At 38.7% G+C, this 137,014-nt stretch overlaps 23 protein-coding genes and 1 pseudogene across 37 annotated transcripts in view; 16 read left to right on the forward strand and 8 right to left on the reverse strand.

The window, feature by feature from the left end:
• Positions 1-310: 310 nt before the first annotated feature.
• On the reverse strand, positions 311-2,064 carry LOC131300479 (protein CANDIDATE G-PROTEIN COUPLED RECEPTOR 7-like). Its single transcript, XM_058326348.1, has one exon. The coding sequence runs from the start codon at positions 1,893-1,895 to the stop codon at positions 579-581; it is 1,317 nt and encodes a 438-aa protein (XP_058182331.1). The 5' UTR covers positions 1,896-2,064; the 3' UTR covers positions 311-578.
• A 2,741-nt stretch (positions 2,065-4,805) lies between these two features.
• On the forward strand, positions 4,806-6,393 carry LOC131300481 (small heat shock protein, chloroplastic-like). Of its 2 annotated transcripts, XM_058326355.1 has the most exons (3): positions 4,806-5,371; positions 5,678-5,811; positions 5,863-6,390. In XM_058326355.1, exons 1-3 carry the CDS (start codon positions 4,951-4,953, stop codon positions 6,088-6,090), a joined length of 783 nt encoding a protein of 260 aa, XP_058182338.1. In that variant the 5' UTR covers positions 4,806-4,950; the 3' UTR covers positions 6,091-6,390. The 2 variants fall into 2 exon arrangements, with proteins under 2 accessions (XP_058182338.1, XP_058182337.1); XM_058326354.1 differs by having other exon boundaries at positions 5,678-6,393.
• A 436-nt stretch (positions 6,394-6,829) lies between these two features.
• LOC131300480 (polyadenylate-binding protein-interacting protein 11-like) lies at positions 6,830-12,056 on the reverse strand. Of its 4 annotated transcripts, none has more exons than XM_058326351.1 (11): positions 11,768-12,056; positions 11,194-11,694; positions 10,654-10,761; positions 10,483-10,527; positions 10,322-10,394; positions 10,097-10,209; positions 9,894-9,953; positions 9,739-9,786; positions 9,581-9,649; positions 7,296-7,357; positions 6,830-7,189 (listed from the first exon to the last, which is right to left on the reverse strand). In XM_058326351.1, exons 2-11 carry the CDS (start codon positions 11,644-11,646, stop codon positions 7,132-7,134), a joined length of 1,089 nt encoding a protein of 362 aa, XP_058182334.1. In that variant the 5' UTR covers positions 11,647-11,694; positions 11,768-12,056; the 3' UTR covers positions 6,830-7,131. The 4 variants fall into 4 exon arrangements, with proteins under 4 accessions (XP_058182334.1, XP_058182333.1, XP_058182335.1 ...); XM_058326350.1 differs by having other exon boundaries at positions 10,654-10,764; positions 11,768-12,052; XM_058326352.1 differs by having other exon boundaries at positions 10,654-10,764; positions 11,194-11,636; positions 11,768-12,005.
• A 3,866-nt stretch (positions 12,057-15,922) lies between these two features.
• On the forward strand, positions 15,923-21,667 carry LOC131300482 (serine/arginine-rich splicing factor SR34A). 2 transcript variants are annotated; one of them, XM_058326357.1, is made up of 15 exons: positions 15,923-16,075; positions 16,157-16,260; positions 17,550-17,832; positions 17,965-18,089; positions 18,673-18,738; positions 18,824-18,898; positions 18,970-19,105; positions 19,232-19,278; positions 19,390-19,447; positions 19,888-19,937; positions 20,089-20,145; positions 20,449-20,516; positions 20,596-20,667; positions 20,761-20,797; positions 21,303-21,667. In XM_058326357.1, the coding sequence occupies exons 4-15, from the start codon at positions 18,003-18,005 to the stop codon at positions 21,321-21,323; spliced, it is 774 nt and encodes a 257-aa protein (XP_058182340.1). In that variant the 5' UTR covers positions 15,923-16,075; positions 16,157-16,260; positions 17,550-17,832; positions 17,965-18,002; the 3' UTR covers positions 21,324-21,667. The 2 variants fall into 2 exon arrangements, with proteins under 2 accessions (XP_058182340.1, XP_058182339.1); XM_058326356.1 differs by lacking the exon at positions 17,550-17,832.
• A 2,197-nt stretch (positions 21,668-23,864) lies between these two features.
• LOC131300483 (large ribosomal subunit protein P1-like) lies at positions 23,865-25,374 on the forward strand. Its single transcript, XM_058326358.1, has 4 exons — positions 23,865-24,023; positions 24,110-24,217; positions 24,730-24,948; positions 25,073-25,374. The coding sequence occupies exons 2-4, from the start codon at positions 24,149-24,151 to the stop codon at positions 25,124-25,126; spliced, it is 342 nt and encodes a 113-aa protein (XP_058182341.1). The 5' UTR covers positions 23,865-24,023; positions 24,110-24,148; the 3' UTR covers positions 25,127-25,374.
• A 1,672-nt stretch (positions 25,375-27,046) lies between these two features.
• LOC131300485 (transcription termination factor MTERF8, chloroplastic) lies at positions 27,047-29,894 on the forward strand. Its single transcript, XM_058326359.1, has 2 exons — positions 27,047-27,430; positions 28,110-29,894. Exons 1-2 carry the CDS (start codon positions 27,139-27,141, stop codon positions 29,378-29,380), a joined length of 1,563 nt encoding a protein of 520 aa, XP_058182342.1. The 5' UTR covers positions 27,047-27,138; the 3' UTR covers positions 29,381-29,894.
• A 5,377-nt stretch (positions 29,895-35,271) lies between these two features.
• Positions 35,272-40,462, forward strand: LOC131300486 (two-component response regulator-like APRR9). 2 transcript variants are annotated; one of them, XM_058326361.1, is made up of 8 exons: positions 35,297-35,867; positions 36,880-37,041; positions 37,137-37,267; positions 37,373-37,537; positions 38,128-38,299; positions 38,408-38,747; positions 39,116-39,842; positions 39,950-40,462. In XM_058326361.1, exons 1-8 carry the CDS (start codon positions 35,657-35,659, stop codon positions 40,022-40,024), a joined length of 1,983 nt encoding a protein of 660 aa, XP_058182344.1. In that variant the 5' UTR covers positions 35,297-35,656; the 3' UTR covers positions 40,025-40,462. The 2 variants fall into 2 exon arrangements, with proteins under 2 accessions (XP_058182343.1, XP_058182344.1); XM_058326360.1 differs by having other exon boundaries at positions 35,272-35,867; positions 39,116-40,462.
• Positions 40,463-41,987: 1,525 nt separating this feature from the next.
• LOC131300487 (NDR1/HIN1-like protein 26) lies at positions 41,988-43,065 on the forward strand. Its single transcript, XM_058326362.1, has one exon. It carries the CDS (start codon positions 42,091-42,093, stop codon positions 42,727-42,729), a length of 639 nt encoding a protein of 212 aa, XP_058182345.1. The 5' UTR covers positions 41,988-42,090; the 3' UTR covers positions 42,730-43,065.
• An 873-nt stretch (positions 43,066-43,938) lies between these two features.
• On the reverse strand, positions 43,939-45,036 carry LOC131300488 (RING-H2 finger protein ATL16-like). Its single transcript, XM_058326363.1, has one exon. The coding sequence runs from the start codon at positions 44,860-44,862 to the stop codon at positions 44,326-44,328; it is 537 nt and encodes a 178-aa protein (XP_058182346.1). The 5' UTR covers positions 44,863-45,036; the 3' UTR covers positions 43,939-44,325.
• Positions 45,037-48,071: 3,035 nt separating this feature from the next.
• Positions 48,072-51,010, reverse strand: LOC131300489 (protein TRANSPARENT TESTA GLABRA 1). The gene is made up of 2 exons (XM_058326364.1): positions 50,087-51,010; positions 48,072-48,718 (listed from the first exon to the last, which is right to left on the reverse strand). The coding sequence occupies exons 1-2, from the start codon at positions 50,652-50,654 to the stop codon at positions 48,252-48,254; spliced, it is 1,035 nt and encodes a 344-aa protein (XP_058182347.1). The 5' UTR covers positions 50,655-51,010; the 3' UTR covers positions 48,072-48,251.
• A 2,276-nt stretch (positions 51,011-53,286) lies between these two features.
• LOC131300490 (DExH-box ATP-dependent RNA helicase DExH6) lies at positions 53,287-63,389 on the forward strand. Its single transcript, XM_058326365.1, has 14 exons — positions 53,287-53,630; positions 55,189-55,279; positions 55,427-55,739; positions 55,864-55,938; positions 56,379-56,423; positions 57,236-57,326; positions 57,437-57,495; positions 57,583-57,744; positions 58,617-58,669; positions 58,979-59,012; positions 59,114-59,203; positions 59,285-60,289; positions 60,892-61,983; positions 62,572-63,389. Exons 1-14 carry the CDS (start codon positions 53,480-53,482, stop codon positions 62,929-62,931), a joined length of 3,621 nt encoding a protein of 1,206 aa, XP_058182348.1. The 5' UTR covers positions 53,287-53,479; the 3' UTR covers positions 62,932-63,389.
• A 164-nt stretch (positions 63,390-63,553) lies between these two features.
• LOC131300492 (caffeic acid 3-O-methyltransferase 1) lies at positions 63,554-68,135 on the reverse strand. Its single transcript, XM_058326366.1, has 4 exons — positions 67,552-68,135; positions 64,534-64,844; positions 64,343-64,407; positions 63,554-64,018 (listed from the first exon to the last, which is right to left on the reverse strand). The coding sequence occupies exons 1-4, from the start codon at positions 67,968-67,970 to the stop codon at positions 63,716-63,718; spliced, it is 1,098 nt and encodes a 365-aa protein (XP_058182349.1). The 5' UTR covers positions 67,971-68,135; the 3' UTR covers positions 63,554-63,715.
• A 2,966-nt stretch (positions 68,136-71,101) lies between these two features.
• On the forward strand, positions 71,102-76,361 carry LOC131300493 (nascent polypeptide-associated complex subunit alpha-like protein 2; annotated as a pseudogene).
• Positions 71,350-73,104, forward strand: LOC131299910 (RPM1 interacting protein 13-like). Its single transcript, XM_058325483.1, has 4 exons — positions 71,350-71,625; positions 72,671-72,745; positions 72,793-72,879; positions 72,976-73,104. Exons 1-4 carry the CDS (start codon positions 71,350-71,352, stop codon positions 73,102-73,104), a joined length of 567 nt encoding a protein of 188 aa, XP_058181466.1.
• A 1,821-nt stretch (positions 76,362-78,182) lies between the features above and the next one.
• LOC131300494 (uncharacterized) lies at positions 78,183-83,276 on the reverse strand. Of its 4 annotated transcripts, none has more exons than XM_058326370.1 (6): positions 83,111-83,276; positions 82,176-82,876; positions 80,101-81,569; positions 79,548-79,736; positions 79,220-79,397; positions 78,183-78,945 (listed from the first exon to the last, which is right to left on the reverse strand). In XM_058326370.1, exons 2-6 carry the CDS (start codon positions 82,846-82,848, stop codon positions 78,395-78,397), a joined length of 3,060 nt encoding a protein of 1,019 aa, XP_058182353.1. In that variant the 5' UTR covers positions 82,849-82,876; positions 83,111-83,276; the 3' UTR covers positions 78,183-78,394. The 4 variants fall into 4 exon arrangements, with proteins under 4 accessions (XP_058182353.1, XP_058182350.1, XP_058182352.1 ...); XM_058326367.1 differs by having other exon boundaries at positions 80,101-81,572; XM_058326369.1 differs by having other exon boundaries at positions 80,101-81,572; positions 83,088-83,261.
• A 3,234-nt stretch (positions 83,277-86,510) lies between these two features.
• LOC131300495 (NAC domain-containing protein 14-like) lies at positions 86,511-91,869 on the reverse strand. The gene is made up of 6 exons (XM_058326372.1): positions 91,459-91,869; positions 90,653-90,936; positions 89,214-89,534; positions 87,881-88,279; positions 87,132-87,551; positions 86,511-87,044 (listed from the first exon to the last, which is right to left on the reverse strand). Exons 1-6 carry the CDS (start codon positions 91,622-91,624, stop codon positions 86,763-86,765), a joined length of 1,872 nt encoding a protein of 623 aa, XP_058182355.1. The 5' UTR covers positions 91,625-91,869; the 3' UTR covers positions 86,511-86,762.
• Positions 91,870-96,887: 5,018 nt separating this feature from the next.
• LOC131300901 (large ribosomal subunit protein uL6) lies at positions 96,888-99,704 on the forward strand. Its single transcript, XM_058326920.1, has 3 exons — positions 96,888-97,435; positions 99,071-99,193; positions 99,283-99,704. Exons 1-3 carry the CDS (start codon positions 97,061-97,063, stop codon positions 99,367-99,369), a joined length of 585 nt encoding a protein of 194 aa, XP_058182903.1. The 5' UTR covers positions 96,888-97,060; the 3' UTR covers positions 99,370-99,704.
• Positions 99,705-101,486: 1,782 nt separating this feature from the next.
• Positions 101,487-110,912, forward strand: LOC131301646 (uncharacterized). Its single transcript, XM_058328022.1, has 9 exons — positions 101,487-101,830; positions 101,987-102,230; positions 102,312-102,461; positions 103,288-103,345; positions 103,437-103,529; positions 104,505-104,603; positions 109,046-109,137; positions 110,087-110,146; positions 110,260-110,912. The coding sequence occupies exons 1-9, from the start codon at positions 101,619-101,621 to the stop codon at positions 110,509-110,511; spliced, it is 1,260 nt and encodes a 419-aa protein (XP_058184005.1). The 5' UTR covers positions 101,487-101,618; the 3' UTR covers positions 110,512-110,912.
• A 2,469-nt stretch (positions 110,913-113,381) lies between these two features.
• LOC131300986 (flocculation protein FLO11-like) lies at positions 113,382-114,312 on the forward strand. Its single transcript, XM_058327070.1, has 2 exons — positions 113,382-113,602; positions 113,929-114,312. Exons 1-2 carry the CDS (start codon positions 113,492-113,494, stop codon positions 114,139-114,141), a joined length of 324 nt encoding a protein of 107 aa, XP_058183053.1. The 5' UTR covers positions 113,382-113,491; the 3' UTR covers positions 114,142-114,312.
• A 1,799-nt stretch (positions 114,313-116,111) lies between these two features.
• Positions 116,112-117,092, reverse strand: LOC131301502 (uncharacterized). The gene is made up of 2 exons (XM_058327847.1): positions 116,912-117,092; positions 116,112-116,713 (listed from the first exon to the last, which is right to left on the reverse strand). The coding sequence occupies exons 1-2, from the start codon at positions 117,071-117,073 to the stop codon at positions 116,159-116,161; spliced, it is 717 nt and encodes a 238-aa protein (XP_058183830.1). The 5' UTR covers positions 117,074-117,092; the 3' UTR covers positions 116,112-116,158.
• A 5,418-nt stretch (positions 117,093-122,510) lies between these two features.
• Positions 122,511-126,327, forward strand: LOC131300009 (uncharacterized). Its single transcript, XM_058325632.1, has 2 exons — positions 122,511-122,805; positions 123,769-126,327. Exon 2 carries the CDS (start codon positions 123,833-123,835, stop codon positions 124,268-124,270), a length of 438 nt encoding a protein of 145 aa, XP_058181615.1. The 5' UTR covers positions 122,511-122,805; positions 123,769-123,832; the 3' UTR covers positions 124,271-126,327.
• A 426-nt stretch (positions 126,328-126,753) lies between these two features.
• On the forward strand, positions 126,754-129,988 carry LOC131300008 (pathogenesis-related thaumatin-like protein 3.5). Its single transcript, XM_058325631.1, has 3 exons — positions 126,754-127,526; positions 128,220-128,514; positions 129,435-129,988. Exons 1-3 carry the CDS (start codon positions 127,040-127,042, stop codon positions 129,598-129,600), a joined length of 948 nt encoding a protein of 315 aa, XP_058181614.1. The 5' UTR covers positions 126,754-127,039; the 3' UTR covers positions 129,601-129,988.
• Positions 129,989-131,118: 1,130 nt separating this feature from the next.
• Positions 131,119-132,548, forward strand: LOC131299911 (UDP-glucosyltransferase 29-like). The gene has a single exon (XM_058325484.1). It carries the CDS (start codon positions 131,136-131,138, stop codon positions 132,546-132,548), a length of 1,413 nt encoding a protein of 470 aa, XP_058181467.1. The 5' UTR covers positions 131,119-131,135.
• Positions 132,549-133,952: 1,404 nt separating this feature from the next.
• The window catches only part of LOC131300601 (uncharacterized), a 6,364-nt gene continuing 3,302 nt past the window's right edge, over positions 133,953-137,014 (forward strand). For 2 of the 6 annotated variants that reach the window (XM_058326519.1, XM_058326523.1), the window contains exons 1-4: positions 133,961-134,182; positions 134,325-134,421; positions 135,490-136,355; positions 136,541-136,649. In XM_058326519.1, the coding sequence (XP_058182502.1) occupies positions 134,124-134,182; positions 134,325-134,421; positions 135,490-136,355; positions 136,541-136,649 (1,131 nt within the window). In that variant the 5' untranslated portion in view covers positions 133,961-134,123. Of the gene's footprint in view, positions 134,183-134,324; positions 134,422-135,489; positions 136,356-136,540; positions 136,650-137,014 lie in introns of all 6 variants that reach the window. The other 4 variants (XM_058326522.1, XM_058326520.1, XM_058326524.1 and 1 more) reach the window with 4 other exon arrangements.

Here is a 137,014-nt window from a genome sequence, read left to right on the forward strand (position 1 = left end):
TACGTTCCTATCAGTTATTTTACCAACCACTCCAACTCCTGAAACATTGTTACAGCAAGAACCAAGGCAGGACAATGCAATATAAATTTGGCTCAAAGGTCAAGGAACACATACAAGTATACAACCCATGAGGTTGAATCAACAAATCGTTTCAAGTGTTACGAGTCACGAAGACTTGTACATAATCGCAAGATAGGTTACTTGCAAACAGGTTCTTGCATGTGTGCTCGGAAATAGTAGACACTAGTTTGCAATTTGCATCTCAAGAACTTTATGAACGAATAATCATTCAACATAATTAACACACAAGTTTGTTTCGAACATATTATATCTGATAAACAACCACCTATTACTTTTATTACATTAAGGCTTCATGATCAAAATTCCCAAACATAGAACGAAAATAAAAAATAGCAACTGCATGGAGTTACACGATATACCAAGTAAAGGGTTCACGTATCAACATCAAAACATAAAACTTGCTATGTAGCAAATTCCTGCCATGGCCTTACTAGTTACTAATTCTATAATTCCATCAACCATCATCGCAAACATGATACAGTTACCCGTAGGGTCAATCACAATTCGAACTCATCTTCAAGCTTCTTGAGTTCCTCAGCAGCAGCTTCCTCCTCTTCATCGTCAATCGCAAAATAGGGGTTATGCACCTTCGGCCTAAAATTGTAACCAGTGAACACGTAAAACGCAAGGGTAGCCAATTCAGCCGCCACCACACTCGTCCACTGATACTGGTACGACGTAATGGTCTCCAAAGCATAAACCGCAACGCGCGTGAAGTAAATATAACAGATAACCACAATGTAGTACTGCCTGAACAAGGTCAACTTCATCAAGTTCACCGCGGCCTTCCCATCAGTGGTAGCCGCCTCACGCAAGTTCTTAATAGACCACACGATGGGGAACAACACGGCACAACAGCAAACAACATCCACCAGCAAGAAAACTTGCTTCCAAGTGTTGTGTTCTTGACCAAAGGGACTCGTCTCATCGATTACCACCTGAGCAACATTGGCTATTACTTGCAGGGGTATCACAATCATCAAAACCTTCTTCTCCTTGTCTTGCAAATAGGGTTTCAAAAACGACCAGCCGGTCCCGATCAACACAATCAAAGTGAAGAGAGTAATTCCCTTGAGGAAACTAAAAATGTAAAACAACACATCCCAACCGTGTGCGGTTCCGGTTTTCTTAATATAGGATTTATCCTCGGTTTCACACAAGAGATTCAATGCCTTCATGATTAGAACAGCGAGCATAAAGTAATGAATTCGGAAAGCAGACAAGCGCTTATTGTAAAGGACGTAGATCCAAATACCAGCTAAGGAGGAGTAAACGAGGAAGAAGGTGAAGAAGATGGAAGGGAGATTGGTTCTACCGGCTGATAAGTAATCGCGGAGGTTGGTCTTGGGATCGAGGTTGTACATGGAGGAATGGACGGCCATGGAGACTTTGAGATCGGGGACGCAGTTGCCGAAGACGAGAGTGAACTGATTGGCGTCGGGTTCGTCGAAGGAGGTGTCGTAGCGGTCTAGGGCTTGGAGTTTGTCGAAGGTGAGGACGCGTTTGATGAGGTTGGACTGGAAGGGGCAGGTGATGTCGCCGTTGGCGACTTGTTCGAGGACGTGGATCCAGGAGTCGCGGGTGCAGAGGAAGAATCCGACTTTGGAGAGGTCTGGTTTGGGGTCGGAGACTTTGGAGATGGAGAGTTTGGAGAGGTTGAGTAGGAGGTGGCCGGTGTGGGTGAAGCCGAACTGGTCGAAGGGGATGATGGATCGGCCGTCGGATCGGATCTCCATGAATCCGATCTTGGCGAGGGCGGTTGCGGAGAGGAGAGCGAGGACAGTGAAGAGAGAGAAGAGTCCAACGGTGGCCATTTTCGGCTCTCTCTCTCTCTCGAACTGGGGTGTTATCTACGAAATCAACTACTGGTGGTTTGGAGAATTGTATCTGTGGAATTAAATTGTAGAATAGAGAGAGAGAGAGAGAGAGGGAAATTGCACCGGAAGCTACCGACAGGGGAGACTTGAGACTTGGAATAGGTCCGAGTCAAGCACTAGCAGGATTAGATTAGATTTGATTGAGGACTGCAGGGCCGGCTAGGGGTAAGCCCCGCAGGCCGGCGGCTCGAACAACCCCTGGCAGGGAAAAAAAAAAAAGATTATATATATACAAAAAAAAAAAAAAGAAATTCAGCAAAAAATATATTTATGGGCATCATCTAAAAAATTTTATACAAATTTTTTAAAAAAAGTAAAAATGTATGGTTTCCTCATACTTTAAAAAATTGTGATACTTGAGAAAATTAGGAGGGTAAAAGAGAGATTTTTACATACTTGGGGTAAATAACAGATAAAAAAAATTAGGAGGACAAATTATTAAGAAAGAAAATTAGGAGAGCTATCAGATAAGAAGAAAAAAAGAAAAGGGACGCTATAGCCAAAACGAGAAGGAACGGATGATATAATTCAAGCTAAATGGACAATATAATCTTGTTTTTGTCCTTTTTTTTGTTGCTTGTATGTCTTTTTTTATACTTAACACTAATAAGCAACGAGTCCTGTTATTCGCAATAAAAATTTGCAGACAACCACATAAGAAAAAACTCGTTTGGGCCCATTCTAGGTCCCACAAAAATCTAAAAAAATATCCATAAATTTTTTAATATTATTTTATGGGGCCTTGTAAAAAATCAGCTCCAATGGACATCAGTAAGTGTTACTTTTGAATTCATATGGGCGAATTGAGCAATTTCGCCCCAATGAATCCAAAAGTAATACTTACCGATCGATATCCTTTGGAGCCGATTTTTTACAGGGCCTCATAAAAATAATATTCAAAAATTTTTGGATATTTTTCTAGATTTTTGTGAGACCCGGAATGAGCCCAAACGCATTTTTCCTTGCGTGGTTCCCTGCAAATCTTCCTTGCGATTAGAATTTTCGAGTGGGCAACCAAGCGGAAGATCGGGTTTGGGCAACTCAAATGTCGGGGCCGGCACTGTTGAGGAGTGCTAGGGACAAAGAAAATTGGCAAAAAAAATACCCTTAAAGTGTACATGAACGACTCAGATGCACTGCACAATGAATCTGAGCATATACACTTTAAGGATATTTTCTTTGCCCATTTTCTTTGTACCTAGCATTTCTCGATTTGATTTGCTTGTGGGCTAAGGTAGAAATGGAGTAAGAGGGGATTGGGTTGTCCAACGTGTGGTTTTGGGTTGGACCGGTTGGGGACGGCCTGCTGCTCCTTCTGTTGGAGTAGTACTATGTGAAACAACTGGGCTATGGGCACAGACAAATTAAGTACAGATCATACACGTGCTTTTTACGCAGTAATGCTATCCACACAGATTTTGTGCACAGATTTTTTGTAGGGCCCACTACGGGTCCCACACAAATAATCCGAGCCGTTCATTAAATGTAAAACATTTTTTCAAGGGCCTCCACAAAAAATCAACTCAATCCGATACTCATAGATGCTTGATTCAATCATTTAACTTTTCATTCGAATCTCAGGATAATGAAAAGTTAAATGATTGAATCAAAGACTTATAGATATCGGATTGAGCTGATTTTTTGCGGGGGCCCTTGAAAAAACGTTTTACATTTAATGAACAGCTCGGATTATTTGTGTGGGACCCGTAGTGGGCCCCACAAAAAATCTGTGCACAAAATCTGTGTGGGTAGCATTACTGCTTTTTACGAGGCTCATTTCAGGTTCCGTAAGGACGATACGATTCGAATCGCTAATTGGTTCGTCCTGTAAATTTTAAAAAAATCTTTATTGATATTCGATTGAGTTAATTTTTCTCAAGAATGTATAAAAACTTATTTCAAAAAAAATAAGCGGTTCATATCAGCCGGCAGTTTCCCAGTCATTAAGCGAACAGGACCCCAGATGGGCCTTGCAAAAAAATTGTGTATTATCTGTGCTTTGTTTATCTGTTAAAGTAGACTTTTCGCGTGTGAAAAGGATGATCTCGCAATCAGAGAGTATTCGCTCCACTTTGATAATTGTTTGAGTTGAATTTGTTCACTCTTAGTTTTAGGAAAGTGAATAACACCATTATTTCAAAAGAGAGATTTATACCCTTCTATAAGAAATGTTATTTTGAGTTGGACTTGCATTCTCTTCAACAACAATGACTATGATAGTGAAATAATTCTCTACCCTCTTGTTTCCCGTATATATCCTCTAGAGAGTATAAATAAATCTCAGGGCAATTGATAGTTTATTTAACGATTTACGACAAAATTTGAAAATTAAGAAAGGTTCGTCTTAGTTGATTAGGACACCCATTAAGAAAAATTCTTAATTATTATTAGAGCTCAAATATATTGCGATAAAGAAGGCTCTAGAGCACCGCGCGGTGCTCCAAGCGCGATTAATAATTGTCCTGGAACTGGAAGATAAAAGATGATTAATCCGTTGTGTTTGGTTGAGAGTTTAGTTTAGTTTAGTTTTGGTAGTGGGTAGAGAGAGAAATAGAGTAATGATTGAAGATAGGGGTAATGATTGGAGAGAGATAGAGAGAGATGGGAAAGTAATAATTGAAAAAATAGGATAATGATTGAAAAAAAAATAGGGTAATGATTGAAAACAAAACTAAAACTAAAACTAAACCGCACATTATTTTTTTCATTTCCGGAATGAAGAAGAAATTATAAAAACTTGAAACGGTAAAATCCCATTGAGGGGGGACAGGTGTCGATAAGATGCATGCACACCTCCCCTGACATTTGACGTTTCTCTGTACACATATGTATATGGGTAATGGGCCTATATGTATATGGCTGTATCCGTCAAACTCAATACGACTACTACATACCTTTGTGCCTTTCCCCTAACGTCGGCAACCGCTCCAGAGCGCCGCCTGAAACTACAACCAAGTTGCTAACTCATTTAGATTGATTTTCTAAGAAAAAAATGTCTTCAAAAACTTTGGCAATCCGTTCTTCGCTTCTGGTGTCAAACAGAGCCGGGCCTTCCGCCAAGGCAGTTGGGCCAAACTCGGTCTCCTTTACGTATGGCTGCAACCCGAGAAGGGCCGTTAGGTTGCCCGTGGTGAGGGCTCAGGTGACTGGAGATGGCAAAGACGCGGCCAGGACTCAATCAACCGGAGAGAGAAAAGACACACAAAGAGCTCAGTCGAGTGGAGATAAAAAGGACGCGGCCAAGGGTCAGGCTACTCATGGAGAGAAAAAGGACACGGCGAGGGCAGCTCCGGCGACCGAAGAAAAGAGAGACACGGCAATCGACGTCCACGTCAGCAATCGAGGCAACCAACAACAAGGGCAGGCAGTGGAGGTGCGGCCACGGCGGCAGGCCCTTCATCTCTCTCCTTTTGGTGAGTCTACTTTTTCCCATTGAGGGGTGTTATATGAAAGGGGAGTTACACATGCCACCTCCGTTCTTGTATAATTTTTTTTTAAAAAAAATAGTGATTTAAAAAATAAACAATTTGGATAATAAAAGTAATCGTTTCTCAATTACTTTCATTTAAAAGACCCCAAGATACTTGAACCGGGCTTAATTTTATTTGGGTTCATCGCAATAAGGCAATGGATATAAACATAAGCACAAGATGGATGTCGTGGTTGTACTACTTCTTTCTCCCATTGTTACACACATGGAAGTTTCATTTTGATGGAAGGTTTACTGGACTCCCTCTCTCCAATGAGGACAATCCGCCAAATGTTCGCGTCAATAGATCAACTCTTTGACGATGCATTGACATTCCCTGCAGCAGAGTCACGTGCCCCGTGGGATGCCAAAGAAGATGAAAACGTAATCAAGATGCGTTTTGATGTTCCCGGACTCACCAAAGAAGATGTCAAGGTCTATGTAGAGGATGACGAGCTTGTTATTAAAGGAGAACACAAGGAAGAGAGAGCCCAAGACGAATCGTGGTCTGAAAGGAGCTATGGTGCCTTTTACACTCGGCTTCGCCTCCCGGATTACTGCGACAAGGATAAAATCAAAGGGGAATTGAAGAACGGGGTTCTCGTCATTTCTATTCCTAAGACCAAGGTAGAGCGCAAGGTGATAGACGTGGACATCCAGTGAAAATTGTATCATTCCGTTGTATTCATGTTGTTGCTTTTGGCTTTCTTTAGTAGGTGTTGTGGTATCTTATGCTTGGATTGCTGCTTCCTTTGTCGCAATGTGGAAAATGATGTACTATATAGTTGTATATATGCACAATAAACGTAATTCCTTGTTGTAAACGGAAGCATTTTGTACCAAACCCGTTCGTCAAGGATTTTATTCCTGCTTCAAATCGGACCCAGTTGGCGTCCGATGGAATTAATCACAGGGATTAGTCGAGTAAACATGCAATTTTCAATGTGAGAGGATTATAATATGCAAGGGAAACTGGCATGGAGCTAATATGGAAGTTTCAGATTTCATCCAAATTTAGTTACGAATTAGTGGAGGCAACAAAACATACTATATGCTGGCTAGGGTCAAAACACACCTAATGGCCTTTCAGTAGACAACACAATTAGTAATGACTTCTTTCGAACAGACTCGCGTCACCACCGTGTTTCCAGCAAAAATCATTGGCCAAAATTTGGGAACCTGGGGTAGATTCGACTGACAGGACTTTTCTTAAACCCACAACATATATTTATCCCATGTCCAGGTGCAAAGCAAATTCATCACCCATATCTTCTAGTATTGCATATTGGTAATGCAAACGAAGAGAGCTATTACCAAGCATTTTGCTGCCAAGGAAATCTAGGTCTAATAAAGCAAGAATCATAATAAATAAAACATCACGAGTTAAATGAGGCATGGAAACTTGAAAAATGAGGTTCTTCAAAGAACTTCACGAGTTAAAAACATCGGACAGATTACAGAAATTCACATAATTTGCAACATAAGTTAAGTCAACTTACCCTCAGAATTCCGTCGAACTTTAACACGCCAATAGACAAGGCACGATAGAACCCTCTATAGGTGAGAGATACCGTCGAACAAGGCACGCCAAAGACCCAATGAACATAACTCAAACGACACAAGATTGGACCTTGCGTCTCTGCGTATCTATATATATGTATAAGTAGATGTACTAATCAGCAGATCAGATTAGAAGAAATAAACTCAGTGCATCGGTGAGCGAGGAGCACGGGGCCGAACAGGTGTCTTTGATGGGCTTACCCTACAGTCATGCAAAACAAAGAGTAGTTAATACTCCTAGAAGTTAAGACACCAAGCAGTGAAGTGAAGGGGGAAAAGGGACAACAAGATAGTTAAAGCAAACAGACCTTATTGGCAGTGATCCCAAAACCACACCACTACAGTTCAGAGCAGCAATTGCACTCTCAGCCTGCAAGAAAATAGGTTTCGCATAAGAAAGCATCTATAAGCTGAGGCTGGACATGATGAACAAAATATTACTGGCGTAATACATGTGACCTAACAACCTATTTCATTCAGTCAGTGACATGTTCACAAATTTAGTCAATCTTTTTAATTACGGTGCATCAACTTATTTTAAGGCCTTAAGGGACAAAGAATGCCCAACCAAAAGTAAAATCTAAGACTTTCTGGTTCTGTCATGCGCATGGAGTCCACCAACTACACAGTCTACACCACACCTAAGGGCAATGGAAGCTTTGGATGCCATTGTTGCATCCTCAAATGGCCTATTTTGTATACCCGCAGGTTCCTTACAGTCAACAGAACAACAAACAGCACTTGGGGACTCAAATTGTACCTCACCCCTGCCCTACAAAGCAGCAATTACAGTCCAAACATCTCTAAAAACCACTTATCGCTGAAAGAAACATAGGACCTGTCCTATGTCTATGATTCGAGAGAAAATATAAGCTCCCAACAAAGCTCAATATTCATCCACATTGGTTGTCCTTTTTCCCTATACCAACTAGAAAAATTGACACAGCAAAGAGGAGGAATATGAAATCAACCAGCAAAGAAATAGTAGCAGAAAGACAGAAAACCTTCAACGTCATCTCTCTCTATGACGAGAATGCGCTTCCAGTGGTGAAAATTTTTATTTAAACCAGAGAAATCTGCTTGCCCATAGCTCCATGGCATCAGCAGCACACTGGAAGTTCAGGGGACTTTAAGGACCATGAAAGACTCCAAAATCTTGTCTAGTGAGAGTCACAAAAGCACAATATCACCGTTGCCCACTCCTGAGTCCGGACTAAACCTATCTACACTAAGGAGAAAAAAGCTCTCCACTTTTCCCGTGCCTAATTTTAAAACATGTCGATACACTTAACTTAGCTATCTTCGATAAAAAAGTGACTCCGACTATTTTAATCCGACTTTCAAACTTGATGCAACCAACTTCCAGCGACTATCTTTCCCTCAGCCTTTACCTTCATCCTTTAATGTCTGGCCCACAATGCTTTCATATAAAGGGAATATCTGAATTCCACACCTCAAAGTTGTTTACCTGTTCATGAGACCTCCTCCTTAGATCCCCACACATCCCAAAAGCTTGAGATGCTAGAAATGACCCCAAAGCGTATATCAAGCTATCCAACACCCTCCCTCACATGCGACCCATTTTGTTAGACACCCACAGAGATTTAGAATGCAAATGCATATAAAAATACAAAAAAACAACAGAAAGTTGTCAGGGACTAAGCAAAGAAACACAATTTAGAAGAGAGTAACAGACAACAACCAGCACCACCAGCGCCCAAACATATCACCCCTTCCATCTACCCACAATCAACGAAAAATGTAGAAGGATGTTCCAGAGTTATTATGGGCTATACCAACCTACATTCCTCCATATATTCTCGAGAAGATTTTCCAAACTAGGATTTGACAAGAATCAGTAATCATAAGGGAGACTCGATGGTCTAACTACAATTTTGACCAGAAGTAACCAGAGAGCAAAACATGACTTCTGTTTCAGAACCCCAAATGGGTGAGTTTAGGCCTCCAAAGTCAAGGTTGATATGTCTAAAAAGGAACCTGATTCCATAACCACCCCACGTTTTGCCAGAAAAAACAAAACAGAAACTGAATTGCAAAGACAATTAAACTGGCCGCATCGGTGTAAGCATAACTCCTCAATTTCATTGGAGAGAGATGAAGATGTGTAGCCTATGCAAACAGCCCTTTTCCTTTCTCCATGTGTTTCACACGTTTTGCCTCCGTCAGGTAGTACCATTTGATTATATCCACCACCAAGTACAACAGAAAAGATAACCTTACATTGTTTCCAGTGAATGTTATATAACTGTTCTAATAAACTGACTCTCTACATAAATAAATAAATTCTCCAGTCATGTGACTTGAATTCTACTCAACCTTCACAATTTATCTCCAAATGGAATTAGAAACATATAAAACATGCAGGGTACACATTGTAAACCTTGTGATTATATGTGAATCAACAAAATTCATAGTGTAAAAAGAGTAGCAAGAAGCTAATATAATTAATAGGAATGAATGTATGTCATTCATTCCAAAACAGACAAAAGGGATAAAGACTAATTCATTTAGCTCATAAATACATCAAGCAGCAAACAGGTGAAAAAAACTTGTGAATTGTGATGATACTTACCATTACAAACTCAACAAAAGCAATACGAGTTGAATGATGATAGTCTCCAAGCAACCTCAAGCGCTGAACCTATGGCACAAATAGATGTTTGACAACAAAGGGTTAGGAATTCAGGAAGGAGGAGCAATTTCAGACTTGTCACAGAAGCAGAAACAAACCTCTCCACAGATGGATTCAAAAAAGAGTTTGACATCTGCTTGAGTAACCTGTATCCGGTACAATTAGGGATCAATAATAGCTTCTTTGCTCAATGCTCATTAAACGCAAACTGCATACCAAAATTACCAAAGGAGTATCTAAATACCAAAACTACCTTCTTATCAATGTTTGTGCAATAGATTGTCCTTGCACACATCTCTCGTTCATCTTCAGACTAGAGAACACCATGCCAATCAGTACAAGTAAAAGGCAAAAAAAATTGTCTTAACATCGCTTTCAATTACAAAATTTCTAAGTCCAACTTCCAGCATGAACTTGCACTCTAGAAGTAAGTGAACTGGTGGAAGAACAACTCACCCGTGGCAAAAACGTTGGATTGACTGGTGCAATTGCAGTCTTTGAAGGCAGCACCCGGACTGGGTAATATCCAAGCATAGTCCCCGCCAGACTCAAAGCATTCCTTGCACCTTCTGCATTAATTTAAAGCGCAACACCACCCAAATGCATTAAACATATGTCAAGTAGAGAAATAATGGCATAAATGCAAGTATGTAAACGACAAAATAAAAGTCATCAACGTACCCTCATCAGTAAACTCAATAAAAGCAAAACGGAGAACAGAATTAGGATCACCACATACGCGACAGTCAACCACCTTCAACATTGAGTGACAATACTTAGAAATGCAATCTTCCATTTGCACCGAAGGGGTATCAATGTGATCAACTAAAAAAGGCAGTTACCTGCCCACAATGGACAAAGAGTGCTGCAAGTTGTTCTTCGGTAACCTAAATCAAATGTGAGGAAGGAAAACAAGGACTTACACATCATTTGATGTTTTCAACATAAAAATGCTAAATGTCCAAAAGCAAGAAAATCAAAATTACGATCCAAGAACCAGCGCAACTCCATACCTGATGATCGATGTCAGATACATACACAGTCCTTCTAATTACCTCCTCCTGCTGTGCCAGACTGGTACGGCTATTCATCCTCTTCTTCCCATTACTATAATTACCCTTCTTCTAGGCATAAAATTTCAGGATAACAAACCATCAGCAAATTATGAAAACATGGGACTAATATGAATCAAAAACACCAAAATTAAGCAATTCATTCCCCATTCATTTAGTTGGAAAGGAAAAATGATTTTGCGGCCGTTATATGGTCCCCTTGTAAGTTCCCCAAATCAAACACATTCCATCTTTGCCAAACAACAGTCAGCTAAGAGAAATGTAGATGGTATTTTAGGGTGTTGCTACATATCACCACATTTAATTATGTTTTCTTTGACTATACTTGATTCTCTACCCACCTAAACTCTTCCAAGCATATATGATAGAACTAACCACAATCATGTGACATAAGACGATGCTAACAATTCAGTGACACGACTTCTCTTTTATTTTCAAGTTCAAAAATTGAAACAAAAAAGCAGGATTAGTTATGCATACCCGTCTAGCAATATTTCCGTTGGCAATGCCAGGATTATTTTGTATCACAAAACTGTCAAAACCGTTAGTATAACCAAAGTGGCCGGGAGACAGCGGCACTAGTCTGTGGCTCGCAAGTGACGGCGGAACAAATTCTTCAGCCATAGGGTTCAACTTGGACAACATTTCCTCCAAATCCCTCATCTCGCGCTCCTCATCAACTCCATTTCTGACCATCTGATGATTATCCTGTACCACGTATCCGCCGTTATGATTAACAGTCCCGTTAGCCTGAGCAGTGGTCGTCATCGGCGGCTGCTGGTGAACGATCACGTGGAAACTCTGATCGTTTGACCTCGAAATAGGGTTGCCGTTGCTGTGATTTGACTTGGATTGATCAGCGTCAGTCGGCGCGTGTGAGTCAGTCCGATTTGACGGGACGCCGTTGATCCCAGCATTCTCAACTACAGCCATGGTCGGACCGAAAAAAAAGAAGATAATTTTCCGCCCCCGATTCTAGTCCTGTAGATATTTTCGGATCGATCAAACAGAAAAATTACCCGATGGACGAGAAACTAAAAATACAAAAACTTACCAGATTAGTCTTTATCCATAGATCAAAGACGAAAATAACATAGCTCGAGGATCACAGGAAAACCAGAAGAGAGAATAGTTGTTTTCTCTACTCTCCTTATTTTAGTGATTCAGCTGATACAGAAATATAGAATATATACATAGAGAGAGAAAATGATGAGGTTTTCTAGAGAGAGAGAGAGAGAGAGAGAGAAATTGTGCTTGGGATCGTCCGTTTTCGCCACACACCTTTTTGGACCCTCCTCACAGCGTCCCAAACTGATGAACAGTAAAAGACTCGTCAACGGACCATCGCATCTTCTTTTTTTCCCCCCTTAAACAAAAAAACAAACCTACGGCGTCTTTGACAAAATTTACTATAGGAGTATTTTGTTTCTAAACACAATTAAATTTTTGGAGATAATTCTTTGGGTGAGAATAGAGCCAAGCAAATTGTGCTAAGTGATTTTTATTTATTTGTTATTGTCTTTTTAAAATATATCTTTTTCTCGATGGAAGAATACAGGAAAAAAAAATACAAGTATGTGGATCGAAGCAGTACGACATTTAGGCGATTATAAAGATATTAAATCTGTAAAAGCTATATTTTTCAATTTTTTACGTCTTCAATGAACTTTGGAAGACTGTGGGTCATAATTATTTTTAAAGAATTTTGTTCGTCAACACAATGACTAATTCAAGAAAATATGAAGCAAAATATTCAAAAAAAATTAAAAGAAAACTAAAGAAAGTGGCGATAATATCGTATAATTTTGTCCAAAGACACCTTTATGCTAAAAATAAAGGCTGAGTTCATTTATGGACCTAAATTAAAGAGCAAATAAAGAAAAGTAAATTTTAGCACTTCACTAGTAACTTTTGATATTCTATTTTGAGTTTGTCCAAAATATGATTATAAAAATCACTTTCCTACATTATCTACATTATCTCCACTTTAAATATTATGTCAATTAAATATAAAATTTGCTAGTCTTCATTTTATTGAAGTTCATGACATCACAAAAAAAATTTACTTCCCCTTGTGTACTCTTTATCCGTCGTCCAATTTAGTTGTCCAAGTTAAAAGTTTGTGTGAGATATTGAACATAGACATAAAGGAGTTACATATACTAATATTTACTCTATAATGCATGGTGAGGATATGATACATATAGTACAAACTAACAAATGAAACAGAAAAAATTACCTGTCTTGTGTTTTCGAGTTTAGGTAGGGGAAAAAAAATAGAGAAAAGGTGGACAAATTTTAAGGGAAATAGTTATATTTCCGTGTTTGGTCTTGCAAAAAAAGTAGAGGAAATAAAAGTAACAAAGGCAACTCTATTTCTTTTGTTTGTTCTTTTTAAATCAGCAATCAATTAAGGAGGACTTTTTTTTTGTCTTCTCGTACTCTCTCTCATTTTTTACCTTGTCATCTTGCACAATGAAACTCCAAGAAAATAAATTTTTCAATCTGTTTTTTTTATAAAAAGCATTTCAATATTTACAAATGCTTTTAAAACTACAACTTTTTTTTTGTCGTCTTTAAAAACTACGATGTTATGGGTAGCTGTATTCACTGAACAATAAATTTTGAAATGCATTGATAACAAATATAGTGCAAAAACTAGTATTTTCCTATTGTTTATGCACAAATTTACCTTTGAAGTTGTGAATGGACTATAGCGCAAAAGATACTTCCTTGATCTTCTCAATTGGGTTGTCTTGGATTTAAACCCTATTAAAAGCGAAGTAGTGTTGAAGTGGTGGTTTAAACTCTACCCTCGCTCCTATTTTATTTGTTCCTAGACTAGATAGGATAGGAGTATAAAGTAGTGTGAGTAATTTGCATAGAGAGCAAACCACGAGGGGGGGAAACTGAAATTAAACCTGAAAAGGTCAAAAAGGGGCACCCTTGCGTATTGCTTACCGATTGCGTACGTGGCAAACGATGAATGGGGTGGTCCCATGTAAGTACCTCAACAACATTTTAAAATTACTTTTACTTCCTGTGTGAGTTTTTCCGCGAGCGTGGTGGAAATAACTTGCCACGTGTACGAGCATCTGTGTCCGTTTGTGGTGACAGTCCCAGTCCCTCCGGTTCCGTCTTGAGAAGGGCATCGTTATCCGCTGTATCGCTGATGTCCCACGTTTTTCCCAACCTCCACGAGAAAAAGGACAGTTTGTCAATTATTGACCAGCCTTGTCCACGGTGTCGTTTTGGGTGTAATTATTAGTAGGTGGTTCTGAGCAATACTTTAGGCCTTGTTTTCACTATCATTTTCTCTACAACGTATTCCCTTTATATCTAAGCTAAGTTGTTTCTGTTAAAATATAACGTTCAATTCATTTTCCGAATTTCTTTAAAAATGGATTTTCATGTTTGGATCGTAATTAGAGTGCTACTTCTTGTTGTTGCATAACCAAATTTCTAGAAGCATCATCATTTACGGAGCTATATAATATTTAAAAGAACTGTATCATTTATTGGATTAATCCTTTTTGGTCTAATCACACAATTTTACGAGCTTGGCATTCGCACTCAAACAAGCTCTACCTACATTCTCTAGAAGAGTTTGTTTGATGAGATTGACGGTCGCTCAATGCACTAGACAGCGCACTCCACGGGGAGCACTATAGCACCCCCTATCCACATCTGCATAGGTAGAGGAATTATTTTCCATGACAGAGTTTTGTTTTTAATTTAAATCATTGAAAATCTTTTTTGACAACTGCAATGCCACACTATACAGAATTCCACGCGGGGTGTTCTACAACACCTAGGATCCCTACCTACACGGGAAAAAAAAAATGAAGAAGAAAAAACTCCACATAGTTTTGTAAACTATTTCACAAATTCCCAATTTTACACATTTTCTATGAGTTGGGCACAAATTGTTTCGGCTTGCAAATACTACTTCAGCTCAAATTGTAGTCTAAAGTAATATTTACAGGCCACTCGAGCTCGACTCAAAGTTAGCTTTACAAATACTACTTCAGCTCAAAATTGTAGTCTAAAGTAATATTTAGAAGCCACTCGAGCTCGACTCAAAATTAGCTTTACAAAGTGTTTAAAGACGTATTTTCCAATGAATTAGTTTCAAAGATAAGCTTAAAAGGACGAATACTTAGATTGACTTGACTTGCTTATAATTAGTGTAGTTATCAAATTTCAAGCCTTTTAAATTAGGCTTTCGTGAGCATCTCTATTATAGTCCCTTTAATTCAAAATCTAAGCAATTTTGGCAATTACCATCATTGTTTTTTTTACTGTAAAAATAACACAAACTTTTATGTACAGTCCACTCTAATTAATTCGCTACCAATACTCCAGAGTATTCTTGTAATCAAATCAAGTTCGATATTATTATTTTTATTTGTTCATAGGCTAGTCATTATATTCACAACTTAAGATGAATTCTTTAACAAGCGTTTATAAGTTAGAGTCGTTAGACTCTCTCTTTGAAAAATAAAATAAAATAAAATAAAAAGTAGTTGAATAGAAAAAAGAAACGTATCCAATTAAAAAAAGAAAAAAACCTAACTACTACTAGGTGTTATTGTAGACAGGAGGCTGAATTTCATTTTTGTTCCCTTAATTATTAATCTCTTCCTATTTTGCCCCTAATTTGTCGATTAAACCTATCAAGTTCTTAAACTTTTCAAATTGATAACCACTCATTCTAGCTTTGGATTCTCAGTATATTTATTTAACGACAAATTACAATAACTGTTATGCTATTAGGGTCGACGTTGAGGCTCATTATCATCATTCGGTATGGTAATTGATGATTTATTTGTGCCACAAACTGTAATGTGCATATATATCATGCATATATGAACATGACGTCTAGAAAATATACTTCACCATTTTCCTCTTTATAATATACCGATAACAAAAGGAACATTGTCCCTCTAACAAATACGGTTTTTCTTGATCAATAATTGGTAATTTACCCTAAATTTACTTGACATATTAAGGACAAATTTGACAAAAATAATAGATTTTGACACTTCACTTTATGATAACTACACTTCAATATTCTGACACTCCACTTTTTGATTACTACACTTCAATGCCTATGTGTTAAAATTATTAGAGTGCGATTATAAAAAAAATAACCGCACACAAAAGTTGATTAGTTGAAGGGAAATTTATTACTAGCATCGATTGAATACAAAAACGCAGGCTGAGAATAGGCCACCACCGCAGCCCAACCCCATAAATAAAAAGGGCAAACGCAGCTCGCCCCCGTAATTTGGGTTTCACTGCAAGTATCAAAAGAAGGCGACAGATTTCCAGATCCAGTCAAATTCTAATCACTCCCAAGGTAAACCCTCGCCGAACCCTAGTTTCCTCCGTTCCTTCCAACCATTCGCGTCACGCATCACATTTTTCATGATTTGTGCAGAAAGTGGGAAAGAGGAAGAAACCCTAGCTGGACGATTCGGCGGCAGAAGTCCAAGGGAAGGCGAATTTGTCCGTGGTTTCAGCCGTCCAGCTCTCGTAGATCTGGTATGTTTTTCATACGTGGTCTCTTAGGATATTGGTTTTGTTCTGTATCTTAATCGATGTCTTTCACCCACTTTTTCTGTCTGGGCCTTTCCTGTTTAGGGTTGTATACTTGCTTTGTCTGGAACAAAGTCCGGTCTTTAATCGGATCATCAGGAACAAAGTCCGGTCTTTAACCGACTCTGTACTGTTTTATATCGACTTCCTTTGTCTCTACCTATACATGCGTGCGTGTGTATAACGGCGCAGATTTTACGTATCTGGAAGATAAAGGGGAATATTGAGGGAGTGCTTTAATTCGAGCTTCCCGTTAGAAAATTTTGGGTGGAGTTGGACTGGGGACTGGAGGAAGACAGCCAGAGATGGTTGCGTAAATGAGCACATTGAAATCAGTTCTTGTGTGTTTGCAGCGAGGGGAAATATCAGTTACATTAACATTTACAGTTCGTTTGCATTCTTGAAAGACAACCACTACTTGTGCTGATAAAAGATATGTTGATTCAAATTCACATGTCTCCAAGCCCTTTTTTGCATTTATAGACAGTAGCTGGTGGGAAAATTTGGTTGTGGGTTGGTTTTTATGAACATGTCACACTGCCTATAGGCTGGTGTTTTTGTTTGCTCAGCCCTATAGGCTGGTGGTTACCATTATTCACATCAGCACGGCGCTCTTTCTTTTGACTTGTTGCTCATAATCATGAGTTCATGACTGGCTAATGGTACATGTATTTGATTATAATTTGTATTCCAAAGATGGTTACTTGAAGATGCTAAAGTTTGTTTTATTTAAGCTGAGCATTCCATTAGTTATGTATCAACATTTCAACTTATATTGCAATGAATGAAGATGTGGTTTTGAATGAGATCACGTGGTTTGAAAAGGCTTGCAATTATAATTTCTGTTCCTGTTTTGCGGGAATCAAGTAACCAGAACAAATTCTATTCCTTAGTTTTCCATCATGGTCTGAATGGTAAATTGTTGTGAGTTGGCTTATTTACTTGCATTGTCATGTTCATTCCAGAGGCCATGGACGACCAGGTGTTCTAAGTGCAAACTATTGCATGGGGATCAGCAGTAAAGTGATTATGATTTTATTGCCCATTAAATTACCTGATCATGTACTCATTGTGCCTTTACTTCTAGTAACTAAAGGATTGGAATCCTGAGGGATCTATTGCTTTTTTTCTGCGTCATTTTTCTTCATGCAATGAACGAAATCTGACCAAGGTAAATCTATAAATGTGTGGCAATCTTTCCATGTCTCATGACACTGATGCTTTCTTTATGATAGATGCCAACCGCTTGGACAAATATGAGCTTTGGAATCATACATAGGGATGTAAATTGGGAATGGGAAAGAATCAGGGAGGAGTTGAGGGTATTTGTATATAATTGGAGGTTCTTGCTCACTCTCGGAAGATCTTTTCATGAGGAAAAAAATAAGAGAGGATGAGGACACATATTTTATTTCAAATAAATAATAGCTGTGGAGCATTTTGGAGCTTATGAGCTATGGAGCTTGTGGAGCACCGCTCACCGCAAGGATTGCTCTCTTGGATTGCTTCATAGTGATGGTTTTACTTTATTTCTGTCATTATTATGTAGTTGAGTACCTGGGTATTGAGAAAGAATACCACGATACTGTGATACTTCTGAAAAGTTTGATAGATTTGGCTCCGGTTACAAGATTTACTTCCTGTGTGCAGCGGAACTTGTTCTCTGAGTAATCTATCCAGCTTTGAAAATGAGTGGTCGCTTTTCACGAATGATTTACGTTGGTAACCTGCCCGCAGATATTAGGGAATGGGAAGTTGAAGATCTATTCTACAAGGTTTGATTTAATTATCTTTCCCATGTATTTACTTTTGAAGTATTGTTATTTCGCTGAGAAGTAGTGTTATTTCTGTCATTATATTGTTACTTTTGAAGTATTGTTATTTTGCTGAGAAGTCCAAATGCCCTCTTTATGTGTGGCGGTGGCTGCTGGGGGGTGGGTGGGTGGGGGGGATTGTTGTTGAAGGGCGAGTGACGACCTATTGATCATAAACTCAGATTTCCATTAACCTTCTCTTCCCCCCAATTAACTTTGGAATTGAACCTCAAAATGTTGCGGTCCTTAACATAGTCCTCGAATGCAAGACAATATTTTGGAATTGGTATTTGTTGCTGTCTTGCTGAGGGTTCAAGGATATGCAGTGTAATGATGATAGTTGGCTTTGGAGGCAATGGATAATTCATGGTAAAATAATGTTGAGAAAAGGGAAACGTAGGAACATTGAAGTGGGAGAATTAGTAGGATTGATGACACTAGATTTCATTATTGCAGGGTTGTATGAATCATTCTTCTCAGAAGTCAATGTTTTGACATATATCGGCATACTTAACATATGTACTTCTTGTTTTTGGTATGGCAGTATGGCCGTATATTGGATATTGAATTGAAGATACCTCCAAGGCCTCCTTGTTATTGTTTTGTGGAGGTATTTCTCGTTTGATTGAGGGTTTTTTCTTGGATATCTGAGCACATTCAGTGATTTTGAAATATTAACCTTTTTAACTTGGTAGTTTGAGAATTCTCGGGATGCGGAAGATGCAATCAGAGGAAGAGATGGTTATAACTTTGATGGTTGCCGTTTAAGGGTAATAATTCATTTCTTCACAGGCAATCTACATCTTATTTTTGTGTGGTTTCTTAGACAACTGTAATGCAGGTTGAGCTTGCACATGGTGGTAGGGGGCCTTCATCTTCAAGTGATCGTCGCTCTGGCTACAGTGGCAGTGGTGGCGGCGGTGGCGGCAGCGGTAGTGCAGGGCGCTATGGCATTTCACGTCATTCTGAATTCCGAGGTGCAACTAAGGCATATTGTACTTATCATATGCATGAATGCTCTTTGTTTCACCATCTTTGCAACTGATTGTAGGCTGTCTAATCATCCGAAACAATTTTGACTGCACCTTTATTTCTTTGTGCAGTTATTGTTCGTGGGCTTCCATCGTCTGCTTCATGGCAAGACTTGAAGGTCAATATGGTTATTACATATTTACATCTGAAAAATAATTTGAAAAGTTCCTGCATTCCTTCTTTTATTTAGGCTGCTACAATGTAAACCTTGGTTGGTTGATCATATCAGGATCATATGCGAAAAGCTGGTGATGTATGCTTCGCTGAAGTTTCTCGTGACAGTGACGGTATGCCTTGTATCCTATGTCCCCTCTATCTATACCTTATTGTATCGATCTTATATTGTTAAAATCCCAATGAGAGCGTTCTGTTTTGGATTTATATTCTAAGGAAAACTAAGTCCTTTTTGTCTCCGTTTGTTCGATTTAGAGAACTCTCAAGGCTCACATATTTATATATCATAATATATCTATGTTTTGGAAACATAAAAGCTGTTATGTTGATTTGTCGTCAATACTTGGCACTTGGCATTTGTGGTTATGTATTGAATTTGAGATGTCATTGACTCAGTACTATATCTAGTAGGATTGCATCTGATTATGTTAATTGGTTTCTTGTGCTTGGTCAGTGGTGTAATTCTATGTTACCTTTCTGTTGCCAAGATTACCATTTCTTCAAATATTTTGTTCCAATTTCATTCTACAAAACTGTCCCTTGTTTTCTTCAGGAACCTTTGGTCTGGTTGATTATACAAATTACGAGGACATGAAATATGCTGTAAGTTGCTGAGGGGAAAAACTTATTTTCTGCTGTGATTTTGTTATTTTCTTTGTTTACTTCTTGTCTCCTCCAAGCTATTTAAAGTTTACTGGGAAAATAAGAATGGTTTCCTGGAGTTAGTATCTGATGTGTTTCTTGTGTTATTCAGATTAGGAAGCTTGATGACACTGAATTTAAAAATCCTTGGACAAGATCTTACATTCGGGTATTTTCAGTTCCCTGTTGTTTTATGTTTGAGTAGAAACATTTTGGCTCTGAGGCTGGGCGGCTCGGGCTTTGTTGGTCAAAAAACTGTTCCTCCAAGGGGTTATGGATTATCCTCTCAAGGACGGTAGCAAAGAAGTCCAAAGCCGATCGAAAAGAAAAAGCAGTCCAGAAGCTTTTTCAATAAATATCTGGGCTAGGCGCCTGGGTCATAACACCAGCTTATGCATGAATTCAATGATGTTGAGAGATTGGCTCAGAAGTAAAGTTTATAAGATCGTGCTGTCGATTGTTTGTACATTAGGTGACGAAGTATGAGGACAGTCCATCAAGGAGCCGAAGCAGAAGCAGAAGCCCAAGGAGGAATAGGAGGTATTAGTTATGTTGATTATTTGCTTGGTTCATGTACAGGATTTTCTGTTATCTGATATATTTGCTGATAAAATTACAGCAAATCACTGGAACGTTCTGTATCCAGATCAGGATCAAAGTCTAGATCCCCATCTCCTGTGAAAGCATCAAGGTATTGTCACTTGGTAGTGCTATTCATCTATAAGGTTTTTTTTTCTGAGTGCCGTTTCTAACCTCCATTTGTTTTTGTAACCAAAAATTGTAGGCCAAGATCAAGGTCGAAGTCAGGATCTCCTCTCCAGGTAAGATGACAGTTTTCTAGGGGTTTAAGAAAACGCGTCTCCTCTGTACTTTAAGGGCTTACAGGTACTCTAGTATTTGTTTGCCTCACGGACTACACAAAACATGCAGGTTAACCATGTTACCAGTATAAAAAGCAATATGAACCAGAGTTGCCCATGATTTCCTACCTCAAATGCATTCAGGCTTTAATTTGATCTGATATGGGCAAGGGAAAGGAATAGGTTAATGAAATGTTAAAATTAGAGGATTTAACATTTGTTAGATTCTTTAACTTTTCCATTACCGTTTTTGTTCTCACCCAAATCCTTGATCGGGATGTAACTTAAAGGAAAGAGACATTTAGTATAACTTGCTTGTCTTTCTGAAGTATTAGTTTTTGGATTTAACTGTTATCATTGGTACGCCGCTGTTCATTTAAGTAATAAAATTATCATTATCATATCCTTTGGATTATGTTCGAATGGAATCTCATGGATTATCTTCCAAAACTGTATCTTGTTTCAGGCACGGTCGGGTAGTGTCTGATTCCTATACAACCAACCTGAGTGGAGCGGTTTTGTAGCTGGCTTTGTTGAAGGGACAGTTCGAGAGCATGTGTTTTATGGCATTTGAGTCGGACTAGTTGGTTGATAATTTCATTAAAACACCAATCCTAAGAACTTGGTATGGGATGATGTTTAAGCAGGGAATGTCTTTCAACTAAATGTGAGATTGCTGTTTTGTATTCTTATTACATTGGAGCTAAAAGCACTGTATGCATTTGGGTTGAACTTGTTGCATTTGTTCATGTAAGACTCTGGATGCGTGAATTTCTCAGTTTTAATTCTTGAGGTGGTTTTCTGTGTACTACAGAATTTGATGTGTTTCAACCGTGTGGACTCCAAGGCCCCATAGTTAAATTCAGGATTAGAAGTGATTTCTTTGCCCAAGATTCTTTGGGCTCGGGTATCAATTGTGCTGTTGTGCTTTGTTGAGGTGATTGTGATCTTCTAGAGAATCCGTACATCCCTTATTAGTGTGTGGATAACTCTCTCTCAGAGCACAGTTTTCGGCTCAAAAATTATGTAGGCTTTCTTCCTTGAGTTCAAGCACTTTGTCATTCCACCAAGCATGGTTTTCTCTTGGTCCTGTTGGGTTTGGCGAGCAAATGGCTCCAGGTTCAAGTCTCCGTTCGCCAAATAGATAAATCTAGAATGCTACATACACTCCTATCAACCACAACTTTCTCACACGTGTAGGGCTCATCCCACACATAATGCAATATCAATTAATACAATTATCGTTCCTGTTCATGCATGGAACAAAACAAAACATTGTTTTTCTTAGATGGTGAATACCACAAAATTAAACTGACTTCAATATTTTTTAGTTGTCCCGTGCACACAAGCATTGTGCCCACTCGATGTACTGGACAACGAATAAAGGCATTAAAGTTTTGTCGCTTTGTGCATCGAACAACCACAATGCTAGCGTTTGGTGTATAGAAAAATGGGAAAAAAAAGGTGAAACTTAATTTTTTTTCAATTGTACCGTTTATTGAATGGGGACAACGCTACTCAATACCCTACAAAATGTGATTGAGCCCCAAAAGCCTCCAACCCTTCAATCCTAAATTCCTATATTGTAATTTTCAAAACATAAAAAAAGAAGAAGCATGTACATGTCCCAACTCCCACGTACATACTGCATACTCTCAACTCTCATGCCACATGTTCACTTCCCCTTCGTGACTTCCATACTCCCATGGATGGCACAAATTGTCCACTTAAAAGCAAAAAAGGAAACGAAATGTGCACTGCTACTAGATGTTTTAGCTCATGGTTAAAATTTGTTAGCCTCTTGCTTCCACCGCACCAAAATTTATTAGTCTTCATTTTATAATTACCTACTGACAATAACAAAACTTTAAATTTTTTATCAGTTGAATTGTTCACATTCCGTCTCATAATGTTGCTTATGCTATTTTCACTCATCTATTATGATTTCCCTCATTGTAAAGTAATTGTGTTTAATGTTCACATGCTACCATTATATTTTTTTTTCTAACAAAACAGTGGAGAACTTCATGAAAGTATTGCTGTAATTTGACTTTGGCATTGTTACCAACTAGCGTTCAACCCGTTCTATGCACGGGCAAAACCAACCCGTTCTAGCGTTGTGCTCGTTTGATGCACGTGACAATTAATAAAAGTAGGTTCGAATGGGCACAACGCTAGAACGGGTTAGTTTTGCCCGTGCATAGAACGGGTTGAACGCTAGTTGGTAACAATGCCAAAGTCAAATTACAACAATACTTTCATGAAGTTCTCCACTGTTTTGTTAGAAGTCTTGGAGAAAATTAAGTAGGCAATTTGTGTTAAGTGGCTCTATTTGACAATATTGGTGTCACATAGAAAACACGCACTTCCGTAGGGTAGAATGTCAAAAAGTGCATCAAGAAACGGACATTCTAGTTGATAGAACTATAATAGAGCTTCAAACTTTCAATGGTATCACCCTTAGATTACATAATCCTTCAAAATAATCTTTCAAAGTGACATTCATTCATGCTCTCAATTCTCTTTTTACACTACCTCCAAAAAAAACTTCTCTTTTTACACACTCCCTCTCAATCCTTGCACTTGCGAATTTTAATGGTTTGAGAGATTTTTGAAAGACTATTTTACATTCGCGCTCCCCCACCCGTTAGCGCATTATTTGACTAAGGTATCACCATGTGACCACTAACCTTGAGGGTATTCTAATCTAATTACTCCTCTTTCAACAAAATGAACAATGTTTTTTATTTCGAGTTCCCAACAGAAAAAATGATTTGTCGACATGCACAACCATATTATGTTCAGGAAAAAAAAAACCATGCACAGCCATAGCTATTCAGAGCAATGATGGAAGTTAGTTCTCTCTCTCGTAAAATTTTTGTTGTTGTTTTCCCTAAGTGGTTTCTACATATATCTCGATGTTTTGTTTTTTTTTTTTATAATTATCACAACAAAAAAGTGTTTTTGCTCTTGGCTTGATAGGGCCTGGGCTTACATAGACCAGGTCACGCAATTGTGGGCTCATAAAATGGAAAAGCCCATGATACTGTACCCCATCATCGAACGTGCCCTAGTCATTGATCCGCAAGTATCCGCCATATTTATCTGACAACCTTCCCTACCATCCAGTTTCCGACGCCCTAATCTCGCAACAGCAGCGGCAACAAGCAACTCTGCACAATTTTAGGTACGGTTTATGCCGCCATTCTCTCTAGATTCTCTCTCCTCTCTGGTTTCTAACTCATAGATACCATCGTTTTTCCATGTCTGTAGATTCGTAAGTCGTCTACGATTTTCTCCACTCCGCTAAGGATGTCTGTCAGCGAGATTGCTTGCACCTATGCTACCTTGATTCTTCACGATGACGGCATCCCGATCACAGTTAACTTCCTATCCTCTACTCTATTGTTTTCTTTCCATCTATATCTCGGCACATGAGATCGTCTTGAAACATCACTCTTCTATACATTCCGAATAGTAGTTTTCTAAGAGGAGTCCTGCTACGTACGCACCATTTCGAACAAACTTCTCAAACACATCACCCAAGAAGGCTTTAAGAATTTACTTGGACAATCCCTTCGTATTGGAAGTCTCGATATGTGAAGCATTCAAGAACGAAATCGAGTTGATTGGATATCAAGAAGTTTATTAATTGTTAGTATTTAATGCTCCATTTTTTTCTCAAGGGAACTGTAAACTTTTCAAATTGCTACCAATGCCCGATCAACTTGACATTTTTGCACAAATAACTTTATATATCAGGACTTGCAATAATAACGGTTCGGATTGTCAGAATAGGTTGTGGAACTCACTCTAGTCGGGGGTTGGGATTGTCAATGTTAACTGTTTGGATTGTCAAAACGTATGTCTTTATCACTTAATGTTGATGGCAGGCGGATAAGATAGCCAAACTTGTGAAGGCAGCGAATGTGGATGTAGAATCATACTGGCCGAGCCTCTTTACAAAGCTTGTTGAGAAGAGGAACATTGAAGACCTAATCCTGAATGTTGGATCTGGCGGGGGTGGTGGTGCTGCTGTCACCCTTGCTGCTCCCTCTGCTGGGGGAGCTGCAGCTGCCGCCCCAGCTGCAGCTGCTGTTGAAGAGAAGAAGGTATAGTTCATAGTTCTGTTAACCAAGTTTTTTATGTCTCTGGCACGTGTTTTGACTTGACTTCTTTTTTGTATCATTAATGGTGTGATTTAGTGAATGATTCGTGTTTTTAATGTTTTGGCAGGAAGAACCAAAGGAAGAAAGTGATGATGACATGGGCTTCTCCTTGTTTGATTAGACTCTGTGCTGTATGTCGTGGTTTCCTTCTACTTAATCTTAGACCCATCTGAGCGTTTACCAGTTGAGATTTTTGTATTCTCTGTTGGCTATAGTAGTAGATGGTTTCCTTGCCGCTGTTGTAGACGTGGTGGAAGGAACTTCATTTCAAGAATTATCGTTTTTGTTAATGTAGGTTTATTTCTACAATGACGCAGTGTTAACAACAAGTAATCGTGGGAAATTTTGTTGATCATACTTTTTTGGGCATGTTTTGTGTATGGATTTTGCTTTTTATGCTTTATAGACGCACTTTGTTTACTTCGTCTTACTAGCTGTTTGTGAACCTCTGAATTATCTTTGTTTCTCCAGGGTAATTTTGCCCCCTATTCTGTTTCAGCTACAGATAATGGCTTCAATGATTTTGCATTTTGTGTCCCTTTGGAGGACAAGCAGTAAGACTACCTAGTCTTAGGGTTGGTCGGTTGAGGTTCAATTTGTGACCCTTTTGAGATGTGCACAAGACGTGGCCACTAGTGTAGCCATATTGGTTCCCCTGCATTTATCTCTAGTATTCTCTGCACAATATTCGACATCGACTTTGGTAACTTGGGACATCGGTTATGTGCATGTTTGGCCTTTTTTCACCTCTTCTAGAGTTTATCATTTTCACATATTGAGTAACCTAATCTTGGTGTGCCTTTATTGTCAGTAGGTTGATGGAATCTTTATCATCTTGTAGTTCGTATAGCCTTGATTGGCTAGGTCTTCCTGCTTAGTTAACAGTTTGTGAATAATCATTTTGTGTGAATTGCGTTGTGGAGCAGTATTAGATACTGATATCATGAGAGGAAAACCGAGATACAAGGATGCACTTCTAAGAAACTGGGTTTACGGGAGACATTTCAATGTTAGAACATCCTGTGACAAAAATACTTGAATATGCATTTATTTTGGATTGAAGTCCTGATCTAAGTTTGGAACATCAGATTGTATGAAATCTTTCCAAAACTTAAAATAGAAACGAATTTTTGCGGCCTTGGAGGGATAATGGATGGTACTAGTATTCAGTCTGATAAGTTTGTAGTTCATAAATGATACTGCAGGCTTGCAGTGATAGTGAAAGTAGCGTTGCTTCATTCCTTTTGCTACATTTGTGTAATTGGTGTTGTGATGATTCTTAAGCCTCTGCCAAAACAGGGATTGGGCTGTTAAAACATTGTGGTTTGCTGTGAAGTCGGCCGTCTGAATTTTTAGATTTTGGACGGCAGATTTGTTGTATGGTTCTCTCTCTCTCTCTCTCTCTCTCTCTCTCTCTCTATCTCTCTCTCTCTCTCTCTCTCTCTCTCTCTCTCTCTGTGGCCTTCGTGATGGTTGGATTTTGTCTTTGGATTAGTGCAGAGATTGTAGGTCTCTTCTATGGTTTGCCTCCTTGAACTGTTTTTTTGCCATGTAAAAGCTTATTCAATGAGTACTCTTGTGAAGTAGAGTATACAGTCTATTTTTTCAAGATTTATACGCAGCTAATAAAGTTTAAGATCAAATCAACATTTGAAGTTCAACTAGTTTTTGTTGGAATGTTGGCTCAATAAAATTTCGTTTATAATCAGCTTGAAATGCGAACCAACTAAGATTAATAGATTCGAAGTCTCTCCATCGACATGAAACTCAGAACTATTATGTCAAGTCAAGAATTTTACATGAATCTCAAGTTTCTCTCCTTGGGTGCCTAAATGTAGATACTGAACTTTTATTTTGAAATTCGATGAAACAAAATAAAAATAAAAAATATGTCTGAATCTCTTATTTTTCAATCGTTGTGTTCCGAAATGTCTCGAAATATTTGTTCATTTTGGTAAGTTAAAAGTACAAACTAGTGTAATAGTTATTGGACAAACATATGGGACCAATGTTATGAGCCATGACACACTTCTCATTTCCCAGATTTGACCTTTCAAGCCAGTTTATTACAGGCCCGTTTCACTAAAACCAACTTGTGCGCCCCAGGGAAGGGTTTTTTGGGTGTAATTGGCCATGACCATAAACTTCTTATCACCATCTTCGTCTTCTACTTCCTGTTCAATCTCTCGGGTGCTAAATCCTCCGGCGATAATCCTTCTCGGCGTTCCCGCAACTGCTTCTGCTGCTACTTTCCACCACCGTGGATGTCTATCTATCGAAATATTTAGCAAAGCAAGAAACAACGATCGAAACCAGAAATTGGGCGGATTGGCCTCATTACCCCTGCAACAATCCAATCGTACACTTGTTCAGTGCAACAGCACAAGCACTGGCGTATCTCCCGTTAACACCGTCACATTGAAGGGTAAGAAACTCTCTCAGACCAATTATCAAACACCTTAAGTCGTCTGCGAATTCCCCATTAAGGGAATCTCTACCTGCACTAAAGCTCTCAAGAGTTTAGATTTTGATGAAAAAAGGGGGGCAAAAGATGAGCTCCAATCATTTCAACAAAATGATATCGAATTGAGGAAGAGGAAGAATTTTTAATTGTTCATCAAATCAAGGAAAGAGACACCACGCCTGATGGTAATGCTTTTCGGGTAAGCTTGAAATTTTGGAAAATGATTTAATGGAATGCTTAGAATAGTACAGGATTTTTGAACTTCCAATTTTTAGTTTTGTTTTGGTTTGGTTTTATTAAAAGTGGTTGAAATGGGTTTTCGGGATGAGTTGAGACTTGAGAGTAGCTAATTGTATTTAAATTTGGTAATAAGGGGAGCAAAGATACGAGGTGGTCTTAATTCTTAAACACAGGTTGCATAAAATTGGTTTATTTTTTTTGATAATTGGGTGTCCGAGCTAGCTTGCGCGCACCTTGACTATTCCCGGAACGTTTGGCCTTTGTGAAATTTGACCTTGCGAGACCTCTTGGGGCAAGCCCTTGTTGTCTCATACCAATTGGCCAAACCCCTGGGTTTACATTGCATCAAATTGTTGACTGTTGTTTGTTTTCTGTTTTTGCGGTTTTGCTCACTCATCAGACGTAAAGTTACTCTCACTCTTCCAAGAAATCGGAATTCATGAGAGAGGAACGAAACTACTTTTGGAGAACAATCCAGATCTAACATTCAGACCCGTTAATACCATTCGTGATCGGATTCAATCTCTGGAGAAGCTGGGAATCCATTGCCACAAACTTGGCCGTCTGATTTTAAAGCACCCTGATTTATTAACAGCAAAAGAAATTGATTCATTTGTGCACTTTGTAACGGTTGATTTGGAGAGCAAGATCGAGCCTCTCAAGCTTGAGCACCTTTTCAACACAACAGATCCCAGATTCTTTGTGGGTTTTGAGGGAAATGTTAAGTTGCTTCTTCATCATGGTGTTCCCCAAGAAAAGCTTGCTCATGTACTTAACAATGTTAACCTTGCCAAGGCTTTGTGTCTCAAGTCAGCTGAAGAACTTGAAAGAACAATCATTTTCTTGAACCGCTTTGGCGGTGTGGATTTTATTATTCGACGGCCAGTTATTCTGAATTATGATCTTGATGGTCAGCTGATCCCAAGATTTACGTATCTATATGAGCTTAGTGAGAAAGACGAGGATGCCACGGCAAATGTGTTCCGTAAAGTCCCCGGAGTTTTGACATACACTGTGGATCATTTGAAAGATCACGTAGAGTTCTTGAGATCCTTTGCCGGCTTAACTAATCAAGAAATATTCAGGATTGTTCTATTGTATCCGAATGTGTTTAGCGCTAGTAGGAAGAGGAAGTTGCACCCTAGACTAGATTTTCTCAAGCAGTGTGGGTTGAATTCCAGGGATATTTTTAAATTCTTGACAAAAGCTCCCCTTTTTCTCACCCTTTCCTTTGATAAGAACCTTGCTTATAAGTTGGTATTTTTGGTGAAGATTGGGTATAAAAACAGAACAAAGGATTTGGCGAGGGCAATGGGAGCAATAACCAGAATCAGCTGCAAGAATTTTCAGCAGGTGATTGGGCTGTATTTGAACTATGGACTAACTTGCAATGACATTTTGATCATGAGTAAGAAGCATCCCCAGGTACTGCAATACAATCATGAATCGTTGGAAGAGAAGATGGATTACTTGATCGAGGATATGGGTCGTGAAGTTAGAGAGCTATTGGGTTTTCCTGCATTTCTTGGGTACAAGCTTGATACTAGGATTAAGTTTAGGTATGAAGAAAGGAAGAAGGTTTCGGGAGAAGGAATGTCCATCAGCAAGCTACTATGTGTATCAGCTGAGAAGTTTAGATCGAAGAAGAAGAAGAAGAGTCCACTGTTATGATTGACAATCGGAGTATAATGAAGGATGGATGATTGTCTGTCATGATTACATTGGAGTCTTCAACACTTGATTGAAGCCTTCTCTAACCGATTCAAATGCACAAGAATTGAATATCTCAACCTCAGATGGAGAGGAGACAAAGCAATAACAGTTTGCTCAATATATTGAAGCAAATAGAGTTTGGAAGAGTAGGGTGTCTGCAAAGTGATGGAAGACAGGGTGGTGGAAACTCGACTCTGGTATTCTCTATTTTGGCATGTTGATATCATCTCTGTGGGAAAAACCTAGTTTTTGGGTACCAACCATCATTAGGAGGGAGTTAAAACCCTCTTTAACAAGGCTTCCATAATTGTTTGGATTCATTGGGTCTTTTTGTGCCTTAATTGGATCAGAGAAGTAGAAACTTCTGGTGAAAACAATGGCATTACTTCCTTGAATTTGTGTGTCGTACCGATGCAATCACGATATACAAAAGGTCACCTGCATTTCCCGGTGATTCGTTTGTATGCCTACCTACATCTCCTGAATTACTATTGTCATTTGATAGGGATCTCCCAGATCAATTACGTTACTACCACTTATTGCTTGGTATTCAAATAAACCAAACCACCCCCCCCCCCCCCCCCCCCCCCCCCCCCTTTTTTTTTTTTTCAGAATTTAGATGAGCATGCTTAAATTTTGTCAAATGTCTTTGCTAAGCCAGCTCTCCCTGCTATTTTCTTGTTCGTGTTAAAACGTATGTAGTGAAACCAGACCTATCTCCAACTCCTAGTTTGTAAGTAGTCAAGTATAGGGTGTCTGGCCTCAGTAACAAGGAGTTCTTACCTTGAGAGGAGAGGAAAGAGAAGCAGAAACAGCATACTATTATAAAGCTACAAATTCTACCAAGGTAATAATTACGGCATTGTAAGCATTACGGTTAAAAAGGAAATGTACTAGATCCAAAGTTAGCAAAACTGACCACTATGTGCATTAGAACTTCTGGATGTACTAGCAAGGAAATTTCTGAATTAAATTGACCTCCTGTCTGTATCACCTGCCTGTGGTGTACAATTAGGTCACCATTTTTAAGTTGGACTGTATCATTGCCTGTGGAAGTAAGAGCTTGCTCTGGTTCTGGTATTGATCAACTCAATATCTATCCATCCGGAGTAGCAAGCCAGCCTCCTTCCGTCACGTAGGTTCATGCTAGGAATTACTCCATTCTTCCTCCGAGTTCCAATGAAAAACTTGGTAATCTACCAACGAAAATAGGGGAACGAAGGAAGGGTTGTCAACTCAAGTGGTAAGGCTTCGTCCCCCTTTTATGAGAAGAGATTATATCCGTGGGTTCGACTCTCACCGTAGAATACCATTCCCCACTTTCCTATTCCTATACCAATAAAAAGAGCAACTAAAGTTTACCAAAAATACCCCAAGAACGCAGCAGGGGAGCTTAATTTATGTGGTGCATACAGTCGGACTTACGGACTACTTAGCATTAGAAGAGCAGGACTTACTACTTAGCTGCCTCCAAGGGAGCTTCATTTGATCCATAGAGGGCTCTGTTTGGAACCTAAGAAAAAGAAAAGAAAATGGGCGGAAAATGGGAGGCAAAATTTACTATTCATTAAACTTGAAAATTTTATTTTCTTCTCTCATTCTCTTTCAACCAAACAATAGAAGGGAATATTTATTTTTTTAATTTTCCTTTCTCTTCTTTAAGTTCCAAACAGAGCTAAGCAGAATGAAAATTCCGTGGCCTAATATCTTCTAGGCCCAATTCCCATTAAAGCCTAAGAGCATCTCCAATCCTCGCCCCCTCTTTTTACCAAAATTTGGATAGAGATTTGGGTTAGAAGTTTGATTTGGGTTAGGCATCTAAAATGCAAAATTCATATTTTAACCCAAATCTATTATGGAATGACATACTTGTAATTAATACGCGACATACTTGTAATTAATAAGAGTAAAAAGAGGGTTTGAAAAAAATGGGTATGGATTTGAGTCTCCCTAAATTTGGGTGAGGAAATGGAAATGGGTATGACATTAGAGCATCTCCAGCCTTGACTCATTTTAAGACTCAAATTTAAAAATGGGGCCACACTAATCTCTCTCCAATCTTTGACCCAAACCCTTACCCATTTTTGGTTTTACCCATTTTTTTGCCCAAATCTGAAACAACTTTTGCCTTGACCTATTTCTCCAACAGCTAGTTAGTGAGAGAGAAAGAGGGAGATGTGTAAAATTTGGGTTTGATGGATGGAGATGTGTCTACTCAAAATGAATTTTTACCCAAAATTTGACTCAAATTTGAGGAAAAATAAGGGTGAAGACCCTCTTAGTGATGAGTTTTTAGGCTTTTTACTCAAAATTTGGGTACGAATAATAAAATGGGTAAGAATTAAAGATACAGTTTTCATTAAGCTAAATACTAAAATGACAAAAAAAATACAAACTCCAATACACTTTTTAATACTTTCTTATAGACTTTTATACATTTTTCACCTATATCAATACACTTTTTATATTAAACATAACAAACGCTCGCTGAGCTCTTTTTAGCATTTTCCTTATAGGATTATTAGGCATGGCACTTTCCCTCAGCTTGTTTTCTCTCGTTCCCTTTCGCAGCCGACAGCCCAAGTACCCCAACCCAATTTGATTTGATTTTAATGGAAAAATAGGGAGTAGTACGTACTTCGGAAATTGCCTGTCGATTCTTTCCCCAGAAAGAAACCAATGGTTCTAGTCTGGTCTAGATATCATATACTATCATATACAGTACTAGTATATTTCCAAACAGAAAGTCTACACACACATACAATCTGTGCACAGATTTTATTATGGGATCCACTACGGGTTCCACACAAATCATCCAAGCTGTTCATTAAATGTAAAATATTTTTTCTAGGGTCCCCGTAAAAAATAATCTCAATCCAATACTTATAAGTACTCGATCCAATCATACAACTTTTAATTATTCGAAAATCTGAATGAAAAGTTAGATGGTTGGATGAAGTACCTATAGATATTGGATTGAGCTTATTTTTTGCGGGGACCCTTGAAAAAATATTTTACATTTAATGAACGGCTCGGATGATTTGTGTGGGACCCGTGGTGGGCCCCACAACAAAATCTGTGCACAATCTGTGCACAGATTGCTGTGTGTGTAGCACAATTCATTTCCAAAAATATCTACTCCAGCATGCATGCATCCGTACGAAAAAAGAGAAAACTACCATTCCCATTATCTTGTCTTGTCGTGTCTTGTGGGGGTGTGATTTTACTGTACAATCTTTTCATGCATGAAAAGGCAGTGAATCAGTGAAATGATAATAGTTTAAATTTAGACGAATGACAATAAAAAATAATTGCAAAAATAATTACCCGAAATTAATAATTGAACTTCATGATAGATTTATAAGACTACTGGACTACCCTTTGCTAGACAAAATTGATGTAAAACAAACTCGTGATTAAAACACATATCAGAGCCATAACACGTATTCAAAGATATTGTTTGTTAAATCACGTTAGACTTTCTTCACAAAATAAGGTTTAAATTTATATATCTCATAAAAAAAAAAATTAGACTGAGGTTGCGCATGCCATCCCGTCCTCTTGGTTGGATGGAGAAAAATATTTGGGAGGCAGCGGAAGGCAAGAGAATGTGGATGATAATGCCCGGCAAGCGGGGCATAAGTACCTTGAATTTCGCAAGTCTAATTTGTTGCACTAGAATGTGTGTGCTGATGAGAAAGAAATATGTACCTTTTGAGGAACTCGTTCAACTTAAATCATTACAAAGAGCGGGATGTAAGAGCTAATTAAGCATTTCCAATAGGAGTCAAATCCCATCTGAAGATTTACCTGTCGAAATTAATATCCCACGTCTCCAATCTTACCTTAACAATGCAAAGCCAAACCTAGATTTAGGAGCGACTACTTTGCCTAAAGAATGACAGCAGGTTCCAAATGCAAAAGTGACATTTTACAGAATACAAAAAATAACTTTGGGGTATTTCAGATCATGAAAAGTAAATTTTATTTTTCATTCCACTAATTAAAATAAGTATTTGAGTACTTATTTTTGGATTCAAGGTAATATATTGTGAGAGAATGACTTGTCTCGTAAAATAAAAAATGAGTACTTAAAAAATAAGAATCTTAACGGGGAGAGAATTAGAGCATGATTAGAGATGAGCGTATTAAATTGCCACGTCAGGTTTTCAATTTCTTTTAATAGTATCTCCGAGTTTTAGGCAAATGTGATAGAAGCCAAAACCACCGAAAAAGAAAGTATAAAATATTTCCGGTCGGCAAGCGATTACCCAATTATTATCATTATTAATATTATTATCCGGAGTACTCCTATGGCCGATTAGGGCCGGCCCAAGGGATTGATTTGGATGTCCAAGGCTAAATTGCGGGATGGTGCTCTACGTATTTTTAGAATTAAACAACAATGATAGAAATGTTTCTTCCAAAGGGTTGGCTTGAATTCTACTTTACTTGGTTTCGAAACCTGACAGTTACAATAGTATTATTTTTGGGAAAAAAACTTTTCAAAAGAACAAGCTGCCCAAAAGACTCGAACTTAGATACTCCACATGTACTAAAATCAACTTATCACTGGGCTAACAAAGACATTTATATTATAAAACGAACAAAAATATATATATTAATTTACAAATAATATAAGAATGCCCCTAAAACTTGAAAGTTTTTAGATGTCCGAGGCCCAGACCTCTTAGGCCTTGGGTCTTGGCTGGCCCTGTGGCCGATCTGTCCCCAAAAGGCTTGGCTCCGTCCCGTTTGGAGAATGGCCCCCTTGTGGCATGGCTTAGCCGGTTATTATCGCAGTTCAAAAAAAATCGGTAGAAGAGAGATTTTACATCACGTATAAAGTGCAAAGTACACATTTAGGACACAACACAAAATAATCAAGTTCAATAACTCAACCAATACCATGAATAAGCCTATCGTAGGGAAGAAACATAAAGAAGAAGGGAAAATCCATGTAAGAAAGAACACTTACACGCTGGTAGAAAGATTCGAACTCCTAATCTCCTAATGCGATGCAAGAATCTTAATCAATTGTGCTAGCCCTGGTTAATTTGCAATTACCCAAGTAGGCAAGTAGCACATATAGCTTTCATGGGAAACTGAGATACACTTTTTTGACAAAAATTTCAAAGCCACAAATCATGGATCTACTGGTCCCACGTGTCATGGTTCTATCCATTCACTAAAAATATCTTCACAAAGCTGGGGGCTCAATTCTCAACCGCAAGACAGGTGTCCCAATGAAGAATATCCCATATGCAGTTGGAGTAGAGAAACTATGGTGTTGAAACTTAAACTATGGTTAGATTAGACAACTGTATTCTCATACAGTACTACCTATTGTGAACCTCAAATTTTAATCAAATCATGATATGTGTACGTCATATCTGAAAGAGCAAGCTCTCTTTTTCATCCACACTTCTTCTTCTTCTTCGTCGTCCGTGTCTCTGGTTGTTTTTCTACCACTCCACGATTTAGGTTTTGTTCTACTCAATTTGTAGTAGCATAATGAAATAAGTTAGTTTTGCCCATATTTGAAATTTTTTTAGCCATTGTTAGAATTGCGTCAAACTATTATAGATTATTAATTTGTATCGAAGAGAGAAATTAGAAAAATAATTTTACTTTCATCAATAATTCACAAAAATTTAAGACAAAATTAGTAAACGCAAATTTTCTTTTTAAATAAAGACAAAAATGCGGTAAAAATTGAGTGGGACGGGATCCAAAAATTTGCGCCAACCAAACAAAACCCAAAAACTTGTGGTGAGAGAGAAAAGCCATTAGCCAATGCCACTTGATTGAAAAAGCGTCAACGTGGCCAATTTGGACCATAAACTCAGACAGAAGAACCACTTTCTTTACTTTGTGAGAGGAGAGGAGAGGAGAGGAGATATTTTCCGTTCTTTTTGGCAGCCTCCAATCTCTTCTATATCCATAATATGGACCATATCCATAGAATAGAAAAGCGCCCCATTTGAGGCTGCGTATAGTACTCGTCACATCAACCGTCCGATCATCTCATCCTCATCCTCGCCCTCCATTTCTTCTTCCTCGCTACTGGCCACTTTCCAGATATTTTGAGCTCTCTGGAATTTTTTACTCCTAGTAAAAGATATAGATGCCGTGGTGAGCCTTTCGCTTCACCACTAATATCTCTGTATTTTGGAATTTCTAGTGAGAGAGAGCGCGAGAGAGAGAGAGAGATTCACGATTGTGTAGTGATTGATGGGTGAACAAGTGGTGAGCAGCGGAGAAGCTATGGATTTGGAACTCAAAGCAGAGGGGAAAATGACGAAGAAGAAGGAGGATGGCTCTGCTTCTGTCGTGAGGTGGGAGAGGTTTCTGCCCAGAATGGTCCTCAGAGTGATGTTGGTCGAAGCCGACGATTCCACCCGCCAGATCATCACTGCGCTTCTCAGGAAATGCAGTTACAGAGGTAATTAGTTACTTAATTTTCATTCTCAATTTTGTATCTCTTTTAGACACTTTTTTTTTTTGCGTAGTTTGTTGATTTAACTGAACAGTGGGATTAAGGTAATACGGAGTAGTATCTTGAAAGCTATTGGTTATGGTCTGAAAATTAGGATGGTTCAAGCTTTGTTAAAGATGAAAATTTTGACGGGTGGAAGCTTGAAAAACTGGATTTTTGATTCGTCCCGGTCCTTTGGTACTTGGCATTTTAGTTAAATTGAGGACCTTGCTAGATCTAGTATTTGAATTCTATTGAATGTTAGCCTCCTTTTGTCTTCGTCCTTGGCTTTTATTATAGACGATAGAAACAATGGATTAGTTTGTTGGGGTTGTTTAATTAGGATGTGAAAAGTGAATTCCCTTTCCAATTTGTCAAACATGGATTTCTAGAGAACTACATAGAGAAACACATCCTACATCAGGAATCTGTTTTGTTGAGAGGGGAGAAAATCTCTATTTCTGATGCAAGAAAAACAACGTTTTTCTGCCGACTATTCCTTGATTGCTTTGGTTGTTCGGAAGGCTATCTCCAAACCTATCCCCAATACTTCCAATCGGATAAGGAATTGAGTAAAAGCTTCATTTGATATGGTAAAGCTAGTCAAATTTTAGCATAAGCTTGAGTAGAAGCTTCATTGGTGACCGACTGGTAAAGTTGAAAGCCATTATCAGGCCTTTAAATATTGGAGTAGTTGAAGAGGTACCCCTGGATTTCAAAAAATATGTAGTACCCCTGTCCTAGAAAGATTGTCCGAATAAGATTGTCCGGTCTGCAAAACAATGACCTATAAATAAGGCATATTTGTTGGAAAAAATTCAAACTTTTTGCCGCTAGTTACTAATAAGATCTAGTTTGAATTTTCCCTGATAAAAATGCATTTTTTTGTTCTTGTTTTGCAGATCGAACAATTTTTTTGTGACAGAGGAGTGTTAATCATATGAATACTAATTTAAAGTTGAATCTTATGTTTGAGCAGTTGCTGCTGTATCTGATGGCTTAAAGGCATGGGAGTTACTGAAGGGAAAACCCCATAATGTTGACCTCATACTGACGGAAGTTGAACTGCCATCCATCTCTGGATTCGCTCTTCTTACCTTGATAGGGGAGCATGAGATATGCAAGAACATTCCTGTTATAAGTATGACAAAATGCAAACTCTTGGATTCATAACACTGATTGAATTTCAATTTCTGAGTTTGGCGATATAGTCTAACGGCTGTCCTGATCACGCAGTGATGTCATCAAATGATTCAGTTAGCACGGTTTATAAGTGCATGATGAGAGGTGCTGCAGACTTTCTTGTCAAGCCTGTGAGAAAAAATGAGCTGAGGAACTTGTGGCAGCATGTTTGGAGGAGACAAGCTGTATGTTTAGTCTTTACTCATCTCTGAAATATTGTTGTTTGTTTCCTCAGTAACTTAAGATTTAGTGCTCTGATAGAATCTTGGTTGTTTGTGTTCTTCAATCAGTCCGCTAGTGGCGGAAATGGCCCCCAAGATGAGAGTGTTGCACAACAAAAGGTCGAAGCCACAGCTGAAAACAATGAAAATAATGCTGCTAGTAATCATTCAAGTGGTTTCATGGCCTGCATTCAGCGAAATAGGGAATGCATTGAGAAAGGGAGTGATGCTCAGGTAAGAGTTTTTTCTTATCCAGGAAATCGATTCTCCTTGTTCTTGAATTAGTATATAGCATCTCTACAAGAAGATATCCATGTTCTTTGGTATACTACACTTGTTAAAATGATAATCACAGTTAGATCCTTTCTCTCATCTAATGCAACCAAAACTTGTATTACATGAACCGGATTGGCAATCAATCTGAATGGTAGAAGGAAACTTCTAGACCATCAATCAGGAAGATTCTGATCCTTTGGTGTATAGGGAGTTTCTGTATGACCAGAAAGTGTAGAATCTATCAATGGATCTTGAGCCTGTAACCACATTGGTATGACAATAAGAGTCTACTTGAATATACAGCTACATCTAGCTGGTAAAGAAGGAAGCTATGAGGTGCTATGAAAACCATCTTCCAAGAATTTTATTTGCATGTGGTGCACTAATGCTCTTTAACTGAAATTAAACTTGTGGTTATTACATAATCACCTAGGAATATAGGTATGTTTTTCACGTGTCAACCCAAATTTTAAAACAACCCTTTTATGGATGTGATTCCTTTTCTGTATTGTTTGCCTGCATGAAGTTCATTGCTGTCCCTTGTGCAGAGCTCTTGTACAAAGCCAGATTTGGAAGCAGAGAGAGGATGCCCAGAAAATGTGCACAACCTATCACCATCGACCTTGAGCAAATCTCCAGTGAGTGACATGGAAGTACGGAATCATGCAGAATGTGACAGATCAAATAGGAAACTGCTGATGATTGATTGTGAAGAAAGGGGTAAAATACGAGTCATTTTTCCTGCTTTGGAATTTTCTTGGCAGTTGTATATCCTTTTCAGCTCCATCAGCAGGAAAACATCTGACATTTTGTACCCTATTAAATTAGGATGTGTGGCGACTGCCTGCGAAGATGCTAAAGCAATGACACAGGGAGATGACGTGGCAACTGAGATTGGTCGGGAGCATGATCATATCGCCGGTGAAGGTTGTTATAACAATCATGCTCCTGTCAACTCTTGTAGAGAAGCCATTGATTTGATAGGAGCATTTGACAATAGCCCAAAATGTGGTTACAGAAACACTTTCTCAGATAATGGTCCAAGCAAGGTTGATTCTTCACCCCTATTGGATCTTTCCTTGAGGAGGTCTAATCCAAGTGGCTCTGTAAATCAAGTTAGTGATGGAAAGCCTACGTTGAACCACTCTGATGCATCGGCTTTCTCACGGTGAGTTTTTATATCTCTGATAATTGCACACCCTTGTCTTGCTTCGATAGTTTAATAGTAACTTCGATAGTTTAATAGTAACTTCAGGTGATTATGTCTGAAGGCCACTAGTGTTTAGCAACTATAACCATCTTTTGTTTTGCTTCTGTCATGACCAAAATGGAGTCTTCTTCCATCTGATCTCTCCCGCTTTAGGAGGCCTCCTTATAATGAAAAAAAACCCTTAGTTCTTTTTTTGGTTCTGGTTTTCATTTTCTTTTGCTGAAAAGCCCTTTATTGGAAAAATAACCTTTTTTGGTTTTGATGCGACTTTCCAACTGTTGGAAATTTTGTATTTGCTTTCTAATAGACTCCAATTTGCAATGCAGGTACATTAACAGGGCAGTGCAACCTCCACATTCATCAGTGACCATGTGTAATCAACAGAAAGACTACGGAACCGATACTGAGAGGCAATTTTCCCATCACACGCCAAATTATAGCTCTTACCCTAATGGTTTCTCACTAAGTTCTCAGCAAAATATGCTCTCCCTAGCCACTAGTCAATCTGGACAAGCTGAAAGTGCTTTTCCTTGTCCTCAACGGAAAGTGTTTGCTGTTCCAGTGAAAGGTATAAGGTTTGACAGTCTGTGCAACCGGTATGGTTCTTTGGTGCCTCCAATATTTTGTGCTCAATCAGGCCATGAGCAACTGTCCCTTCAAGTGAATGTATTTCATTCACCGAATCTTGAAACAAGAAACTCTCAGCAGCTTCATAAAACAGTTCAGGTGAATGGCGACAATTCCACAAATCAAACTGAGCTCCAACAGAGGCAAAAGTTGGAATCTTCAGACGATCAGCGATATTTTTCTTCTGCAATTGATCAGAGTACAAGTAGCAGTTTCTGTAATGGTACTACCGCAAGTCATCTGAATGGCATTGGTTGTGGAAGCAATGGGAATGTTGATCAAGTTCCAGTTGTCAGGGCTGCTGCAGGGAATGGGAATGGGGAAGGTGTCCCTACCCACGATACAAACTGCCATCGATCTTTCCAGAGAGAAGCTGCTCTAAACAAATTTCGCTTGAAGCGGAAAGACAGATGCTTTGACAAGAAGGTACTCCCTCCACCTCTTCCCTCTTGTCAAATCGAAAATCAAAGACAAAGGACAGAGGGAAGGGATATCCGAATGCAGTAATTTGATAATCTGAAACTGTTTTGCAGGTACGCTATGAAAGCAGGAAGAAACTTGCCGAGCAGCGTCCTCGAGTTAAAGGGCAGTTTGTCCGTCACGTGTAGAATGAACCGCTACCTATAGAAAGTGACAGGCAATAGTGGCGATTCATTAAATAACTAGCTACTTTTACCAAATTTAAGAGACGGGAGGAATTTGTGGATGGCTCGAAGAAATACTGGAGATATGAATATCGCAGTTGGCCGAGGACAATGAAGAACGTAGCACGTGAAGAACAAAGCAGCCGAAGTAGAAGGAAAGCCAGAATTCTGACCTGTAAATGAAAGATTTTAGATTGGTTAGCTCATGAGTTTCTAAAGCATGGAATAACGAAGAGGGGATGAAGCTTTAGTGAATTCTCTTGATGCCATCACTTTGTCTCCTGAACATCTTGTATTTGTTTTGTAGGATAGCTTTGTAACATCCTGTATTTTTTTTGTAGGATAGTTTTGTAAATTTTTATAGCTTATACAACTGGGTTTATGAAGAGGCTGCTTCCAATCTTTCCTCCTCGGTTAATAGGAATGTGACTTCTCTCTGTGATTCATACTTCAATTAGTCTGCAAATACATTGTAATTCGTCGATTCTATCAGTAGTGTCGATGTTTAGTTAAGTCTAAGGGCATTTCATCATCATGTCTTTGGTCAGCAAGGCAAAGAAATGAACAAAGATTTTGTCCTGATTAAGGGCCTGAATTACTGTAACTAAGCCTCGAAAAAAAAGTTGAGTTACCCCTTAATCAAAGACCATGACTTTATTTCCAAATCTGCAATATTCTTCTCAAGATCGTAACTATGAAGGAACCCTGAAGTCTCCTACGAGTTATGGCACCCGTAATTCCCTTTCTTAACTCGAAAGCAATGGCTGTATGAGACACATTATGCCCCACCCCTAGTAAGAATTTTGAAGCATTCCCAGGGGCTTCTGAAAAAGTCATTTTTATAGATTCCTCGTGTCTTCCTCTTCTTTTGGACTCTTCTTTAATTAATCGCAACTCAGAAAATTAATCAGAGCCCAACAATTTTGTTCACATAGTAAACATCACTATTTCTACGGTTAAACACGCTAGTTTTTCTCTCATCACAGATGATTAGACATTGAGGTCACTATTTTCAATAGATGATTGTGAACAAAATCAAACTCATTCTTTTCGAGAGATCGAGATCGAGATCGAGAGAGAGAGAGAGAGAGAGAGAGAGAGAGAGAGGGGTCATTCAAGGACTTGCACCATTTCTCACTCATTGATCTCAAACAACAGAAAAGGCTATTGGGCTTACACTTATCACTTTAGCACTATGCAAAAGGCTCTACTTTGCTTACAAAAAGTGCTTCCCATCGGATACTCAGCTGAGATAGATATTCCAGTAATATCCTGAGAAAGAAATTCTTGTAAAGCGTAAGGCAGTAAAGCCTGATTCATGCATATTCAATACGGGAAATGCCCCAATATTGAACAAAGAACTTTTTAACTCAACTACAATGCAAAATACGGTGGCTTCCTCTTTTTTTTTTTTTATCACACATTATTAAAGCAGGAACATAGTGCAAAAGGTAGAAACTTTCAGAAAAGATGAATTCTGTGCAACTACAATAGCTTTTGCATTTTCAAGGTAATATAATTCAATATCTAGCAAGCTCTTTTGCTTTTGAGAAAGTTCAAACTTGTCTAGTGTCCATTCTTGTTCCCGGTTGATGCGTTACAATGAAGAAGATGGAGAACCGTGATACTTTGTTAGTCTAGTAATCCAAGTTTAAGACCAGAAAATTAAGGAAAAGGAGTGCATAGATAAGTGTAGCGAGAAATCAATGTGTGGTTTAGATTCAAATCTAGTTTTGTGGGGTTGTGCACAAGACCAATACGAGTGCCTCATTGTGCATTTTTGGGGTGTGGATAACACTACGTAAGCCAATACCGCTCAGGCACTCGCCACTTAAGTGAGTTTTATATGATCAGGAGAAAACCACTCACCACATACAGATCATTGCTGCAAGTCAAAAGCAGCAAAAGCAAAAATCATTGTTGCTTTGTACTAATTTCCTCCCAATGCTATCCTTTTATTAACTCCATCACCACCCTTCCCTTATCCTTGTGTAGTTGCTCTCTCTCTCTCTCTCTCCCTCTCTCTGCAAATGTCTCAAGTCCTCACTAAATCTCCCAAACACTGTGCCAAGAAAGGTCTGAACATTGATCACAAGCACTACAAGAAGCTAATCTACGCCTTCTCAACCTTTTTCTTGTCAATCCTGTCACTCATCTTCCTAGTATGGGTTATCCTACACCCTTCCAAGCCACACTTCTCCCTCAAAGAAGTCAATATCAACCAACTCAACATCTCAGCTCCACACAACCTTGTCAACTCTTCCATTCAACTCACTCTGCTCTCCAACAACCCTAACAAGAAAGTAGGAATTTACTACGAGAATCTTCAAGTTTATGCCTCTTATAAAGGCCAACAGATATCTGTTGATACTTCTCTTCCTCCTTTTTATCAAGAGCATCAAGAGACCAATTTTCTTTCGGCGGATTTGGTTGGAAATGGGATGCCGGTGGGGCCTTCTCTCGGGTACGAAGTGGGGCGGGACAAGATCGCCGGGAAACTGGTCATGAGTTTGAAAGTGAGTGGAAGGATTCGATGGAAGGTGGGGACTTGGGTTTCCGGGCAAAATCGGTTTGATGTCAATTGTGTTGCTACTATGGATTTTGGATCCCCCGTAGAGTCAAGTTCACCGAGTACTAAGCAAGGGACTCAATGTTCGACCATAGTTTAATGAATCAGTGGGGGACACGAATGTTAGCCGCATTATGAACCCCAAACCTCTCAAATGCTGTGAAACCCATAGTTCTGTGTCCCACGTAATATGTTTTAAAGAATATTATGCTGTATGCTGTAGTTGAGAGTTGTGTGCGTCCCTTTCTTTGGAGTGATTTGATTGAGGATTAACAAACGTGTTTTGGCATCTACGAGCTCTTTGCTTGATTGTTTTGTGTGTAAGGTCGGTCAATGTAACTTGTTTGTTAGTTCATTTTGCTTAGCTAAGGATGAATGATCGGAGCTACAATAATGGTGATCGATAATGTAAAGATTCCCTTGGGTTGCTATTGTTTGTGCGATGGGTACTCAAATGTGGAAGGATGCGGCTTGTAGCGTTTCCGTCGTGGTACTCGAGTGTGTCGAAAACCGTTCAATGCTCATGGGTCGACATGTAAATAAGACCTTTTGACATGTAAAGTGAAGATTCCACAGCCAGAAAAAAAGCAGTTGAATTCCCGCCTTTACATTTTTCTCTTTTTCCTGTTGGAATCTCAGATAGCTAGAATGAGCCATTACCAGAACAATCACCTTAATTTCTTGTTAGTTTGTATGTTGACCCATGTGCATCGAAAGATTTCCGACACAGTTGTGTTCAAAACTTGTGTTTAACCCCAGTTTGAACTGTTAGATCAATCTCACAATTTTGATTAAAAGATGCTATTAGTACTATGATTTAGAGGGTTAGTTGGGATGTCTCCTTCCTTAAAATTCAGGAGTCCACAGAAAATGCACATCAGTGACTTACACAGCCAGTCTGCCAGCACAGTACTCTTTTTTGTTTTTTTTGATCAGCCCGCCAGCACAGTACTACACATCATAATCGTAGAATTGAGGATCTTCTTCGTAGTTCGTACAAGAGAAGCAAAACAAAACAACGCTCATTGCTCCCTGCAAACGCAATACTCTGCTTTTAGCTCTAATTATCGATCTAGGGAAGCTTAAGAACAACCATAATACTCCCTCCGTCCCATTTTTATTGTTCATTTTCGTTTTTCGTGTCGTTCTTTTAACGCTTATATCTCCCAATCTATGATGTTTTTTATAATTTTGAAAACTTTGTATTATAGATCTAATCGATAACTATCAAACAAGATCCATATTGCATATTTTTGGAGATACATATTGAAAAATATAAGTGTTGAAAGAACGGCACGAAAAACGAAAATGAACAGTAAAAATGGGACGGAGGGAGTAATATTTAGAAATGAGGAGGATGCAGCATGTCCAAGTAGTACAAAATTATCAACTATGATTTGCAGACTTGTTAGGATCAAACTCCGATGTCTCTTTCTTTTCCGACAAGGGTGTTCGGAGTTTCGTCCCTATTACTGTAATAACTTAGTACATGCATTCCGCCATCTGACATGTACAAAGATAATTATCGAGTCTGCACCCTAAGATAGCAACCGCAAGAGGGGGTGAAGGTGAAAACAAAAATAATCGATCATTTGGCCACCCAATTTATATTATTCGAACCTAAGACTTGTCAAAGAGAAGTCCTCCTTAAGTAGAGCAAGTCTTTAAATTTGAGAGGTACTCCAGAAAACATGCATCAATCTTCCCCAAACAAGTAAACCATCCTCTCTCTCCTCCACGGATCTCCACTGCTGCCCTTGGACTTGCCATAATTCAGGTCAGGCCACAGCTTGGACCTGCACAAAGGGCAAGTGATTCGGCCTTGATCGACCCAACCATCAAGGCACTTTGTGTGAAAAATATGAGAGCAGTTGCACAGCTCCCTGACCTCATCACTAGCATGCACTAGTGCTAAACACACAGCACACATCTGTGAGGTAGCTTCTTCAGATGAATCATACCATCGACCTCCTGGCCTCTCAAGGAAGTTACTGTATTTGATAACTGGCAATCGCTCCTTGATCGAGTCGATGACAAAATGGACAGGAAGCTGTACTAGTGAAGCATAATTAGGGCGAGACTCCAACACAGAGTCATCTGAGAATTCTTTTTCAGGTTGACAGTATGCTCGTTTGAACAGCAGAGTGAATGGAGAGACAGCTGCTGCGAGCACGCATCTGACAAGGCGCAACACAAGTTTTTGTAATGTGAGAAGTTGTAATGGAAAAGCCATATATAATCATCTACTTCAAGACTAATAAGACTTAGCTTTGGTGAAGCACTCTATATACAAGAAGGAAAGAAGGGAAAGAGATCACCCAACAAGTCGGTGTTTAGACAAGCAACAGGGCTGTCATAAAAGCTCGACCTACAAAAGTAGTGGTCACTGATAATTAAGCTCAAGAGTCACCAGCAAATCATTTTCGGTGGAGTGGGTCAAGCTTATAGTATAAGATCCTAGGTCGGATTGGTTCGTCATAGTATCTCGTCAAAATACTTTTGGACGGTTGAGATTGCGCGGAGCCATGAATAAGTAATTATATTCTCTCGACTTCTTATTCATAATTTGGGATGTGATCTGAAAGGTTAAAAAGAGTATTTGGAGTGTATCTTCCTAGGCCCCATTCCGCTAAGCTTCTTATTTTTTAAGTACTTATTTTTTGGTTTACGAAAAAGATTATTCTTGCACAATACATCACATTTAATTCAAAAAATAAGCACTTATTTAAATATCTGTACGTTAGGAAATATGCATGCCCCACTTTTGGGAAGATTGGGACAAGGAGATGTGGTTAAACCTTCGCCCTCTTCTCCAGGCTAGGATGAAGAAATTAACCAATAGGGCTAAAGGCTGAGGAAGTGAGATGGGCTATCCTATGTATTATTGCATTTGGAAGCTACTGCCATTGAGAGTGAGAGTGAGCCTGCAAACCAGGATTTTGGCTTAATGGACATATATTTTTTTATTGGAGCGTATATTTATTATATCATGAATTTTTTATTTTTCAATACATTACATACGTACATTAAAATGTTTCTAGCCTAAAACAGTTACAGTATACCAACCATTATATTTTTTTCTTTAGGCTACTCTAACAGTCACATGCGTATTTTTTATTTATAAAAAAAATTATGAAATTAGAACGTAAAATAATCGATTTTTTTTATCAATCAAACCAAAATTATTATACAAAATCAAGTATATATAAAATAAAATTTTCAAATTTGAGAACGGGGCTCTACATAGCTCCGCCCCTAGTGCAAGCAAATTTGTTGCTTTCTTCTCTATTTGTAATTTGGGAAGCTACTTATTAGTTCAACCTAATAAGCCAAATGATTTATTTTTTTGTCCTTATTCAAATTTTTTTTTTTACATTTGTTAGTTTTTTGTCAACTTTTTGTGGATTATTACTTCTTTATGACGAGAGGAATCAAAAAAGTAAAAAATTACGATCGAAACTTAAATTTTTTGAATAAAGACAAAAATAAATTTTTTCTGGTCATGACGAAGCAATAATTTACAAAAAATTAACGAAAAACTAACAAATGCGAAAAAAATTTGAATATGAACAAAAAATAATAAAATTATTTGACTTATTAGACCGAACAAGATTATTAATTTCAAAAGCCCAGACCAGTCGTACATATATGGAGTAAGAAGCACCACTTCTAGATGAAAAGGGGAAGGCGAGAAGCGGACAGAATACTATGCATTTCAATTAGGGGAAGGTGAGAAGCTGACAAGATACTGTGCATTTCGATTAATTGACTTTTTCCACAAGCGCAGTGTTCCACTCTTTCCAAAAAAAATATTAAAAAAAAAAAGGTAATTTCAAACTTAAAAATTTTGTGTTTATTAATATGAATTTTGTTTGATAGATCTCATTGAGATCTTTTAAACGGTGCAAAAAAAATTAAAAATTTATTTTTTATTTTCATTATATTTGAACTTGAAATTATATTCTTTTTCAAAAAGTACTTTTTTTGAAAAAAGTGGAACGCCATTGGCTCAGTAAGTTAAGGGACTTATTTTTTGGTCTTTATTTAACCTTTTTTTGTATTTATTTGTTTTGCGTTTATTTGTTTTTTATATTTATTAATTTTGTGTCAAACTTTTGCATTTCAATTAAGGAAAATAATATTGACACTCCAAAAATTGATGCAGACACTTCAAAAAACAAAGGAAAATGACTTCGGAATTACACTGATTTTGGAGTGCCTGCATCAATTTTTGGAGTGCCAATATCATTTCCCATTAATTGTGGGAATGTTCCTGGGTGTACCCATTACTCGCCATTCTTGTTTCTGTTGCTTCTATGATCTTACGTTTCATTTGGACAACTAGGGACAGCAAATTCACCTTAAATTTCTTCCACAAGCTTTGCTAATACTATTCCTTCGCAACATCCTAATCCTGCTAATTCCTTTGTTTATCTTCCTTGCATCAATCTCAACACCCTAATCCTGCTAATTCCTTCGCAATCCTTTCACTCTCTGGAATTAGAGTTGACCCTTGCCCAAATTCCAAACTGCTTGTTGCATCCCATAACTAACCATTTGAAGCTGTTCGTGCTATAACCATCGATAGTAGCTGTTCGCGCTACTAGCTATTCCCCTGCTAATGCGCAAGCATCAGTATAACAATTACTCGTTATGGAAACATGAACTCACAGTTAAATTTGCAACAAATTACTAGTAGTCTTCGACATCCGGGTGCCTCCGACGTGGTTATTTTCTATCCAAAATTGACCCCAAGTAAAGCAACTTGAACAAAAGTTGCAGTTGGATTTGATCAGAGATTCTGCTACCCAATACAGCTACTTCACGGACAAAAGTTCTGAATGGAAGTGCTTACCTTTCTTGAAAAATAAAATATCATTTGCACAGGTAGGGTAAAAATAGAATATACACAAATTCGTCTACAATTTTGCATTACATCGAAACAAATAAAAAGTATCCCAACATTCCCCAAAACAAGCTGTCCTCAAACACTAAATCACGGTTACCATCAAATCTACTTGCAGCATACAGCTTTTAACCAACTGCAGAGTTGCAACTTTTAACATATAAGAGGAGGAATTATAACCAACTCACTTGAATAAGCAGTACAATATGACTTAGGAGCGACTAGATAATATACTCATCTACAATATACAAATTTCTCTTTGGGAGAATTTATTTTATCTGCTCTTTCAGTATTGTTGGCATTTCGTTGTAAGCTCGGTATCCACCATCCAAACCAACAAATGCAAATGGACAGACATCTCTAAATCAGTGACGTATGAAACAGCAATAACCAATAAACAAAATGAGCTCCAAGATTGCAACTAAGAGCCACAAACATAGCTAGTGTTTTTCCAACTTGTCACATAGTTAAGCTAGGTATCTGCTATCGAAATCAACAAACTGACAGGCATCCTAAATCAGCAAAAAGCAAACGTATGAAACATCAATAACTCCTAGAATAAGATTAACTCTTAAGAGTTCAACTAAGAGCCAGTAAACGTCGCTCAAGTTTTTCCAACTCATCGGCATAGTTATAATGACGGTAATAGTACATACAATTTGAAGCCCATGAACACAGCAGATGATAATACATAATTGGAACAATATTCCCCTACCTCAGACTTTTAGAAGCTGCATTTTGTTAGCAAAGGCGATAGCAATCCAATCAGGCAGAGTGGCGGACCACTGGAGCTGGTTAATCTCAGACCCAGCAGAGTACATCGACATGGGATCAATCTCATTGCGACCTGCCACTGTCGGCAACTCCCAAATGAGTGCCTGTGCATCGTCCCCAGCAGAACAGATATGTCGGGCACTCTGTGGAGCCCAAGCAATCGCATTGACACTCGCCCTGTGCCTCTCAAGCTCGGCCACTGGCATTGTGGGTGAGCGAATATCCAATATCACAACCTTATTACAGTCCATCAATATCGTCGCCATGTACCTCAAATCCTGCTTGTTCCAAGCCAATCGAAGTAAAGGAGTGTCTGGTGTTGGACTTTCGTAGATAATCGTGGAGTGCTCTTTGTCACGCAAGTCGAAAATCCTCACAGATCCGTCGGCTGATACTGACGCGAAAACCCCTGCAGCCAAAATTCAACTTATCATACTGAATTTCTACAGCTGGATTGTCATTAGTGTCATACAATCATCTCTATATCTGAATGCAATATGAACGCACTGTGCATACGACTTAAGGTACTAGATGAAGGCTCTGATTTTGTTTATAGATCCTGGATCATTGTATCTAAGTTGGTAAATTTTCTTTCTGCGCTACTGTAGAATTATGAATTTAGTTTTACCAAAGCTACTTTGTGTTTGCACCAAAAGCTGAAAATATTCTTTCATATAATCTAGAATCTGAAATCTGATCTAGTGAGATATAAAGATCCTTTTTTTTCCCCTCATCCTTTCCTATCATTTCTCATATATTATATCTATATCTAGATAAGTGAAAGTATTCTCCTTTCTTTCATTTCTTCTCACCATCTGAAGGGCTGTAACCTAGTCACATAAATCCTCGGGCCTTTGCTCCCACTTTTAATTCTCGGTCATGCTCTCGATTCTTGCTCTCGTGATATAATGCTTCTGCATATTTTTAAAAGACACTTTCACATGAACGTGAGCTCATGCGCACGCATTATGGGACTGTAACGTCAGCTGTGAAGCTGTCTGTTTTACCTCTTGCAACTACCTTCCTACTCAGAGCATGTTTACCAACTTAGCTATACATGCTTTTGAAGCTATTTTAGCTATGCAAAATAAGAAAACAGCCCTGCACCAGATTTTGTAAGAGCAAGTTTATCAATTGTTAGGTAAACGGTGCACTTTTTTCAATTTACCTACTCACATCTTTCTCAACATTACACCAATACTATCTATTTAATCTATTCTCTATTACAATATTATTACTTTTATTTTCTTTTTATTTTCTTGGGAGAGAGAGGGAGGGAGAGAGAACAATTAATAAAATAATATACACATTGTGAATAGTGCTTAAGTATATTTACCTAAGCACGGTTCATAGATGGATTTTACCTAATCTGGTGTAATGCTCATTTGAAGGTTTTGCTTAGGTAAAATAGTTTTTTTAGCTCAATTGATAAAGTTGCTCTAAACCCATAGGTATTATTGCTCCAGCTACGGTAGTTAGGTATTTCTAAAGAAGAACCGTTCACGAGCAATAGAGTTCTTTATTATTTTTTTTGTCAGGTCTCTCCCTTCTCTCTCTTTGTTCCAATTTAAAAATATGATTAAAAAATAAAAATAATGATATTTTAATAAAAAATATGTTAAATAGATAATATTGGTGTAATGTTAAAAAAAATATAAGTAGATAAAATAAAAAATATGTACTGTTTACAAGTTTTTTTTTTTTAGCTAATAACCAGTAAACTTGCTCTCACAAGACAAGATGTAACTGCAAATACAAACACGGTAAAATTTGTCACCTGCTTCGCCCCAAGCGATATCGTACACCTCCTTATCGTGCGCAATCAACTGGGTTTCAACAACCCCTTTCTCGATATCCCAAATGGTGCACGTCGTATCTATGCTGGACGTTCCAATTCTCCTCACCTCAACCTCGTTCCAGTCGAAGGAAGTTAACGGGGCACAGAACTCGCTGGTCTTGGCGTTATTAAGGACGGAGAGGGGTTCAATCGAGTTGTTGTCGCGGATTTCCCAGAGGCGGAGGTAGTCTCCGGAGGATGCGAGGAGGTCGGAGGATTTTCGGGCGGAGGCGGAGGCGGAAGGGTTGGGATGGAACATGAGCTTGGTGGGAGGGTAAGGGTGTTCGAAGGAGAGGTTAGGGTTGGATTTGAGGGATAGGGTCTCTTCGTCGAAGGAGAGGATGTCGACGCGGTTGTTGTATTCTTCAACGAAGCTGCCGACGGCGATGCGGTGGTGGTGTGGAGATCGGGTGGAAGAGGAGACGGCGGTGGCGTAGAGAGGGTAGGGGGACTCGTATGTGACGGAGTTTTCGGATCTTAGGTGCGATTCTTGGGTCGAATTCTCCATTGTTTTGCCGCCGCTATGAATTGGGAAATTCAGAGTGAATTAGGGCGCTGTTGTGATGTACAGGGGGGGTTGTTCCCAATTCCCAATTCCAGGAAATGAGAGAGATGAGTCATCCACAACGAGAGAGAAAGAGACTCTCTGAATTTATAGACTTCTTTTTTTCGTTGTCTCTTTCTTTCTTTCTTTCTTTTACTCCGGTATATATATAGTAGTAGTAGGAGTATTTGATTGGATAGAATTTTCTTTTAATTAATTATTATGTATGAAAATTTTGACATTAACAAAATAGAGTAATTTTTTGGGATTATCATTTTTTGTAAAGATGTTTAAAAAATTATTAAAGACGAAGAAAATTTGAAAGAAAATACTAATTGTTACTGCTTTAGTAGTACTTTTTAAGTTTTAACATCCTTTTATGATGAATTTTAGAAAAATTCTAGTACTATATTATACTACTATTTAATATACTTTTATAAGGTGGAGTGACATCAAAATTGCGACTTTTTCACGAAGCCTGACTTTCTATGGCAGTCAGCCAGTCATGCACGATGAGAGAGAGAGAGAGAGAGAGAGAGAGAGAGAGAGAGTTTCTACTGGAGTATGGCAGTTGAACACGAAGAAACTTTCCACCTAAATTTCTAGTTGAACGTTGAAGAGACATTTTCAACAGAGGAGAATAGTCGTTAGAGTAAAGGGATGTCATTGGGCCAGGGTCAAGCCCACCCACGACACCAATATTGGGCCTACATAAGCCCGCTCAATCTGAACCCTGCTCATTTTTTTAGTTCGCCGCCCCATTACCTTTTTTTACCCGGCCCAATTACTTCAATTTTTTATTTTTACAAGCAATTGCTTCACTTGACAATTTTTTTTGTTCCGTATATGTACCAAAAAGAGAGAGATAATAATAATGTTTCATATTTTCTAGGAGAATTAAATCAAATGATCGAGATATCATGAGATGGCACAATAAAAAGGATGCTTGTGGCTTCTTTTGAAGTTAGCTTTCTTTTTGAAGGATGGAAGACTTTGTGTAATTTTTCACAGCACGTCGTCTAAGGAGGAATCCACGTTGAACAAAGTAGTACTCTAAGAGCATTGCAAAATCTTTCGTAGAAAATGTGTCAAACTTCAAAGGTTTTAAACAATTACTCTATATACACTCCTTTTCTTTTAAAAACATTAAGTACGATTTCACGACGAATATACTGAATAGTTATTAGGGTTGGCAATGGGACAGGTAGGGGGTGGATATCACTATCCCCGTCCCCGAATTCAAATCCATCCCCATCCCCTCCCCGATCCCCACCGGGAAATTATTTTTACCCTCCATCCCCTCTCCAAATGGGGAACGGGGATCCCCGTGGGGAATCGGGAATCCAACTGGAACCACAGGCAAAACCGGCATTCTTAATCCGGTATCCCTCCTACAGCAAGACGCCAAGAACAAACAACACATGCAAAGCTCTTTAAAGCTTCGTTTCTTAGTCTCTCAACACGACGCTATTTCATGAGTTTCCGACGTGAACAATATTTATCTGGCTAGAACTATCGATTTGAGCTCTTTTTTCTACTAATCTTCTATCCGTGGTAAGTGAATTCAATTACTTCTATGTTAATTGACAGTGACATTTAGTTTCTTTCTTTCTTCCTCACTTATGTATATATAGTACTCTTATATAATTTTCATTTATGTATATAACTTATATATATATATATACACACACACACACAAACGGGGCGGGGATGGGATGGGGCGGGGACAGACTCATACCCATCCCCTACCCGTTCCCCATTTTTTAAAAAAAATTATCCCGATCCCCAAAAAATCCCCGAATCCCCAATCCATTTGGGGCGGGGCAGGGTGGGGCGGCCGGAATTGCCATCCCTAATAGTTATCAACTTATTATGTAGGTAGGAAATGTTCGACCACAAAAAAAGGTTTTTTTATTTTTATTTTTGCCAACGTTGTATACATTAGCAGGGTTAGTGGGGGTGTTAGAGTTAACACAAAAAAATTTAGAGGCTATCCATAGCCATGTACCCCAAAGCCCCACCCTTCATGGGACTCAAACCCTGATCATGATCATCACCGAGGGAGGGAGATAAACAACCAGCTTTACTAGAAGTGGTTCTCACAAAGAAATAGTGTTTAGGTTAGAAGCTTTATGGTAGTATTGTTACTTGCATTTAGATTTTTTTTAATCATAATTTTGTGATGGAAAATTGTACTCCGTATATGTATTGACTTCGTAATTGCAGTAAATTGGGCTTCTGAGAGCATCTTCGACCCATACTCCATTTCTTTATTTTGGAGAAAAAACATTTTCCAACCCATCCTCTGAAACTCTCCTCCATTTGAGAGGAAAAACTTTGATCCTCTAAATATAGAGGATAAAGAAAAAAATAGAAGATCTCCTCCAAATATGTGTTGAAGTTGAGAAATGAAGTGTTGGGTTAGAGTTGAAATAATTAATACAATACTCTAAATCTACTTTTCAAATAAAATAAATAAATTTGATCATCTCAAATAGAGATTTGGAGGGTATTGGATTAGAGATGATCTGAGTCCACAGTCTAGCCTTAAAATTAAAGTTAAAAATAAAGTTAAAATAAAGCAGATTTTATTCGCACTGGCCGCGAATATTACCAACAGCTGTGAAATAGGGCAAACACCAGAGTCGGCTCGGCTATAAGGAAACGCCGAAACGGACCTGGGACAGAAACTGCGGTCTCTCTCTCTCTCTCTCTCTCTCTCCAGTTGCAGAGAGCAACATACTACTAGATTCGAATCTCCCAAGTCCCTGGACAGTTCCGTGCATCAAATGATGGCAAAACCTCCGACGGCGTCCTCATCTTCAGCGAAGAAGAAAAGACAAAAGAAAGGGAAAGGAGGAAAACCAGAAAAAATCCCTGAAGCTTCTCGGATTCGAATATCCCAAATCCTCGCACAGTTCCGTGCATCAGACGATGTTGGTAAGCCCTAGCTCAAATAATGATTATTAAAAAAAAAGAAACTTTCCTTTCTTAGTTGTTTTCGCTGTTGTTCCATTCTGTATTTTCATGGACTTCACTGATTAGAGAAATCATCTCCTTTTGGCTTATGACTTTATCCTTTTTGAGCCATGAACTAAAACACACACTCACACACAGTAGCAAGAACAATAATTTCAAGTTCAACAAAAAAGCACCGCACAGAGATGTATATGGTTTGGCAAGGTTGTTGTATCCACGGTTGTCACCAATTTTCAATACATTCTCTGTGGCTAGGATAGTCAGAATTCTTTTATACTAGGTTTGCATCGACCCTTTAGCGTAATACATTTAGTACTGATGACGTTATTTGGTTCCACGAACAGGTGCTCAGGTGTTCTATTAGGTTTCAAAAACCCAATACTTTTTGGGGAAAAGCAACATATGTGTTTTATGTGGTGATTTCTTTTGAATTTCTTTGTGTTTGTGAGATTATAACGTGAGGTGCTGCATGTTTGGTTCACAGAAATGGTGTGTAGTCTTCAGTACATTCTATATGCCTTGTTCATTTGGCACCGTGGCTAAATACCTTGTATCTGTTTATCAAGGCCTGAACTTTCAAGACAGATAATGAGGAAGATATGATATGCATATTTTAAAGCATGCTTTGATAGTGTCTCGACCCTTCAAGTGACCTGATGTCAAGTGCATGATTTGTTACCTGTAAACATTTCACAAGGCAAAACATGGGTCAGGGCAGTGGTGGATGCAGGATTCTTAACGTGGGGGGACCAAATCACATGTTTCATAAATTAACAACAAAATCTCATCCTTAAATATTAATAACAGAGAAATGTATGCCAAAAAGTAACAGAAATGAATATCGCGAAGTACATTTCCAGCTTGGAAACAACAAAAAAGACCAAAGTGGATTACATAAGTCTACTTTTTGGAAGAAAATGAGTGGTATACATTTTCTAAAGGAAAAAGCACGGCAAGAATGTTGACTTGGGCTTGTGATGTAGGGGCCATTCTTCATAACTTTTACAAATAAAACCAAAAATATAGTAGAACTAATGGGATAATTGGGAGGTGTGCAGGGTCCTGGGCCCACTCTAGGGACCTAGGACCGCCCCTGGTCAGGGAGTTGGGTGACACCAGGATTAGATAGTCATTAAGGTTGATGGGGTTTATGTAACACTAATTCACAATCTTTGCCTTTGTGGTAACTTTATTCTGTCTCTGCATTATCAAGATTTTTATGGTAAATATGCTGAGTTTTCTTAGTCCTGTCCCGTTTCTTCAATTACTTCCTTTTTTCATTTATTTGCAATTTGGGACTGTGGTGCCAATATTTGCGATGATTTCTTGCTTCAACCATTTCGCCCATTGCTTCATCCATTTATTGTTTATGTTTTGGTCTTATTGGAGATGGTCTCTGTTCATTATATGCTATACGTTGCTTTTCTGGTTTCATTCCTTCCGGTGCTTTTATTTTATGCCTTATTGCTTGATGGAGAAATGATTGTTGTTGATAATGATTATGTTATAATTGTGGCAGTGTACTCTTTCGAAGCCAACCTTTCAAATCCGGAACGTGCTGCGGTGCACCTTTTATGCCTGAAAATGGGTATGAAGTCTAAAAGTACGGGGTGAGTATGTGTGGTTAGATCCATATTACTATATGGTAATATTTTTTAGTACTGATTCAAGAGAATGCAGGCGAGTTTGTCATTCATCCTTTCTTAATTTTCTTGCCTTTTTGCTTAATTTATGTATCTGCTCCTGACATTGTGTAGGCTTGGGAATCAGCGGAGAGTTACTGTTTACAAAACTAAAGGGAAAGCAGACACAGGCCAGGGGAAGGAAAATCTCACTCCTTTCGCATTTTCAAAAGAGGCAAAAGAGGTTTTACAGGACTTATTTACTCAATACCCTCCGGATGATCGAGATTTGGGCGAGGAAATTGGGGGGAAACATAGTGAAACAGCCAAAAGAGTACGAGAAAACACAGATGACTTTTTTTGCAAACCATCAATGGACAAAGCCGAAATTGCAAAAAGGCTGAAATCGCTTGCTTCAAGGGTAGAAAACTCCCCAGACTTGAGACAGGTTCTTTTGACATACCATTCTGAATTTTTGAGTTTCATATTCCCATGGTTGGATGTTGTTTGGGTGGAAATGACAATAATTTTAAATTGCTGGAGTGATGTTTCATGTTCTCTATCCTTCGCAGATTAGTGAAAAGAGGGCTAAGCTTCCAATTGCGTCTTTCAAAGATGTGATTACATCAACTGTAGAATCAAATCAGGTTTGGTGTTCATGTCTTTCTCTTTTTTCCTGCCTTCTGTTTTTGTTCCTGTCTTGTTTCTGTTTTGTGTTTGTTTGTTTTGAGATTTTGTTGGATTATGAGTCTTATCGTTTGGTAATTAAACAAGCTGCATATGGGTTTTGATCCTTTTGGAAACAGAAAAATGGTAGAAGATATCATATAGTAGCCTCCATGAAGCTGGGACAAGGCTTCTTGATATGTTGAGAGGGGGGAAACATGGCTATCACCTGCCATTGATCTCTAATATATGATGCATATTTCCTGCATGCCAATTTAGCAAGATAATGAGATATAGGGTGATCTTTAGGACCATTTTTGCCTGTTATTTAAATAACTATTGACTGGTGATTTGCTGTATCTGTTCTCCACCCTTTATTAGTTCATTAAGGCTCACTGTGTGTTTCGATTTCTGGAAGCAGGTAGTACTTATATCTGGTGAGACTGGATGCGGAAAAACCACACAGGTTGACAGTTCTCTCTCTCTCTCTCTCTCTCTCTCTGCATGGAGAGGTGCTTGTTATCATAGGTGTTTGTTGTCAGATTGTTCCTTCTCTGTGAGCAGCTAGAGAATAATTTTGTTCACCCTCCTTTAAATAGGGTAAACATTACCCTCCCTGTGATTGGTGGAAATTGTGTAGGGTCCATGGAATCAGTACACTTTTTGGTAATAATGAGTTAGTTTGTGGTAGGACCCACACAATTATTCTCGAGCAGCTAGCTCTTTATCAACACATCCATTCTGAATCTTGAAAACAATTTAGAGCAATGATCTATGGGCCTCTTCGTCGGTTCATCCTTTTTTAGTCTTGTAATGATATGGAGTTCAGAAGTCTGGACAAACATTGCCATGTCATCTCAGAAAGTAGAAAATGAAACGAATCAAAACGAATAATGCTAAACTGAATGAGAAGAGTTATGCTGCTGACAACATTGTAGTGGGGCATTGAAGTTCGTTCCAACATTTTTTACACGTCCATCTGAAATTCATGTGCAGAGGGCATGCCAATAAAATACTTCCTCCCTCCCCTCGCCCAAAAAAAAAAAAATGAAACAGAACAAGAAAAATGGAAGAGAGAGGCCAACCAATATTAAAAGTGTTTTCTTACTTGGACTCTTTGGAGTATTTGAAGAGTGCTCCAAATAAGAACAAATTTGGGATTACTGTGGATTGTTAGATTCACATATTTGGAAGGTGCGTTCCAAAACGTAATTCACTAGGATAGTTTTTTTTCTTCTTCTGAGTAACATCTGACATGTTGATATCAACGTGATTCAGGTTCCACAGTTTCTCTGGGATGATATGTGGGGAAAAGGCGAGTCTTGTAAAATTGTCTGCACGCAACCACGACGGATCTCAGCAACATCAGGTGTATACCAACTCTGTATGCCTATGAATGTGTTTGTTCTTTCTGTGTCCTATTTACTCTCACTTCCAGCTGCACGTAAATAATCTCTCGCTCTGTGTGAAAATGTTTAGTTGCTGAGAGAATCTCCTGTGAAAGAGGCGAAAACATTGGAGATAGTGTGGGATACAAGGTACTTTCTATTATCTTTTTGTCACTCATATCATCACCAGATTCAGAAGTTCCTCACTATTACGGACTCATTTCTTTGGGAACTCAGATTCGTTTGGAGACAAAAGGTGGGAGGCACTCATCTGTAATCTTTTGCACTAATGGGGTTCTGTTGAGGGTGCTGGTTTCTAAAGGCACTGGAAGGTTGAAAGCTGCATCTCCAAAAGTACCAGAAAAGGATGCTGTTTCTGACATAACTCACATTATTGTGGTATTGGTTTTATTTTAACTTGACATAGGATTTTTTAAGTCCTTTTTTGCACTCATAGAAATTATGTGAACATGAGGTACAAGAATATACTTAACTAAATTTATTTGTTCCTATAATCTTATGGATGCTGGATTCTTTCTTGATATTTTGTTTCCCCGTTTCTCTAGGATTCATCTGTTTGAGAAATCCCAATCCAAAGAGCGTGATTTTGATTTGATCGACTGGGAGTGAGGTTTGGGTGTGTGGAGTCCTAGGAGGTTCTTGCAACCAAGGGCCCCTCACAATTCCGAAGCAAAACATTTATCAAAAAGTATTATTAATGGAGCTCTTTGTACAATTATATACTGAACTGCAGTAGACAAGATTAGTCAAACAGTTTGACCTTTGTAAATTCTGTTAGCAATGATTAGTTGTTTCCATGACCATTTCATGCAGCTGATCAGCCATTGTCAGTAGCACACTGCTAGCTGTCTTCTGGTTGTAGTTGTTACTCAGTCCCTGGTGTAGTTGCATCACATGTTTTGTTTTTTTAGGTTTAAGGTTGTCAGGCAGACCAATTTATTTGAACTTGGCTAAACATTAGAAGCTTGATAGCCTCGATTACCAACGTTTGTCAGGTAAAAGCTTTCAATCAGTTGAAATACCAGTAGACAAGCTAATGAACAGTTTGTGAGTAGAGAAAACCTATGATTAATTGAGTGCTCTTGTTAACTTTCGCTGGTCAAGTATGGGATCAGGATTAAAAGTTTTTTTCTTTTGAAGAAGCTGCGATTGCTGGATTTGTGTTATTACATTTTTTTGGGCTCTATGTTATGGTGTACGTGTTTACTGTTTACAATTGGCACTTGATTTGGCTCTTTTTTCATTGAAAGGATGAAATTCATGAAAGGGACCGCTACTCAGATTTCTTGTTAGCAATTCTCAGGTACTTGCTTGTTAGTTTTTGGTTTCTTAATGGTTGTTATAGTGTTGTCTAATAAATTTAGACTTGTCTTGCGGTTCCTTCTAGCCATCTAGGTAGAGAACATGTTTTCTTTTGAAGATGGTGTTTTTGCTAGCATTATAAAAATTTAGAATCATGTGTTGCTCTTTAGTCGGAGAAATACTGTCCGGTTCATTGTAGTTGTCAACCTATAGTGAAATATGGTTCGCCTTTGCATTGAATACCTGCCTTATTTTCCATTTTTATTGGATTGATATATCACTTGTGACTTGATTGTTTTTTTGTCTGCAGAGACATGCTTCCTTCATATCCTCGGCTGCGTCTGGTTAGTATTAATCCTTCATGTCTATAATCCTTTTGTGAGAGTAGATAAAAGTAAAACCTTTTTTGGTTCACAGTGAAGTTTGTGACTAATTTTTATGACAGGTATTAATGAGTGCTACACTTGACGCTGAACGGTTTTCACAATATTTTGGTGGCTCCCCAATCATCCGAGTCCCTGGATTCACTTATCCTGTACAATGCTTCTCCCCTGTGCAAATTGTTTGTTCTTAGTGTTTTGCAGTGTGATGTGGTATTGATATTTGACTATTTCAGGTCCAATCTTTCTACTTGGAGGATGTTCTTACGCTTGTGAAAGGGGCAAAAAAAAATCATCTCAATTGTACTTCAGAAGCTGCCACAGCTGAGCAGTTTGAGTTAACAGAGGAATACAGAATGGCTCTTGATGAGGCTATTAATTTAGCATGGTCAAATGATGAGTTTGAAACCCTCCTAGATTTTCTTTCTTCCGAGGCAAACCCTAAACTTCTTAATTACCAGCATTCCTCAAGTGGGATAACGCCTTTAATGGTGTTTGCGGGAAAGGGCAGAGTGGGAGATGTTTGCATGCTCCTGTCTTTTGGTGCAGACTGCCATTTAAGAGCGAGTGATGGATCTACTGCCCTAGATTTGGCTGAAAGGGAGAATCAGGGAGAGACAGCTGCTTTTATTAAAACCCACATGGGAAAAGCACCCTCCAACTCTGGCGAAGAACAAGAATTACTGGATAAATATCTATCCACTGTCAATCCTGAGCATGTTGATGTTGTCCTTATAGAGCAGTTATTGAGGAAGATTTGTATCGATTCAACGGATGGTGCTATCCTTGTTTTCCTTCCTGGGTGGGAGGACATGAATAAAACGAGGGAGAGATTAAGTGCTAGTTCCTTTTTCAGCGACTCTTCCAAGTATGTGATCATATCTCTTCACTCCATGGTCCCACCTGTAGAGCAAAGGAAGGTTTTCAGAAAGCCTCCTCCGGGATGCCGAAAAATTGTTCTTTCAACTAACATTGCTGAGAGTTCTATCACTATCGATGATGTTGTTTATGTTATAGACAGTGGGCGGATGAAAGAAAAAAGTTACGATCCTTACCAAAATGTATCTACTCTTCAGTCGTCTTGGGTTTCAAAAGCAAGTGCAAAGCAACGTGAGGGACGTGCTGGACGCTGCCAGCCTGGAATCTGTTATCACCTTTATTCGAAACTTCGAGCTGCTTCGTTGCCTGATTTCCAAGTACCTGAAATTAGGAGGATCCCAATTGAGGAACTTTGTTTGCAGGTTACTATTTCTCTTCCCTTTTGCTCAATTAGGATATTGAAATTTGAGTTCATGATTCAAGGAAATTTCCGCCATTTTATGTATGTTATACACGTGTCACATGTTCTTGTCTTGTTACAGTGTGTCCTTGTGTAAGTTTGAATATGCCTTTCTTCCCTGGATATTTAGATGTAGACTTTGGCATCTCAAAACATTGCCATATCGAGCTTTTTCAGATAGTTTTGTTGGAGTGACATGGTGAAAATTGTTCTCCATTTTGAATTTTGTTGAAATCATCTGTACATTCTAACCTAATGTAATTTTGTTCGCTATGTAGGTTTGATTGTTTTGTTTAATAGTAGAAAAATGCCTTTCTTCCCTTCTTTTTTTTGGCAGTAGATTTTTTAATTTCAGGAATTAATTGGTTCCATGGCAAAAAAAATTGGTTGGGCATTGTTCAATGTTAGCAGTTGCTGCTACATTGGGAATTCCGTTGACAAGCTTCTTTACTCGATTATGTGTTTTGTGATGGGGAATTCACACCAATCTGTTATCATTTTTTTCCCTCTGTTCTTGATTGAAAGACCTGTTACCATTTTTTAAAACTAGTTTCCTTATCACAGGCGAAGCTCCTCAATCCAAGTATCAAAATAGAGGATTTTCTGTGCAAAACATTGGACCCTCCAGTTTTTGAAACTATACGTAATGCAATTATAGTACTTCAAGATATAGGGGCCTTGTCAGTTGATGAAACACTGACCGACCTTGGGAAGAAGCTTGGTTGTCTACCGGTTCATCCAGTAACTAGCAAGATGATTTTCTTTGCCATATTATTGAACTGCCTTGATCCAGCCTTAACTTTGGCCTGTGCCTCCGACTATAGAGACCCATTCACCATTCCCATGTTCCCAAATGAAAAAAAGAAAGCTGCAGCTGCTAGATCTGAGCTGGCTTCATTGTTTGGTGGAAATAGCGACCAACTAGCAGTAGTAGCTGCATTTGAGTGCTGGAGGAATGCCAAGAGTAAAGGCCAAGAATCACGGTTTTGCTCCGAGTACTTTGTGTCCTCAAGCACTATGTACATGCTGTTTGGAATGCGTAAACAACTTCAAGCTGAATTACAACGCCAAGGGTTCCTTCCCAAAGATTTATCAAGTTGTAACATAAATTCACGCGATCCAGGTATACTCTACGCAGTTCTCGTTTCTGGTCTCTATCCAATGGTGGGGAGATTGCTTCCACCTCGGCAAAATGGTCAACGGCCTGTTGTAGAGACTGCTGCTGGTGACAAAGTACGGTTGCATCCTAAATCCTCTAACTTCAAAGTATCAAGTAAGAAATCTAGTGATCGCCCTTTGATTATATATGACGAGATAACACGTGGGGATGGAGGTTTACACATTTTTAACTCCACTGTTATTGGACCACTCCCGCTGTTATTGTTGGCAACTGAGATTGTAGTGGCTCCTGTTAATGATATCGATGAAGATGCCGGTGAGAGTGATTTCGAAGATGATGAAGAAGATGAAAGCGATGAAGATAAAACGGAAGTGCATAATAAATCAGGTGCACAACGTGGAGATAAGATTATGTCTTCTCCTGATAATGCAGTAAAGGTGGTTGTTGACCGGTGGCTTTCTTTCAAGTCAACTGCCCTTGATGTTGCTCAAGTATACTGCCTCAGAGAAAGGATTTCTGCAGCGATCCTTTACAAAGTAAGTAATTGTAGTAATTGATTTGTAGTATGATTGAATTGTGCATTATAAATGGACTAGATTGGGAAATCAGTCATTCACAACCACTGATGAAAAGGTTCCTCCAAAAGTTAGGATAGTCAATTATGTAGGTTTTTTTTTTTGGAATTAAACCCTAGGGGTGACCCCAGAGTTTAACCCCTGGGGTCATCCCCTTGGATTTTTGCTGCATTAGGCAGCCCCATGCCAGTACAGCAATTCTGCAGGGACGCAGCCGCCAGGATTCAAACCCACACCAAAGCCCTGGTTATATGTTCCAACCAAAACTTTGAGGCTAGTCCCATGACCAACTGCACTACGCCCCTGGGGGCAGTCAATTATATAGTTCTACATTCCTTGCACTTATTATGTTCAATAGAAATCAACAAATAAGTATTGGACATTTGTTATTTTAGAAAGGCAATTGAGTCTTGGACAATTTATTTGTCAAAATGTATGCACTACAAAAATCGAGATGACCATATAAGAAGTTTATAATCTACTGCATATGGTGAAATATTTTGTTTTGACTGTTAAATTCAAAGGGTAATGTTTTTTTTTTTTTTTCAGGTTACATATCCGTGGAAAGTTCCTCCTCAACTTCTTGGAGCCTCTATGCATGCGACAGCCCAGATCCTATCTCGTGACGGCCTGTCAGGGATCTCATTGAAAGCAGAACGTGTGGACCCACTGAATTCAATGTCGAATGCTACTGCAATTGACCAATCAACACCTGGGAGGTGGAAAACGTTGGGTCAGAGTTCAAATGGTTATCTTAGATCTCTTATTTACAGCCAAACACACCAGGACTCCCCTAATCATCAGAAATCTGTGCAAGTTGCTTCAGGATTCGTAAATCCAAATCAGAGGTCTGCACCGACAATTGCTCCTAGGTTACGTAAGCTGAAGAATGGTAATTGGTCTCGATAATGGTCGTATTTATAAGGGACTATTTACGGAACGGCAATTTATAGATGTCGGTCCTGATTAGATGGGAGATGGGCCTTGTCATTGAAAAAGTCAGCTGTGGTAAAGGGCATCTCCATTCTAGGTTTTCCCTATTGAAATAGAGGGTAAGCAGAGAAGACGGGGATATATTGCTTTCTGCTTAGCATATGTATCTGTTTGATTGGCCAATGGATACATGGCATGAGTTCATATGCATGCACGTGTTCAATATGTTTTGGATCTAGATACACAAGTACATGCTTGTATTTGTATATCTCTACCATATGAAGTTTCAAAGTACACGAGTCCACTTATATTCATATTTAAGTCGATTCTGTGGTTCGACTTTGCTAGCCATTTCTGCTGCAAAGGGTAGTAATTCTTTGCTTAAGGAGGTTATTCAAATTCCAAATGCAGATGGTCTGTTTTTAAGTTTGAAATGTCTGGCCTTTATGTTGCCGTTTATTCGGTTAATTCCAGCAATCGTCGTTTTTCTACTTATGCTGTAGAAGACTCCAGATAATTGTTGTTTTAGACAAAACAAAGAAGTGTAATGTACTACTACATAAAGCAATTGATGCTTGCAATGAAATCTATTCATGGGTGAGATTAGAACCATGGGAGTTCATTCACATTTTTATTCCACTCAATGAGAAGATGTTACAGGAAATGTAAAAAAGACAAAAAAAAACAAGAGACAAAATCACAAACTCGAACCCCAACCACAAGCATAGTATGTTATGCACATAAAACCCAACTGAAAAACTCAAATCTTCTTGAGGAATTCCATGACATAGGTATTGAAAGCGCAACACATGACACGGAAACCTTCAAATCCAGCGCCTTTGGCCAAGGCCTCAAACTCCTTCTCGGTTCTTTCTTTACCACCTGGGTTGTGAGCTAGCATGATAACATCGATGTGAATGACGTTCTTAGAGGCAAGGCTAGTGTCCGGGGCCACAGGGAGAATGCATTCGGTGACAATCACCTTCCCATTGTTTGGTAATGCATCGTAGCAATTTTTCAAAAATTTTGCGCAGTGTTCATCGCTCCAGTCATGGCATATCCACTGTAGGAAAACACGCACTAATTAGCTACAACCAATTCCAAATATGGTGTTACTTACACGGGAATGAGTATTTTTTTGTGTGTTTCAGTGGTCCATTCCATTAGTACGAGTAGTAATTACCAGTTTTGTACCACCCAAATGGCACGAGCACTATCACCAATAACTTGGTGGGACCCACTCAGTGGTCCATTCCATTAGTACGAGTAGTAATTACCAGTTTTGTACCACCCAAATGGCATGAGCACTATCACCAATAACTTGGTGGGACCCACTAAAACCAACAAGAAGTGGATTAGGTAAGACGTGAAAGATTGCAAAACTCACCTTCATGAAAATGGCATCTCCTTCTGGCACACTCACAAACATATCACCTCCAACGTGCTCCAATCCTACACGCATGGAGACCCAGACCCACCATTATTAAATTTAAAAAAAAAATTGAAAAAGAAGCCTAATGTGTTCGAGTGTATACTTATTAGAAATTATTATTATTGAGTTAAAAGATTTGTGCATACCAGGATAAGCTGGAGCATCTCCGATAACATGTGGCAAATCAAAATTGATGCCTTTGATGGTGGGATGCTTGGAGAGAATCATTTGAAGAGTGGCCCCGGTACCGCCGCCGACATCGACCAACGAAGTGAGGCCCTCAAAGCCTTGGTAAGTCTCAAGGATTTTCTTCATGGTGATGGTGGAGTGATTGGACATGCCCTGGTTGAAGACCTTGTTGAATCTTGGGTCCGTACCATGGTAATCAAATGCAGTCATTCCATAGGCCTTGTTGAAGGGGATTCCTCCATCAAGAACTGCGTCTTTCAAATAGTACCTACAATCCAATCGAATAATACGATCGAGCATGCATGTGAAGTGAGACAATCAATCAATCAATCTCTATGGAATCCAATTTCTAATTTGCATGTCTTACAACACCAATACCATCACAGTGATGAACTTATGTTGTTACCTTAGGACCATTGGCGTTACCGCCACCATCCACAAACATGGAAGGACTGCAATTAGAGCTGCTAAATGAACCACGTCGAGTTTTGTGGTGGTTTGTTAAAAGCTTGTTCAATATTAGTTTGTTAACATTTTTTTAAAGCTCATTAAGGTTTCAAATCAAGCTTGAACAAATCACTACTCGGCTTGTTCGGTTATTGATGTATAAAAAAATCCAAAGTACTCGAGTGTTGGAGATATGTCTTGAATTTCGGATGGTCGAAGAAAGGTATTTGACTTCCTAAAAGATTTGTTTCCTTGTTGGTTTAGACTTTGGGTGCAAGGAATTTTGTTTGGGCAAGTATTGGTTTTAGGAAGGACTCTGTGGCTATAAATATAGTCTTATTCTCTTTATTAGGTTTTGGACTTCTTGAGTGAATCTCTTTGGAGAGGCCCCTAGGGGGTCTCTCATGTGGAAGATTAGATATTAGGGTTTTAGTTTATGCTCTATTGGGTTCCACCTTGGGTTTAAGTATCCCTATCGGGTTCCGCCAGGGATTTGTTCCTAGATATCTGTGATTGGATGCTTCAATGAGAGTTACGGGTATAGCCGGTTCTGTGTGTTATCTCCTCGTTTATAGTGAATCCTCTTGCTCTTTTTCCCGTGGAGTACGTTCTTGTTTTGTGCTTGAACGGAACCACATATATCCTTGTGTTCTTGTTTATCGCTTGTTGATTTGTTATATTCTCAATTTCGTGTTTGGCACAACATCGACATCGGCTTATGTTTGGCTTAATTCAAGCTTATTTAAGATTTGCTCATCTCATAAACAAGCAAAGCTCAAACATATTTTGAAGCTCAATAAGTTTTCAAACTAAACTTGATCAACCCGCGGTTTGTTTGGCCCGTTTATCACCCCTAACTACGATATATTTTTGCTAGCCACACAGATAGATGAACATGGTTTATGAGAAACAGGGTGCGGGCAAGGTTCTTGTTTGCCCTGTGTGAACTTTTCTTTTAGGTAAAGCCCATATAGGATTTGCAAGCCAAATTAAACTGTTGACTTCCACATTTGTTCTATATGTTACCCAAAAGTTTAAGGCCGTGTTATTTTCTATAGTATTTCCTTGTGTTTAAGGTACATTTTTGGGCAGAAGATACAGGAAAAAACGATTAAAAAAATAAAATCAAGAAGCTAAAACTATATTTTTTCCCTCTCAATTAATGAATTTGTTTCTAAATCCAAGATTCAAAATCCAGCTTAAATGGGGGGCAAATGAGATTCCCAAACAAGCACTAGGGGTAGGTGAAGTGCTCTCTCTCTCTCTCTGTTTTCAACAACTCTTGGTGGCCGAGTGGAGCCCATTTGTTTCCTTTCTAGGAGAAGAGTAGTAGAGTATTTCATTTTTTGCAGTTGTTGTGATAGGAAACGTCTCGGAGACCTTAATCTTTCGTAACACGCAAAGACGCCTAATTTTCAACAAGTACACAACACTAGAACTAGAACTGGTGCTGCAAAGGCATAAACACTCGTTTTATTCCAGACAGAGATTGGTAAGTACTATTACTCTTCAATGCTCTTTAAGGTGCGATGTCTCACGGACTCTTCCACTATTACACACTGGTACATATATTAAGCCCCACTTTAATGTGTGGTGGCTCTTCTATTTTATACGTAAAGTTTACTTAATGTGAGATATATACGCTAAACGTTAAGTCTTACTTTAAGGTGTGTGGCGGAGAAAAAACCTAGAACACACAATTTTTCTCTTTTTATTCATGTTGCCAAGACCGCTACACTCTCTCGATGCATCTTTTTCTCTATGTCTATTAGAGCAAGTCCACGTTTGTACCAAATTTCATGCCGAAGCCAAAATCAGGCATCTAGAATGACAAAACTCTCTCCACCCTAGTGTCAAACTCAATGATAAATGTTGGCAATGTCTTTCTTGGTAACAAATTTTGGCATCCAATTTTGCATTTTCCGAAATTGCCAAATCATCCAAGCCAATTTAATTTGCATCAAAAGAAGAGATGAGTTTAATTCAATGATCTAGATTTGAGATTTTTGCCAAAATAATTCCCTGGGCAAGTACAAGAAATTGGCCCCGCTCCGCTTTCTTGAAAGCAAGGACCACTAAGGGAGGTAAAACCAAGGTATCTGAAAGTAAATAAAGGACTTAGGGCTTTGAGTTAAGTCAAGGAAGAAATTACTGCAGTGAGTTTAGGGAACACTCTGATTTTTCTTGTCGTTTCTATTAAAAGAAAACAACGGTAACTAACCAAAGGAACCCTCGCCCGATTCCCCCTATAGCTTGGGGGGGTGGGTTTTCGTCCTTCTTAAAGCAGACTGTCAATACCGAACTAGTGCAACAAAATTGCCATTCTTTTTTTTTTTTTGCCTTTGACACTAAAGCATGCCCAAAAAAATGACTTTGGTAAAGCTATTTTGGCACCAACGGATTGACTAACTTGCTCTTACAAGAGTAGTGGATTTCTAAAGCGTGATAGAAAGCTGATAATAAAAAACAGGGTAACATGGACCTTATACTGATTCGAGAGAGAGAGAGAGAGATAGAGGGAAAATTACCAGCTCTCCATAAGGACCTTATCTTGGTTCATAAGCAAAAGAGGTGCCATGGACACACCATCATCATTCCTAGTCAAATACTTGCACACCGGTGCCAGAGCATACAACCTCTCCACGCCGCCGTCGGGGAGGCTTTTCAAGGTACAGTTAAGAACAGAGTAGCTGGTCAGTAGCCGCAAAATCCGGTCGAGCATCACGGCTGCGTCAGGGTTCTGTGTGGGGAGCTGGGCGGCGAGCTCGGTAGGGGAGAGAAAGGCGCCGGGGCCGGCCTTAGCCATGGTCTCGAGGAGGTCGAGCTCTACGGCTGATTTCAGCACCATGGGTAGGACTGAGGCGCTGGCTAGTTGCATAGCGAATAAGAATGCTTCTTCCTCCTCCGTTTCTACTGGACTTTTCTGGTTTTCGCTTCCTGAACCCATTTTAATGGGGTTTGATTGATTGTTTCTGGGGTATTTGTTTTTTTCCCGATGATTGGAGTGCAGAGAGAGAGAGAGAGAGAGAGAGAGAGAGAGAGAGATATGGGGGGTTTTGAGGGAGGGATACCGCAAATTCGTGGGGTGTCTCTCCTATAAAAGGCGCCACTTATAGGTGTCTTTTCCCCACCAACCTTGTTAGAGTCTGCACATCTTCACATGACCCTACCATTACCAACCCAAGATATAACAGTCAGGAAGGTGTAGTAAGTAGTATATCTCCCGATCGAAATAGCGTACTGGCCAATACGTAGAGTTTTGGAGATACATACCTAGTAGGAGTACTACATCAATCTCAAGCTGGTGATGATAAAAACACGAGTTTATGCCACCACAGCACATTTTTGGGCTCTACCGTACATTTTTGTTATATTTTTGCCTCATTGCTTTAGTGATTTAAAGAATCGGAACTAGACAATTAAATTACAATATGTATTGTCTGAAACTCATAATACTGATAGATTGTGAGCGTCATCGATAAATATTCCTTTGTTGTTATCTAAAACCACTGTCATATTGGAGTTATCTAAACATAGTCGAAACTGTGCACAAATGTATACACTTTTGGCGCTTGTAGAGACATATGCATGCCTAGAGGCTAGACTCTAGAGCACTAAATACGTACTTTCGCTTAATTACAACAAACATGAAACATGCATATACGATGTTAAAGAAAACATGCATATACAGTACACCTTAGACGACCACAAAAGGTCTAATCTAATCTAGTCTGCTATGCTACTAGTAATAATTTCCCTTGATGGTCTCTCTCTCTCTCTCTCTCTCTCTCTCTCTCTCTCTCACACACACACACACACACCCACCCACATTAGATTCATTCACTTTTGCTAATTACTAAAACGTAGTAAGTAGTATATGTTTGTTTTATATATATGGTCCGGAGTCCAAATCACTTTTGTTTATGGGACCATATATATCATGCCTCTGGCACATAATGCTTGGATGGACCTCATCATGTTTCATTTGATATCTTCCAAAACAATTACTATTAATCCCCTTACCTAAAAATTAGGACTATATTAGTATTGTGTTTCTAAAACAAGTGCATGTTAAAAGAAAACAAACCAGGACTGAGAGAGACTTTTCTCCCATACAGAAATGGACAACTAGTATTCATTATCGTATTTCATAAGTTCTCCATCGCATAGTACTCGATTAGTTTTGTGTATTAAAAAAATAACTTTTTTTCTCATTTTTTCCTTCATAAGATATTGATTGATCGCTAGTCAAACTGTTAGACATTGCATGGTTGAATAAACCATTTTTTAATTTATAATAAAGCTGGAAAATTACTCCTATATTGGATATTTCTATAATTTAATGGGTAAACTATAGTTAACCCCCTCTAACTAAGCCTCGCGTGCACTTTGGCCCCTCTAACCTTTTTTTTTTTTGGCACTCAACCACCTCTAACTAACTGAAATTCAAACGGTCATAATTTCAAATGGTCATAACTTTTTTGTCCAAAATCGAAAACATGCAAATTATATATCTATTTCGAGGTCTTGAAGTCAGCTTTCTAATGACACCAAAATCACATCACGATTCAAAGTACACAGAAAGTTATGATCAAAAGAGTAAGGGCTGGTAGACAGAAAGACCGTATTGATCATAACTTTCTGTGTGCTTTGAATCGTGATGTGATTTTGGTGTCATTATAAAGCTGACTTCAAGACCTCGAAATCGATATATAATTTGCATGTTTTCGATTTCGGACAAAGAAGTTATGACCGTTTGAATTTCAGTTAGTTAGAGGGGGTTGCGTGCCAAAAAAAAAAGTTAAAGGGGGCAAAGTGCACTCGAGGCTTAGTTAGAGGGGGTTAACTATAGTTTACCCTAATTTAATTGTGTATGATCGATATGATTAGTCAGATCTAAAGGGATAACATCTTACCTACTCTCTTTGGAAGATGGAGTGAGAGACAAACCGCAGCAATTGGTGACCATTCAACTGCAACCACCTTCCCTCATTTCTATTCAAACAACCATCTTCATCTTCATCTTCTCGAAGTTTTGTAGTATTAGTATATATAATTATTATTATTATTATAGTACTGACAATTCCTATATATACCAAATGCCACTAAAAATAAGCCATACAGAAAAGTAAGAATCAAGACTTAGTCACTCTCACCAACCTCTTTATAAAGTACTCTACAATATAATTGTTAGATTTTGTTAAAAATAAATCAGAATATCCAAATCAATTTACTAGCACCTTAATTAATCGCGGAGATAAAAAAAAAAAAAAAAACCCTTGCAAACTGTGGCTGCCGATTCTCCTCGTTAGGTTGACAATTTTTTTTTTTCTGGAAGCATGTTGCCCTATTCTTTCAATTAGAGTAACAAAAAAAAGTTTTCCAATAAATGAATGAAGAGAGTAAAATTATAACCACATTTACCTTTTTGGCAAATTAGGATGTCCGGGACTTGCCATAGACTCGAGGTAAAAATTGGGTGGGTTTGGAACTTGAGGGGAGAAATATTGGAAAGGGAGAGAAAATAATAAAGAGGAAATTAATTTAGAGTAAAAGTTAAGAAAAAATTGGAGAGTAAATTGAACTTATATTTTAAACTTGCCCTTCTCTTTCTATGGAAACCAAACAATTGATGAAATATTTTTAAAATTTTCTCTTCTTTTCTCAGGTATCAAACACACCCATAATATTTTGTATCACTGATACTTCCTCCATTCCAAATTTCTTATCCGTTTTTTTGCATGCGTGTCATTATTAAATTACTTATATTTTTTAATTTATAATATTTTTTTATTTTGAGCAATTTTGTTTAATATATAAACTCGAGATCTATCAAATAAGATCTATATTTTTTAATATTTTAAAGAAAAAGATTTCAATTCTCTTTTTTTAGGGTGATATACGGAATACAAGTAAAGTGGACAAAAGAATTTGGTAACAAGGGCGGGCTTTACAACCCGAGTCTTTGGTATAGAATAGAATGGGTTTCCGTCATCTTTGGGTTACCCCAGTAGGAGTATATAGTTGGGCCATCAAAGTAGAGATAGGCCTGGAGTTGAGATGGGCCTAAATGAATCACGAGCCTTTTGGTAAGGGGTTTGGAATTGGAGCGTCTCTCTCTCTCTCTCTCTCTCTCTCTCTCTCTCTCTTTATAATGCAAGTATGGGATGTGTTTAATGGCCATTTTCGAAATTCGAATCGGCTCTCCCTCACTGTCAGTGCTCAACGGCTACCTATTCCCATTACAGTCGTGCAGTGTATTTTCTTCGATTCTTTCTTTTTTAGAGTTCATTTACTTTTTCAGAGAGAGAGAGAGAGAGAACTAGATGGGAAGGAAGGAGTTGAAGGGGGTGATCGATTTATGTTCGCCGGAGCGATTAGAGGGAGAGGTGGTGGTTGATCTTGCGGGTACCCCAGTAAGAGGAGTATTTTGTTTGAAAAGGAAGAAGGCGAACATGAGAGAGATTGAAGATAGAGAAGATTGCTTCATTCTCGGTTTCGACCCTAATGACGACTCCCTCGACCTTCCCCATATCAAAGTGTCCAAGGATCTTCATAACCCTAATTCCCCTGACCTCTCCGTCCTCGCTGAAAAAGGCCAGGTAATCCTCTCCCTCTCTCATATAGTATATGTCTGATCGAACATGTATTAGTACATCTACTTATACACATATATACAGAAACGCTGAGACACAAGGTTCATACTTGTGTCATTTAAGTTATCTTCATTGGGTCTTTTTCCCGGTATCCGTCACCTGTAGAGGGTTATATTTTGTCTTGTTCTTTTGTTGGCGTGTTAAAAGTTTGACTGAATTCTGAGGGTAAGTTGGCTCAACTTATGTTTCACGCGTTAAAAACATCGCGACAATCCATCAGTCATTTTGGATCTCTCTCTCTGTTTTCATTACTAATATAATATGCAATGAAGATAAGGGTGATGAATTTGCTTTGCAGTTGGACATGGGATAAAGATATTTTGTGGGTTTTGGAAAAGTCTGGCAGTTTGTATCTATAAAAAGGCCAGGAATTCACCTAATGGCCTTTCACTAGGCGACAATGATGGTTTCGAATGTTAGTTTGCCTCGTCTTGTCGTCGGACGTTCTAGTATTTAATAAGAATGCGCACACATTGCATACCCATCCTACCCTATCCTATCCGCCCTCCTCAGCTCTTCTCACATAGTAATAGTAAGGTAAGCCAATTCTAGCCAAAGACTTTTTCCCCGGCAAGCACCTTGAAGGGTAAGACCTCTCTCTGCTATTATCCGAGTTTCCTATGCTGGTGTAGGCTTTCGATGGTTAGATCTGTTAAACCTATGCTAGGCATAGAGGTCAACTTTCTTTCGGCGGGGATCTATTGTTGATTGTTGAGCTCTAGCAACATTGGCTTGTTTTGTGTCCATGGCAAGGGTACTGACTGCAAGGGGAATAGTAAGAAGACTTGTCGAAAAGAGGGTTCAGCAACATAAAGAGATTATACGTCCATTCTAGTCTAGCCTATCCTCCTAATCTGTAGTTCACCCCTGAGTGAAACCAAGTACTGAGACCCAAGGAAGCATCTAGGTGACAACTGGCATTTATGGTCTGTACTTGTGCCACAAACCCAAATGTTTCTCATCAATCTGTCTTTCCCCCCCTAATAATCAGGTCCAAAACCTCCTCATTTTCCAACTGGGTATCTCTTGGAGTAGTATTGATACTTCTTTTCTATTTGTTCATCATGTATGTGTGCAAGTATGTAATATGCATATGATGATGGTGATGGATAGGTGGCATGTAGAGATTACCCGCATCCAAGACATCTCTGCGTGAAGAATTGCTTTGAGAAGACCCCTCACGAAAATCACTGTGAAATGGTAAACTGAACCTGCCTTCTAACAGAATAAGCATTGGGATGGTGAATTATGTATCTAACGACTAAAGTTTGTGTCATTACTGTTGGTTGGATGCAGTGCTTTTGTTTTGTTTGTGATACGGCTGCCCCTTGCAAAAAATGGTCCGGAAGTAATGGTCATTGCCATGCCATTAACAATGAAGCATGGAAGTCTCAGAGGAAGAAGACGCGACGACGGAAAGAATGAATTGGCCTAGTTTTTGGACAAGTTTTGCTGATTTAAAGTCACACAAAATGATTACTCTTTCTGCTGAAATTGGAATTTAGCCATGACTTATTCCGGTAACTGGGATGCACCGAAGCCAGTTCTGGATTTTGGAAGGTTACTATGTTCACATACTTTCGGATAATAACGTTTTTTGGAAGATGATGAAGCTAGAACTCCAAACTCATTGAATTGGGTTATTCGGTCTTTAGGTAGCGAATGTAAAGTTAGTATGTTCACATCCTTGTGAATGATGAATGCAAAAGACAAAGAAGGCAGAACTTCAAAGACGTTTGAATAGGGTTATTCAATTTTTTGCATATTCCATCTGCTGCAATTATGTACAAGTTCATTTTTTGGCTTGTGTTTGAAACTTCATTGAATGCTGAAGTAGTTTTATTTGGAATGATGTTGGTAACAAATAAGTGGAAGTTTCAAGAAGAAGAAAACTTTTTGGGACTCCTTTCCTTGTGAAAAAGAGTTCCAAAAATGTTGATTACGAAGAGTTAACTTTTGTGTGCCTTTGGCAAGAAAATTTTGACAATGGTTTGGAAGCAAATCAGAAAGTAACAGATAGGACTGATTTCGTAAGTAATGACCACTACGTTAACATCGATCTGTTAGGCTTTGGAATCTTTCTGTTCTACTTTTCGATTTCATTCACCAAATGGGAGTAGCTTTGCTCCCAAGAGCCAGGTGCTTTCCATTTCCACTACATTGAGCAGTCGATCATTTATTTCTACAAACTTACAGATCATGTTCTATTCTCATAACTTATTTTTAACCAATTAAGGACTATATATATGCATAACATTTTGCGCCTAAAACGTATAATTCAGTGTATTTTACTAGGAGTATTGTTCATAAAACCTGGAAAGTTTCTCAAACCAAAAAGATATAAATATTTCCATGTACTGTAGTATCTTTTCATTTAAAAAAAAAAGAGAGAAGAAGTTCGGAAAATAGGAATGAGCTGCAATTTTTCCTTACATTTCTTGGGCTAGAATACACGAGAGCAGAGGGAAATCCCTACAACAAATATGGGGTAGTCGGTTGACCCGTGGTGAGAAAGATCGCTAATAAGCTGTCTGATAAACCATTTCATTAACAAGAGATAGAGAGAGAGAGAGTCAGAGAGGCATTTTCTTCCACTTTCTCTCTCTGTATCTGTATCTCTTCTTTAGTTTGTCAGCCATGCCAATCCAACTGACAATCCAGAAGAAGCTTCAGGTCGTCTGTCTCTAGAGGCTTTTCTGTTTTCTTCATTTTCTTTCAAGATGTCTGTCCGCTCAATTAGTAATTCGCAGAGGGAGGAGGCAGTGAAGGTAGAAGACGTGGAGCACGCAGAAGACTCTGATGTGGAAGATGCTGCTCAAGGTGTGGATCCTATTCCCTTCCTTTCCCCCACCGTACCGCAATCTATGGAATAAATAATAACTTCTTTTACATCTTATTATCCATATCTGTGTGCATGCATGTGTATTACTTAAGGAAGTAGGGTGTTATTCGTTCTATATTCCCGCCATTTATACGGTCAAGAACGCCCCAATAGCATTGAAAATTTTTGGGGCATGTGAATTTATGGATTTGGGAAATGTTTATTGGTGCTGCCCTGCTGGGAGCACTTAAAAGCACCAGTTTCTTATGAGAAATGAAGTTTTCCGGAGAACAACTTGCACAATCAGCATTGTTTTCCCTTTTATGAATTTATGGAGTAGTTTTTACGGCTGCTATTCCGTTGGTTTACTTTCTTTTTTATTTTCCCTTTTTGTCAAACTCTTTTCAAGTCATTTATGATGTAGTTCTAAGGCAGGCAGTGAATCACGGAAGTCGGAACAATGTAACTTATTGGGACTTTAAGTTAGTTTGGATTGGTTCAAACACAGCTAGCGCATATGTCCTGTTATTTGATTTTGGGAACTCTAAAACTTGCGATTTTCAGTTTATGTGGTCGTTAATCTTCTCAAAAAAAGTATTGAAAATGCAACTCACCAAGTGTTGAATGAATGAATGATTTCTGACTATTAAGACGTCATAATGTATTGTTATGAAGTAGTTATGTTTTTCTTGTGCATACATCATGATGTCACAATTTATTGTGTATCATTGTTTTCTTCTTTCTTAGTCTCCATTTCCAGCTTTTTGGAAAATTGTTGTGTTCCATATCACGTCATATCTCTGTCTTGTGTACACATGACCTCTTAGTCAGTTCAGTTGGTTAATTTTCCTGTAAATGTGCTCTTATTGTCCATGTCATGTCAACTGTGCAGCTGATTGCAGCTGGATCTTAAATCGTAGGTTTTGAGTATATCTTCTTTGCTCAGCTATTCTCTGTCTTTGACCTACAACTATTTTCTAGTTCCTACACTATTGTATATGGAGTTCCGTTTTGCTTTTGCTGTATAAATTATAAGGAGCATTTGTTTTGTCGTCTGCATAACTGTACTAATTGGAGATGAAGAACAGGTGCAAATGAGAGTTCAAAGCAGAGCAAAAGTGAGAAGAAAAGTCGCAAGGCAATGCTGAAGCTGGGAATGAAACCTATTAGTATTACCAGTCTTAGTAGGGTCACCATCAAGAGAACAAAAAATGTAGGTCTCTTGGCTTTGTTTGTTTGCCATTTTAGTTTTGTTTTAGTTTTGTTTTCCAATCATTACCCTACTTCTTTCTTCAATCATTACCCTATTTTTCCAATTATTACTTTCACATCTCTCTCTATCTCTCTCCAATCATTACCCCTATCTTCAATCATTACTCTATTTCTCTGTCTTTACTTGGTGTAGTTGATTTGAATTTAGTAATAACCGACCTTTTACCATCGACTCTGTGCGTTTCAGATGATGTTTTGTATCTCGAAACCCGATGTCTTCAAAAGTCTGAATTCTGAGATATACATCATTTTTGGAGAAGCAAAGATTGAGTATTTGAGCTCTCAGCTGCATACACTGATACACAGGCTGCCCAGCAGTTCAGGATGCCAGACTTTGGTTCAGTGATGGCAAAGTCAGATATTTCTGCTGCTGTTGCTGGAGCACAGGGAGATGAGGAGCCTCGTGACATTGATTTGGTCATTACACAAGCAGGTCTGTCGAAGGGCAAAGCTGTTAAAGCACTCAAGACTTATAATGGAGATATAGTTGCCATCATGGAGCTCACAACATAGATAAGCTCTATGATCTACCCTGAGCAACCAGTCAGAGGAACAAGTTTTGTTATTGACATTGAGGCTTCCAATTTTGGAGGGGAAGTTTATAATATAGTTTCAATACTGTTTTTTTTTTTGGCATCAAAGAAGAACAATGAAAAGAAAAGAGTACAAGGATTTAACAAATATAAAACAAACACAACTATGCCATCGCCTAAGATAGAGGACGCCTACGACATGCGAAGGCCAAGAAGCCTAAGGAACAGAACACAGTGTGAATGTGCAAGCAGAAAATAACAACTGAAAATAATAAAACAGACAACCCCAAAACCACCGTCACGAGCCGCTTGAACACTTCATGTGCCACCGCCATGAGCCGCTTGAACACTCCTTGAGCCACCGCCACAAGCCTCTTGGACACACAATCCACAGCCATGGACGATCAAACTGCTGGCCGGATTGCGCCCATTCATAACGGCAACCAATGCAGATCAGTTAGCCAAAGCGAGAAAGCAAACACAACCAGAAAAACGGCCCACATCACAGCTGCACCAAAACTACTTGCAACAAACAAACAAAACCCACCAAACATGCATGCAAAACAGAATTGATCTGATCGGTTGGGGAAGGGAAGAACAGGGGAAACCAGATCCGATCGGAGAGGGGGAAAAAGAGGGACACAAGCGACAACCAATCGATCAGGAGAAAGGGATACCAGAAGCGGGAATCAATCAGCTGTTACTCATGGGAAAGCTCTGATGCTCGACGGGGAGGGGCAGACACCTTGGCTAGCTGATCTGTTGTAGCTTAGACACCTTGGGTGACGAAGAATGCTTATTTTGCATGTTTAGCCCTTAACTGTTTTTACTCGTTTAATACCAAAATCGAAATTGTCATGGCTTCAGGATCATATACAGTTTTATGTACTGTTCCCCTGGAAAGCAATGACATGGGTAGTTCTTAGAGGAATTGGCACTGGTGTAGACTCATTTGGGGTCATTTATTAAACATGCAATTGGTTCTGTTGAACAGTACGTGACAGATCTAGAACTGGAAGGGTTCTTCACAAGTCCAAAGATTTGGGTTTAGTTAAAGAGGGAATTGGTAATGAATATTCAGAGAATCAAATTGTGTTGACTTTTAGTGCATGACCATCCAAGTGCAGTACAATGGAAGAACCGGACATATAACCGCAGGATGGGTTTGGTTTACGTTGTTGGGAGGGGCATTCATATATGGTTTCCAGGGTCCCAAGCATCCATCCTTGTGGTGCTCTGAGCTCGGTTGCGGCGGTAGAAAAGCTTGACCGTGCATATTGTTCCGAGGGGAATATTGCTTGGTAAATATGGGGAATATGCAGTAAAAGAGTTTGTTGGTGAAATGACAATTTATTAAGAGTGAACCCCAATGATAAATTAAGTCTCTGATGGACGCCTCATAATTCATTAGGGCCATCCCTGGGCTATGCCCAGTTATTAACCGGCATAATGTGGAACCAAATGTTGTACCGGAGCAAAGTCACACATACCCAGGTCAAAAAACACTAGTAGTAAAAATGAGTTTGAGGGTGCATTTCACCGCAAGGTTTTGAAGTGAAACGGAGATGAAAATATTTGCAATTACCGTTGCAAGAAATAAACTTGGATTAGGGATCCATCCGTCCCGAATAATGTGGTATGATTCTCAGTCAGGCCAATTATCCACAGCTTAATTGGATGTCTTCAGGCCTCCCTCTACCTGCCCCTACCATGGGGGGCAGAACAAGAATAACAGCAGTAGTAGAAATAAAACTAGTACAGTAAGATAGGACCATCTACAATGCAGAGGCCATGGGAATTCGGCTCGCTCCCACGGCATATTTCACCATTTTAATGCGTTAAGGTATTTCCAGTTTTTATGCATGCTCATCAGCAAATGACAGATCATTCAAGCAACTCATATAACATCTGAACATCTGGGTTTTCAGTAATTCAAACGAAAACCAAACGCTTTTTACATATGCTTGGAGAAATCTCAAGATACGGGTTTTCAGTAATTCAAACGAATACCAAACACTTTTTACATATGCTGGGAGAAATCTCTCTCTCAAACAGAATTTACAGGTGTGGATTCAGACCTTGAAGTTCATCAATTCTGACCTGAAAATTCATCCTTCAGCACATGCTCCCAATCTGATGAAGAGCTATCATTCCAACCAGAAAAGATCCGACTTCCCATCCTCTTTTTCCTACCAGATCCAATCACCCGATCATCTGAACTATGCATATAACTACTACTTATGTATGGGCCAAACTCGTCTAGTTTACTGTTGCCACATGAATTCTGCAAATTAAATTCATCAGATAAGTTCAAACTGCCAGCCTCGGACCGATCTCCGACAAACGGAAAATGGTTGCTCTTGACTGCAAATCCCACATCAACCACCTCCGTCAGTCGCTGCCCTTTTGCAACTTCGGAGTTTGAGCTCTGACCCCTGCGTTTAAGGATATCCAATCTGGCCATGACAGAAGCCTCGACATCATCAACACTCTTTGTTATAGTTGAAGTAGAGGAATCCCAAATGGAGATACCGGATATTGGGTTATCTTCAGCCTCTGGTGTCACTTTCTGGGTTATGTTCCAATCAGGAGAGACCTCGGAGATCGGTTCCTTCTCAGCAACCTCTAGATAATCTACATCTGTAAGCAGAGGAAAATTAAGTGACTTACTATTACTCAAGGAAATGCCAAGGACCGTCAAGGAGAGAGAGAGAGAGAGAGAGAGAGAGAGAGAGAGAGAGAGAGAGAGTTTACATCATGTGAAAGTGTTATAAAACTCATGAAACATGCATTGGGAATCGGGATCCTAATTATTTAGATATTCTCACCTTAGCATGAATGACCTCATATTTCAAGCCCAAAAAATTAGAATATGTATAGTAGAAAATAGCAGGTTTGGAGGTGGCATACCAACCTTTCATGTTGTCGGACTTGCGTTTTTCCATCTCAATCTTCATACGGTTGAAGCGAGCTCTATAACTAATGGAACACAAGGCAGCTTCAGCCTCAAGCCATAAATTCTTATACAAGAGAGTTTCTGATGGGATTTCGTTCTCTCCAATAAAATCCTCCTTAAGAATACCCTTTATAGCCTGTAAGCCATATACGCACACAGAAACCAACGGTTTCTTGTTCAACAAATCCATAGATAAAAAAATTCCATTTTGAGTTCCAGCACAGCAAGCTTATTTTTTCGCCTAGAAGCACAAGTATTAAGAAAACAACAAATCATTAACACATACCTGCACCATTTTATCATCTTTCATAATGTCTGCATCATCCCTTAAAGAGAAAAAATCCGCACATTCCTCAACTTTCTTGCCAGAAGAATTATTGTTCGTTGTCCCCTTATATCTATGGCGGTCATCCAACCGAATATCAAGACTAACATCAGGTTCCTTTGTCACCGGAGACCTGGCTTCAGTGACACCCTGGAGAAGACATTTTTCAGCACAACTCCATAAACCTTCTCTTCGGATTCAAAGATGTCAGACCCAATTCCCAAATGGCCTATGGCCATCTAGGCGAGTACATCTCAATTTAGAACACACAAATTAAATTAAAAGTACGTTTGGGTGCGTGCTTGTGCGGGCCAATGGATGGAGCATCATGAGATGCTGATAATACTCACCTATGCCTTGAAGGAAAAAAGAGGCCATCTCGTAATTGCAGTAATATAAAGCAAACCAATAAATAATGAAACAACCGTGTGAATGACAGCTCAAGGAGTTTACCAGTGCTAGGGTAACTTCCATCAACCTTGAACAGTTTTTACAAAACCAAAAGAACACATACCTTACGAAGATTAGGTTCACAAAAAGTGCCTTGTTGGGGAAGCCTTGATTCTTGTGTTGGTTTCATAGGAGGAATCTTCATTGATATACACGTATCAAGATTGTTGATTGCCTGCTTAATGGCTGCATGATCTTTTTCCGATACTGCAGATACATCGTCTGAACAGTAAAATAAAAGCAATTCCGAGAGGTTATGTACTGTGTTAACCATCATTTGGACATTCATTTTTGGAATTGATTCCGTCACATCCCCTTTGCCCAGCTTATTTTCATTTTCTGCAGAACAAGGCAAACATGAAGTGCTTTCCATACCATGAAGAGGCACAGAACCATCTTCTGAGGCATCATTAGTATTCAACCCATCATACGGTTTGAAATCTGTTTCATATGTAACCTCACGCTTTTCAAGACCCAGTTCTTTTGTGTGACCAGGTTTTGAATCTGGAAAACCTATTGAGTCATTATGGAAGCCACATTCTTTTCTTGGCTTACCAACGTTATTAGAAAACTGAACCCCCTTGTTGCTAGTTAATGTTGGAATATCAAATCCTGCTTTCGCCTCGTCAACTGAAGTATGCTCTCTGACTGGGCAATTAGTGTTCGGAAGTTTTTCAGGACAAAGCAATGAACCAAGTTCCACATACCCATTCTCCTCATACGACTTCACAGTATCATAAGTTGGAGGAAAGCTCTGAATTTGTTGACGATTTAAGCTAGTGCAAGTTTCAGATACTTCGGGCAGAGAGAAACAAGAAGCTGGAGCACCTTTCCAGCAAGGTGAATCCACAGAAGGATTGCAATGATCTAAACTCTCTGGAGAATCCTCAACTGAAGCAAAGGCTTTTTTAGCATTATCATTTTCCAAAGTCAAGCCATCTGGTACATTTGTATCAGCGGGTTGGAATTCCATTTCACCTTTAGATACAAAATTCAAGACACCCTTAGTAGTAGGCTTGTATTCCCTCTCTACTTTTCCAGTAGAGGATGATGCAACAAAGAAATAATCGGCTCTTTTTAAGTGTAAGAAAGGCTCCTTTTGATCAGAGGAATCATGGAAACCAGAGCCCTTTCTTTTAATAGTTATGACACTGCTGATATTTTTGTCATCTTTAGTGGAAACTCCACTTGGCACTGTAGAACTGGTGCCAATGGATCGAGGTGGTCTGATGACAAGAGGAGGGGCAGATTTTTTCACTGATAAGAACTCATTCTGGCAAGATTCAAGAGGTTGGAAGCACTTATCGTATGATGCATTATAAGAAATTTGATGATTCCAGAAACTTGCAGCTGGTTTGGGAAAGGGCCCCTGTCCATGAGACTCTGGAAGTATTGAGCTTCCTGAGATTGATGTTCTTGAGGAGTCACCGGAAATGAACCCGGAATTTTGCACTTTATTTTTACTTGGAGCAACAATTTGGCTTTCTGAGCCAAATACATCAACATATTTTCCACTTGAAACTACAGAAGCATCTTCTGCACCAAAATCACAGTAGTGAAGATCAGGAACATCATCAACTTGTTTAAGTTAGGGGAGGACCAAGATTTCTTATGCACTTTAAAAGGCAAAGTAGTGCAAGAAGGAGTGCTCGTGAACCAGGTTGAAGGCACTGAGAGCATGAGAAGACTAAACAAGACCACAAAATGTTTATTGGGAAACATACAAATTACAACCCAATTCTAGTGGTTGACCCAACCCGACTAAATAACCCCTGTTGCCAGATACTTGGCTTTGGTTAATGAAATCTATATCCTAGCAATAGAGATCACTCTATAAACCAAGGAAGAAAAGTGTCGTACTGGTTTTAACAAATTTTACATGATTTGCACATATGAAACCACAGTGGGAACACCAAAAAGTCAAAAAGTGAATCCAACATAGGGTTTCCTCGAAACATGAATCTAGTGGAGAGGTTTTTCAAATCTATTCGTTCCTGTGATAGAATAAAATACCCATGGTACTTGAAGCAGACAAAAATGAATAGCTCATGTAATGCATGACCCATACACCCTATGGTCACCAAAAATAATAGTTTCATACAAGTAATGATGACATATTTGGCACAGAAGTAGCAATACCTGGTTTCATATAATTCTTGTAAACATAGGAACCCGCAATATTTTTATCCTCAGCGCAGAAACTCCCATCAAGTCCAACCCGTTTGCCCTGCTCAAGGTCAGACAGTCCGCTCCAAGAGCTATCCCACTGTGGCATGTACTCCAGATCCGAGTAATCAACTTGAATAGGCCCATCCAATGGAGCACGCGAACTGGACAATAAATCATAGCTAGGTTCATTAAGGACCACCAAAGGGACATCATCCTCAATCACCGGTGAGACAAATGGAGGATAATATGACTTGTCTCCAACATGTTTACTAGGCACTTCACTTGAATACTGCAGAAAAGAGAAGGAATCGGATGCAGCACCGAAATTAGGGTTTGATGCTGCATTAAAATTAGGGTTTGGTATGTCGGTCGAAGGCAGACATGTGGTCCGAATCGAATCAACTTCTGATCTATGATTGGGATAGAAATCAGGTCTAGAAGCTGAAGGGTGATGCGAATATTGCCAATTAGGGAAAGAAGAATGAAAAGGCAGAGCATAAGGGGCTTCAGAGAAATTCACAGGTGGGTTTATACTACCGGGTTTGGAATTGGACCGATCCACCGAAAAAGGAGGTGCTGAAGCCGATAAATTGGACAACGGCGATGACGAACCACCGTTACCAGAAGTCCCAAACCCCATCATTTCTTCTGGTCGAAAATGATCGAGTCAACTGGTCCGAAAACGAAACAAAAAATTGAGCAGGAACAAGAGTGTTTATAGTGATAAGCGAGCAACATTAATCAAATAAGCAAAAAATAAAGAAGCAGAAGGCAATTATAACAGAAACACTAACGAAATCGAGGTTAGCAGAGAAAAAATCCCCAGAAATTGAGAGGAACTGAGGAGTTTGATAGTAGGATAAGTTAGATGGGAAAGTATACCAGTTGAGTAACGCGAGACACACCTGCAGCGGGCGGAGTCGTCTCCCTCTGTAGTCTTTTTGCAACTTCCGAGCAAATGATTTTCTGCCGGAAAGTTGTCAATCCTTTGGAAGTCTTTGATGCTGATAAACCGCATAGGCTACCCCGTAATTTCGAACAATATGATTTCATACCCCGATAGATTAAACTTGTAACTGAATTTGCTTGAATTTTAATAGTATGGAAAATGCTTACCTCAGCCTTAAGAGAGGATGATAACATGTAAAATGTGCATCGATATCAAAGAAAAGATTATTGACATATGTGAAAGTGTATTAATACTAGTGAAATAAGTATTAAAATTCAAACTATTGTAGGTATTATTTGCATATTGTCTTACGCATATTAGATTGAGTTTAGCAATATACCCTTTTAATATTTTGCTGCGATAAATGAGTTTAAAGTTCCTCATTGTCTAAACAAACTAAAGCCCATAAAAATACGGATTTTGAGATAAATCATTCTCTTTACGCACATTAACTAAAAAGTCCAAATAAAAAAGATAGCTTGTTTAAAATCCATAAGTTATAGATAAATTTTTTAAGAAAAACTCACCCAAACTTTGTTTTGGAGAATTTCTTGCCACCGTAGATAGGAAGAGTAATGTAATAATACTCTCCTATACTTAGTAATAGTTAGGACACTTTTATTAAAAACATCAGTGTGAGTATTTAGTGCTCCCCTCACAGCCTTGTACTATGTCAATGGGCAAACCCTAGGTATCTCAAAGAGCATAATTTGGATGATAAAAAAATTTCAAATCATCAGTTGATTATTCGTTTAAAGAGTTGTTAAGATTAATAATATGAAGTCTCACAATTGTTATTTTTAGTCCATATTTTGGTACATGGAACTTGTACATATAGTCTTGAGCCCCGGCCATATGAATGTGTTGTCAAGAAAAGTGTTAGGACTCTATGTGATGGTGCCCCAGTAAACTATGGAGGTGCTATATTAATGAAGACAGTCCGAGGTAACTATGGGTGGGCCGAAAGTGTCTTTGCCTTGGGAAGGATTGTTATTAGGGGGCCCTTGATTTTGTGTAGCGATAACATGAGTAGATAAAGGGGCAAGAAGTAGAAATAGACGACCCAGAACCACGTGTCTTTCGGGGTAATAATGAGAGCAAAACAGAGTTACTCATTAGAGATCAAATTCACAAATGGTAAGCACATCCACCCATATTAACCAGCTCAAACACATCCATGTAATGATTTTTTTCTAATAACTAGATGTTTGGATAAGTTTGTGCGCACCTCCACTAATATTAAGGTAATGAAATTAACGACCGGACAAGCCTTCTAGTGACCCCAAGGTTCGAAGTATGACTTTCGTAAAATTCGAACGTGCAACTTAATGAAAGACAGACACTTATTTATTTTTCCATGTCCACTTACCAAAACTCCTTGAGCTCATATCCATGTCAAGTTAATATCTGGTACTCTGAACGTGGTTGGAATTAAGCACCAAATTCTTTCTTTAGGTTGCTTAATGCACTGAACTACCAATATCAAAGTCAAATGTTCATACCCAAGCCCACATATTCAACAGTCCACTACCTAACACACATGTCCTTTCACCAAACCGAAGTAAATTGGGAAAATAACGAACAGGGGCGTGTTTTTAATAATTAATATCCGCTAAGGACATATTCAGCATTAATAAATATTCTCAACATGTCCTTAGCGAGTATTAATTATCAAAACACGTTATGGACCGTCATTTTTCCAAGTAAATTTCACGGGAAAATGACAGCCCAAGATTTATTTTGATAATTAATACCTGCCAAGGACAAGTTAAGAACATTTGTTAATGCTGAAAATGTCTTTGATGGGTATTAATCATTAAAAACACGTCATTTTCCCAAATTTCACATGCCTAAATTAGCCCAGTTCTTCGTAATAGAAAAGGGAAGGAAGAAAAAGTAGGAAAAAATAAAAAAATAAAAACTCATCCGCCATTGGAGTCTGAAACATCAAAGGAAACTCATTGGAAGCACAACATTCTATGAATCTTCAACATTTTTTATTGCCTACTTAGTACAAAGAAAGAATTTTTTTTCCATTTTAACGGGCGGGTTCAAGAATTGGAACCCGTCCCTAACAAATAATTGAACTTTTTTGAGTAAAAATAACAAATAATTGAACTAATAAAAGTAACATGAAAGAAAAGCAAGCTGGGAAAATATGAAGCAATGTTGTTTCTATCTTCAGAAGTAAACAAGGAAAGAAGAAGAGCCCTCAGCAGTGATGGGTGAAGTGGAGGCAGAACGGAGACTCCTCAGGAAAAACAGAGCATCCATTCGCCGCATACGTCTTGGGACCAAGAGTTGTTCCCTTAACCTTGCCATTGCCACACTGTATTCCTCCAACAGCTCCACTACCATCCCCACCTTTATCATCTCTCTCTCTCTCTCTGATTTTGCGACCTGAACCTGAATGTAACTAGAAAGGGCACGGGCAGAGGATGTCAAGGAGGGTGGAATTTAAGAAAGCCAAATTTATAATGCTATACCTAACCAACATAATCATGGTAATTGACCTGACTTTTCATTTGGTACTTTCCACGTTCTAAACACATACAAACAATTATAAGTATCTATCTAGATGGGATGTGATTTCAGATTGACATCCATGGCCCAGTTGCGTAATTAATCACGTTTTAAAAATAAGTTAATTTGCGGCTGAAACTGGACGGAGCTGCCGTCAGCTTCTAAAATTCTCCAAACTGTGGAGCCCCGTGGACCTAACAACCATTTGGGTCTATAATCTAGTTTGAAATAAATTTCCAAATATAATCATAATTAGGACCCATATGGTACCTATTGGAAGAGGTAAAGTCATAGGTCCAAATAGTCGGTCCCCCAAATCTATCCGACTAAAAATGTGTGATTAAGATTCACCTAGATGTATGAGACTTGTACATCCAAAGGCGAGAAAATACCGGTCAGAGATTCAACCCGAGATGTCCCACCATAGGTGCCGCCACACCTGAATGTTGGCAGCTGAAAGGAAGTAGTTTTGCAAATAGGCTTTTAGCAGTTCATTGTCTCCTACATTCAGAAATTCACACACAATATTAGCATCCGACCTATTAAGGAACACACAATAGAGTGGCCAAACATCAGGGCATGACTCATCCTCGGTTCAAATCCATGGTGAAATTTCTAGCTATGGTTCCCATCAAGCTAAACCACCTGGATTCAGTCAATAGCCCAGGCATACTATGTGCAATGATTCTACACTTCCATTTATTCCTCCATCTTAACCACCTCGAACATTCTCATGTCGTACACATTATTCGTAGCAACTATACACAGTAACTCAGTTTACGCAAAGAAACATAAGATTATACAGGTAAGAGAATTGAAATGATCCATGCCGGTACAACAAAAAGTTCACATAAATCACTGTTAAACTAGATTACAATCAAAATACAGAAGTTGTTTCAGATACATCATATACAAAGCGCCTTTTTCAGAAGATTACATAGATATCCAAGTGCAGCTGCATAGAAGGAAGTTAAAAGACCGCATCCAGCATATCTTGCTATGAAGAGGTGTTTATTTCTTCATAAATAAAAAGTTACACAAGAATAGAACACATGGAAAAAAAAAGGTCTCTTTTCTAACCAACTTCAAAACTTGAGGCAACTCCATATGCCCACAAAGACAACGGACAAACCTACAACCACAAGTACCCTAAGCATATGCATAGATGACGAAATCAAGTGCATCGGAGGAGGAGCCTCCAAAGGCACAGAGGAGACCTTTTTTTCGCCGCTTATTGGAAAAACAGAAGCTGATATTGTGTTCAAACCCTGTTCTTGAGCAACTTTGGTGACATAATTGGACGTGGAATGGGATATCTCCAGGGTCTCATCTATGATATCACTATGCTTTTCTTCAGCTTCTCCAACCTGCAAAAACATCAATCAATTGGGATTTCACTTTGAATACAAAGGAATTATCACCTCTATTCACAAGCTCACTGACAAACTTCTCACCTTGGCCAAAAAATAATTTGCTTCATGGTTTCCTTCATTGTAGCCCAAATGTCCCCACTTGCTGCTGTGAACTGGTTCAACTTGAAGTTTCTGCTGCAGCCTGATTCTTCTTCGTGCATTACCCTGCAGCTCAAAAAACTCGGCATTTGGTTGATTATAAGATTGTCGAGATCTTAATCTGATTCCAGTTCCAAAATCTTCACCACCCCCAACAGCATTTCTATTATTTCTATCAGCTTCGGGACTATTGAACAAATCAACAGACTGGTCACTGGTAGAAGCAACAGTGACACAATGCCGCCCAAGAGACTCATTTTCCAGTAAACCCAAACTTCTCAAGTTCTCTTCATTGCTAATATCAGTAGTTTTATTTCCTCTAGAATACATTTCCACTAGTACAGGAGCCTTGCTCTCATTGTTCTGCTCAAATTGTCCATAACATTTAGAATCAATATCAAAATGGCACGCAATAATGCAACTTTTGTAAATATGAGAAATTTTCTAATGACCCATCTCTTGGTTCTGTAAAATGCAGAATAGTTTCACATGCAGGCACCAATAAAACACAGTTTCTTAGAATTAATGATTTGGCAAGTTCACAACTTAAATTGTGTACTTGCACAGTCATAGAGTTCTAAGAAACTGTTTTATTTTTATAAGGTGCTCAGATAGGAAATTATTCCACTTCCAAGAGATGGACCATTAAATCAATTCACATATTCATAAAGTTCTAAGAAGCTTCATTATACCTGTGCCTTGGCCACTTCTGCGTCCAACTCAATACATGATACATTATTCGTAACGAAAGTGCTCTCACTATGATTAATATAAGTATGGATCTCACTTTCAACAGCATAGCTCTCAGGAACATCACAGAAGTACTCATCTGAGCTTACAATAACTGAATCCAAGAACTGATTAATCTCGTATTCGTTTGTTCCATGCAGCAGCTGTGCTCCCCTCTGGTCATTGCCCACCTCAATATCGAGTGGATATTGCGAGTCATCCAAATATCCCAGCTCCATCTGCACTTGTGAGTGCAAAGGAGAGAATATTTTTCCATTGGCATCTGGTGGTTCCATAGTTGTGTCAGGAATCAGTCCGCGTAACCAGTCTTCCAACTCAAAATCCTCCAACTCAAAATCCGGCTGAAGAAAGCAATGAAGAATTAGCAAGTGTATGACTTGGATTCTATGGAGCACGGGTACCGGTACGCGGTACGGGAAACGGCAAAACCCCAAAAAAGTAGGGTATGGGTACGGCAAGGATACAACGAATATATATATATTTATTATCTTTTACTATTTTTATTGCATAAAATGAAATATAAACCCATTTTACCAACAAAAAGCAATATAGATAAAAAGTCAAAATGATAGTTTTGTTTTAGTTTTGTTTTTCAATCATTACCCTACTTCTTTCTCCAATCATTACCCTATTTTTTCATTTATTACTTTCACATCTCTCTCTATCTCTTTCCAATCATTACCCCTATCTTCAATCATTACTCTATTTCTCTCTCCACCCACTACCAAAACTAAACTAAACTAAACTCTCAACCAAACACAACCATAATATTTGTGTTTGTTAGGGGTAAAACTGAAATACTAAACAATTAGAGGTATGCTGGAACTGAAAAATATAAAACTGTAATTTTTAGAAATCAAGAGACTTTATTATCGTGGCAAAGAACTTAAGGGGCTATGCTGTATTTTTTGTAATATATACTGTATTACGATGAAATAGAAACCCAAGTCATCAGTGGATCGAGAAGCCAACCAGAAGCCCTAAAGCCCTGAACCCAACGATCGACCCAGTCATCACCTCGTCGCTCGATCGACTCTGGTTCTCTCTCTCTCTCTCAAACGTGCCCACGAAGTACCCAAGGCATACCGCCGGAGTACCCTTGATGTACCCAAAGATACCAAAGATACCCGGTACGTTTTTGCCATACCGACGCCATACCCGTACCCGGAGCGCGTACGGCGACATTTCCGGAGTACCCATGCTTCATAGCTTGGATTTGATAGTTACACAAAATGATAATCGATAAATTCAGCTAAAAGTAAGTACTGGTCTTACCTCAACGATTGATTTATCTGCTACATCATCAGCAATACTGCCATTGTTGGTCCACTCAGTAGGTAAAGGAGCAACCAGGGGTGTTCTGTCAAATCTTTGCAGAATGGTACTCTCACCGCTAGAAGGTAACTTTTCATCATGGCCACTTATTATAGGAGCCGCTGGCTCTGATTCTCTATCCACGGAAAATGATTGAACTGTGGCTGGAGAAGCATCATTTTGTTCAAATTCCTCAACGTTTGAACCTTCAGTGTTCTCATCTTGTGTCCCGTCACGGTTCTTATTACACTTCTTCATTAGTTTACAGAGGACAAACGAACCCTAAAATAGGAACACACAGACATTGTGAAAATGAATTAAGTTATCCAGTATTGGAATTCGAATTCACAAAATAAACTTGCGATTCCAAAATTACAAGAAGAAAGACACAGCTCACCAGTAAGAATCTGAAGGAGAAACATAGACCTAAACTTTTGGTAAGCATGAAAGAGACTCGTGATGTAGATAAAGAGGAAATGCAACAATGAAATATAGACTCCCACGCAGAAAAAACTGTTCCAGGTAGCCTATGTGGACATCCCATCAATTTTGGAGGTGTATTTTGGTTCCAAAAAAGAGGACTCCATTTGGATAGGATCCTTTATAGGCCCACATTCAAGGTTAGAAGTGTTTTATTTGTCCTGTATTAACGCCAACATGACTTATTCATTGATGATATGGTGTTGACGTGGAAAAGGCCACAACAACTTAATACAAATAACCACCGTCTGAGATTATGCCAAGATAAAGGAGGAATGCAATTTTCTAGATATCTTAGAAACCTGTATAAAGCTATCAAATAAAAACCGAACCCTCAAAGCTTTCATCAGTCCAGAAAGTACCCAATCCAATAGGTTGGGAAAGAATGCAATTCATCGTTACATTGTCCCCGCCTGATTTATTGGATAGAGGCGGGGCTCTCTAATCCAATTGATCCATTCCAAAATCTACAGGAAATCTTTGCAATCACCTTCTATGCTATGTTAACCCTCTATCGGAACCACAAGCACATCCCGGCCTTAAATAAGTACCAACCAAAATATATTATCCCAATGCCAACACAATTTAAGCACTCTTCCCTCCCTCCACCCACAGATAGCTCAATTTAAGGTGTTGTCATAAAACATCTCATTTCCACACCTATTAGATTAACACACGCGCACACACTAAGAAAAACTCCATTATAAGCTACAAACTTATGCTCCAAAGCAACAGAAACATAGTCATCCATTTGCCCCATACATGGAAACCCACTCCGCCATTCATTTCTGTAAGAATGAAAACATACCCATGTGCAGATAAAGCAAAATAAGTTTCTTTTGTATGTTATTTCATACCCACAAGCCCAAACATAAACAATTGTACGGATTAAAGACAGAGAGAAAGATTGAAAGTCACACCTGTCCCGGTTTAGTGCCATCAAGCTCCTTACTAGTTGCACGGTACTCATGTATTACCCAGTCAGTCTTCTGCCCGCTGGGAGCACGCCCAGTGTAGAAGACCAGAGTCTTCTTGGTGCCAATCACAGTCCTTCCCCTCACAGCCTTGATGAACCTATCCTTACCCGTCGCCTTCCAATATCCACCTGCAGTCGCTCTGTTCAATCGACGTCCCATTCTATACTTCCGATCAATGGGGCAAAAGAAGCACCACTCATCGTCATTCGTTTCTATAAGGGACATAACTGCAATTACACAAACAAAATAAATACCTAATGAGAATTGATGTACACAGAAGCTTTATCAATTACCCATATTTGACCAATCAATGGAACCTACATTACTCTTCACCAAATTTAAACACGTTCCGAAATGCATATAGGCTGTGTTTGAGATGACTTAAAAAGTCAGTTTTTTTTCTAAATATAACCAAAAAGTTCACATCTTTCCATGATTGCATCTCTAATTCAGTTAAAAAAAAACCCCCAAAAATAGCTCAAACAGCTTATAACAACAACGCATCTAAAAAAAGGCCATAATAATTTAATTAAAAGTCAAAAAACCAAAAACCGTCACTAGATTTTCCCGAATTACTCAGTTCTTTAAAAAAAAAAAATGCAAAACATAAGAAGAAAGAAAAAGAAGACGAAGACGTTTTTAATCAGCAGGGCCTATATCTATTGGAGCATCTATCAACACAATTAGGGAATTTAACTTCATTTATATCGAGCACTGAACAAAAACCCCAAAATGAATTGGTTGATTACCAGGCAAATCCCAGGGTTCCTTTTTACAGAGATCAACCACTCTAATACCACTGACTATGTCCTCCTTGCCGTTGATCTTATTCTTAAGATAGTAATTGACGAGTTCTTCGTCCGTCGGACGGAATCGGTATCCAACCGGCAGAGAGCTCAAGGATAAAACTGCCATCAGCTGAAGTAAAAATAGACAAAAAAGAAAAGACGAAAAGAGTAGAAAGACAAGAGCTTATGTATGTAAAGATTGAGATAGAGTACAAGAGAAAACTAAAGTGAAGAGATTCAGGGAAATTTCATCGGGGTTTCAAAGACGAGACTTGATCACAGAGAGAGAGAGAGAGAGAGAGAGAGAGAGAGAGAGAGAGAGAGAGAGCCTGGGGGAGTGATTTTTTTTTTTTTGGATGATTTCGGGGATGAAGGAGGAGAGTGCAGGGAAGCCGCGGTTTTATACACGCGGGTTCAGTTGAGTTGAGTTGAGGGTAGCGCGTAAAGTGAGTACCCGTTTTTTGGGTCAGAATTTCTTTAAATGACACTGAAAGTTGGATGTCCTATTATGCCCATGGGGCTTGGTGGTGGCACAGGAGAAACTGTAGGACTAATTCGGGAAAATGCAGGATAGCGTAAGAAGGAAGCTCGATGGGGTACAACACAGACAACCAATGTAGTTGTTGCACGTAAGCTTATTTTGACGTCATTGTTGATAGTGGGACCCAATGGGATGACGTCATTGCCAATCCAAGTGGATCGTAGAGTAACGAGCTAGTACTTCCTTGCGTCCAAAGTCTCGTTTCCGTATGCGTATAGTAACCCCCGCAGAGAATCTTATCGACAAATGATTTTGACACTTTAATTTTTAAAAATAATATTTTAAAATTTGTTTTTTAGTGTTCAAATTATACATAATAGGACACACTAAATGATAAATTTTGAAATGTCATTATAAAAAATTGGAATGCCAAAATTATTTTCCAATTTTATGTTTGTGTTTTCTACTTTTTTCAAAATTTTCTGTTCACCCTAAATTTATTTTGATATTTTGTCTAAATTGTATTTTTGACACAGTTTGTCTATGTTAAAGAATAAAGACAACTATCATTCTCCCTTTCTACTTTTCGCTATTTTTATGTTTCTTGTCTTATTGTCAAGCTTTTTGTCATAATTTGTGAAACTAATCAACCGTTTCGGCGAGAAAAATAAAAAAACATAACAATGTGGGTCAAATTTGAAAAAGCTTTGGTTATGATAACACTAAAGATAAAACTACTACTAGATATTTCAAATTTTTCCGTCTTTAATGAATTTTTTTTGGCTTTTGGTCTTAATTTTATTTTTACTTAATTTATAGACTCTTCTCGTCAAGATGAAGGATTAATAAAAAAAAAATGACGCAAATCTAAAAATACCAAAATAAATTTAGGAATAATGCACCATAACTGTCTTTAGGAAAAATAATTAACATACTTCAAATTATCTCTTAGCAGAACAAACATATATGAATTGATCAATAGTGCTGCTAGTGCATATAGGGATGACATATGGCCTTGTTCCACTCAAGTTTTTTGGGATATTTTTTTTTTCTGGTTTTGGTCCTTAATCAAATTTTTTTGCGTTGTTAGTATTGTGCCTAACTTTCATGGATTATTGATTCGTCTCGTCAAGATAAATCGGTAAATTAAAAAATTGTGACTTTTATCCCAATATTTTTAGAAATATCTAAGATTAAGCCCAAAATGTCGGAGAAACATCATGCAAGAGAGTACATACGTTCTCTACTTGTACTTTAAAGTTTGTAGGCAGATTTAGAATTGAGCTGTTCATTTACCGATATTTAATTGAACTAGTTTTTTTAATGGAAATCCTTAAAAAGATGTTTTAAATACTCCTAAACTAAATGGCTCCGATCTTGTGTACGGGGACTCCGAATGAACCTCACAAATTAAGTGTGGTGTATATATTTGGTATACACCAAATGTTGTAACATTTTTTTATATAGAGATTTTGTGATCTCATAATCCATGTAGCTGCTATTTTTGTGATTTATGCCCACATGCGACTAATCTTTGTCAATTCTCTCAGCGGTCCAAAAAAGTCGTGATTTTAACGGTATCCATCACATTGTAAAAGTTTATCATCGATCTTCTTCCATTTTTTTGGGTAAAGGAAAAGGTTCATCTTTATTTTCCTCAACAGTTAGTACAGTACTTATTAATTAAAATGCTAGGGATACAGAATTGTAGGGATACCGGAAATGTACAACGTCCTGTGAGGCTCACTAATTTGGTTCCGCACGAGTAATTCAAATTGTTCATTAACATTAAAACAATTTTTCGAATGACCTTTCAAAAAATGAGTTCAATTGAATACGTGTAAGTGATTGATTCAATATTTAAAAATTTATTTAGAGTTTAGGATTCTAAATGAATTTAGGATCTTCTTCAGTTTTAAATGTTAGTTTTCAAGAGAGATAGATAATTATATTTTTGAATAAGGATACTGATCGCATTAAAGACAAATCATAATGTGACAAAAAGATTAGGCTGCTGTTTTTGTCACTTACTTTTTTGTTAACGTCACTCCTCTGCAAATGTATTTTTTGTGCAAAAATACACTTGCAGGGGAGTGACGTTAACAAAAAAGGGAGTGGCAAAATCATTGTCCAAAGATTATTATTATAATTAACATTTATGAACAGTATATTATGATTTACAAATGTGAATTGGCAATCATGAAAGTATAATCGAAGCTGGGGGGAAATGTTGAAATTGGCATTTTGTATTTGTAGGCGTTTGGTTTGGGTAAAATGTGTGGTCATTCCTCTGTAGATATATAGATATAGATAGATGTGAATGTGAATGTGATCCATGTGAACACGAAAACTGAAGATGTGGAAAGGGGGACCCCTGTAAAATCTACTATCCCTCTCTGGTGGATTTGAAGCGGTTATCAGTCCTCATCCGGCCACCATTCTCATGTTGTCATCCCCATTTAACTGTACCGTTAGAGAGAGAGAGAGAGAGGATTGGCTAGTTGGCTCATCGAACTCTACTAGAAGGTTCCAGATCCTATTCGAAAAAGGGTACTGGGGAAAAGGCAAAGGGGAAACTCAAAACTTGTCTCCTTATGGAGTATTTTTTTAGGATCAAAAAATGGAGTATTTTTTATTTTTTTTGAAAATGTCTCCTTATGGAGTAGTACAAGAGTGGTTGATTCATCTTTGGTTTCATTTTTTCATTTTTTCTTTTTTATGTCATCTTTCTCCATCAAAGAGTAATGGAATTCCAAATCAGCTCATTTTAGAGTTTGACTAGTCCTTACAAGCATCTCCAATATGAGAGGTCAAATATGAAGATGTCTACTTACTATTTTGAAAGCTTATATGGTAATTTAATATCAAGCTCCCTCTCTTCAACCCTTGTGTTAAATTATTGTGAAAGCTTATGGTCAATTTGTGATCATTGGCAGTCCCGAAGGTTGATGTCAAAGTTGACATGTTGGGACTTTCATTCAAAGCCACGTTACATTTCTTCAAAGCATGTCACTTTTGGCATAATAGAAGACATCATGATTAGATGATGACTTAATACCAAACTAGTTATTTGATTGTCCACCTTAGTTTTGACATCTCCCGTTGGAGATGCTCTAGCTTCAATCCAATTTAGAACTCAGATAGAAACGTAATTAATTTGCCGAAGTATATATAATACACTACAGAGGTTCTCTACGTTAAAAGTGTTTTTTATCATGCTATTGCTATACTTTAAAATTTGTAAGAAAACGAACTTGTCATCTCATACTCCTGGTTATATTTATTGTGATTTACCCATATACATAGGACTGTCCAAAAATAACCGAGAAACGTAAAATCGGATCGGACCGAATTGATCCGTGACTTTTGGATTGGATCTGTGGATTAATGGTCCGGACACAGATTTGAAAATTTAAAAACTGTGAGATATGGTTCGGTCCACGAATTTTTATTATGAAACCATGGATTAATCAAACCATGAAATATTTAAAAATAATAAATAAAATGATATATATATATATATAAGTTTTACCAATTGTCATAAATTTTTTAGCAATTTTTTCTTAACGCGATATTATATTGTAACAATATATAACCTCATGGGGTAAACTGTATTTCATCCCCAGGGGAAACAAAATTCGTGTATGTTGTGTTGTACTAATTTGAAATTCTAGATAATATTTGTGTATTTTACCTCATTTGGTTGCTACCTTGCTAGATGTAATGATAGATTGTAATACTTGTTGTTTTGTTGGTAAGAATTTGATTTTTTTTTTTGTTGGATTTGAAATTTAGTGATTATGAAATATAATCCGTGGATAAAACCTGAACCAAATTGTGACTTACGGATTGAATTGTAGGACTTTTGGTTCGGACACGAATTATATTTTTCTAAAAACCGTAACTTGCGAATTAAAATTGAATTCACGGCAATCCGGTTCAATCCGAATCGCGGAGAGCACTAGATAGATACATGCATGCTACTAAACTCTGTCAATCTCACCTCAGTGGTCCTAAAAGTAATCTTAACCGTACCCATCAGTTTGAAAAAGTTTATATTCTTCCTTTTTTTGGGGTAAAGGAGAAAGTTCGTCTTTATTTTTCTTAGCATTTACCATACTATTACTTAATAACAATATTTCTTGTATGCAACTTACATTATATATTTTTAGATTATATATAGCATATTATAGCATATTACATTTATTTCCCATTTGTAAGTTGTTCTAGCAATAGACGAATAAATCATTTTTCCTAGACAACTGACTGCATCCATACTCTGCAATATAAAATTCGTATTCTGTTGTCAAAGTGAGTTGAGTTTTGTTTACCCTCTACTTAATAGGGTGAATAATGAACATTACCTTCATTCCTATTAGTTGAAATGGTATGGATTCCATCACAAAAGTGTATGGATCCCACCACAAGGTGATGTCATATTTACTAAAAAGTGTATTGCACGGGTGACACCTACCCTCCTCTCGAAGTTGTGGGCTTCCTCGAGTGTACTGAGGGCCTATTCCAGTAACTCAAAATAAGTACTTATTTCCAAATAAGTACTTATTTTTTTAATTAAAAGTGATCTATTGTGAGAGAATGACCTTGTTACATAAAGCGAAAATAAGTGCTTACTGTATTTTTTAAGAAGAGAAAGTGGAATTGGGCCTGAGTGGGTCAAAATTCATTATGGAGATCGGTAGGCCCTAAATCATTACGGGTCAAATCCTTGGTTCAGATGGGAACAGCTCACTTCTGCTCAGGTTATCCAGTTGAACTTTCGTGGGCCGATGGTGCACATGTAAGGGTTTATGCTTCCGCAGCAGTCGACACAAGGCCCTAATTCATTACGGGTCAAATCCTTGGTTCAGATGGGAACAGCTCACTTCTGCTCAGGTTATCCAGTTGAACTTTCGTGGGCCGATGGTGCACATGTAAGGGTTTATGCTTCCGCAACAGTCGACACATGCCATTACATAAACACATCTCTTTTCTAGGGTTTTTGGCGCCTCCCAAACCTTCCCCCCTTCATAGAGACTAGAGAGAGAGAGAAGAGGAGCTCGGGAGCACAGAGAGTGATCAAAGATGAAGACGATACTCTCTTCAGAGACTATGGACATCCCCGATGGGGTGAAGATCACTATAAAGGCCAAGATAATCGAAGTGGAGGGCCCACGAGGGAAGCTAACCCGCAATTTCAAGCATCTGAACCTGGATTTCCAGCTGATAACAGACGAGGAATTGGGGAATAAGAAGTTGAAGGTCGAGTCCTGGTTCGGATCGCGGAAGACCACCGCCGCCATTCGAACGGCGCTCAGTCACGTCGACAACCTCATTAAGGGGGTCACCAAGGGATACCGGTACAAGATGCGGTTCGTCTACGCTCATTTTCCGATTAATGCCAGTATCACCAATACCAACAAGTCAATCGAGATCCGTAATTTCCTCGGTGAAAAGAAGGTGCCGCCACAAACTCATCCTTTATTACCCGCATTTCGTCTTGTTCAAGTTTTCTGTTCCTTTTAATAGATGAAATGAATGCTCTCTTGATTGCCGAATATGATTTTGGACAGACTGTAGTTTATATGTCACCTGGCCGTCGGTTTTATTCTGTTCCTGTGGTTGAGATGACGGTGTAAATAGGTGTTAAGTTTGTGGGTTCAATCAATCAGGTGGTAGTTTTTATGTCAACTGTGACTGCATGTCCGGCTACACTACAGGTTGAGGGGGTTCGTGAATCCCCTGGACTCAAAAAATGTACTTAAAATTTGTATATTTTGACATGCATTTTGATTCTTTTTAATGTTGTCGGCACTGAATTACTTATACGTGGCCAAAGTCCTGTAAATGACAATTCAAAATTTGTGAGTAAGTAGATAATCAAGCTCACCAAAACAAAACAAAGTAGGCCTAGTAAATTTTCAATCAAATATATTAAGTTTATTTTATATAGAGCTTTATTATATATAAAAAAATTCTTTACGTTTTTGTCGTCTGGAGCTGCCCTTGACTGTGAGTCGAAATGCGGCTGAGACGTTTTCTTACTAGACGCTTGGGTATCCCCATAAAAATAAGGGTGCTTAAGTTAATGTGATTTCTAGCCAAGTTGATATGAGTGCTGTTAGAGCAATCACGGGGACTACTTGAGGTGTTAAACTGTAATTTTAGCTACCGTGGCCAGCCAAACTCGATAGAAAGGCCTAAAATCCTAGTTAAGATAGGTCTTGCTCGACTATAAACTCCCTCTATTTCTCTCTATCTTCTAAAATTTAAAAGACGCATTTATGATGTAAGCGAAGATATTTTTAACTGAATATGGCCAAAGTAGAGACTTGTTGAAGTGGAATAAAAATCTGGCTAGCCAATGTAGAAAAGCGGGAGTTTTGAATATCTTTGTTACTTGTTGGAGTTGCCCTAATGGTGCTGGCCTGAAATTGTCGGCCAAACCACTATCTTATGGACATGAAGTAGGTTGACACGGTTTATAACCTTATCTGATTAGTTCCTCATCTTAGGGACATGTTTATGTTTGATGTGGCTAGCCACAGGCCCATAGTAGCAACTCATTTTTTTGCACTCAACACCTTTAGCACGCCACTAACAACTCCAAAGTAGCGCCAAAAATGTTGTTTAAGTGCTTCCAGTGGACACCCTCTTACAGTAATAGTGACGGTAATACACCTCCTTAAGGTATCCATTTTAAGTTGAAGAAGTTAGTCAGTCAGCACAATGATTTCATTTTTTGGTGCTCCAATGGACTTGTTAAAAGACTTCCTAAACATGTCGGGTGCCGTAAGACTTGCTAAATGGGCTAGTTGTTTGGGTTAACATGTGAGTGACCCGGCCACTAAGAACCATTGCCTCTCTGTCAAATAGTGTACTTAAAGGGAAGATCGAGGATTGCTAGACAGATGCAGAAGAATTTACATGCACAGTTGTGCCTATTAAACCTCTTGATGTTGCCAGCAAGCAAATAGTTGATATTCCTGAACACAGATGCAGTTACTGCATTTTGTTGTAGCATACACAGAATGTCGATGGGGATACATACATATGAATTTTGCTCTTCAAATTTTTGCCCTTTTTTTGCATCAGGTGAGGAAAGTTGATATGCTTGAAGGGGTTACCATTCTTCGGTCCGAGAAAGTTAAGGATGAACTGGTATTGGATGGGAATGATATTGAACTCGTATCTCGATCCGCTGCCCTGATAAACCAAGTACTTACCCCTCTCTTTTTGATACACTCCCATTCTTCTGATTTAGTCTGTACTACTTTTGACCTATTTATCTCTTATTGTTTTGTCAGAAATGTCATGTCAAGAAGAAAGATATCCGGAAGTTCCTTGATGGTATTTATGTCAGCGAGAAGGGAACAATGGTTGAGGAAGAATGATTTGTCAGATAGTCGCTACAATTTTGATGGCGTTGGCTAGATGTTGTCTTTTGATTCAGTATCTTGTGGTACCAATTGGTTATCCATTCGAGTTGATTTTCAAAATTTTGTTTTGTCAAACTTCTCGTTCATTATGACAGTGATTCTGGTTGTTTTTTGCTTGTATCCTTCACAACCCCCCCAACCCTTCTCCTCCCCTTTTCCCATCCCTTCTTTTTCCATTTTCTTCGATGTGTTGTTTTTGCTGGATCTTTCTGTAGAAACTTTGTGTGAATTCTTGAAATTGAGGCTGCCAACTGTTTAAAATTTCTATATTAGAGATATGGATTTGTTTAGTTCATGAGAATTAAGCTGATTCATATCGTTTGCTTCTCTCTCTGAAGACGCATCTAAGCACAGGTGATGCTGGTGTTCTTTGCTGGGCTAGTCGGGTCCTGCTATGTCGAATTGGGGGAGCCTGCTGAGTTTCTGTTTGTCTTAAATTTGATTGCACTTTCCCGGCTTGGGAAATGTGAGTTTTTTCAAATGATAAACAAACGTAAATATAATGATATCCCAATTTTGTCGTGACGAATTTGACTACTAGAGTTTGTATAATATTACAAAGGATGCCTTGATGAAAGGTTTGGTTAAACTTTCATACAAAAAATGAAATGAATCTCAGGGTTTCGAAACTTCGTTTCATTGGGCATCTCGGTTGCTACGTGATATCTTGCAACTCGTAGTGTTGGAGCTCTTCCTGGGCAATTACGACTTACATGAATGAATTGAACATGCTACATTGACCATTTGAGTAATGTGGTTGGTCTAACTGTTCATGACTTTTTTTTTTGGTGAAAAAAAAGAAGTATCGTTTCATGACTTCATGTGAATAATATTTGACTGTTCCCTTTCAAAAAAAATATTTGACTGTTATAGTGATAATATTATTGTCGTACAAAACCCTCTTTAAAAAATGAGATCAAATTCTTTTCATCGGCTGCGGAAAACTCCACTTTTCCACCACCACCATTTTCGGTCCCACCATGTATTTATTGTTGATTTGAATCGTTCATCTTGTAGACCATACATAGTTGTATAAAAAATTAAATTTTACTTTGTAAAATAAATAGTTTATCTTTATTATTATTGACAGAAATTAGATCGTCCATTTTATTGAATTTTGATATATCGATCGACTTTCGATCAAGTTGATTTTTTGCATGGCAATACTATATTGCGGGTCTTAAAATATGAACGGTTCAGATTACAACAATAGACATTCAGTGGAGCCCATAATAGGCGATAATAGAAAAGTGAGATTTTATATCGGCGGTTGATATAATTTATTCTCTTAAAAAATATATAATGATGTACGAGAATCATAGTTATTATAGAATCCATGAGATTGGGAACATAAGGTAATATCATAATTTGATTTTCTTTATATGGCTGGAATGTAATTGTGCAATCCATGACAACTAGATTTGCAAGGTATACTGGTAGATTCTAAATTCAAGGACTACACATCATTCTTTGAATTGTGATGTTGGCCAGAGGAACATAAAGAAATTAATACACATTAAAACTAAGATAAACATGTATAGAATCTTTTTATTTTATATTTACATTTTTTATCTTTTCATTTACGCTAAAGAAGAATAAAAAAAATGAGATGTCTACAAAGTTAACCTATTAAAATATTACCGGATTGTATCTTTTCATTTTATATTTATTGATTTTTATCTTTTCATTTACGCTCAAGAAGAATCGAAAATATAAGATGTTTAAAAAGTTAATCTATTAAAATATTACCGGATTGTATCTTTTCATTTTATATTTAATTTTTTTTATATATTTTCATTTACGCTCAAAGAATCGAAAATATATGACATATATTTCTGAAACCTCTTGTCAAATTTTAAACAAAATTTAAACTTCGGCCCATGCAAAAGGTAATACTACTCCTTGTATGGTGGGTTGGCTTGTTTTGGTGGAGGCCAGAGAGGGTGAGCTCAATTAGGACAATGGAGGAGATAACTTGGACGACAAGTTGATTCTTGAATGAGTATCCTATCCATGCCACTGCCAGGGGGGCTTTAAACCCTCTGCTCCTATATATTTGCCTAAACCCCCTCCTGGCCTCCTCCACCCCCTCTGCAACCTAGCTCAAAAAACGCAGCCACAGAATTCTATTGATCTCCCAAATCAAACATCCACTCTCTCTCTATTCAATCAGAGCTACTAGCTTAATTCATCCATCTACAACAATGAACATCGCCAAATCGAGCTCCCTTACCAGCCTCAGGTCATTCAACCACCTCCGCCAATCTGCCATTGTTTGCAGAGAGCTTTCTACTTCATCATCTCCTTTCCCTACCATTCTCAAACAGTCGTCGATCCTCACCAATCATCTCTTGCCGCCGCCTCAACAACAGCATTCTCCCTCCGTCCGCCATTACCGCATCCGTCGTGATGCCAAGTAAATCATCATACTCCTACTTAGTTAAAACAAACACACACACACACACACTGATATGCAAGCACGTATAGATGTACTCCTACTTAGATATGCACACACGATTGTTTCATGTCTTATTTTTGTTTTCCAATTCTGTGCTTACGACTACGAGATAAGTTATGAGATGTTACGACCAATCAACTGGGGAATCCGGATCGTCCCCGAGAGGAAGGCGTTGGTGGTGGAACGATTCGGGAAGTTTGCGAAGACTCTCAGTCCTGGAATTCACTTTCTCGTTCCGTTTGTTGATCAAATCGCTTACGTGCATTCTCTCAAGGAAGAGGCAATTCCGATTCCGGACCAATCTGCTATTACTAAGGACAATGTTAGCATCTCAATTGATGGAGTTCTCTATGTCAAGGTACCAGAATTTTGTTTTGACGGATTTGTTGATTTACTGGTTTATTGGTTTGTTCTTTAATTGATTTTTGTGTGGTAATAGGTTGTGGACCCGAAACTAGCATCGTATGGTGTTGAGAATCCCTTGTACGCAATTGTTCAGCTTGCGCAGACAACAATGCGTAGTGAACTCGGGAAGATCACGCTCGACAAGACGTTTGAGGAAAGAGACACCCTGAATGAAAAGATAGTGGTGAGAATTCATTGATTTACCTCCTTTTCCTTTTGCAGTTATAAGCTGAGACCTCATTTGATAGTGAAGCATTACACTATGACCGAAATTCCAAGCCAATTGAATTACACAATCTGAAAACAAGTACGAATGTGATATTGCACTTTGCGGAAATCAAATTATGACTAACTAGTTTGTATCCTACACAACTCTGAAGGTTCTAAGTGGAAAATATTGAGAATTAGACAAAAGTAGCCATGAATTTCTTGAGCTTCTTGCAGATGGATTAGATGAATATTTACCTCAATGATTTCTGGGATTCATGTGCTGGCTTTTTCGGTAAGGTGATACCATTTATGTGCTTCATAGGTACATTACTGTAATAAGGGACGTACTCCAGAGCTTCAACTAGCATGCATGTAGCATACAAAAACAAAGTTATTTTACCACTTGAATTGCATTAGCGTTGGTTTAGATGAACCCAGCTGATGAGTATCTTGAAGGGGTTTGCACTTTATATCCGCAGAATCTTGAGTTCGAAGCACATTCCAACGAAAGGTCTATAGAATTTCAATAACACTAGGACATCATACAGATGGAGGATAAATTTAGCAACTAGGATTGCCACAAAAGAATAGTTTATTCGGACCAAGGGATAGCCAAGATAAATGTTATCATCAGTCGTGAAATTACTTTAGCATATCATGGAGCACTTGATTTTGACACCGTATATATTTAGGCCAGAGTTACCATGTATGGGAAGCATGCTTCAGTTGAAGTTCTGAACGACATATTTTCACTACATATTTTCACTTTGTTTTATCTCTAAAATCACATTTTGTTCCAGATGGCCATCAATGATGCTGCTAAAGACTGGGGTCTGAAGTGTCTTCGTTATGAAATAAGTGAGTGTTTTGGCAGTATCTCTCTTTTTTAATATTCTTGATGAACATTTTCTTTACAACTTCTAATGTTGCTTGTTTTACGTTTTACTAGGGGATATATCTCCTCCTCGTGGAGTGAGGGCAGCCATGGAGATGCAGGCAGAAGCAGAACGCAAAAAGAGGGCTCAAGTTCTTGAGTCGGAAGGTGATGATAATCTTTCTTTTTCATTTATTATTTAGACTGTATACTAGTCCAATCGGAGGTCAAAATGATGTTCTGATATACACATTTGGGGGATATAGGAGTTATAATTGGTTTCACGAGGCAACAAAAAAAGAGAACCACTATTTTCAATTTGAATATCCAACTATCCAAACAGAGGAAGATCCGAAAGAGAGAACCACTGAATTTTGATGAGCATCAAAAGAACAATTCTGTTTTCCAGCATATGGTATCTTAATAGGCTCTAAAAAGCTTCACAGGAAAGAAATCGCTACACTAAAATCGTCCAAGCAAGTAGAGTTCGTTACTGGGACTTAATTTTGGGCCTTCTGGCTATTAATACCTGACAATATGGCTATGGACGTTATAAGTACAGTTCATTGCCCAGGTCAATGCCAGTGTCGGAGTTAGAAAGACTGAGAGAAGTTTCATGTAAGTGTGTTTTGTTTGCTGGATTGAAGCCCTTCAAGGACTAGAAAATGAATCACTGGAAAAATCTAGTTCTCAAGACATGATTAACTGGTATGTCCATTTAGGAAAAACTTGCTCGAGTCAAAGCACTGGGGTCCAGAATGCATTAGGAAAAACTTGAATTCATGGTTTGACGGAGTATTTTGCTCACCGCTATCTATCGAGGCAGAGAAAGCCGTCTGAAGGGGTGCAATGGACTTCATGCTCCACGTAACAAAATAATTTAGACCAGCCTCCAGATCATGGAATGAAGATTCATCCAGAAGAAACCCAGCAGTTAAGGAACTTCCCTGTTCCTTGCTGCTTGAGCCCTAACCAGTGTAACGCCTGTCAAGGGAGTGCTCCCTTCTACCCGACATCATTTCTGCAGTTCACATGAACAAATGAACACCACAAAAACCTGTTCATTGACCAATGAAATAGTTCACAAAAAGTTCATTTTCCCTTACATCTGCTCCTGATAACTGATGAACATATGTTTAACAGGTGATAGGCAGGCAAACATTAATGTTGCTGATGGGAAGAAGAGTTCAGTGATCCTTGCCTCAGAAGCTGCAAAACTGGACCAGATCAATAGAGCAATAGGTCAGTCTGGTCAATTTACTTGTTGCTCATGATTTGGTTTTTTTAATCCATGTGAATAGAAGATCGTAGCGATAATTTGCTTATTGAACAACTTCAAACCTTATATAATCTGTAGAAGTAGATGAAGATGGTGTCTCTCCTTTGAGGTGATTATGTAGTATATAGCTTATAGGACAAACGAAACACTAATATCATCATAATTAGGAGAAATAAGTATTATTTCTGCAAAGTTAGACGATGGAATTGAGACCCAAAACTTAGGGTTTATTTCTCATTACGTTATACTTATACAAATGTAAACATTAATTACACATTAGACCCTTATCTCCTAATCTACTTACATAAGAGATTAAATGTAAAGTACAACTAATTACATATAAACCAATAATTTAACACTCCCCCTGAAGTTGGTGCGAAGATATCAATCAAGCCCAACTTGAACACGATGTGGTGAAAACTTTTGCTACCAAGCCCTTTTGTGAATATGTCGGCCAGTTGATCTTCAGATCTCACAAAAGGCGTACATATCAAACCTGCGCTCAGCTTCTCCTTAATGAAGTGTCTGTCAATCTCTATATGCTTCGTTCTGTCATGTTGAACAGGATTATGAGCAATGTTGATGGCAGCTTTATTATCACAGTAGAGTTTCATAGGACCATTATCAGTAAATCCCAAATCACGTAACAAGGTTTGGAGCCACAAGAGTTCACAAACGCCATGAGCCATAGCTCTGTACTCAGCTTCTGCACTAGACCTGGCGACCACTAATTGCTTCTTACTTCGCCAAGTAACCAAATTTCCCCCAATGAAAGTACAATAGCCAGAAGTAGAGCGTCTATCATCCACAGAACCAGCCCAGTCAGCATCAGTAAATGTCTCCAATCGCAGGTGACCATGTTTAGAGAACAAAATTCCCTTTCCTGGAGCTGATTTGAGGTACCTCAAGATACGATAAACTGCATCCAGATGCGAAGCACGAGGATCATGCATAAATTGACTAACAACGCTCACTGCATAAGTAACATCTGGTCGAGTGTGAGCTAAGTATATCAGTCGACCCACTAGTCGCTGATATCTCTCTTTGTCAGTGCACTCCCCCACATTACCACTAAGATGATGATTCGCCTCAATAGGAGAATTTGCAGGTCTACAGCCCAACATACCTGTTTCTTCTAAAAGATCAAGTATATACATCCGTTGGGAGATAAAAATAACTCTATCAGACCTTGCCACTTCCATGCCAAGAAAGTATCTTAGTGATCCCAAATCCTTAATCTCGAATTCTTGAGCCAGACTAGATTTGAGATTAAGAATTTCATTCACATCATTGCCTGTCATTATTATATCATCAACATACACAATAAGGACAGCAACCTTACCAATGCCTCCCTTGATGAACATAGTATGATCTGCATGACTCTGTTTGTATCCAAATCCTAACATAGCCTTGGAAAATCTGCCAAACCATGCTCTAGGTGATTGCTTCAGCCTATATAGAGCCTTCTTCAATCTACACACCTTCCCTTCAGCCTCAGAGGAAGAGAAACCTGGTGGTACATTCATATACACCTCCTCTTCTAACTCACCATGGAGGAATGCATTTTTCATATCAAACTGGTGAAGAGGCCAATTCAAATTGGCAGCACAAGAAAGCAGAGCTCGCACAGTGTTCGTTTTTGCTACTGGTGCAAACGTCTCCTCATAGTCAATACCATAGGTTTGAGTAAAACCCTTGGCAACAAGTCTCGCCTTGTATCTCTCAACTGTACCATCAGCATTTTGCTTAACAGTGAAAACCCATTTGCATCCTACTGATTTCTTTCCTCCTGGAAGTGATACTAGCTCCCAAGTGCCATTCTTTTTCAAAGCTGTCATCTCTTCTACCATAGCTCCTTTCCACTTAGGTATTATAAATGCATCCTGCCAATTCTGTGGAATACATATAGAAGAAAGAGACGAAACAAAGGCATGGTAGAAGGAGATAAACGATCATACGAGACAAATTGAGAGATGGAATGTTAAGTACATGACCTAACACCTTTCCGAAGAGCAATAGGGAGATTATCAGACTCAATAAAGGGGGGTTCAATGGGAGAAAATTCATTACCAGATAAGTCAGCTGAGGAATCCGGAACTGGAGCAGGGTTTGGATACTTGTGTGAGCAAAATAAGATGAAGTAGGAGCTGCTATGGAAGAGGAAGTTATAGTAGATGGAGAATCAGCCCGAGCCATAAGGCGCCTAAGAGTTTGTATCTCCCTTTGAGAGAAACCACCAACATGATCAGATGATGCCTGAATCCCAGAACTAAACCCAAAATCAGGCAAGGTGCCAACTGTAGACTCTGAAACATGAGCCTGGGCCCGAGAACGCACCGGACCACGACCATGGCCACCGCGTCCACCCCCGCGCCCACGAGAGGGCTTGCCATGTAGCTTCCAACAAAAATCCCTGGTATGACCAGTGTTGTGACAATAATCACACTGGAGTGACGCACGATCAGAAGGCCCGCTGCTAGTACCAGATTGTGACTTGCCACCCTGGAGAATAGGCGCGCTATCAAAACCAAAATGACCCTGAGGAGTAACAACTAGGGCATAACGATCAGAGATAGGAGGGTGCAACATAGCACCCCTCCTACTCTCCTCCTGCTGAACAATAGAATAGGCCTCTCCCAATGATGGAAATGGAACACGACCCAACACCTGCACTCTAATCGGATCAAGCTCCAAATCAAGACCAGCAAGAAAGTCATAAACACGCTCTTTCTCCATCCTTTTTAGCCAATTAGTAGCATCCACAGCACAAACAGTCTGAAAGCCCTGATAATGATCAAACTCCCCCCAAGCTCCACTCAAGTCAGCAAAATACATAGCAACAGAACGATGATTTTGCTTCAATGTACGGAGCCTCTTCCTCAACTCAAAATATTGTGCATCATTACCCTGCTGAGAATAGGTCTGGGCTGCAGTAGTCCAAATCTGATGTGGAGTATCAAGCAGCAGGAAAGTATGGCGAATATTAGCTCTCATAGAGTTAAATAACCAGGTCATGACTAACGATTTTCGAGATTTAAACTTCTTGAGTTCGACCGCCTCAACAGGTGGAGTAACAAGGCCCTCAATGAATTCGGACATCCCTTTGGCCTCAATAGCCAAAGTAAAAGTACGAGACCAAATCAAATAGTTGGTACCATCCAACTTAATATGACAAATATCCAGAGAAAAATTATCTAGAGTCCCTACACGACTCAACTCATCATTCGTACTAGCGGAAGCCTTTTGTTTATCCTCTGACATTTTAACACACCCAGATTATGACAAACAATTTTTTAAAAAAAAAAACTTGATTATTCGGATCCAAACTCAAACCAGTGTAAATAACTCTTACCCAAGCCAAATAAAGACACCAAATCTGATCCAACTAAAAAAAAACACAAAGAAACTTGAACTGGAGGCAACCGAGTGTTGTACAACGTCAGAAAAAGGTAAGAATCGACTGGGGTACTGTCGAAAAAGTCTGGAGTGGCGTCGTACGGCGTCGGAAGTGGCTGTATGGCGCCGGAAATGGCTGTGCAGCGTCGGAACTGGTCGGGATTGACTGGGATGATGGCAAAACTGGTCGGAAAGTCCAGCAGGAGCAAGGACGACTCCGGGTAATGATCGGCGAGTCTTGGGCAAGGCCAGACGACGTTGGAAATAGCCGGCGAATCTCCGACGAGTATGGGTGACGTCGAAGGAACGATCAGAACTCAAGATCTGAGTTCGTCGGAAGTCACAAATCAACTGGGTCCTCAAATCTAATCATCAAGACTGTTCGTTGATTGCCGACAATGGAACAGGTCTGTTCGTTAATTGCCGACAAGACTCAACAAGGTGAGCCAGTCGTTTTTGGTCACTAGATTGTGTGCTTTGATACCATGTAAAGTTAGACGATGGAATTGAGACCCAAAACTTAGGGTTTATTTCTCATTACGTTATACTTATACAAATGTAAACATTAATTACACATTAGACCCTTATCTCCTAATCTACTTACATAAAAGATTAAATGTAAAGTACAACTAATTACATATAAACCAATAACTTAACAATTTCCTTTTCACGTGTAATTGTTTGCTTTAAAACCAGAAATGATGTCGCTCTAAAGTAAATGCAAGAGCTTTTTTAAAAGGATGTTACATGTGGAATGAACACTAGTCTTTACTGAATTTGGTTTTGAATTAGATTGTCGGAGTGTATAGTGCTTATTGTTTTTGAGCAATTCTCTCCATCAATTTCTTGGGGCAACAACTATTTCCACGTGGCAGATCCATGTTATTTGGGCAGTTACTTATACTTGATAATGCCAATGATCCTTCCTTTAGGCATATTGTTAACACCTCTCGAATCTTCCACCCCTCTGTATTAAGGAATTCATTCCTTTTGCTTTTTGTTATTTCAGGAGAAGCAGAAGCAATTGTTGCTAAAGCGCAAGCAACAGCCAAAGGTATCTCCATGGTGTCACAGGCTCTCAAAGAACATGGGGGTGTAGAGGTGAGGACCTAAACCGCTCTCACTCAAAAACAACCACACTGTTCATAATATTCAGACTTAGGTCCTTGTAATTGGTTTCAAATAGGGTGTGGAAGAAGTGATTGGGTAATATTAGCAGTTCCATATTCCTACGCATTAGAAAGGTCCAGGACTGATCTAAGAGTAATTTTCACCCAATTTGACGGCCCATTTTATTTGTTTGTTCTTGTTGTGCGGTCTTTCTAAGGAGGGTCATGAATCAAACACGTACATCCATGTAGTATATTATAGATTAGCATTCTTGTTGCCGGTATGAATATGAAAGCAACTGATATCAAGGAGTAGTGAGTTTACTTATATAAAAAATACCTTACCAGTACTACAGTTTGTTATCTAGGTTCAATCTTGAGCAATTGATTTTGAGAAGGTGCTTTGTTTCTCTTTAAAATGGCTGTGTAAAAGACCCTGAGGTGCAGTGTTTTCGGGATTTCAGCCCAAAATTTAGAGAGAAATGGCAGAAGAGTGAATACATCGCAGTTGACCAGAGGTCCAGAGTCTTGCTTTGAGGTGGACAAGTTGGAATACATCGCACTCAGAACCTGTTCTTGAAATGTCACTCATACTATCATTTTGTACTTCTGCTCTTTTGTATGACTTATACAGGTTAAAACTGTTATTACTTGCTTTATATTAGTTTCATCAGCACTCCTCATGCGAATTGAAAATTTCATATCCTATCAGTTCATCACTAACGTGATTCCCATGTGAAAAGACCTCCAGCAGGCCAGCTACTTTGAAATAGTCTCTGTTTGTGGTGCCATGACTCTGCTAGGAAAGCATGTTATTTTTACTTTCCTGTTTGTTGTACCCTTGCAGCCATTGGAGCTCATTTCTAAACACACACACACATATTTATATTGCACTTTTAGGTTTAATCTATTGAGACTCCAATTGTCACTGGGATTTGCAGGCAGCAAGTTACAGAGTCGCTGAACAATACATACAAGCCTTCAGCAAGATAGCCAAAGAGGTAAAATAAACAGAGCTATTAAGCTTGTATGGTAGAGTTTCTATAATATTCAAGTGGTTTGAAGCCATGATGTTGTTTCATATTTTCTCTATCATTTTCCTCTGATGTTTCAGGGCAATACACTGCTGCTTCCTACCACCATTGACAATCCGGCTCGCATGATGGCTCAAGCTCTGAACGTATACAAAAGCTTGATTGGTGGCAATTCTGGTGATGTGCTTGAAGACACCAGTCAATTTGGAATCACAGGAAATGTTAAGGCCGGGCCTCCTCCTCATAAAACTAATGAGAGCTCCACACCAGCTAAAACAAATGACGGAGATAATCAAGTTTTCTCATTCCAGAGCCCCGAGAAGGAACATTAGACTATGTGCAACGCCACCTCAATCATTCCGCAAGGCAGAGGTCTATTGTGACCTTTGGTTCTGTTACTCTTTTTTCTTTTTTAGTCCATTTCAACTTACTTTGGGATAGGAGAAGCAAGGAATTTATAGACTGCTCAGATTGATGAGAGAATTGTTATTCTATTTCAGTCATTACACAGTGTGCCATCTAAGGAAAAGTCCAAGTGTAACTCACTTTGAACACCATAGCAAGCAGAGGAATGGCATTTTTGGTATTATTTTGATGTTGAACATTGAACTGCATAATCCTTTTAACTGATGATTTTGTGCCTGGTGTTTATTTTGTATCTGCATTGTGCCTAAGATGTCTTTGTTCGGATTACAAGTTGACACAGCAATGCAATTTGAAATTTTTATGAGAATTCTTAGCAAGTGTAGCATTATCTTTGCCGATTGCAAGTTTTTTTTTTTTTTTTTTTGATAGGCTTTGCTGGTTGCAAGTCCCAGAATCCAATAGGAACGTAAGATGATTCCATGTCTATTCTATGGCCGATGTTTCAACATGAAAACACAGCCAACGAGATTTAGGGGGATCTAAAGTTTTTCCTTGTTCAAAGTTTCAACGGGGAGGTTTCAGTTGTAGGTACATCTACTAAAGTTTGCTAGATCCATCCCATGATCTAATAATCTTTACGTCAAGCATTCAGACAGAAAAGGCGCGATTTCAACTACTGAATACAACTAACATATCATCAGAACCGATTGCTCTTTGTATTGCACTCAGGCCCTATCACAAGTAGGAGTTCACGTATCAAAATAATGAAAAAGCACACCCATAGACTGTACTAGCTGGCTATTTTGGATGAATGGTTATTAACACCCAACAGATGTTAGAAGAAGATCAGTGAGCATCAATATAAGAAAGGTGAGTAAAGATTAACTTGTCGATCTTTCGTATATCATCGAAACAAAAATTGTGGAAGGTTTGGAATGCGAGAAATAAAGCAGTCAAGCAAATTACCATCCAGTAATACAACAAAGCAGCAGCTAAAGCAACTGATGCGGAGCATGCCCAATCCTACAAGAGACGGAATACATGGGCGACTAATGCCCAACAATTGACGCGGGGGAGCGAGGGATTGGCTCCGTATAACCCTGCCCCGTTATGTTATGGAAGAATTGAGCTTCTTGCCGGGGAGTCCTCCCTTTTGTTTAAGGGCATACTATTATTGCTGCAATACTTGATCTGCGTGCTTGTTCATCCTTGCATGGAAAAGAGGGAACGATTTCCACCCAATGGCTCTGAACCTTTTTTTTTTTTTTCAACACCCCAATGGGTTTGATTACATTCAATTTGTAGTATGATACATCTTTGGGTGGTTCTTAGTTTGTGGGTTAGAGGACAACTTGAAGCAAAATTTAGAGACACCAATGAAGTATGTTGAGCTTCATCACCTCAAACCAAACCGAATCGAGTCTTAAATTCCAATCAATTGGAATCTGCTGCATGAATATGTTGTTCCCATTGAGTTCAACGCATCGTGTTCCTTTATATCCAATAAAGTCTTTTAAAAATGCTACCTCCGAAAGCAATTTCACTCTCTCTCTCTCTCTCTCTCATTCTACCATCTACCGTAACCATGTCAATCTATTGCATCAGCCGATCTATGGTAAACATTTCTAAACCACCTTGATCTATTCTCTCTCATCACCTCATCGTTTTATTTTTCTCCATAAATCTCTCGCAAATCCCCGATACCAACTCACTGTTATGAAGGTGACAATTAAAATAGAAAGCTAACACACACAAGGTTTTACACGATACTTTCTAATTTGATTGTTCAGCTATAGAGAAAACAATTCAAAATTGTCCATCATCTTCAGTAATTGAAATTCAAAAATATATAACTTAATAACAGCGTTGCGTAACAATGACAAAACACAATCTCAATTCCTTGAATTCTCCAAAACAATGAAGAATTTCAATAAACGATGGCCGAAATTCTCCATCAAATTCAGTAATCACTTACAGCTATGTGCCTCCAAATAAAAATGATCAGGACGTGTTAGGAAAAGGAATAAACCAATTGAGCCTGTGAAGGACCAAACTTTAGCATATCTAACCTCGAATATCCGTGAAACCAAACCAGAAAATCAGAGACCCGATGAACTCCAATCAGAGAAGGCCAAACAAGACAGAGAATCCAAGCAATTAATACTAGCCAAACAATATTTATTGCTCCTACAGTAATGCTACATATTATTTGCACAGATCCAACCACACATCTCCCACATATTACATGATTATATGTGGTGTGTACCAATCAACGAATAAAAGTATACGTATACTGTTGGGTGGGTGTATGAAACCCACGTTTTCCCTTTTCTTCTAATTTTTTTTTAATCCAATGTTAAATTTGTTTATGTATTTTGGACACCAATTTTAATGCCTTTGTGGAAATGATTGAAATTCAATTTGTTGTATGATGAATATAATTATGCTCGCATGCCTATTCTTACGGCAACGGACAGTTCAAATTGTCATACTCCAGTAAATTGTGGACCGAACGCTATTAGATCATGTGCTTGAAAATCAGTGCACCTGGCAGAACTCTTGAAACTACTACTAGTTTATATGAAAATTAATTCAAACTGCTCCTCTTTGAAGAAAAGATAGAGTACGTGCCCAAATTTGAAATTGTTTTCAACTGCCAAAACATGCAACTACCTCCTAAATTGAGACCATCAAATCCAACCAACCCCGCGGTATTCGCCACCGAAAACTATGCTGTCCACTAGAAAAAGTCAGGCTCTGCGGAATTGGCCACAAACTGGATGCCCTAAATTTAGATACCTCCCAATTATAAAAACTCTTCATCCTCCCCTTATTCAATTCAGCCTAAAAAATTTAGTCCCTTGTTAAAAGCATATTATTTTGATCAACGTACCCTCAACCTCCTCCATCTCGCCCTAGGATCCCATCGATTTATTTTTGAAAATCATGGGAGGTTGTGCGAGCAGACCCAAGGAATTTAATGCCAAACAGGAACCCCTGCTTCCTCCTGAGGATCCCACCACCCCTAAGAAGGTTGAGGGCGAGACTGTTTCACAAGTAGGTTTACTTCTCATGTACTGTTAATTGATATGCTGCTTGTTTTCAGTTATTTTTAAGAAATGCATGCGCACAAAAAATTACGTTTATATAAATGTCACGAAAGTTCGGTTCGTGGAAGAAATGGGTTGACTTTAAAGTATTCTATTCATTTGTCGTATGTGCACAAATGCTAAGCACGTAAACAAGGACGGAGTGAGATTAGGGCAAGTGAAATTTATTTACCCATCCCTAATGTTCGTGCATGCTTCTTCCAAATTCTTGAACTTCTATTTCTATAACGTTATATTGAAAATCACTAACATTTGTGGTATCTATATGTGAAGGAGGAACCTTCGATAGATTCTTCTGAGGCGGCCGCAAAGACTGAAGAGCCATCCACTGAATCCAAGCCTGCCGAGGCAGAAGCGGGTGCAGAGGAGGCTGCCAAGCCAACAGAGGACAAATTTGAGGCTGCAGTTGAAAACAAAGAAACAAAGGAGGAGAAGAAGGAGGAAGTAAAAGAACAAGGTGGTGATGCACCTCTTGTTAAGCTTTGATGTTCATGTCACTGCTTAAACTCTTGTGTTTTTTCGCTGACAAAAGGAAATTTTGTACGATTGTGTAAAGAGCGAGAATTGATTATTTTTTCATGACTTGATTTTTTGGGCCCTCTTGTATGAACAATCTGCAATAAATAAATAAATAAAAGTTTGTTTTTGTTTATAGAATTGGTATATTATCGATTTTGAATAGTGCTTGTGACAAAGGTGGTGATTCAATTAATTTGTAGTTTGAATATATATATAGAACGAAACTTGCAATTTCATGTGGGAAGAATTTCAAAAAAGAAGAAGACGACGTACTATTTGCAGGATGAACCAAATTCCAAGGAAAACCAAGATATCTGATTATGAGACTCAACTACCCTTTTACAACAAAATCAGTAATTCCTTCTTCAAACTTTAGTACTACTGCGGCCCCAATGTTGTAGGAAGGAAGGAACATGACAAACATCAGGTGAAGGCAAATCATGGACATATTTATTAAATAATAATAATAGTAATCAGGTTAGGTTACATGCACATGCAAATAACCAACGGAATTAATATCAATTACAAAAAAAAAAAAAAAAAAACCATCTCTTCCATGTCCTATAGCAAGCCTTGTAAGTAACTACGTACAGTATTATGGCCAAGCTAGCTTCTTATACAAGTGAAGTGACACAGATCATCTGATTCCTGCCTGCATGCCCCATGTTACCATGTATGTATTTATTATCCTATAGTATAGTATATGTGGAATATATTAATAGTGGAGACATGCTTGATTAATTGCCAAACCCATGCATCCATCCTATCATGCATATTCGACATTTACGCCTACCATGCGTGGAATATACATAAATTAAGCTAGCATCGATTTAATTAGCTGCAAGTTGATCGAGGAACACGTTCATATATAGCATAGGGATAGGGGTAGGGATATATAAAATAAAATTGGAACAAGTCTATTTCAGTGTTAAGTGTACGAGATATATAGAATATTAATTAATGAGAACTAGCTCAGCTAGTACAATTATTTACTGACTACTACTGCGGTAGGTTGGTGAATATTGCACCCAACCCAAGCTTTCTCTTCATTTTACATTCGAATTAAGAATATATAGATAGATATATACTCTCCCTCTGTCTCAAAAAGGATAATAATTTTTGAAATTCGTGTTATTTTTTATCGCTTATATACAGTAAATATACTACAGTATATGATAATCAGGTAGGTTAATTAAGTTCTTTCAAGTTTCAACATTAAGAATATTCCAACATTAATTCCCATCCCCATTTGTGGAGTAATTGTAATTGTATCATCATAACTTCACTTCACTTCACTCAATCAATGTAGGAATCCCAGTGGGGAATCTTTTGTTCGGTGCAATATATTAATACCCATCACTACTATTGTATTGATACTAGCTAGTTGCATTCCATGCTGTACTACTGGAAGCTAGGCCCAAAAACAGAGACAAACAGATTCCGCCCGCCCGGGCAAATTAACAAACTGTATGTTGTAATTAAACGCAAACAAACAATATGCCAAAACTATAATTGCGTATTGAGATTTCATGATTAAGGGTATGCGCGCATGAACGTGGAAGTTGTGGGAAAAAAATGAAGAAAAGAATTGAAGGAAAAGTGTGTAAAAAGATACACCAAAGGTAGAGAAAGTTGGAGAAATACTACTGTCGTAATTACTGTAATACACTACTACGGAGTACTAATTTTCCTTCTCTACAATTCTTAATTCCTCTTTGTTCTCTCTTTCACTTTTCCAATTGCATGCATGCGCTCGATCAATTAAGGAAAAGTTCAAACAAAAACAAACCGTGTTAAGTACGTAGCTAAACTCAACTGTAATCTTATTTCAATACTTATTATACCCCACAGACGGCCATGCTGATTGAAAAAAAAAAAAAAACAAAAAAAAACAAAACAGAATAAGCTAGCTAGCTAGCTAGCTTATATAGGAATAGGAAGAGCAATTCAATTCAACTTAAGTTGAATACAAACCCCAATTGCTCTAGCACCCCACATCCTCGTGGTGGTGGTGGTCGTCGGAAGCATTACAAACCCCACGAAAGTCAAATGTCACATCAAGAAAATAGAACATCAAAACCAGAGCAAAGCAGCTAACAAAGGCCGGAATGGGTCCAAAGATCCAGAGGAACAGAGGCAAAGAGAAGTAAAAAGCCCTCAGACCTAGTGCCCAGAAATACCCTCCCCTGTTCACAGTCCTCCCCACATAGTCCACCGTCAAATGATGAAGACTCTGCCCCTGCTGATTCTTTAGTGGGACGTTGATTAGTATGCTGGCGTGGCTGTAGTAACGAATGGACTGGACGTTGAACAAGAATGCTAACAAGAAACAGACTAATATGGAGAAGAATTTCAGTGTTAGCATTAGCTCGCTTTTGTCTCCATAGACGAATCCGCCAGGGGAGCTGTAACCGCCCTGGTTGCTCATGAGGACGGTGATGAGTGAGGATAGCATGATCGCCATTGATGCCAACAGGGTTGACGCCATTATGTTGTTTCTCAGGGTTTGCACTGCCAGAACCCCGTTCTTTGGTGACTCCTGCAGCCATATTGATAGATCGAGTAGTATTATTCACAACAGGCATGCAGGTTACAGTTTTACAAGAGGAGCTTGCAAGGGCGAAATCCGGCCTGAATCATTTTTCAGTATAAGCGGAGAGAGAATATACTCATATATGAAAACGAAGAAGAAAGAGGAAGAACTTATTAAATAAGAAATGGGGAATTAGCTAGGGACCTCCATCATAGCAGAAACCCAGAAGCGGCGGTTGATAGCTTGAAAACCGATGACGGTGGTGGAGGGGTGGTTGACGAGCTGATAGAGGAGCCAGATGTGGTATCCCACCATTATTAGTAGGCCTAATGGTACCAAGGTGTAATCTAGAATTTGTGCCTCCATCGCATGCGGAGTAGTAGTATCGACTTGGTTAATTGGCTTGTAAACAAAGGAAACAAAAAATATCTGATCTCTCCGTTTCTCTCTCCAATAGTATTTCGGAGTTTAAAGAAGAGAATTCCTTGGGAAAGGGGGTAGTGTAAAACGCACTATTGAAGATTCTATCCGGCTCGGATCAAAAAAAGAAGATTCTATCCGGCTCACCAGGAAAACTAGTACACTACTACTACGTACTACTACTACTTTTCCGCCCCAACAGTCACTTTGGTGACAACTCAGGGATTAGATCAGATTTAAAGGCTTTGAAGAAACGCATGCCTAGATTCTACTCCAATAGAATCACACTGACACTCCCTTTACTCTTCAAAATTACAGTATACACTCCCTTATTTTATAGTACTAACTCTTTGCAACCAAACAACAAGTTCATGACATCAGCTCACATGGACTTGCTAACAAATTTTGGAGTGAAAATATAATTTGCTGCAAGCTATGATGGTATGTATGTATCTACCAATATCACAAACACCTCTCTTAGAGCTAGCAGTCCATGGGCCCACTCCTTTGGATTATTAATAAGGATGAAATCTTTATGAGAAGTAGCTCATTTAGACATTATTATAATAATAAGGTTGAATAATGCAGGAGGCCTTCACCAATTTGGCTCTCAACAATAAAAAAAAAAAAACTTGGGTAAATTAGAGGGTGCTAATCACCGTATTTTATATATATATAACCAGATGTCTGAGTTTGCTCGCACCTTGACTAATTTCGAAACCCGGAAGATAACGATCCGACATAACCTTTAGTGGCCCCAAAGTTTGAAATATTTGGCCTTCGTGGAAATGAACATGTGAGGTCGTAGAGGAGCACTTATTGCTTTCTCATAATCATCTAGAGTTAATCACCTTTCATTAGTGGGACCCTATAATGATATCATTATAGGTGATTGACTTTATTAGGCATGCATCACTGTGATGATGATTTCATTTTTTATTCTAAAACGCACGCATGCCTCGGTGCTTGTTCGCAAGGAACGAAATGAAGCCCAATAGATAGGCATATATACTCCTACTAGCGTCTGAAGAGAGTAAAACAAAACAAAAACCCAATTATTATTGAACAATTAGCTTGGCAAAAAATTGAAAAAGAATGCAACATATGTTGTGATGTACGAAAACATGAAGAAAACGAAGCGGTTAAAGTGGACAAGCTGCCAATGATGAGATCACGTGCCCCTTCCAATCCACCTCGATTAAACTCGTCTTCACTAAATCTAAACATCTTTCGTGAGCTACTGGCTTGGCAATCGGAGAAGTTAACAGTGGAATTGGAATGGGACTTGGATATTGTAAGGAATTTGGAGGGGGATTTTTTTCCCCCTCCCTTTGGTGTTTAAGGGAAGGCTTTGATGGGTGATAGAGAAAGAGGAAGAATATATTAGGGTTTCTTTTGGGTTTTCGAGAGGGATGTATGTAGTTGGTTCATGGTCCAAAAAAGAGTGTTTTGTACTACTACTACTACTATGGGGAGAGAGAGAGTTTTACACTTCATACTCAGAAGTGAAAGGCGTATTTGGATGAAAACCCACATCAAAAGGGTACTTTTGTCTTAAAGTTTCATTTATCTCTGTCATGTGATGGTCACATGCCATTTCTCATCCAAACTCTTAACGGAATGTTGATGGAAGGTGTTTAATGCTAAAATGCAAGTACAATAATGGGGTTGAGTGTCTGAGTTTGAACACGAGGGTGGCAACTCGGAAAAGAGACATAGTTTAAGGGGGTTTCATGTAACTTAAAGTATTCTTGGTCCGAACTATAACAAATAGGCCTTCACATCTAATCCACAAATGTGGACTGAACTACGAAATTGTGGATCAGGAAAAAAAAACAATGGTGCTAGTATGTCACTGGAATTATTGGGAAAAAAAAGCCTTACAAAATTGCACTCCAAAGACCGGCCGAATTGGGTTTTTTTCCCCTTTCTATCACCTATGAGGTTATAAGCTTAGTCACATAATTCTTTGGTAAGTCTCTCCGCTCCCGTTTTCAATTATCGCTATGCGCTCATGCTCTCAATCCTCCCCCTCTCAAGAATTTTTGTTGTTCAAAATGTTTTAGAAAAATACTCTTATGTTGCGCTCGTGCTCCCATTTGCACTTTATGTAACTTAGGTTATATGTCCCATTTTTTGGGAAAAAAGGAAATTATGACTCGCTGAATTTGTTGGACTTATATTTTCGTAGAACAAATTTGCCAAGAAGTATATTTATTTCAAAAAAAAAAGGCCAAAAACAATACGCACGAAGAGATTTAACAGTTGACATGAGAACCCAGCTAACATTCGTGTCGTGCGTATCAAACGTAGACTACAGTAGTAATAAAGTATACATTGTAAGGCTAAACGTAACTCGTGCTCGAGATATATATACTATGTAGATACAAGTTCAACGTTTATGCAATATCATTGGACAATGTATGTATAATGACCTGAGATTAGAAAGATGAAAAAGAAATACAGAATCGCTTAAGAGGAGCAATTCGTGTTGAATATACTGTAAATAATTACTACGTACTTGCTGTCTCCCTCCTCCAACCTTTGGGCATTCCTTTTGTTACACTTAGGGCCGTAAACGAACCGAATCGAGCCGAACCCTGTTAAGTTCGGCTCGGGTTCGTTAAGGTATGAGTTCGGCTCGAGTTCGATTCGAGCCTGAACAACTTGGCTCGAGTTCGGCTCGTTAAAATTTTTCAAGCCTCGGGTTCGGCTCGGTTGGATTCGTTAAGGTAATAGTCTAGCTCGAGTTCGATTCGAACTTAAACATCTTGACTCAAGTTTGGCTCGTTAAACTCAAATGAATCGAGCTGAGCCGAATCGAAGCTCGAATTGAGCTCGTCAAGACTCAGGTTTGGTTCGGCTCAGCTCATTAAACTCAAGCGAACCTAAACTCTCTCATTGATCGTATAGAATTTGAGAGAAAAATAAGTATTGAAGTATATATACAACCTTAAATTATTATTTTTTACATTTACAAATAGACCCCTATTGAATTATTAATTAAATTTAAGTATAGGTTCGCGAACCTAACCGAGCCGAATACTGTTAGGCTCAGGTTCGGCTTATTTACGGAATGAGCCTAGAATTGAGGTTCAGGTTCAGTTCGTTTAGCAGACGAATCAAACTCGAACGAGCTCTTATCGAGCCGAACCTCGAACAGTTCGCGAATGACTCAGTTCATTTACGGCCCTAGTTATACTCCAACATACTGTACAAACAACATACCAAAAACAACATTAACAGTACTATCACCCCACACACCACGTTGCATGTATGCTGTTCGATCTCCACTCCACATCCTTGTGGTGGTCGGAGTCCGAATCGGAAGCATGCACTAGAAAGAAAGAAAGAAACCCCGGCCACCAAACTCAAATGTGACATCAACAAGAAAATAGTCTAGAACATCAAAACCAGCACATGCAGGACAGCTATAACAAACGCCGGAATCGGTCCAAAAATCCAAACAAACAGAGGGCCGGAATGAGAAGTAAAAAGCCCTCAGACCCAGAAATACGTACCCTTCCCTGCATGTTCACCTTCCTCCCAACGGGGTCCATCGTCAAATGACAACTCTGCCCCTTATGATACTTCTTCAACGCGCAGGACGTTGATTAATATGCTGGCGTGGCTAGCTGTAGTACCGAATGGACTGGATGTTGAACAAGAATGCTACCAAGAAATTAACAGACTAATTTAGAGAAGAATTTCAGTGTTGGTGTCAACTCCTTGTACGTTGTCGCCGTAGATAAATCCGTTGGGGGAGCGGTAGCGGTTGCTCATAAGGACGGCTATGAGTGAGGATAGCATGATCACCGTTGATGCCAAGAGGGTTGATGCCATTATATTGATGCCAATATGCCATTATGTTTGCACTGCCAGAACCCCGTTCTTCCGTGCGTCCAGCAGATATGAATCTGGAGACCTTGTAGTGCTTGGTTCACCATAGGGGTGGAGGATGGAAGAAAACATTACCGTTTTGTGCTACCTTTTGCTTCTACGCTATTGATGATTGTGTACGGTCCATTTCAAGATCTCATACAAGTGATCCAAGTTGTTCAATAGTTTTTTAAAATAATTGTTTGAGTGATTCTTCAAAAAGTCAGCTCAATCGGAGAACTGTAAGTACTTCATTTAATCTTTTGATTTTTCATTTAGATTTTAGGATCCTCAATTTTAAATTAACTTTGAAGAAAAGTTAAATAATTGTGTGCCCAATGTAACACTTTATCTAAAGTGCAATATTGTAGGTCATGGTGAGAAGAAAAATAATAAACAAATTATCTTGATCGGACATCGATAGGTATCTAAACGTGAAGATTATTTTAATTTTATGTACTGTTTTGATGTCTATCAAGATAATTTTTTTTGCTTAATGTACTTCTCAACAAGTCTTACAATATCTGCGGTTTTTAGATCAAAGTGAAACTGGGCACACTATTTTCTAAATTTTCTTCAAAATTCATTTATAATTCAAGATGTTAAAATCTGAGTGAAAAATTGAAAGAATCCTAAAATTTTGATTGAAAAATTGAAAGAGTGGATAAAGTGCTTACAATAATCAGATTGAGATTATTTTTTCAAGACCACTTAGACAATTATTCTAAAATTAGTGAACTGCTTGGATCATTCAAATATAGAAAAAATTATGATTTGGAGCTGACCTTGCCACCCCCACCTCTCAATAGCTAGCTCACGCGTTATATTTGCAAATAATTTTCATTTTTCAAGACGATCATTCAAATATTTGAACTGCAGATATTGTAGCTCTTATGCTCATTTTCCCTATTGTTTTACATGAGGAATTTTTGGATGCCGAGTGAGTATAACGTAATATTATTCGTCTGAAATCTCAACCGTCTAAACGTGTTTTGGATGGTTCAGATTTATTCCCTCTTTCTCTTCTCACCCTACCCCCTCTCTCTTCTCTTTCTTTTTTTCCCTCTAATATCCGGACCGTCCATAATTCCTAAAGAAACAGAGTCAAAACGTCTCCAGTATTTTTTTTGATAAACAAAAAGGGTAGGAGGGGACGGCCGGCGTAGCAACCCCCCTTGGTAGTGACCATAGGGGCTCCCGACCCGCTGTGGAATGTCCGGTTTGAGTCATAGCTACTATCCGTGAGGACAGACCGTCACTGCAGCACCACCTAGGTGCACAGCTGACACATGGCCCTTCATGCGTCCCTTCAGCCCATATATAGGAGTGTTTTTTTTGAAACTGGAGGGGCTCGAACCCGAGTGCACATAAAGGGAGAGGCACTTAAGCTCCATCACCTGTGCCAACTGGGCTACCACCCTGATGGTACGTCTCCACTCTCCAGTATTCACCAATCCCATTTCAGTTTCGCAGCTGCTAGCAATGCTCGAGAAAGTACTGTATTGAATAATTTTCCCTACGCAGTTGACCAGGAATCCACCTCCGTCTCACTCGCACAGAAACAACCACGACAAATGCACACCAAATAAACTCACATTTTCGATGCAATTCATTTCACTCTCATTTCATCAACTACTACTTCCCCGTCACATTAACCGGATCACCTTATCTTCACTCTCTATAAATATCACCTCCTTTGCTCCAAAAGTTTTTGCTAATTTGTTGCTGTAGGCCGGTAGGTGGGAAATTGAAAGGAGCTTGGAGAGAGAGAAAGGGTGGGTTCGGCACTTCGTTTGCTGGTGAGTCAATTTTGTTGTTATCTTTCGTTATATTTTTGTCTTCTTGTATATATGCATATATTTTTGGGTTTCTTTTCTAGTTGTTTGATTCTGTTTTTCTGTTGATCATTTTGCAATTTTTAGGGTTTTATTACTGTTTCTCTGTCGTGTTTTGAAAGACACTCAAATTGGAGATTATACCTACAGTAATTTGGATGGTGTGATTTAGGTGGGTAAAGCACATGTTTGGTGATGGTTTGCAACTAATTATGAGATCTTGTTAGTTAGGATGGATATACTAAACTGAATTATGGTTTCACCATTTACGCACCAAATGAATTTAAGAAGTTTGAATATATAACTGAAGGAAGTACGAATGAGGTAATTCTAGGTGAGTGGTGTTCATCGACAAGATTTTCTTCTAATTGGTTTACATATAAGGTGCATCCTTCCTTGAGACCATTATTGCCCTAACCTCCTTCCCCCCTTCCCCTTTTTTTCCTTCCTCATTCACTGGAATTGATGGATTCACTTTCAACATTTAGAATAATTCTAGTTCCGGGATTTTTAGTTCCTACGTTTTATTATCTGTGACGATTAAATTTCACGTGCTTTCCATTACGACCGTTCTCAGCTCTCCTTATCTCACTCGGACTCATAAATGTCACATTTTGCTAGCTTTCTCATCTTTGTTGATATAATCATATGATGCTAGAAAGCTGAGCCTGAGAGAGATGCAATCCTCTATTGTTCGTGCAGTTAATACTCTGAGGCTCCATGTATAATAACTACTCGTATTAGTTTAGAGATTTATATAATTATTTAAACCATTTTCTCCTTTCCCATGGTTTAAATCCCTACTCCCCACCTTTGTGAAAAAAACATGTCTTTAGCGGCTTCTTCGTCGTCGTTATCACCATCGTCCTTAGAGAAGACCCCATTTGCATTGACTCATAGTTTCTCGTGTTGTGGTGGGTTCTGCAGAACATTCTGGGGCGAGGCCTTGTGTTGTGGAATTTCCATTAAGAGATTGAAGTTTAAGGAAGCAATGGAGGTATATGGCAAATCTACAGTAGCCGTTCCTACAAATGTTATATATATGTCAAGTATTCTAGGCCAGGATGGGCCTAACCCTGTCCACAAGTGCGATTGGAAATGTGCAAACGAGCACGTATGTGGTAACATGTACCGCTGCAGGCTAACAGGACTGACTCACATTTGTGACAAAAACTGTAACCAGAGAATTCTATACGACAACCATAGCTCCCTTTGCAGAGTGAGCAAGCAGATTTTCCCTCTAACACTGGATGAGGAACATGCAGTGAGAGGTGTCCGGAGGAAGATTGATGCCGAGAGTTCCCCATCTGATTGTTGTGCCTTTAAGCGCAGGCGCGATGCACAATTTCATACCTCTCCTTTTGAGAGAACCTTCTCTGCTGTTGGTCCAATCTGCAGTCCAATTGGAGATGGCATGGATATGAGCTAGACAGAATAAATAACCATCTATCTCTATCTTCTATTTTACATTTTGATGTTTTGCCTTTCATTCGGCAAGTACGGATAACAGAACTTGTTTTGGATACTTTTACGGAGGACATGATTTGTCCTGTCTATCTGTAGGAAGAACTTTTATTTCTGAACTTGTTCAACGGAATGTAGCTCTTTTACTAGTTGGAGAATTTGTAGGAGATTGAACAGGGTTATCTCTCTACTAAGTGGCAATTCTTGCGTGGGTCACTGTAAAGCTGGAGTGATATTACGCAGGGCATATATCTACTTTTTTACTGCTTCAGAATCTAACCTATGACAAGTACAGGGTACTTTAGCAAGACCTGATTCAGTAATTCTCATTTGAGAATTTTACTTTCACTTGGGCACCTTGGCTGAGCAGTTTTTTACTGCATATCATTTTCCTAGAAGTTAGTGATATGTTGCCTATGTCTGCAAATATGGGTTTACCCTTCTTGTGGTTCATTGGATAGTTGAACTTCGTCATGTTCACCACCTGAAGCACTTGTGCTGTTTGGGTCTTGTTTATTGTGATAAGCACCTGAATTGTTGTGCTTTAAAGCTGTTTGTTTAATTTTTCCGTCTACAATGATATCTGTTATCTTGTCTTCGGGAGCATTATCATTACTAGGATTGATGTTACTCACTTCGCTCATGCTGTACAGGTTTCCCAGAACAAATGTAGGATATTTCCCGTTTGTGTCTTCTATAAAATTTATCTCAATTTCTGATTGATTCCTTTTCCAACTGTGTTTCAGGTCGAAGAGGAATGACCCAGTTTCTTTCCCATTTTATTCTTAATGATCTTTTCATTTTTACCATACTGATTTTAATCTATGGGTTCCTGAAGCTAATTTTATTTTTGCAGGTTGAAGCATGTATCACTCAGGAGAGTTGAAACTTGCTTATTGTTATCACTATTGAATCATTTTGTTTTAGAATTTTTGTACTAATGTGAGTATTCCTAATGTGGTTCATCTATTATTCATGCAGGGATGGAAATTCTCCATCTGCTTGCAGCTTGCAGTTGGGGAGCAATGGTGCCCTCTAAGAGGGCACTGAGGGATTTTGAAAATCCAATTGTGCATATTAAGTTTGGGCCAGTTTTATCCGTCTCATTTGTGGCCATGCAAAGGAGATTCATCATTCAAGACGCCAAATAACCACAACAGACATGGATTATGAAGAACAAAGAATAATTTTCACTGCTTATTTGCAATCATCTCATTGGCAGTGAGAAAACCCGAGGATTGTCTTCTGCCTCTAAGGCTGAGGATTTTGCGTTTGATGGAAACCCACAACTGATGAAAGCATTCGGTGGCCGTAGCATAAGATAACCGCATCGGACATGGATTATGGAGAAAAAAGAAAAATTTTCCCTGCTTATTTGCAATCATCTCACTGGCATTGAGAAAATTCTAGGATTGTCTTCTGCCTCGAAGGCCTGATGATTTTGTGTTGATGAAAAGCCACAGCTGATGAAAACATTCAGTGGCCATAGCTTTTGTTGGACCACTAGATTTTGGAACAGCTTTTGGTGGCTTTCTGAAGGTCGCAACTGATGTAATACCTCTGAAACAAGGATTCCGTTTCTATCTCTTCTTTTGGCTTCTGGGCTCATTGGTTGCGTGTGAACTTGCTTGAGCTGCTTCATTGGTTCATTCACATTGCTAGCCGATCTGCTCTTTCATCTCACGATTATGGTGGCCACTTACTGTGGTGGTGTTCCAGTTCCTTTTACGTTGAAGTTTCCTTGCTTCACTTCTATATACTTTGTACAATTTGCTAGAATTTTTAGCCTGAGCTTTTGGGCCAACTGAGCGTGGCTTTTTCATCAAGAGGTGACTTGCTTATAGCTGTCTAGCTTTAATCTAGAAGGTTATGATTTAGATGTTGCCCGGATTGTGAAACAAGTACTTGCTTGAACAGGTGACACTTTGCACTGTTTTAGTGGTTGGTTAAAAAAAAAACAGATGGCTGAAATGCTGTATTCTTAATGGTTTCATGTACGTAATATACAGAGTTTTATTCCTATCGCATTGATTCTGCATTTTGGATTGGGGTAAATGTATTCTATTGGTCTGTCTCTATTAGTACTTAAAAGATATTTTTGTTTCTCTTTTGCTTTCTTTGCGATAGAACTGACTCGAGTTCTGTTCTGTACGTGGATTGCTAATCTCGTCCTGATTTAAATAAATCTATATCTTTTGGACACAACAGGAACTCTTGAGATTTTTTCCTCTTCAATTGGCAGGCAGCTGTTTCAGATGTTCAAGGGACTCTTTTAGCCATATTTAGTTTTGGTCTACCAATCCATCACACGACATGATTCACTAACAAGCTACTCCAGTATCATATTGATATGCTGGTGGGGGGCCTTCTATGTTTCTTTTGTCAGTGTTTTTCATGTTTAATTTGTTCCTTCCATAGTCAAAGTACCCTGCAATTGAAAATTTTGTTCCTTCCATAGTCAAAGTACCCTGCAATTGGTAAAGATAGGAATTGCTTCAAGATGAGGCCATGCATCCAAGATAAGCAAAGAAATACTAAACCCCAGAGGGAGATCTTGCGGCTGATGGATCTAACAAAGCAACCGTTTACCCTTTTTGTTTTCTATAGTATCCTTTTCTCCCACAATCTCCAGATTCTTTCTTTCTAGTACAATATGTAGTAGTGGCCCTTTTCCTTATCTGATAACCACCCCATTCCCCTGGAAATTTGAAACAGAACCACGACAGTCTTCCCAATGCTGATTATACCAAACCCATGGATTTTCTTGGTGGTCGTTCTTTCCAACTCTTTCCTCTGGCTTTCATTTGCTTGCACATTCACCGTTACCAACAATTGTCCATACACTATTTGGCCAGGCACCCTTGCCGGTGCAGGGACGCCGCAACTCCCAACAACAGGGTTCCGGTTGGATTCTGGCCAAAGCGTCAATATTCCGACAACTGTGGGGTGGTCAGGGAGGATATGGGCTAGGACAGGGTGCCAATTTGATGGGTTTGGGATGGGTAAATGCCAAACAGGGGATTGTGCAGGGAGGCTGGAGTGCAAAGGAATGGGCGCCACACCGCCAGCATCTCTCTTTGAGATAACACTTGGAGCCGGCGATGGAAAAGACTTCTATGATGTCAGCCTCGTTGATGGATACAATATACCTCTTGTTGCCACCCCACGAGGGGTTAGTGGGGAGTGCAATGCAACCGGCTGTGTTTCTGACATCAACATGGGTAATATGATTTCAAATTATCCATCCACTTGGTATTTCAAAATGGACCCGGCTCTTGTCAACTCATTAGAACATTTTTACCAGGAAAAAAAATCAGTTTGACTGGATATTAGTAAAAACTTGATCGAGTTGCATTCTTCATTAAAACAATTTTGGCATCATATTCTTGAGGACATATGTAATCCAGTCTGATGGCTACGAATAGAAGATCTACACATTCATGACCTACAAAATGAATTGCTCGAAAGTCGAATCTTTAAACTAAAACCCATGGGCAACTCCATGAGATAAATTGTTAAGCCTAGTCCTTTTAAGGGTGAAGAGACTGTCGCGCCCGGGATTTCAAAATCTGGCGTTTACAGAGACTACTTTCGAAATCATATTAGTCGTCTACTTTATTAGGGATTCATGATTGTCGTCCATCCTAGAAATGTGCTTGCACTAAGGGGATTTCAAGGTAAAACTCGAATTTGGAGGGCTAGAACAAGATTTCCTTACACTAACCATTTCAAGCCTAGAAAATTTCCCTCCTATAAAATGCAAGCTTCAAACCATGATGAATAACGCAAGTGTACAATTTGAGTACATCAGACTCGTATCTCATACTCTTTCTCGGATACACTAGGGAATTAAGAGTCTATATATGTGACACTGCAGCTTGGTGCTTATGAAACTGATGATAACAAGTTAGCAGGTTGCCCAAAAGAGCTTCAGGTGGTGGACAGCGGAGATCTTGGCAGCTTAGAGGAAACTAGCGGAGGAGGAGGAGGAGTGGTTGCATGCAAGAGTGCGTGCGGCGCATTTGGGTTGGCCGAATACTGCTGCAGTGGGGAGTTTGCTAACCCAACTACGTGCAGGCCATCTTTTTATTCCACTATTTTCAAGAGAGCTTGTCCCACAGCTTATAGCTATGCTTTTGATGATGGCACCAGCACTTTCACTTGCAAGGCTTTCGATTATACCATCATCTTCTGCCCCAGTTTCCCCGGGTAAAAATCCTTTGTGAGAAAAACTTATTTATTTATTATGTGAATTATGTAGTACAATTGGCAGGATGTGAGTTCACATCACAGTGACCCGAACAGCTCAGTTTCTAAGTTCTGCTGAGAAAATTATTCTCAAAAATATCACAATTGATCAGAGATCGACAATTGATTCATAATTGAATCAGTATTTTCTTATTAGAATCATCACTCCTGAAAGCATACTTGTCAAGTGCCAATCCTCGACAAACCTGGTATTTGCATGGGTAATTTGCTCACTGCGATTTGCATGAAAAACAATTTGGATCAATGAAGAGAGCTCAGAGCCCACCTCGGGCTCTCTGCAATCCAATTTATGAGTTGCATAAAAGTCTAGTATAATTTTTTTCTCAAAGTCTCCGTGCCAGAAAAAGTAACCTCAACAAAAATAGCAAAAATTCCAATTTGGTGTGGTTTGGGCTATGCAAAGAATGAATTCAGAGTACCACCCAGGATTGCACCCTAGTGGTAAATGGCTTACTACCTAGTGGTTTGGTTGTCAAGAGATACAAGGTTTGAGTCATGCGATCAAAGTCCCCTCAAACCTTGCCCTTTTTTGAAGCCCGGCTGGCTCTTGGTGGGATGGCAGAAAAATCTATGGGTGATTAGTCCCTCATGAGATTTGTCGCGGGTCTTGAGCCTTTATGGTCATGCAAAGGAGAGGCTGCTATAACTAGTCGCCCCCTCCACTCATTTTTGCTTAGCAAAGGAAAGAATGACATATTAGACTTCACTCGGACAGTGCGTTAGGCTGACCATAGATGATAGGTATATATAGCACTGCTCAAATGTTTGATGTTCAATTTAGGCTTATGTTATGTTTTCATATACATCATTCTGGATTCCAACAGGCAATAATTTAACTTTTCAAGGATATATAAATGCAGGACGGGGAGATCAAATGGTTCAACACCAGCTCCACCAACATTAATACAGAATCAACGCAGTAATGGAAAGATCACAGACATGGTTTCCACCTCAATTAACATTCGATTGCCAAATCTCTTCATGTTGACAATATCCATTTTCATCGCCTTGAATTTGTTCTTCTAAGACATTTCGATCTCTTTGGGAGGAAAGAGCAGAGAAGATGGCAGGCATGCAGACTTCCATATCTTCACTGTATCCCGCGCGTGCATTGTTCCGAGAGTGATTCCACCCTTTGAAGCAGTTAATTTTTTTTATTTTTTATCTTCATATTCATTTTAGAAAGTCCGTGCACACAGATTTCGGTACACAAATTTGGACACAGATGTATCTAGAATCATTCAACGCACTTGAGCTTCACAAAATGATTAGGAATAGGAATCCCATAATCTTGAGGCAGTTACACTAGAGGGCTATAGGTTTGTTGATGACTAATGGGTTCATTAACATTTATGTAAGTTGCATATTTGTCTTCTATCTTTCTGCATACTAAAATATTGGTGGAATATAATTTGTAAGCTGGTGCACATTCTTTGTCAACTATCGATAAGACATACTTTTTCTGTATTGTGAGAAATACATCATCCTAGAAAGAAAAAGAAAAAAAAGGCACTTATTTTGCGCTGAATAATATAGTTCGAGAAGGTCTTGAATGAGTTCCTTCAAATCAAAGCTCGATTTAAATAAAAAAATTTTTTTTGCTTAACAGTGCCACACCATATATCCCTCCTCGTTCTTTAATTTTTTTCTTTCGGGAGAAGAAAATTAGACAAATCTAAAGTTTGAGGAACAAATTTAATATTTCTTTTTAGTTACGTCTCAAAATAGAAAATAAATCCTAAATAGGTATACTTATGTTGGATAGGATACCTTCCAATAGCTTTTAAATTTTTTACCATACTTAGATATTCCCGAAAAGACATTACCCTACTTTTCCGTTGGGTATCTAAGCTTCGAGTTTGCCCAGTGAATTCTTCAGAATCGAAGAAATCTTTTTTATTTTTTGGAAAATGTTGATCTTGTTTTCTCCATTTTCCTTGATTTGTTTCCCTGATCATGACTAAAGTTTTGTAGTATTTGGAATGGAGGGATTTAATTAAACGAGAAGCTTTTTCACTTTATTTAATTTCCTACTGTTTTCTCTCTCAGATTGTCCTTTCCCTCCATGATTCTATCCCCATAATTGAATCAAGTCTTAATGGGAAAGTAGACATGCATATTTGTGCATGCGAACAATTAATGGGAGAATATCTATTTCATTTTCTGCATGCAACTAGTATATATAATATATATGGATACTGTATTTAAGATCCATGCAAAACATCCATAAACAACGGACATTCGATTTCCTTCCGAATTCCCAACCAAAGCAAATCTACTACTTGATTTTCTCGTTAACTTGTAGGGAAGGAAACCATATAGGAGTAATTAATATACCATGCAAAAATAGGAAAATCAAATTTTGCCAATTAACTTCTTGAGATCTTTTCCGTTATTCCTTGCTTCCATCCTTGGTTCTTTTTCCAAATTCAAAACAATATTCACCCCATGCATATATACCACGGCCCATCCCTAGTTCTATATATACACCACACCCGGAATCCCCACACCACCACCACCACGTACCATACAAAGAGAGAGAAAGATAAAGAGAGACGGTCATGGATTCAAAACAAAGCACCATAACAGTTATCATGTTCCCATGGCTAGCTCATGGCCATATCTCACCATTCCTTGAGCTAGCGAAAAAGCTTTCCACTAGGAACTTCAAAATCTACCTCTGCTCCACCCCTGTTAATCTCACCTCCATCAAATCGAAACTCACCCATACAAAATACTCCGCTTCAATCCAACTGGTTGAACTACCACTCCCTACCGATAACCTCCCTGCAGAATCTCACACCACTAAAGGTCTCCCTCTCAATCTCATGCCCACCCTCAAACAAGCCTTTGATTCGGCCCGAGAAGATTTTTCTAAACTCCTAAGAAAACTAGAACCCGACTTGCTTATTTACGATTTTCTTCAACCATGGGCCCCGGATCTCGCTTCTTCTTATAATATCCCGGCCGTCGATTTCATCACTAGTAGTGCCACCATGACTGCCTACATGCAGCACCACTACTTATACAGAGTTCCTGAGTGGGAGTTTAAATCTATATATTTCCGCGAGTATGACAATGTCGATCGTTCCCATTTGCTAAATCCTCCTCTAAACCTCAATAAAGACAAAACACGTTGTTTTGATTGTCTTGAAAAATCTAACGACATTGTTTTGATAAAGAGTTTCAAAGAAGTCGAAGGGAAGTACATTGAGTACCTTTCTAAAATGGTGGGGAAGAAGGTAGTTCCTCTCCCGCTTGTCCAAGATTGTGCTAACGAAGGCGATGATGCCAAAGAATTAGGTGATGATGATTTTGGGTTCATTGAATGGCTAGACAAGAAGGAGAAAAGTTCGACGGTGTTTGTTTCTTTTGGTACTGAGTATTACTTGTCTGATAATGAGATGGAGGAGATAGCACTTGGTTTGGAGCTGAGCGGGGTTAATTTCATGTGGGTTTTGAGGTTTCCAAAGGGGGAAAATACTACTAGTAGTAGTGCTGAAAAGGCACTGCCTAAAGGGTTTCTTGAGAGGGTGGGAGACAGAGGGATGGTGGTGGATGGGTGGGCGTGCCAAGTAAAGATTTTGCAACATCCAAGCATTGGTGGATTTGTGAGTCACTGCGGGTGGAGCTCGGTGATGGAAGGGATGAGATATGGGAAGCCGTTTATCGCGATTCCCATGCACCTTGATCAGCCGGTGAATGCTCGTTTGGTGGAGGAGGTGGGGGTTGGGATGGAGGTGGTGAGGGATGAGAATGGGAGAGTTGATAGGGAGAGGGTGGCGGAAGTGATAAAGAAGGTTGTGGTTGAGTGTGATGGGGAGGGTGTGAGGAAGAAAGCAAGAGAGTTGAGTCAAGTCCTGGGCATCAAAGGAGAGGAGGATATAGATGTGGTGGTGGAGGAGTTGGTGAAGCTGTTTTTGAAGAAGAAAAAGATGATGATGATGATCAGATCAAATGGTGGATCTACTTAGATTAATATTAATTACTACTACAGTACGTAGTTACTTGTTTTTGCTTAATTTAATGAGTTAGTTGTTATCTATTATGCTATTGCTAGCCAGGGTCTAGTTTGTTTTTGCTTTCGTAGAACAAGTGTCTGTCTGAGAATCGTCAACCGTGCTTTTATAACGGTTGCCTATTAGTATCTCGATCGATCGTAAAATTATTACAGTATATTTATTAGTAGTATATAAATTAAATCTCTCTTCTTTTTAGTACAGTACTGCTTTTGTTAAGTTAATTCTGTAGTTCATTCTATATATAATTGGCCGGCTTAACAAATACTTCATCGTTCTGTAATTCATCCTTGTTGTTTGTTGTTAATAATTAACTCTATATATCTCATATAACAACATACATATACACATATATATATACACTCTCTTTGAGACACAAACTAAAACATAAACCAGTTTTTTTTTTTTTTTTTGATCGGCTAAAACATAAACCAGTTACTACAAATTAAGTTTCACCACGTTAATTTTTCACTCTCTCCTGCCATCCATATCATGGAAAATCTAAACTGATGAGTAGTTAATTTGCATCATTGTGCAACTATATGTTATATTACCACAAATTACAAGCCAAGGAGTTGAAGCCAAGTTGTGATGCGTTTTCCCCATAACAGGCTTAACACAAACTCATTTGTATGTATATATACTACTGGCCATATTTGATTGTGAAAGAATATAGAATATACTCTTTCCCTAATGATTGATCATGTTTTGATCAACGTCAAGCAATTCATTCATCACCCAATCGAAGGGAAAAAGATTTCATTACAAAATACAGGAATTAATGAATCAAAATTACCAAATCAAAGACACGAGTTGAAGTTTCGACATGATCGATCATGTTGAAGTTTTAGCAAAACTCAAATATTGTAAAAATGAATTAACAAGTACAGATAGTATAATAATTTATTATTGATTAATAGAAACAATAAAAACAACCACAAGAAGATTAAAAAAAAAGGACCCGGCTTCTCTACAGTTAAACTGCAGTGAAGTCTAACTGCAGAGAATCCATGTAGTTGTATCACAAACTTTCATCTTTGCATTTAATGGTCCAAATTTTAAAAAACTTTTCTTGAAAAAAGTTAAACTTTTTCCTTTTTTTAATCTCGACCTTTAGAAACACCATCCGACGATTGCGAACACTCCAACCGCACCTCTGTAGTCCAAAACGTGAACTACAGATAAGCCTTGTGCTTCTGTAAAAAAGGGCCCATAGGCTCGAGAACAAGATAGAGTACTTACTAGCCCAATTTTCATAGGCCCCTGGGCTGGACCTAGACTTGGGTTCTTGGAAATTAAGCAAGCCGGGCCCGATTCCGGACATCGATTTAAATACTACTTCTCTACTCCATATCCATATGGAATGAGTCGGTTCACGAATATTTTGACGTCCGCTTTCGATTTGAAGTTCCCTCGTTCGTCATCAGTCACCGTGACTACTCCTCTACTGCAATCCGGACAATCCAGACTCCAGAGAGAGAAAGCGTTTCGACGTTCAAATAGAACCAAGGAGCGAGAGAGAGAGAGAAAATGGATCACTCGATTTGCCCAATCTGTCATCTGCCTGTTCTGTCTCTCCAACTAGAAAGGTAAAATACTACTAGTCTCTAATCTATGGGTCCAGTATAGTATCTGTTTTCAATACTGCTTTGTGTGTTTGTTGTTGAAACTTTGATTTTGTATTTATTATTTTTTATTGAGGGGGACAAGTGTAAATTGATGATGGTGTAGGCATGCCAACAGTCACTTCGAGGACGAGGAATTCGCAAGGGACATCGAGTTGGCTCAACAAATCGCGCTTGCTCCCCCTAGCCCCCCTTTTAATCCGGTGCGCTCTCTCTCCCTCCTTGTGTGAGATTGAGATTACTAAATTCTTGTTATCGCAGCTGAATATTACGATGCTGTGTTTCGCAGTTTAAATTTCACGCCGCCAAACACCTACCAAGCATAATGCTAGACAATCATGCACTTTTTTGAAAAGGGTGATGATTTTTATACTCCACTTTGTCTAAGGCTTAGTTTTGAATGGACCTGTCTAAGTATGTTGGAATATATTCAATTAAATGGACGTGTGTAACTTTACCTAAATAGGGCTATAAAATTTGGAAGAAATATATTACTTGTCTCATGTGTTGAATCCTGCATTACGAATTGTATTACAAGGTGGGGAACACGATCCTATGACTCATGATCTTGAAGTAGCTAATGCTATACATAAAGACTAAGAACAACTAGCTTTAGAGATACGTACAGGAGTAGTGAAAGAGCAAAACAGCTAACGGTCCAATGCATAAAGGCAAAGAAAGTGGCACCCATTAAGCTACAAATTTTAACAAAGACAAAACCAGGATTATGAGAGGAAAAAAGAAAAGAAAAAGGGAGTGCTTGGCTGATAATTTGAACTTCAACGCAGCAAGTAGGAAGACAGGGTGCTGATGGTTTGCTAAGAACCTCCATGAGATGCCAGTTTGAGGAATATAGAAACTTCTTTGAGGAACTGTCATACCTCTCGATGTCTGTGTTGTCCCTTGCTGGCAAACTTATTTAGTAGGGCAGAACGGATCTGTGTGTGTGATACTCCGATCCCAAACGGATCTGTCATATATTATACTAGAACTATTTATCACACTATGCTACAAATTGCTAATCCTAATGTATACAAGAAACTTATACCTTGAAATCTAAGTATTTCTTATAATTAACAAAGAGATTCCCAAGGATATGTACAACTAAATGTTTATTATGAAGAAATGACCAAGTTTGAATCTTTTAACATGAAAATTGTGGAACATACTTGGAACATGTGTTTACTCAAGGTCGTGCATGTTACAATGTATGTGCGACATCATATGGTTCCTCTCATACTCGCCAAACAGCTAACCATCAGAAAAATCAGGTGATCAATGACATGGCATATGAAACTAATGCTCGAGAAAGCCCTGAAAGTAGTGTCTCAAGGAGTGATGGAAGGACAAGTGATGCGAGAGACAGTGACATTGATGAAAAGATCTGCTATTTAATTGGTCTACAGATAAGAGCGCCCTTCTACCAGGTTGAAGCTGGGTTGATGCTGTTGTTGAGAAAATGTTTGGAATCGGATACTGAAAATTCGGCAAGTATATTGTCAGGCTATGTTGATCATTTTCAGAGCATTGAATCGGAGGATGTAGGCTGGGGCTGTGGTTGGCGTAACATCCAGATGCTCAGTTCGCACTTGCTTATGCGAAGGCAGGACGCGAGGGAGGTTTTGTTTGGTGGTGCCGGATATGTTCCTGATATTGTGTCACTCCAAAGATGGCTTGAAATTGCTTGGGAAAGGGGTTTTGACTCACTTGGATCGAGTCATTTCAATCACAAAATTTATGGCAAAAAGAATTGGATTGGAACCACTGAATGTGCCACACTTTTCCGTTCCTTCGGGCTTCGTGCTAGGATAGTGGACTTTGACAGCAAGGATATTAAAGCAAAATCTTCTGCTCCTGCTTCGCGCCATGGGACATCAGGTATAAAAGTGTATGGTCCAATGGACAGATATTTGTGTAGAGGGTTTACTAATATCCCCCACGCGATTGCGAGCGAGCAAGAAAATCTTAGTTCTTCTAGCACATGTGCGGGGAAAGGTTCGGTTACTTCTACCTGTAGCAGCTCAGCTACAATGTCACTAAAGGGTCATCAGGTTCTCATTGATTGGGTTTGGAATTACTTCTCTGACAATAAGCTCACTAAATTTGGCAATGCTCGTGTTATCGTCAGTGAGAAAGTGTAAGCACTTCTAGTTAATAGCGATCGCCTTGTTGACTACTTCATGAAGTTATCAGATTTGTCCTTGCCTCCTTGGCTGTTTTGAACAATATTAATGCTAGGTTATTTATTCTGAAAATGTTATTGCACGAGAAGAACTATACTGTTTAACTGTATTATGATCTGTTGAGTGCTCCAATGAGCAGGCCCTTGTACTTCCAGCATGATGGTCATTCAAGAACCATTGTCGGGATTCAAGTCAAACATCAGCCCAAGGGATCACAGTACAACCTATTAATCTTAGACCCTGGTCATGTATGTTTGTCCACATTAAATTTTATCTTCAAGTTATTTAGCTGTTTGTACATTGCATCTGGTATTCTGGTTATAGAAATTGCCACAAAAAGCAGTGTGCATGAAAGTTATTCAGCCTTGAAGGCTGAAAGTGTATGTTGTTCCAAAGTTTGCATATACACGATTTCTGAACCCTAACAAGGATAGTCTTGGATGTTAAAATATGTGTAGTTACGTTCGTACTTATGCTAGCTGGAAGTAAGATGATCAATGTTCTAAAACTCGGTACTCGCTCGGCCGGCCACCTTGTACCTTGTAGGCCGAGTACTCGGCAATTGCTCAGTGATTACTCGGCGAGTAGAAATTACTTGGAATTTTTTTTTTTT

Source organism: Rhododendron vialii, chromosome 9a (genome assembly GCF_030253575.1).
Source record: "Rhododendron vialii isolate Sample 1 chromosome 9a, ASM3025357v1".
Classification (NCBI taxonomy): Eukaryota; Viridiplantae; Streptophyta; class Magnoliopsida; order Ericales; family Ericaceae; genus Rhododendron; species Rhododendron vialii.

Coding starts and splice junctions, on each gene's coding strand:
- LOC131300479 (XM_058326348.1), bottom strand. CDS start 1,895: ATGGCCACCGTTGGACTCTTCTCTCTCTTCACTGTCCTCGCTCTCCTC.
- LOC131300481 (XM_058326354.1), top strand. CDS start 4,951: ATGTCTTCAAAAACTTTGGCAATCCGTTCTTCGCTTCTGGTGTCAAAC. Junction 5,372..5,677: donor CCTTCATCTCTCTCCTTTTG/GTGAGTCTACTT, acceptor TTTTGATGGAAG/GTTTACTGGACTCCCTCTCT.
- LOC131300480 (XM_058326350.1), bottom strand. CDS start 11,646: ATGGCTGTAGTTGAGAATGCTGGGATCAACGGCGTCCCGTCAAATCGG. Junction 10,528..10,653: donor TATCTGACATCGATCATCAG/GTATGGAGTTGC, acceptor CATTTGATTTAG/GTTACCGAAGAACAACTTGC. Junction 9,787..9,893: donor GCACAAACATTGATAAGAAG/GTAGTTTTGGTA, acceptor TACCGGATACAG/GTTACTCAAGCAGATGTCAA.
- LOC131300482 (XM_058326357.1), top strand. CDS start 18,003: ATGAGTGGTCGCTTTTCACGAATGATTTACGTTGGTAACCTGCCCGCA. Junction 19,279..19,389: donor CTTCATGGCAAGACTTGAAG/GTCAATATGGTT, acceptor TGATCATATCAG/GATCATATGCGAAAAGCTGG. Junction 20,146..20,448: donor GGACAAGATCTTACATTCGG/GTATTTTCAGTT, acceptor TTTGTACATTAG/GTGACGAAGTATGAGGACAG.
- LOC131300483 (XM_058326358.1), top strand. CDS start 24,149: ATGTCTGTCAGCGAGATTGCTTGCACCTATGCTACCTTGATTCTTCAC. Junction 24,218..24,729: donor ATGACGGCATCCCGATCACA/GTTAACTTCCTA, acceptor TGTTGATGGCAG/GCGGATAAGATAGCCAAACT. Junction 24,949..25,072: donor CTGCTGTTGAAGAGAAGAAG/GTATAGTTCATA, acceptor ATGTTTTGGCAG/GAAGAACCAAAGGAAGAAAG.
- LOC131300485 (XM_058326359.1), top strand. CDS start 27,139: ATGACCATAAACTTCTTATCACCATCTTCGTCTTCTACTTCCTGTTCA. Junction 27,431..28,109: donor TAACACCGTCACATTGAAGG/GTAAGAAACTCT, acceptor CTCACTCATCAG/ACGTAAAGTTACTCTCACTC.
- LOC131300486 (XM_058326360.1), top strand. CDS start 35,657: ATGGGTGAACAAGTGGTGAGCAGCGGAGAAGCTATGGATTTGGAACTC. Junction 37,538..38,127: donor AGAAAGGGAGTGATGCTCAG/GTAAGAGTTTTT, acceptor TCCCTTGTGCAG/AGCTCTTGTACAAAGCCAGA. Junction 38,300..38,407: donor GATTGATTGTGAAGAAAGGG/GTAAAATACGAG, acceptor CTATTAAATTAG/GATGTGTGGCGACTGCCTGC.
- LOC131300487 (XM_058326362.1), top strand. CDS start 42,091: ATGTCTCAAGTCCTCACTAAATCTCCCAAACACTGTGCCAAGAAAGGT.
- LOC131300488 (XM_058326363.1), bottom strand. CDS start 44,862: ATGGCTTTTCCATTACAACTTCTCACATTACAAAAACTTGTGTTGCGC.
- LOC131300489 (XM_058326364.1), bottom strand. CDS start 50,654: ATGGAGAATTCGACCCAAGAATCGCACCTAAGATCCGAAAACTCCGTC. Junction 48,719..50,086: donor TATCGCTTGGGGCGAAGCAG/GTGACAAATTTT, acceptor TTTTGGCTGCAG/GGGTTTTCGCGTCAGTATCA.
- LOC131300490 (XM_058326365.1), top strand. CDS start 53,480: ATGATGGCAAAACCTCCGACGGCGTCCTCATCTTCAGCGAAGAAGAAA. Junction 58,670..58,978: donor TTCTTGTTAGCAATTCTCAG/GTACTTGCTTGT, acceptor TTTTGTCTGCAG/AGACATGCTTCCTTCATATC. Junction 60,290..60,891: donor TTGAGGAACTTTGTTTGCAG/GTTACTATTTCT, acceptor TCCTTATCACAG/GCGAAGCTCCTCAATCCAAG.
- LOC131300492 (XM_058326366.1), bottom strand. CDS start 67,970: ATGGGTTCAGGAAGCGAAAACCAGAAAAGTCCAGTAGAAACGGAGGAG. Junction 64,845..67,551: donor AAGGTCCTTATGGAGAGCTG/GTAATTTTCCCT, acceptor ATTGGATTGTAG/GTACTATTTGAAAGACGCAG. Junction 64,408..64,533: donor AGATGCTCCAGCTTATCCTG/GTATGCACAAAT, acceptor CCATGCGTGTAG/GATTGGAGCACGTTGGAGGT.
- LOC131299910 (XM_058325483.1), top strand. CDS start 71,350: ATGGGAAGGAAGGAGTTGAAGGGGGTGATCGATTTATGTTCGCCGGAG. Junction 71,626..72,670: donor TCCTCGCTGAAAAAGGCCAG/GTAATCCTCTCC, acceptor CCTAATAATCAG/GTCCAAAACCTCCTCATTTT. Junction 72,746..72,792: donor CTTTTCTATTTGTTCATCAT/GTATGTGTGCAA, acceptor GGTGATGGATAG/GTGGCATGTAGAGATTACCC.
- LOC131300494 (XM_058326367.1), bottom strand. CDS start 82,848: ATGATGGGGTTTGGGACTTCTGGTAACGGTGGTTCGTCATCGCCGTTG. Junction 79,737..80,100: donor GTGAACCTAATCTTCGTAAG/GTATGTGTTCTT, acceptor TGTCTTCTCCAG/GGTGTCACTGAAGCCAGGTC. Junction 79,398..79,547: donor AAGATGATAAAATGGTGCAG/GTATGTGTTAAT, acceptor TATGGCTTACAG/GCTATAAAGGGTATTCTTAA.
- LOC131300495 (XM_058326372.1), bottom strand. CDS start 91,624: ATGGCAGTTTTATCCTTGAGCTCTCTGCCGGTTGGATACCGATTCCGT. Junction 90,937..91,458: donor GGAACCCTGGGATTTGCCTG/GTAATCAACCAA, acceptor GTGTAATTGCAG/TTATGTCCCTTATAGAAACG. Junction 89,535..90,652: donor ATGGCACTAAACCGGGACAG/GTGTGACTTTCA, acceptor TTCCTATTTTAG/GGTTCGTTTGTCCTCTGTAA.
- LOC131300901 (XM_058326920.1), top strand. CDS start 97,061: ATGAAGACGATACTCTCTTCAGAGACTATGGACATCCCCGATGGGGTG. Junction 97,436..99,070: donor ATTTCCTCGGTGAAAAGAAG/GTGCCGCCACAA, acceptor TTTTTGCATCAG/GTGAGGAAAGTTGATATGCT. Junction 99,194..99,282: donor CCGCTGCCCTGATAAACCAA/GTACTTACCCCT, acceptor TTGTTTTGTCAG/AAATGTCATGTCAAGAAGAA.
- LOC131301646 (XM_058328022.1), top strand. CDS start 101,619: ATGAACATCGCCAAATCGAGCTCCCTTACCAGCCTCAGGTCATTCAAC. Junction 101,831..101,986: donor CGCATCCGTCGTGATGCCAA/GTAAATCATCAT, acceptor CTACGAGATAAG/TTATGAGATGTTACGACCAA. Junction 109,138..110,086: donor AAGAACATGGGGGTGTAGAG/GTGAGGACCTAA, acceptor TGGGATTTGCAG/GCAGCAAGTTACAGAGTCGC.
- LOC131300986 (XM_058327070.1), top strand. CDS start 113,492: ATGGGAGGTTGTGCGAGCAGACCCAAGGAATTTAATGCCAAACAGGAA. Junction 113,603..113,928: donor AGGGCGAGACTGTTTCACAA/GTAGGTTTACTT, acceptor CTATATGTGAAG/GAGGAACCTTCGATAGATTC.
- LOC131301502 (XM_058327847.1), bottom strand. CDS start 117,073: ATGGAGGCACAAATTCTAGATTACACCTTGGTACCATTAGGCCTACTA. Junction 116,714..116,911: donor GGGTTTCTGCTATGATGGAG/GTCCCTAGCTAA, acceptor ATATGGCTGCAG/GAGTCACCAAAGAACGGGGT.
- LOC131300009 (XM_058325632.1), top strand. CDS start 123,833: ATGGAGGTATATGGCAAATCTACAGTAGCCGTTCCTACAAATGTTATA.
- LOC131300008 (XM_058325631.1), top strand. CDS start 127,040: ATGCTGATTATACCAAACCCATGGATTTTCTTGGTGGTCGTTCTTTCC. Junction 127,527..128,219: donor TGTTTCTGACATCAACATGG/GTAATATGATTT, acceptor ACAAGTTAGCAG/GTTGCCCAAAAGAGCTTCAG. Junction 128,515..129,434: donor TTCTGCCCCAGTTTCCCCGG/GTAAAAATCCTT, acceptor ATATAAATGCAG/GACGGGGAGATCAAATGGTT.
- LOC131299911 (XM_058325484.1), top strand. CDS start 131,136: ATGGATTCAAAACAAAGCACCATAACAGTTATCATGTTCCCATGGCTA.